The 108,221-nt window shown below is 38.3% G+C and overlaps 1 protein-coding gene across 1 annotated transcript; it reads right to left on the minus strand.

The window, feature by feature from the left end:
• Positions 1 to 24,434: 24,434 nt before the first annotated feature.
• Tm9sf2 (transmembrane 9 superfamily member 2) lies at positions 24,435 to 83,734 on the minus strand. The gene is made up of 17 exons (XM_026399670.2): positions 83,378 to 83,734; positions 69,799 to 69,866; positions 67,760 to 67,853; positions 59,960 to 60,087; positions 54,797 to 54,926; positions 53,192 to 53,316; positions 51,870 to 51,981; positions 50,695 to 50,774; positions 49,556 to 49,664; positions 43,132 to 43,264; positions 40,385 to 40,504; positions 37,972 to 38,029; positions 36,543 to 36,702; positions 34,089 to 34,240; positions 32,549 to 32,660; positions 28,941 to 29,112; positions 24,435 to 25,122 (listed from the first exon to the last, which is right to left on the minus strand). Exons 1-17 carry the CDS (start codon positions 83,546 to 83,548, stop codon positions 25,055 to 25,057), a joined length of 1,992 nt encoding a protein of 663 aa, XP_026255455.1. The 5' UTR covers positions 83,549 to 83,734; the 3' UTR covers positions 24,435 to 25,054.
• Positions 83,735 to 108,221: the final 24,487 nt, after the last annotated feature.

A 108,221-nucleotide genomic window follows, 5' to 3' on the forward strand; every position in this document is an offset into this window, starting at 1 on the left:
TCCAGGTTGGTCAGCCTGTATACTACCCACTCACAGGCGGTGGGCTAACAATCTCTCCCCTATCTAGTTCATGGTCACAGCAACTAAATCATAGGTCTCACAATGTCTGTTTGTGTGTTTGTGAATTTACCTTCCCTAGTGGTTCTCAGAGAGTGGGGTGGGGGTGTGGGATTGCTCCCCTCCTATGAGGTGGGTTTTGGGGGTGCAGTATTGTTCTCTTATGAGCAGGACTAGAAATGTGCTAGGCAGTCACGCATGGAAAAATAAGTGCTAGTTGCTGGTCTAGAGCATAAGCTCTTTGAAAGCAGGCACCTTATATGTCTTGTCACTGCTGGGAAGTGACTACCCAGTGAGCAGTTGTCCAAAATATACAAGGTGAAAATGCCCCACCAGCTTCATTATAATTCTGAAAACTGCAAGATGTCCTTATTAAACAATGCCTGGACCAGCGCAGAGGTGCAAGCCTGTAATCCCAGCAGGAGGAGCTCAAGTTCAAAGCCAGCCTCAGCAAAAGGCAAGGCGCTAAGCAACTCAGTGAGACCCTGTCTCTAAGTAAAATACAAAATAAGGTTGGGGATATGGCTCAGTGGTTGAGTGCCCATGAGTTCAATCCCCAGTACCCAAAAAGAAAAAAAAAAAAAATGCCTGGAACCTAAAGTAGATCCTACAGTGACTTTTTTGCTAACTATTCAATCTCTCAGATATTGTTGGAAGCAGTTGCAGGTGATTGTGGTTTTGTTGAGCTTCTCCACAAAATTACTAATGTGTGGGTTTTAAGAACTATTTTCTAATGCTAGTGTACGTTAAAATAAAGCGTTAGTCACTTTCTCTTTGCAGTGTGTGGATTTCTGGAGGCTCTATTTCCAGAAAGAATAAATAAAGGGATCCAGAGCTCCTCATTTGAGGCTAGTCAAATCTGTTCTTACAGTCTCCAAAACCAAAAAGAAAATCGAAGCACCTATTTTTCCAAGGGCATGTGAAACTGAGCAAGGTGAATGCTTCCATGAGAGGCGTTATTCTGTTGAGTCTCAACAGACTGCGGTAGGAGCCTGGCAGAAATTGGGGAAATAAGGGGTTGGGGAGGCTAGACACATCATACCTCTAGAGCATAATGGGTTTGGGTGGCAACAGTGGGGACCAGAATAATCAACCAACTCTGATCATTATTGAAGCTGGGTGGTGGTTATGTCAGGGCCCAGGACACAGTATTCCAACATACAGTGCCTTGGCATATTGAGTACTCTGAATTGAGGGAGAATGGTAGGGCCCCAGAGCAATGGCTCTCTGATATTCTCCTGTCCTATCTTCTGCCCCTGCCAGCCCCACAAAGTGATTTACAAAATCCAGAATTCCTCTTCTCCAAGGGAAGAAGAAGCTTTTGAAAAATAAAACCCCTCTCCCCATAAAACTTGTGAGGATGGCCTTAGGCCTGAGCCTAAGCAACTCATTTTAAAAACTCCAGCTTGAAACCCGCAGTCTCCCCAGGCACATCCAACAGATCCCTCCTGTATAGCCACAGACAAGTTACTTCCCCTCACCCTGATAACAGAGTGAAGCCTCTGGCAGGCTGTCCTAGCCTGAGGAGAAGATCAGGGTAGAGACCACCAGACCAGATGTTTCTGACCCCAGGGTAAATGATGTCATGGAGAAATCTGGTGGTAGCTGATAAGGATTGAAAAGGGGGGTCAAAAGCCCCCAAATTTAGTATAAATAATAGAGCTAATGAACAGGGATTCAGCCAGCCGAAACAAGGATGCACTCGAGCTGGAGAGCCTGATAAGGACCTGACATCCCATTACTTGTCATGGTTTCCTGATCCTCTGCGTGATCCTCACGGCTTTCAAACTCTACCGTCTTGTCTGGACCTTAGTGAGAGCCTCACCTTCTCCCTTGGACCCTCTCCTTGACCAGTTGTCCACTTCATGACAGGAAAAGCCTGCTTTGGTTCCTGACTTGATCACAGCGGTCTGAGAGTGCATCTACTGGACATAAAGCCTAAGGCTTGAGACTTTTGAACTTAGCACACAGAAGGAATGTCTGTCATTAGCCTGTCGTGATTAAGTGTGTTTTCAGTGCTTAGAATTAATCTAGAATTGTTTGCTGTGAATTAATTAACCTAGAATTGTTTACTGTGAATTGATTATGTCTATTGCAGTGCCCAGCATTAAGGATTGTCATTTTCTTGATTAAGAACCTATAAGTGACATTGTATTGAGTAACTGAGTGAATAAAGCATTGAAAGGGGCAGAAGCTCGTGGACATTCTTTATTTCTCCCCTCAACTGCATATGTCGCAATTTTGCCCCCTCACAACAAACCTACACTCTCTCTCTTCTCCTTTGAAGACCCTCATTCCAGAGGGGTCCTGCCCTACACCCACAAGGAGAGACTGCCACACAGAAAGGTCAAGAAGAATCTGGACAGATAGGTTTGCTGGGTTCCCCCATCTATTGCCTTTAGATCATATCCTCTGTCCAATCACATCCCTCCATGGCTGTCCAATCCTCTTGGAACCTAAGCATAAAAACAAAGTTTTGGGGTCTTTGGGTCTTCACATCTGAAGTCTCCTACCTCATGTGAAACTTTGATTAAATGTTTTGGCAGTGTTGCAGAAAGAACATTGCAACACCTGTGTCCGAGGATGAAGATGAAGACTGGCAGGTGAAAAGTCTTTAGGAGAAAGTGGAGCCCACAGAGAGAACACAGTTGGCTTCAGACCGTAAATGACCTGAATGTTCAGTTGATTTTCAATTTTAATTTTTATTTATTTGCTTGATGCTGGGGATGGAACCTAGGACCTCATGCATGCCAAGCAAACGCTCTAGCACTGAGCTACATCCCCAGCCCCAGAATGCTGGAATCTTACTTAGCCAATGTTGCTTTGAACAAACGCAGGTGTCCTGAGTGGAAATGAGCACATGCGGTCTTGTAACTGTAATGAAAGTCAAATAATTTTCACCCTTACTCTTGGAATATTTGACATCATACAAAGTGGAAATACAAATTGGCTCCATTTTTGGCAAATAGGCACACCCAAGGAGATAATCGGATAAAAAATATCTAATTAGCCCATGGTGTAAGTAACGTTTAAATAACTTTCCGATCGTAAAGAGCAGGGATGATTAGGAAAATAAAGCTGCTTTACTCTTTCTGTGCCTCTTTATGAGAACCCATTTTCCCCGTCCTTTTGGTGTCTGGCGATGTAGGTTATTTTCACCAAAGTTGAGTCTCAAAGGATGAGTTGGCCGGTGTCACTGATTTAAGACTTCAGAATCCCACACTTAGAAAGAGACCTATTAGAAGTTCTGTGGGCGGTTTTTAAACCGTGGCACAGAGAGAACCACGCTCTGAGATCATCCCTCCCTCCCGCGGCTCTGACACCAACCCTCGAGCTGCCCTCCCGGGCCCCGGGGCGATTGATGAGGGTGACGCTGCGTCTGGCTCCTCGGGGAGAGAGGAAGAGCCGGGTGCTCAGATTCAGGCCAAATGCAGAATAACTAGCGACCCCATTGTGGGCCTTCCGGGCCTTGGCTTCCTCTCGGTAGGCTGAGGAAGTTAGATGACCTCTAAAATTCCTTCTGGCTCCCAAAGGCCGGGGTCTGATTTTATGACATCATCGTTTTTCCTAATCTCAGCCGCCAAAACTGCGCTGCAGCTCCCCCTAGTGTCGGCAGGCAGGTGGCGCCCAGCCCTCCCGATGGCCGCTTGCTGTATTCACCGTTGACATCTGAGAGGATGTGAGTGGAATGGACTCCCCAGGAGGCGAGGGGTTTGAGCCTGTTTAGTTCACGGACGTGTCCCAAGCGCCTGGAACAGTGCCTGGCCCATGGAGGATGCTCAAAATGTGTTTGTTGAAATCAGTGTTCAATCTGGAGGCATCTTCTGCTAAATGTAGTCTTTCCATATTTCCCCTGTTATTTTTGCTTATGTGATCATTGTGCTGTTCCACAGTTGCTGTTTCTTAATTTCCTGGGATGGTCAGGATACTGAATACTGGTCCCTACAGGTGCCAGAAGGCGAACCCCCAGAACCTGTGAGATTGTGACTTAGCAGATGTAATGAAGTTAAGAATCTTAGGATGCCGAGATGACCTGGGATCATCTGGGTGGACCCAATGTTATCACAAAGATCTTATAAGAGTCAAGTCAGGGTGACAGAGATGAGACATGTAAGAACACATGATTAAGGTGACATAATGCTGGCCACAGGCCAAGGCATAAGGGCAGAACATGGATGCTGGAAATGGTGAGGAAATTTCTTCTCCCCTTGAGCTTCAGAAGGAATGCCTTTTTGCTCACACCTTGACTTTAGCCCCATGAAAGCTATTTTGAACTTCTGGCCTCAGAAACTGTAAGACAATAGTTAGGTTGTTTTAAGCCACTGGGTTTGGGGTAATATATTAGAGTGGCCATAGAAGCCTGATACATCTAGCAAAAGAAAACCTTCCCAAAAGTTCCTCTACTAGGAAACAGTTCTTAAAGACTGCTCTAAAAACCAACCATGGGGGTGCATACCTGTAATCTCAGCAACTTGGGGGGCTGTTGATGCCACCCTCAGCAATTTACTGAGTCCTTATCTCATAAAAAACTTAAAATGGGCTGGAAGTAAAATGCCCCTAACTAAATCCCTTGTACAAAAAAAAAAAAAAAAAAAAAAAGCAAGGAGAAGAAGAGGAAGAAGACTGCTCCAAGACATCTGAAAGTCCAAAATGACTAAAGTGAGTCTATATGATTAAAATGACTGTAAACACCTCTCTCAGTACCAGGTAGAATCAACAAGATTTTGCTCTGGCCAGAGCTTCCTTGAGCAGGAAAGATTCTAAAAAGAGCAACTTCAGTAATCTTGCAAGATGAAATTGGAACCCTTTATCTGTGATCGGTTTTAAAAGGGCTCTCATCCTAGACAGAGACCTGGAGCTTGGATCACACCTGAAATTATAGTATGCATCTCTCTGTTCATTACCTGCCACTGCTGTCCTTTAATCTGTTTGTGATCTGCTACTTTCCATTAGAGCCCAGTGAGGTGGACACCGAGTTGACTGTTTGCTACCATATTTTCCATGCCTAAAAGGAGGCCCGGAACACGGTAGGAGTTAAATCAACACTGGAGTGAAGACTGAGAAGCAGCTGCCAGCAATTGTTCAGCAACGCTCTGGCCTCCCTACCTGTCAGAAGAAATAAATGATAGCCACCCAAAGGCAATTAAAAGTGATGAGATTAAAAAAAAGAAAGAAAAAAAGCAGGCAGTCCCAGGTTGTAACTTGTGAGGCAATTAAAAGGGAACCCAGCTTCAGAAATGGTCCCTTGCTATCCCTTCATACTTAGTTTGGGGAAAATTAAATACAAGAACTCATTAAGATTTTGGTTTTTAAAAAATACAGAGAGAGAAGGCCCCGTCTTGGCCATTACCAGTCAGCACTTTGAGAAAAAAGGAAAAAAAATAAATAATTAAAACAAGCCAGGCATGGTGGCGCATGCCTGTAATCCCAGGTACTTGTGGGGCTGGGGAAGGAGGATTGCAAGTTTGAGGCCAGCCTGGGAGATTTGGTGAGGCCCTGTCTCAACTTTAAAAAGGGCTGGGGATGTAGCTCAGTGTTACAGCACTTACCTAGCTGCAGGAGACCCTGTATTTGAAACCCAGTTCGGGTAAAAAAAAAAAAAAATCAAAACATGTGAAAGAACTTATGTGCAATTGCATCATAGATTTTTATAGCAAAATACTAAAAAAGAAAAATATAAATGCCATCAACGGAAATCAGTCCTTAAAAGTATGCTAGATGGAATAACAGAAAAGCATTCCACTGTAAAAAGAATAAGGACTATTTCCATGTACTAATAGAGCTATATTTTATATATAATATAGCATAAGAAAACAATAGTGTCAAGTAAAAAAGACAAAGTGCAGAACAATTGTATTCCATCTTCTGTGTAACAAAAAAGAGTAAAAATGAGTTTCTTTTTTTTTTGTTTTTGTGTGTGTGTGTGTGTGTGTGGTGTTGGGGATTGAACCCAGGGCCTCGCACATGCTATAGGTAAGCACTCTACATGCTAGCCACAACTCCAGCCCCCTATATTTTCTTTTTTATTGTGGCAAATCCATGTAGCAAAATTTACTATTTTAACCATTTTTAAGTGCATGGATCTGCACCATCCCACCACTCATCTCCAGAACTTTTCCATCTTTGGAAACAGAGGCTGTCCGGTGAAGCACTCCCTCTCCGCTCCCTCTCCCCAGCCCCTGACAACCACCACTCTACTTCTGTCTCTGTACATTTTACTATTGCAAAGACCTCCCATGAAGGGAATCTATTTGTCCTTTTGTGACTGGCTTATTTTGCTTAGTGGGATGTCTTCAGGACTCACATTCTTTTTCTTTTTTTAACTGAAAGGATAAAATAATACTAATGAAAGTTACCTGTCAGGGAAGGTAGGAACAAAGCCAGTGGAGATCAGGGATAGGAAGGTTTTCAACTATGTCCCTTTTTGCAATTTTTAAATTTGTGAGTCATGTATATGTATTACTTGTTCAAAACAGTACATTTAACTAAGGTGAACAATAAGCTGAAATGAAGAATAGAGAAACTGCAATGTCCCCTTCATAAAGCTGCAGTCACTAAATGGCCCTGGCCCAGGGCCCCAGGCATGTCTTTGCATGCAGGCAGTGTGATGCCCTGTGAATCTTTGCATGGTGTGGCCACTGGGTTTTGTGTTGGCTCCATGTCCCATAGTGGATCCCAAACTGCAGAAGTCTGGCAGCCTTGGTGGAGGTGACGCCTGGTAAGATGTGTACTGCTGAACCATATCATAAAGGCTGTTTGGTTAAGACCCTCTGGATTGTGTGGAATTATCTTTAATGCACCAGACAAGGAGATTGTTAACCAGTCTTATTACCTACAGTTTTCTATTACCATGGTAGGGCAGGCCAATGATGGGAGGATTATCCAGATGCTGACAAATTCCCTGGGACCTGCCAATCTCATTTAGAAAAGAATCAAATCTGTTTATTGCTGATAATAGACATCATGCCCTCAGGTTTGCTCAGAAGTAATATGTGCATTGCTTTTTATTTTTTTCTTTTAGCAACAGGAGCCAAACTTGGATTCATCCTGATAAACTAAACATTTGGGACTCTATGTGATCTAATTGCTCGGAGCTGTTCCTTAATCCCCATTTTCTAACTCTGTGAAACCCTGTACACAACAGCATAAACAACCTTGATCCAGGATTGAAAATAGTCCATCCAACAAAGAAGCCTCCTGATTGTTCATGTGGCTGAGATTCTCCAGTGCACTCGCCCTTGATTTTGTTTGTTGTCCTAAAAATTATATGAGTAAAAGAACAAGCAAATTTCAAACCTGTTTCTGGGACAAGGTGAAGGCAAAAGTCATTTATTCATTTATTTCTGTATTCCTACCAACAGGTACTATGGATGATAGATGAAGGGCTCTCCAAAATGCTTGAGGGGTTGCCTTGCTCGTAAACTGTCATAAATGCTCCAATGAAATGTTCTCAGAAATCTGAATTTTAGTAGAAGACACCTGGAACAGTGCTAAATTTAAATTAGATTTATAGAGACTGGGAGTATTGCTCAATGGTAGAGCGTTTGCTAAGCATGCACAGGCCCTGGGTTCTATCCATAGCAACACCACACACACACACACACACACAGACCACAGGGAGAGGGAGGGAGGGAGGGGGGGGGAGAGAGAGAGAGAGAGAGAGAGAGAGCGCGCACAAGCGCTGGGATCTATAATTCCTTCTGATTTGTAAGAAATAAAATACCATTTGCACCAGGTATGATGGCACACACCTATAATCTCAATGATTCAGGAGGCTGAGGCAGGAGGATAACAAGTTCAAGTTCAAGGCCTCAGCAACTTAGCAAGGCCCTAAGCAACTTAGTGAGACCCTGTCTCAAAAAAATTTTTTTTGCAAAATTCTAAACCTTAATGTATCGCTAAGTTTGGCCATAATTTTGTAATGAGTGTCATTATTCATTAAAATAGCTATGCAAGAAAAGATTTCTAAGCATAAATTAATATCTCACTTAGCAGAATTTGCCTAATCCTTACATCAGTATGTAAATTACAGATGAATTTCAATAAACTTTGCGCATTTGGACCACTCCTGCTGCTCTGGGGCCCATGAGCACCTGCCAGAGGAGGAAGGCAGGAGTAGAATCCAAACTCATTCTTCCCCAGCTTTTCCTTCTTCCTTCTGATTTTCTGATTAATGACAGAACCACTAGCCAGATGATTTCCAGCATTCATACAAGGCTCTGACTGGAGGGCGTGTTATTAGTTTCCTTAGAATTAAAAGAGTTTTAGCCTTCCTATTTTTAGAATGCTGGTATGCAACACAGTTAAACAGCTCTCTCCTGTTTATATGGGTAATAACGTTTATTATAGACAATTTGAACCAAAGATAAAAAGTGGGGGTGTGGGGAGAAAGCAAAAACCTCAGGTCAGGTAACTGTTCATATTCTAATGTCTTCCTTACAGATGGGCCTTAAGCATTTTTCTCTCTGCATGTACATCTGTGAGACAGTGACAGATGATCTGTCCATCCATTGATGAATAGATAGAAGCAAACACATATTCATAGTTCTTACAAATTACCAATTACGTCACATATTGGGGATTTTGTCTTGGGTACTGGGGATTAAACCTTGGGGTGCTTAACCACTGAGTCACATCCCCCATCCCTTTTTATGTATTTATTTTATTTTGAGATAGGGTCTTGCTAAGTTGCCTTGCTAAGTTCTGAGGCTGGCTTTGAAGTTGTAATCCTCCTGCCTCAGCCTCCTGTGCCACTTCACACATACTGGTTTTTTTTTTTTTTTTTTTTCAGTTGTAGGTGGACACAACTTTATTTTATTTATATGGTGCTGGGGATAGAACCCAGGGCCTCACACATGGGAGATGAGTGCTCTACCGCTGAGCCCCAGCCCCAGCCCTCACACACACTGTTTTGAAACTTGTTTTTTTCCCCTTCAATAAATCACTGAAACACACATCTTAGGTAATATTTGTAAAATCCCAAAACACATGGGGATATTCAGATTTTTGTGCAAAATAGAAGAAATTAAATACATATGTAAAAGTACTAAAGACAAATCCAGAGAAAGTGTCTGTGGAGCAGACCTCAGAGAAGTTAGCTTACCCTAATTCAAACTTTTTATTCTGATAAACTTCAAAAAATATTTTCACACCATACATTTTTTTATAACCATACAGCTGGGAAATTCTGTTTCATGCAGCTCTAAGCTTAAAGTTTGCAAAATCTAGTTTTTGCTTCTTCTTTTTCTTCTTCTCCGTCTTCTTTTTTAAAAAAGCTTTTAACTTATTGACCCCAGTATTTTTGCTACATCCATTGCTAGGATCAAATCATTATTCTTTTCAAAAGCATTCCTCTAACCTGAGGTCAAACAAATGTGAAATATGAGGGAGTTATAAAAAGACCAAAATCTAGAACACCCATAACCCTCATGTACTTTATCCAAATTTTTACAACTTTGAAGTGCACAGAATACAGAAAGAATGCAGAGCTTCTATTTTCCAGCTAGAGAAACCACTCACACAAAAAGAATAAAACTGTATCTCTTTCTCAATTCTGCAGTCAACCTCTCAATCCAAAAAGGGGAAGTGGGGGAGGATCCAGTCCAGCCAACAAAAATAAACTGTTGCTGTTGTTTATTGAGAAAATAATTCCTTGAGATATTTTTTCCCAAGAGGAAAAAAAAAAAAGAAAGAAAAGAAAGAAAAATCACAAAGATTCCTAGTTCAGTTTATTTCCTAGAGGAGAAAGTATTTAATGTTTGTTTATTTTGTACAAGCTATCAATTGCAAATGGACCCAAACAGTTCTCCTTCTGGGCAGTGGGAAAGCCAGGCAGGCTAAATTTGCCTGCAGTTGGAGTAGACTCTACTGTCTGTTTGCCTGATCTTGTGTGACTTCTGTCAGATTCCCAAGGTCCACCTGAGCAGTCTGAAGTGAAGGGTTAGGAGTAGCATTGATGGGGTGAGACCAGCCCACCGAAGACTGAAATCCAGGCAGCGGAGATTAGACTTGACTCTCGGCGACTTGCTGACTGTGACTCTTCCTCCTCCTCTGCGTCTGTGCCCTTGTCATAGACTCACTGTGGGTAGTTGACCTCTTTATCTCCTGACTTTGAACTTGGCCAGTGACCATGCATCAGTGCAAACTGTGGACCTGTTGAGGGGCCTTCACATGCTTCTGTTTGCCCTCTTATCCAGCTGCCACATCATAGCCAAGTCCACTCCAATGAGGAGGGTGAGAGATGGCAGGGCAGGACTCCTCAGAGGAACAAAACTGCCCCAGCTCCACCACCCCAAGGGATATGGACCTATGAAAACTAAATTGCTCTGGTCTCCAAGGACACTGTACACAAAGTAGGAGAAGATAACTATAATGTCAAAATTCAACAAGGAGTTACATCTAGAACAGAGATCAGCAAATATGTCCACAGGAACATCAGCTCTGCCATCTTTATTTTTACAAATAAAGTTTTATTGGAGCCCCATCCAATCATTACATATTGTCCTTGGCAAAGCTGAGTTGATATGGCAAAGAATATCTGGCCTGTTATCTGTGTGTGTTTTTTTTTTTTTTTGCGGGGGGGGGAGGTGGAGATTCAGGGATTGAACTCAGGGGACACTCAACCACTGAGCCACATCCCCAGCCCTATTTTGTATTTTATTTAGAGACAGGGTCTCAATGAATTGCTTAGTGCCTCACCATTGCTGAGGCTGGCTTTGAACTCATGATCTTCCTGTCTCAACCTCTCAGCTGCTGGGATTATAGGCATGTGCCACTACGCCTGGCTGCTATCTAGGTTCTTTAGAAAAAAAAAAGTTGCTAAACACCTTATATAGAATATGCAAGTAAATAATCTAGCAAGGAAAATGTCTGCACCCAGTAGAAAAAAATGAACCAAGGATATAAGACAGAAAATGTGAAGAAATGCTCACACTCAATCTCACTATTCATCAGAGAAATGGAAATTATACAAAACAATAAGATAACTCTTCACACCCGTGACTTAGGAAAAAAATCAGAAGGATGATGGTAATCATTGACAGGATGTGGGGAAATGGAAAAGACTATACACACAGATGACTGCACACACACTTCTTCCATAAGTGACTGTGACCAGGGGGAAAGGGAGGGGAACCAGCCAGCTGGAGAGGGTCCTCTCCACAGCATTCCTACTTACACATGGAAAACTAAGCAGAGAAGCAGAGCTATGACCACAGTAAAAAGTTGTGAAGCAGCACAGCCCAGAGCTCGGCAAATACTAGGTCCTTGGGCTGGGGATGTGGCTCAAGCGGTAGCGCGCTCGCCTGGCATGCGTGCGGCCCGGGTTCGATCCTCAGCACCACATACCAACAAAGATGTTGTGTCCGCCGAGAACTAAAAAATAAATATTAAAAAAAAATTCTCTCTCTCTCTCCTCTCTCACTCTCTCTTAAAAAAAAAAAAAATACTAGGTCCTCCATAAAGGGACCTTCTGACCTTCATCTATCCCTTGGTAGATTGGAGATGTGAGGCTCCTTGGCTCTTTCTCTCTACTCACTTTCCCTGGGTAATGCCACCACACTTGAGACTTTACCACCAACTCAAAATGTCATCACTTTCGAATGGACATCTCCCTCCTAGACTTCTCTCCTAATCCAGACTGGGGTCCAATGTTGCCCAAGCACCAGTTGTACCCAGAGCCCTCTGGTGAGCCACATGATCTTCAGCAAGTACCTTGCTTGTATCTCCATGTGTCCTGGCCAACACTGATTGGACAGTGACTGGTTCTGAGTCAAGAGCTGCCACTGGGAGACTGGCCATGGTGCAAATAGGGGAGTTCTATGCTGACACAGGACACTGGAAGACCCAACGAGACATTTCCTATGAGTTCTGTGCCCATGAGATGGAGAAGAACTTGGCATGGCAACCATAATTGAAAGAAGATAAGAAAATTTAGCCCACAGATTCCCTGGGCAACCAAACTTATGGTTAAGCAGCAGCACTTTGACTAGAAATAGTCACAGTAGAAGTAGACACATCAAAGGGCTGTCACACTTGTGTTGGAGTTCCTAGAACCAGCAGCAAAGGACACTGGGGCTGGACTATGGGCATTGCTGGCGGTTACTACCGCTCACAAAGAACATTCTAGCCTGGCGCAATGCTGTACACTTGTAATCCCAGCAACTTGGGAAGCTGAGACAGGAGGATCAAAAGTTCAAGGCCAGCCACAGCAACTCAGTGAGGCCCTGGGCAACTCAGTAAGACCCTGTCTCAAAATAAAAAATAAAAAGGGCTGGAAAGAATGCAACTTAGTGGTAAAGTGCCCTGGGTTCAATCCCTAGCACCAAAAAAAAAAAAAAAAAAAAAAATTCCAAAGACCACATGAAACTTAGATGTTGGGCTGCTTTTCTTATTCCCCCTTGCCTCTCTTCTCTTCCGCAGAAAGATATTGCTTTTAAATATATTTTTCCTGGTTGGAGTGAGAGATGCTCATACCCATCATTTCCTATAATAAATGTCATCTGAAAAAGCAGAGTCCTTGCCTCTTACAACTTGAAGAGGCTTAACCAACAGAGCTTCTGAGCCACCTAGATCTAGCCACCAAACTAAGTACAAGATAAGCTTTTCCAGACATTTTCTAAAAGAATGAATGAGGGCTGGGGATGTGGTTTAAGTGGTAGCGCGCTCGCCTGGCATGCATGGGGCTCTGGGTTTGATCCTCAACACCACATAAAAATAAAATAAAGATATTGTGTCCACCTCAAACTAAAAAATAAATATTTTTAAAAAGAATGAATGAATGAATGAATGAATGCATGTGCACACACACACACAAACAGGGATATAGGACGAAGGAGCCAGGAAGGGAGTGGTGAAGCAGCAGTTGGGTGGACAGGAGAAGAATTAAGACAGTGCATTGTCACAATGGCAACAGAGTCAGATTTGGTGCTCACACACTAGTAGGCATCAGAGTCACCTTGATGGCTTCTCAGAACCCAGAGTGCTGGCCCCACCTGCACAGCTGGTCTGAGGCAGGCCTGAGAATCTGCAGCTCCAAGAGTTCTCAGGTAACACTGACACTTGGGGTCTGGGAACCCCATTGAGAGTCACTGGAAGCAGCAAGTGTCTAAGGAGATCGAGTCCCTCAGAGGCAGCTGACAGAATGGGCAGGTTGAAACATTTCTATGTTGTCAGTCTGGATAACAATTTCGGGAGGATAGCGGAATTTGCTGCTTCCTGCTCCCTGGGGAAGAAAAAAAGAAAAAAAAGGAAAAGAAAGTATTCCTGTCCCACTGTCAAACTGCAGGCAGGAAAGGTGAGTCCTCTCCATTCAAGCTGTTGTCACACTGTCCCTGACTAGGAGAGCGGTCGGAGCTGGTCAGTGGGTCATTCAGCGTCTGTGTCCCTCAGAATCCCGCACTTTCACTAAGACCCATGTAGGTCAGAGGTTTTCTGTGCAATAAAGGCATTTGTGGTTGGAATCCAAATTTCAATAGAACAGAGACTAAAAATAAGACCATCACTTTGAAAGGAGGTTAAGAGAAGGAAATCCTGGAAACAGCTATTGTCTGCCGGTCATCTAGGTTAGAGTCAAAGCAGGACTGAGGAGCGAAGGCTCTAGAGCTCCCTCAGATGGGTACTTTTATTTCACATCAGTCTCTGCTTGAGAGCATATTTCTTTTCTTACCAGCTATGGGACATTACTGGTCACTCACGACATGCATTTCCCAGGACTGCTGTAATAAAGTACCATCAACGACAGACATTCATTCTCTCACCATTCTGGGGGCCAGAAGCCTGAAACCAGGGTATCAGCACAACCATGCTCCCTCTGGAATCCATAGGGAGGATCCTTCCTTGCCTTTTCCCAGCTCCTCATGGTTGGCTGGCAATCCTTGGGCTTCCTGGACTTGCAGCTGTATGACCCCAACCTCCCTGCTAGGAGTCACCACCCATGCCCTGCCCTGTATCTGTGTCTTCCCACGTTCATGTGTGTGTGTGTGTGTGTGTGTGTGTGTGTGTGTGTGTTGCTGGGGATTGAACCCAGGGCCTTGTGCATGTGCGGCAAGCACTGCACCAACTGAACTACATCCCCAGCCCCACCTGTTCTATTCTTATAGGGACACCAATGGTATTGGGTCAGGGGCCTACCCCACTCCAGTATGACCTCACTGTAACTAGTTACATCTGAGTGACCCTACTTCCAAACAAAGGCACATTCTGAAGCATTACAAGGGTTAGAACTTCAAGGCCCCTTTGGAAAAGGGACTCAATCCTGTAATTAACACCTACTGCAGGCCCTTTACTATTTTCTCTTTCCTAATCAAATCTAGATTTTCTCAAAAGTATATTAAGTGATATACCTATGAATAAAAATAGCCAAGTAGAGACAAGGAAGCCTCTTGACAATGGTTTGTCCTCACATTATTCCTCATGCTGATTAGCAGGTAGGTGATCAGGTGACTCACATATGCTCCCTAAGAGTAACAGTGGGGAGTCCAGACAAAGCCACACACCTTTATAGGATGGGAACATCAGAAGGCCATGCACAGTCAGGGCACTTTCTGGATCATTACTTCAATAATAATCTAGTCTCCTTGCTGTTCTCACCATTAGACTGTGAAAGTTGACCTTTTTTTTTTTTTTTGGCACTGGGGTAGAGCCCAGAGCTTCATGCATGCCAGACAAGTGCTCCACCACTGAGCTACATCCCCAGCTAAAGGCTGGCTTTATCTCCCTTAGTTCTTACCATAAAACCTAACACAAAATAGGCACTTGAATCAATATATTTCAGAAACATTTAAAAGATATTTTGCTGAATCCTTTTTTTGTAGCATGGTGAGCTGCTATCTGCCTCTGCAATAGAATGAGCACTAAAACAATGAGAGATGATCTAAAGCAGCAGACACCGGTTTCCTCAACTGGGAACTTGGAGAAGTGGACAAATAGTTAAGGGATGGCTGGGACCATGTTTGGCAGATTAAATAAGACAAATTACTAAATTCTGAGGCAGAATTCCTGGATTTTGGGCAGAAAGTCCCAGTGGGTCCCTGGGCATGCACTTGTGGCTCAATGGGGCTCTAGTGGCCTTCGAAAGGGGTCAGCTAATGGCTGACTCAGCGGAACCCAGGAAAGATAGGTTGAATCAGACCTACCTGGATTTGAGTTCAAAGATTGTTGGAGACTCAATATGCTGGCCTGGGGGACACAGCTCAGTGGCAGAGCAGTTGCCTAGCATGCACAGGATCCTGGATTCAACCCTCAGCACCACCAAGAGAAAACAAAATCATTGTGTTCTCCCAGTAGGCTGGGCATTCCATTCAAAGCAACCCAGGGAGGATTGCTCCAAAGCCATCAAATCAGCCACAGCCAAGCTACTGGGAGAGTGGCCGAGGCAGCCTCACTGGAGCAGTCAAGGGTGCTGAGAGGGAGCTGTACTCCCCACCTGTCCACACTGATCCGTGGGCTGTTTGGGGTTTTTATAGGAAACAAAGCTTCTCATTCCACTGTTAAACAGTTTTTAAAAATGCAACCACTCTGACAGATAAAACAAAACAAAACAAAAAACCAGTAGGCTGGGTAGGGTGGCACATGCCTATAATCCTAGCAACTAACTTAGTGAGATCCTGCCTTAAAATAAAAAGGGCTGGGGATGTAGTTCAAAAGGTAGGTTTCACACCTGATGTTTCTCCTGGAATGAAGCTTTGATGAGGTTGTGGGCCAGAGGAAGCCCAGGCAAGGCTCCCCAGCCATACCTGGACACGCAGCACCAAGGCAAACTGTTAACTGCAGATCACAGCCAGACAGCAGGTTGCTTTCACACCGTTTTTCAGAGGTTGCTAGTCATGGGCCTCACTCCTGGGTAGCAACGGGTGGTGAGGGTGATGCCTGAGTTAGTTCTTTGTCAGTGCTCTCGTTGTGAGCTAACTGGGTATTTAGGATACAGAGCAAGAGTTCCATCCTCCAATTTCTGAATTTCCCCTAACAGGTCCCAAGAGGTGGCCTATGCTGCTTTACATATTTACTAAATATCAGAGGTGTCATTTAATAACACTGTCAGCCATGCTTTGCCTAATGTACTCTGTACAATAAAAACACCATCTCCTCAGTTGCTTTTAAAAAACCTGCACATCAATTTGAAAACCAACCATATTATTAATATGGTCAGTTACATAGTTATCCAAGTAAGAGGTTTTAAGGACCTAATTTAAAAAAGAAGGTTTGATTTCTGAAAAGATACCTAGGAGACTGCCTACAGTGGCAGTCTCCAGGGCAAGACCTTGGGTGTTGGGGGCATGACAGGAGTCTTACCTTTCTCTATATTCCTTTTGTTTTATTTATTTATTTTTAGTTATTGACAGATACAATATCTTATTTATTTATATTTTTGTGTGGTGCTGAGGATTGAACCCAGGGCCTCACATGTGTGAGGCAACTGCTCTGCCACTGAGCCACAACCCCAGCCCACCTTTTTCTATATTCTATTGTACATTTTGAATTGTGTGCCGTGTTCATGGATTACCTATTCCAAAAGGGGGAAAAAAACTGAACTAGAACAAATGAAAACCAAATATTCAGAATCTAAGTTGAAGCTTCAATCCTGAATATCCTTGTCAAAATGCTTTTTCATGAAACTTTGAAATAAAGGGAAAGAAGCTCTGCTATTTAAGAGCCCTCCCTCCCCCACCCCAGCATTTCAGCAGCTATGCATAATTCTTTTAAGGAGCAAGTCAGCATGTGTGGGAGTTACAAATGCTTTTAATTCCCCCCCCCCAAGTTTGACAGAAGTGTGGCAAGAAGGGCCATCTGTTTTGTTTGAATGAGAAGTGACCCAGCATTCTGATTTCAATTAGCCTCTTTGTAGCTTTCTATTTGGGCTGGTTCCATGGGTAACAGTTCAAACTCAGTGTGGAGAGGAGCTGGCCAAGTCCTGCCAGTGCTGATTTGTTTTAACAACTGTCAATGAACATAGAACAAGTGTGCAAGATAATGCTGCTGGATGCACATTAAAATGCATAATTTTACAGAATCAGAACAGCACATTCTGGAATCCAAGAGCTAAACAAAATATTGAAATAGTATCTTTTAACCATTATTATTAAATAATAATTTAAATATTTAAAAATCAGTGTCACTTGTCATTTAAATTCCTAATTTCAATCAACAAATATAAGCCTATTAGATGCAAAGTATTGTTGTAGGGATCCCACTCCAACTGTGTGTAGTCATCTTGAGCCACAACCACCATGACTGCCCCTGAGGAACCCTGTTCTGTCCCCAAACCCTATAGCTTCCTGGCATACTACAGATAAGCAAAGCCATTAGAGTGTGTGTGAGCTTTATAACCAAGCCCTGGTGCCAGAAGCACCAGAAAGTGCTTGACAGTGCACCTGCAGTCTCTGGTGTTAGCTCCATACCAACCAGGCACTCTCACTGACCATTACAAAAGCCCCCTCCCTCTGACCCAAGTTGCAGGGAACCACACGGTCTTGCTGTCACCCTTGACCATGTTTCTGTCTGTGCCAAATAACTGCACTTTGTACAACTATCTATGACCTCTTATAGGGCTATTTATCATGATCAATACCATCCATGTGGTGTTGATCAACACCATTTTTAGTTTTTGCTAAAAATACTCATAAGACTTTTAAAAGCCATATTTTCTTCTTCTCAAAACAAAATAGATCATTAATTAGAATGCAAAATAATCATTGGATCCAAGAACAAAAGGGAAAAAAGATAATCAAATGTGAATGCAGAAATGAAATTCAAATAAGCAGGTTGAAGAAATTCAGAATTCCAGAAAGAGAGGAATATACAGAAACAATTTTTTTACTACTTAGACTTTTTTTTTAATATTTATTTTTTAGTTTTCAGCGGACACACATCTTTGTTTTTTGTATGTGGTGCTGAGGATCGAACCCGGGCCGCACGTATGCCAGGTGAGCGCACTACCACTTGAGCCACAACCCCAGCCCTACTTAGACTTTTACTTACATAATTAAGGAAACAAATCAGTAGAAGAAAAATTTTGATTCTATCAAAATAAAAATATTTAAGAGAAAAAATAATTATTTTCTACATATCAATCTTATTGTAGGCAGAGAAATTATGGTCACTACCTATTTGGGTTTTAGGAGAAAATGTTTACATTTAGAAAACATTTTTTTTTAAGTTGTTGATAGACCTTTATTTTATTTATTTGTATGTGTGCTGAGAATCAAACCCAGTGCCTCAAGCATACTAGGCAAGCGCTCTACCCCTGAACCACAACCCCAGCCCAGAAAACATTTTCTTAATGACATATATTTACATATTGATGTAGTTCAGAAATGTCCTGCTATCCACAGGTAGAATGTGAGAAATTCATCCTGTTAACTGAGGTTATTTATTTTATTCATTAAAAACTGAAAGCATGGGCTGGGGCGGGTGGAGCTCAGTGATTGATGGAGCACTTACCTTACATGTGTAAGGCTCTGGGTTCCACTCCCAGCACCTCAAAAAGCAAAAGCAATAACAACCCCAAGCCATGTTATGATTTGAATCTGGACTGTCCCCCAAAGTTTCATGTGCTGAAGGTTTGCTTGGCCCCCAATGCAGCAAAATTCAAAGGTGGGGCTTTGGGGTTGTGATTGAATGAGGAGGGCTCTGATCTCATCAGTGGATTAATCCATTGATAGCTGAATGCACTACTGGGTGGGGCATTGGTAGAGGTAGTAGGTCACACGGGGGGATCCCCTGGGGGTTTTGTCCTTCGCTGCTCCCCTTATTTCTCTGCTTTCCAACTCCCATGAGCTGGGCAGCTTTCCTCTGCCACCATGTTTCTGCCTTGGAGTCAGCAGACTATGAACTGAAACCTCTGAAACTGTGAACCAAAATAAATCTCTTTATGCTGTTTGTGCCAGGTATTTTGGTCACAGCAAAGAAAAGCTAACTAAAAAAAGACCTTTTTAAAGCCTTCCAAAGTTGGTCATTCAAAAAAATCTGTTAAGCGGACTGGGGATATAGCTCAGTTGGTGGGGTGCTTGCCTTGCATGCACAGGCCCTGGGTTTGATCCCCAGAACCACAACCCTCCCAAAAAAATCTGTAATGCTTTATGGTTTTTAAATTTTCTTGTGTGATTCATATCATTACTTTTTTTGTTTCCCCTTTTTTTCAGCCTTGGGATTGAATTCAGGGATGCCCTACCACTGAACTATACTCCCACCCCTTTTTATCTTTTATATTGATAAGTTCAAGGCTGGTCTTAAACTTGTGATCCTCCTGTCTTAGCCTCCCAAGTAGCTGGGATTACAGGCATGTGACATTGGTCCCGCAAAGTCATTATGCAATTTTAGACAGTATTTGTAAAAGTATCTGAAAAGTATAAGATATTGAATGTACAGATTTAAGGTACTGGTAATTTTTAAGTAAAATGGCTGAAAAGTCACCAGGTAACCAGTTATGACCCCACAACAATCCCTGAAGCTGTACTTAGGCTCAAACTGTGTGTGATCGGCAAAGAAAGGTCTTTGTACACCTACTTCCTCCAAATTGACCCATTACTTTAGAGTCTCTCCTTTCAATTAAAGCACTGATTCTATACCAGAAACTTAAAATGCAAATTAAGACCACTCTATTTATTGGCATTGTCTAGATGATCAAATTAGCCAAAAGGTAGGACTGAGAAAATAACATTAGGCAAATTGTGAAGCAACAAAAAGGACGATTTGGAAGCATTCATTTCTTAGTTCAGAGAACATGTGGCTGCCTCCCACGTGCCTGGCACCATGGCAACTGAGTAGAACAGGGCCCAGTCCCCAAAGAACTTATAATTTCACCAGAGGAGACACACCTAATTCATTAACTGCATTGTAAAGTATGAAGGAAGAGATCTCTTATAATGAGGGTTTATTAAAAAAACCTATTGCCAAGGTTCATTTTTCCTTTTTTCCTGAACAATTCTGATTATATCAGAAGTAGAACATCTCCAACAAAACAATTATCTAGCTGTGGAATACAAATCCAGCCCAGAAGCCTGTTATTCCCTGTGGGGTCTAATTTTTTTCACAGAGAAGCCCAGCATGGTACAGAAACCCAGGCTCCTTGTTAACCACCAGGCTGTTTGTCAGGCTGGGCGCCCTGGACAGAGGAGGGGGCTCCAGACACCCAACACTCAGTTTCTTCTGGCAGGGGTCATTGACTTTAACTGTGACTCAAGAATGAATACCCTGTGACATTTGGTTCAATAGATGGTTTTGACTTAGGTGCTGAAACAATTCTGGTAAAAGAAGAAAAAAAGAGAACTTACCATTTTTGTGATTTAGTAGATAGAGCATTATTATTATTTTTGAGATGGAGTCTTGCTTTGTTGCCCAGGCTGGCCTTAAATTCTGGGGCTCAAGTGGTCCTCCACTTTAGCCTCCCCGTAGCTGGGACTACAGGTTCACACTACCATACCCCGCAGACACAGCATCATTAGAAGAAAGTATATTCATATGTTGGAGCCCTAACTCCGAGTACTTCTGAAGGTGACTATATTTGAAGACAGAGCTTTTTAAAAAAGGATAATAAAGGCCAAATTTGGTCATTTGGGAAGGCCCTAATCCAACTGGCATTCTTATAAGAGATTTGGACACATAGACATCAGGGATGTATGTGCACAGAGGAAAGGTTATGTGAGGAAACAGAGAATGTGACCACCAAACAGCAAAAGAGGCCACCAGAGGAACCAAACGTAGCAACACCTTGATCTTGAACTTCCAGCTTCCAGCACTGTGAGAATATAAATTTCTATTGCTTAAGACACAGATAGTATATTACCATGGCAGCCTGAGCCAACTTTGTTTTTACTTGTGTTAAAACAAAAGAGGCCTATATTAAAGCAAAATATGACTTTTTAATAGTTTTTAAATCTAAAACAAAGCTTCTGGCAATCTTAGGTTCCTATGTCACATAGAACTTTGAAGCAATTGTATTTGAAATGCTTTCAGGTTTTGTCACTAAAATATGTTACAAATTGTTATGTACTATGGGTTTTGTGTAGTAAAATTTACATGACCAATACCAGAAGAATTGATTAAACCCTTGAAGATATGTAGGTTTTAAGATGATTTAACATTAAAATTTTTGTGCTGTTTTATTACACCTTTAGGAAAGCTTTTTCCAGTTTCCTACATCAGAAAGCACAAAAGCACAGTTTGGTGTAGATGGGAAGTGTTAAGGAGATGGATGGTGGGTGGTGTGGGTGTTGAGGATCATCCTGTTGAGCAGCTATGGCAGGTGTCACTGTGGAGGGGTATGTGGGGAACAGGGGACTAGCTAGTATGGGCTGCAGTGGTCTCAGAGAGATAGTGCCACAGGCCCTAGTGATGGAGGTGGTGGGCAGGAAGCAATGGATCTGGAGTTGAATGCATAAAACTTGGTGACTAACTGAAGAGAGGTGCCAGGTGACCTGATTATCCAGCTACCACGATGAAGTAGCTGACAGGAGATGGAGAATCAGGATGAGGCACAGTTCTGGGGGACAGGGTTCGCCTCTGTACACGATAAGTTTGGGATTCCCAAGGCCCACTCAGGTTGTCCAGCAAGCAGGTGGCTATCACTGGAGCTGAAGGCAATCGTTATAAAATGAGAGTGAAACCGAATAGAGAATACCAAGTGAGAAGAAGTCAAAGATGGAAAGGATGGAATATCAACTCTTACTGGGTGGCAGAAGAGAGCACTCCCAGAGGACGCAGACTGATGGTAAATTCGGACAAAAGGGTGTCTCCTATTTTAATGTACTTCAGAACACATGCAGGGCCAGATGTCTGTAACAATGTCTTTGTGATTCTATGCAGAAGACTCAAGTCTAGACTTTTGGGAAATACTGCTTTTAGGACAGGGTTTTCAGGAGAGACTGGGTATCATGTCAACAAAGACCTAATAAAATTCAAGCTGAAAAGTACTCACTGGCTGGGGGATTTGGTGGACCCTGGAGACCTCAGGAACAGAACTTCCAACAGAATCCTGGGGACATGAGAAGACAGGATGGCAAAGACAGATGGGCAGAGGGAAGGGGAAAAGGGAGAAATGGACCACAGGGGTTTTGTGTTTTCTTAAGTCTAGCTGAAAGTTGGGCATATTTAAAAATAAAGGGCATGGAGAGAAAGGATTTGAACACATAAAAGGGAAAACTGAAGGAGAAAGAGAAGCCACTCTAGAACAGACAGGAAGGAGGCCAAGTGAGGCTGGAAACAAGCACGGGGTGAACAGAGGTGGACCAAGAAACTAGAAGATGCTAAACAGCCCTGGTGCTGCCTGAAAGCTTGGGAGACCTTGATGTGCTGAGTAAGGAGACAGGCTGCAGACAAGTGGTGTGGTTCAAACAGTGCTCAGGACAGTCCTACAAAATAAAGAGCTCTACAAATGACCCAAGGTGATAAAAGGAACAAAACCAACATATCCCCAGCAAGAAAACACTGGTACCTGGTTTCCAGGTCTTTGCTGCATGCCTCTTTACTTCATAACTTTTAAAACTCCTCCTTGGGCTTCTTGAGGCTCACGTCTCATATCACGATCAGGTTTGTCCTGGGATACGCACAAAGCAAGAAGGGTCTATGGGTCCTAAGGGTCCACCTGCACAAGCTGAGGCAGGATGCACTTTCCTGGAGAACTTTCTAAACAAATCATGGCAGCGAACCCTCAAGACAAAGCTGACCAAAGTGTGCAGAGGAGGCTGTCTGCTCCACTGCCCCTCATCACTTGCCTCATGCTTTCCTTCTGACTTTTCCTTTAATACTTTTCCCCACTGGCATTCCTAATCTGAAAAGCTCTGAAATTCAAAACTTTTTTTGTATGTGTGTGGTGCTGGCAATTGAACCCAGGGCCTCAGTACACGGCAGCCACAAGCTCTACCCCTGGGCTACATATACCTGCAGCCCAGAAATCCAAAAAAAATTTTTTTTTTTTTTTTTTTGAGACAGGGTCACACTGAGTTTCTTATGGCCTCACTAAATTGATGAGGCTGGCTTTGAATTTGTGATCCTCCTACCGCAAACTCCAGAGTGGCCAGGATTATAGGCATATGCCACCATGTCCAGCCCAAACCTTTTGAATACATCATATAATCATCAAATACTTCAGATTTTGGGGCTGAGGATATAGCCCAGTTGGTAGAGTGCTTGCCTCACATGCACAAGGCCCTGGGTTCAATCCCCAGCACCATACACACACAAAAAAATTTCAGATTCTGGATTTTCAGATTAAGGATGCTCAACTGGTAAGGCCTATGCAAATCTCTCTGACTCTGAAAAACTTTGAAATAAGAAACATTCCTATCCCAAGCATTTCAGATAAGGGATACTAAACCCATACTTCACTTTCCCAGTTGCCTCTCCATTGTCAACGTGTGAAATATGGTTACTTTAGAAGCAAAATAAAAGTTAGAACAAAATAGTAAAGTTAATTGTTTTTAATCACTAATTGTACAGAGAGGAAGCTTAACTTTCATCTAATAAAACTAGTGTGGCATCTGAATCAAGGGTCTAAATAAAACTTGCCCTTTGTTTAGTCAAAACCAGACTATCTCATTGGTACCTGTTGCACTGCAAAAGACACACACACACACACACACAAAAAAAAAAAAAAAAAAAAAAAAAAACCAAAAAAAAACTTTTATATCCTACATGTGAGAGAATTTAAAATTAACTAGAGTTCCTTCTCTCTTCAGAATAGGTCAGTTGTTTTCTCTTTAAAAGACAGTAATGTAAAACAATTTAGTAACAACCCAGAAACATCATATAAACAACAGCTAATAATTGTAGTTATAAGTTTAATGATAATGTCTGATTTGTTCTCATAGCAGCAAGCAGTGAGCCCCTTAATACAAATGAATATTCTCATAGATAGAAGCAGACTAATATCTCTGAAATCATCTCAAATTTCTATGTTCCACATAAATAGACCTTGATTAGTCAGATGAATGTGAAAAAGAGATTTTTAACTCTAAAGAAAACATTATTTGTGAAATACAAAACAAAACAATGTAATCATAATGATGAAGATTTTCTAGTCTGCTAGTGAACAGATCCTAAAACCTGACTTTAGAAAAATCAAAAATACTGTATTTTAAAAAACAAGAATATAAAATCCTTAATGACAACAAAGTAAGATCCACATAAGTTCTAGACTTATATAATTGATCTAACTAGATATGGGCGACTGAAATTTGTTATTGCCTCACAGTGAAATATTTTAGACTTGACACAAAGCCCAAAAGACTGAACTTTCACTTAGCTCAAAACTCAGAAAGTGTTACATTAACAAAATTCAATAAATTCTGCTAAAATAGTATAAATCATTTAAAACACCCTTGGTCAATACATTTGTATTTACAGAATCTCCTTGAATATACAATAGGTAATGATGCAATGAAGACGTTTTTACAATATTTATTAAAGTAACAAATTTATAAATTGAAAGACTCAGAGGCACATAGTTTGAAAGGCCAACACCATGGGAATAATGAAGTCAACACAGAAAAGTAAGAAGATATGAACAGTTACAACTGATACAAGATTCTTAAAAGCCACATTCCCCCCAATGAACACATCATAGGAATCATCCTTCAAAATTACCATGATAAAAAGTTATTTCCTTCAAAGAAAAATAATTCTTTCCACCTACCGAGCCTAGAAAATCCTATTTACAATTAACCGTCCTGCATTTCATCAGTATTATGGCCTCCTCTATTCTGCCGTTAGAAGTACTGAAAACTTTATAGCTATTGTATTTACAAATGCACATTATATTTAAACTTGCTCTTCATGGAGAACAACTGATATATACTTAATCAAATCACGATACAAATGCTTTAGTGTTGAAAACACATTTTGTGGGGACAGGTGTATGGGAAGAGGTGTACTTAGAAGTATGTTGTTTCTGAAGGATTACTAGGCCAATAAGTCTGATAAAACTCAAGGTAGTCACAAAAACAGGTCTTTGTTGATGAAGAATTTAATTTATTTCTGTTTTAACTGGACACACTGGGCTTCTTCAATCAACCTTCACCACACTGTATATTTTGGTAACAAACCAAAAGCATGCAAAGAAGCCGATTGTTCCTAGAAAAGAAAAAAACAATAACAAAATAAACCTATTTCAAAGGAGGTTCATAATTTACACCAAAATGCAGACTTACAATGACTAGTTCTCTTAAAAAGTCACAAAACTATAAACTATTACTGGCTGCGAATATACCAGAAATCCAGGAGTTTTCTTGAAAAACATAAAACCACTTCAAATAAAAATTTCTTATAAAAGGTGACAGAATTTTTTACATTTTAAGACTATTAAGCTTTCCATAATACACTCCATTTTCTTTACAAATACAAGACTGTATATAAAAATAAAAAGGATGCCAAATGTCTTCTCCTATTTAAGAATATATTATCACAAAATGGAACCGCTACTAAAAACTTTTTTCAGGTATGATAAGAATACTCTAAATAGAATGTCAGATAAATATTTTCCAAGTACAATTATTAGGAATTATCAGCTTTCAAAGAATTATAGTAAAAGAGAATAACACAAATGCTATTACAAAATGGTAAGAGCGATATAATTGGGATAGTAACAAAGATGATTTTGGCTGAAAGTGAGGTTGGCATAGTATCAGAGAACAGAGCGATTCCATCATAACCACATAGACTATCCTTGGATAAGTTAACTGACATCCTCAAACTTCCCTTCTTTTTTTTCCCCCAGTTCTGGGATCTAACCTAGGGCCTTGTGAACATCAGGCAAATTATCTACAACTGCTCTATAACACCCCACCCCTTTTAAAAATTTTATTTTGAGACAGGCTGGCCTCAACTTTGTGGTTCTCCTGCCTCAGTATCTGGGAGTAGATATATGCCACCACAACTGGCTCCAAGCCTATTTCTTTTTCAATAGAGACAACTGTATCTGTCCTAGCAGCCTCCATTATGCTTTTACACAGAGTAAATGAGATGATTCATAGAAAAAAACATTTTCCTTTATTTTCAGGTATCCTCATTGGTCTAGAACCAAAGAATTTGAATTCTAAATGGGGACAGTCTTTCAATGTGACAAAAATGAGACTCAAAAGGGTTAAGTGACTATCTCATGGCTACGTGGCTGGTAAGTATGGGCAGAATTCAAATTCAGGGTTTTTAAAATTGCAAATGTATTTTTTTAGATTTATAAAACAAATTCAGAGACTCTGTTTTACAAAATAATATACACTAAATTGTCAAACTGACTAATGTATTTTAAAAATAAAACGAGGCACTAGTGCCATGCACAAGGCCTTGGGCTCACTCTCCAGCACTGGGGGAAAAAGAAAATAATAGAGGCCTATCAGTTTTTCCAGTTCTATCTCCTCAGAAATATTCAACAGATATTGACATATTCAACAGGTACAGACATAGCTCACTTTAGGAAAACACAAAGCTTTTGGAGTGCTCCCCACTTCCTCGAACAGAACCCCTTCCACAAAGGGAAGCACATGAAAAGTTACTGGTTTCACTACTTGATTCAAGTTGATGTGGCTCCAGAGTTCAGATTACAAAATTGGGTTAATGAATGAGTGAAGATATGATACTTCAAAAGCCAAGAACAATAAAGTTTAGGTGACTGTTGAGCTACTATTTATATATATGCATTTATGGACACAAAGATAAAGAGCACAAAAGCAGCAATCCCTTGTTTCATTGGCCACTGCTGTTTTACAGACTATTATCATTTACAGCTGTGGACCCAAATCTCTCACATAGCAGCTCCACATTGTGTAGCCCACTCTGTCTGACAGATGCCTTAGAATACAGAATTGACTCAGTGCTTGAAGTCTGATATATACTGAGCAGCAGGCACTTCGACCCACTAAATGTTTTCAATATTATAGAGGATTACCCACTCATAAAGAAGAATGAAATGATGGCAATTGCCAGTGAAGGGATGGAGCTAGAGAATATCATGCTAAATTGAAATAAGCCAGATTCAGAAAATCAAGGTCAAATGTTCTCTCCCATACAGAAGCTAGAGCAACATAAAGGGGAAAAAGGAGGTGGGTATAGGATATCATAAAAACACAGGGAAGATCAGCAGAATAGAGACTGAGGACAAAGGAGGAGGGATGAGAATGGGGAGAAAATACAGAACGAATCTGACAAAATTGGGCTATGTGCATGTGTATATATATATATATATATATATATATTTCCATTTTATGTATACACAAAAATATACCATAGGGACTTTCACCTTTATATGCTTCTACAAAAGCACTAATTAAAAATAAATAAGAAAGTGGACAGTAGATTAAAAGAGTAAAAGAAGGAGAATAAGGGGAGGTGCTGAGGACTGAAATGGAGTAAAGTTCCATACATGTATGATTATATCAAAATAACCCCAACCATTATGTATAACTATAATGTACCAATTCAAAAAAAGCTGAGAAAACACCGATTTTCTTTAATTATGCTCTGTAACATTTGAACTTTTTTCAAATTTTAACTTTTATAATAAATCTCTAATCCAGTAAGCTATATTTCCCTGTGTGTGTGTGTGTGTGTGTGTGTGCGAGCGTGCTCGTGCTCAGATTTCCAAAAGAATTGAGGTGTTTTTGTTTTGTTTTGTTTTTCTTTGGTACAGGGGATTAAACTCAATGGCACTTATTCATTGAGCCATGTCCCCAGCTATTTTTGTTTTATTTTGAGACAGTGTCTTGCTGAGTTGCTTAGGGCCTCGCGATAAGTTGCTGAGGTTGGCTTTGAACTAGCAATCCTCCTGCCTCTTGAGCTGCTGGGATTATAGGTGTGAGCCACTACACCTTGTGAGAATTATTTACCATTTAGAAGCATCATGACCTCTTTTTTTTTTTTTTTAAGTTTTCTTTCTTTCTCTTCCTTAGTTGTGGATGGACCTTTATTTTATTTATATGTGGTCCTGAGAATTGAACACAGTGCCTCACACATGCTAGGAAAGTGCTTTTATCACCGAGTGATAGCTCAGCCCAGCCCAGCATCATGCCCTCTTAAAGGTAATTTCTGTGCTTAAAGAAATAAAATATTTAACTATGAAAAAAGAAATTACAGGAGTAAAAAGTTTTACTTTAGTTCTAATTAAAAAAAGAAGAAGAATTATTTTCTTCTTCCTGGCTCCTACATTTCTTTAGATAAAACATGCAAGACAAATTTAAAGTTTGAGATGTAAATTGTGTACAATATTGTTTTTTTGTGACAAAGAAAGGTCTCACAATTTTCTTTCTTTAGTTCAGTCACTCACTCCCCAACTGTTTACCAACCATATATGTGGCTATGAGATGCAGAAAACTTTTTATCAATTCAACTTGACATTGCTCCAAAACTCAGATTTCAAAATTTGAATAAGCATATATGAAATAAATGCCAATATAATACACATTATGTCCCATCAGGTACTTGAATTTTAAAGTGAATTAAAAACTTCTAGTTTAAAACTTCCAGAATCAGGAATGTCCTATTACTATCTTTTCTTAGTATCACCTATTGTCAGCTCACCTGACATCATCTCCCCAACGTTTTACTCACTCATAAACAGGTAGTGATAGCTTTTTGCCTATTTCTGAAGAGGGCAAATGATAGGCTGTGCACCATCAAAGTTAACAGGAGAGTCTGTTAACCTAGTCCAGGTGCCCTGCACTGCCTGCACAGTGAACCCTGCTTTGCCTTCCTCCCTTGGCTTCTGGTTTGTCACCTTCAGTTTGTTGTGCTGCCACTCACAGGTGAGCACATCAAATGATGCTCTATCATACTGAGGGCTAAAAACAGGAATGCTGAATAGCAGAAACCTTCATTGGCTTTGTAGTAAAGGGGAAATATTTACAAATCTACAAATTATCACTCTAAAAATTTACTAAAATATTCATTTTTCATCTTACCTGTAAAAAGAAAGAAGATCAAAACCATTATCATGGTATAACCGAAGTACAGAATTGTACTTGCTGTTCCTGTGATTTGCAGTTTTGAAAAGAAATAGTGAATTGCATATATTAAGAAATAAACTGCAGTAAAGCCGCTGGTAAGGAATGAGCGCCATTGCCAATGATAATCCTGGGTAGAGAAGAAAAAAAAGATGAAGAGAAAGAACTGCTTTTCAACTATTAGATAACATACAGCTAAATAAATTACAAAGTGAATAGTACAGTGAAATCCCCCAAAATCATAACTTTTGCCCTCAGTTTCAGTCTGGCTCCTGCTGAACTTAGCTCACACTTTCCAGATCACTAACAGTGTTCAGAAGCACTCCGTATTTGTCTTGGAGCAACCTAAAAATTGCTAAAAATGAGTGGAAAAATATTACACAGTTTATGGATAATAAAGCATTAGGCTATATTTAAAAATTTGTGACACCCAAGGAAGAGCAATCTATAAATCTTATTCACTTAAATGGTTCAAAATTAACAGTAATTATATTAAAGTCCACATCAACTTTATATCAACTCCACATCAGGAAGATTAATCTATTAGGGCTTGGTTTAAATTCATGTCCACTTATCACTAACAATCTAAAACACGTAAGGGATTAAAACAGTTCTTTTTAGTTTTACAAAAAGTAGCTTATAGCTTAGCAGATCTTTAAAAGATCTGGAAAATACTTCAAGATCTCTCTTACCATTTGGAACATATGAATAATAATTCTATCTATTCATCCATGTATTTTACACTACTGGAGTGTCTCTCTAAGTTGCTGAGACTGGCTTTGAACTTGTGATTTTTCTGCCTCACTCTTCCAAATTGTTGGGATTATAGGTGTGCACCACCATGCCCAGGGAAATAATGTATTATAAATAGCAATACATTATTAATATACTAAAATTATAAAGATATTAAGAATATATTTTAAAAAGCAAATCACGATTAGAAAAATCCCAAAGAAGCTATACACACAAAAACACACACACACACAAACACACACACACACACACAATTACCAAAGCTAATGAATGAATTTAGCAAAGTTTTAGCCTACAAGAGCTACACACCCAACTCAGCAGTGTGTGTATGTGTGCGTGCAGGTGCATTTGTATGTGATGCTGGGTATTGAACTGAGGGCCTTGCACATGCTATGCAAGCACTCTACTACTGAGCCACACCTTATCCCAGTTGTTTTTTTATTTTAAATTTTTTTTTAATATTTATTTTTTAGTTATAGGTGGGCACAATATCTTTATTTTTTTAATTTTTATGTGGTACTGAGGATCGAACCCAGTGCCTCACGCATGCTAGGCGAGTGCTCTACCACTGAGCCAAAGCCCTTACGCCCCCAGTTGTTTGAACAATCCAAAGAGGACTTAAAAATACCTAGGAATAAATTTAACCAAGGAGATGAAAGATGTACATGCTGAAAATTATAATATTACTAGAAGAAATTACAAAAGACCTAAGTAAATGGAAAGATATCCCATGTTCATGAACTGGAAGACTCAATATTGTTAAATGGCAATATTCTTCAAAGTGATCTAGAGAGTCAATATAATCCTTCTCAACATCCAAAAATCTTTTTTGCAGAAATGGAAAAGCTGATTCTCAAATTTCATATGCAATTGCAAGAGGCCCTGAACAGCCAATAATATATCTCTATTTCAAAGCTTACTAAAAAAAGCTGTGGCAATCAAAATAGGGTGGGAGTGCTGGAGCTGTGGTTCAGGGGTAGAGCACTTGCTTGGCATGTGTGAGGCCCTGGGTTTGATCCTCAGCACCGCATACAAATAAATAAAAGATCCACTGACAACTAAAAAATATCTTTAAAAAAATTAGTGTGGAACTAGTATAAGGACAGCATACGGATGAATGGAATAGAATTAAGAATGCAGAAATAAACCCATACATCTATGGCCAATTGATTTTCAACAAGGTAGCTAAGACCATTCAATGAGGAAAGAATAGTTTATTCAACAAATAGTGTTGGAGAATTGGACATCCACATGCAAAAGAATGAAGTTGTACTCTGACTCCAGGCTATATATATCAACTCAAAAAGAATCACTGACGTGAGTATATTAACTAATATTATAAAACTTAGAAGAAAATATAGGAGTAAATTTTACCATGAATTCTTAGATATTTATGACACCAAAAACATGAGCAACAAGAAAAAATTAGATAAATTATATATCAACAAAATTTAATCTTGAAAGTAAAAAATATAACCTACAGAATTAAAGGGAATATCTGCAAATCATATATCTGACAAAGATCTAGCATACAGAGTACCAACATGAAAACTGACCTAATTTAAAAATGGGCAAAGGACTTGAAAAGGAATTTCTCCAAAGAAGATATACAGATGGCTAACTTAAGCAAGAAAAGATGCTTAACATCATTAGTCACTGAGAAATGCATATCAAAATGAGATATCATTTCAAACCCATTAGGACAGCTATAATACAAAAAAAGTTTGAATGTCCATCAATGGATGAGTATCTATATGGATGTTATACTCATATAATAGAATATTATTCAATTATAAAAAGAAATGAAATACTAAAATATGTTATAATATGGATGAACCATGAAAACATTCTAAGTGAGAGAAACCAGGCATAAAAGGCTGCAATATTGAATAATACCTTTTGTCTCTAAAGACAGAAAGCAATGCCGTTGCCAGGGTCTGGGGGAAGAGGAAAATGGTAACAGCTTGATAAATTTTTTTTTTTTTCCTGTGTTTGGGGAGGGAATGAAAATATTTTGGAACCAGACAAAGGTGGTGGTTGCACAACATTATAAATGTACTTATGTGTCAGTGAATCATTCATTTTAAAATGGCTCATTTTATGTTATGTGAATTGAACCTCAATTTAAAAAACAAAATTCAGTTTAACAGATTTTATCTCTTGTATAGAAAACAATCATAAAAGAATAGATCTAACAATTTGAATCTTTAAAAAACAATGCTACACCCCACTACTCAAGAGGCTGAGGTAGGAGGATCACAAGTTTAAGGCCAGCCTTCGAAACTTGGTGAAATCCTTTCTCAAATAATAAAGGGCTGAGGATGCAGTTCAGTAGTAGTATATCCCCTGGGCTCAATCCTCAGCATTAATGGGGAAAAAAACCCCACCTATTAAAATAATGCCATCATTTTGGTGTTGCCATGAATATAACTCATTAACATGCAATCACTGAAACTTTGTAATGAATTTTCCCACCTAAAAATTTTTACTCAATTTTCAGAATTTAGAAACATCTATATTAAAAGAATATTTTTAAGACAGATAGCTACAAAACTCAACAGTGAAAATTTAGTATGTCACACTATTCTCAGCAAATTAGCATTCTAAAATATCTAACAATAAGCTTTAAATAAAGTACTAAACTGTGATATAATCTTAACTCAGTCATAAAGAGGGTTACACTTTATTTAGGAAACTAGGTCTATCATAATAAACACATATCTACAAAAATTATATCAATTAACCTCATTCACACTGCAACAGGCCAGGTTACAAATTCTATGAATTAATAGGTGAATGTCTGTAATACATACCTCAGCACATAGGTGGAAATAGCAAAGTAGTATAGTTGCTTCAGAACATGTAATAACCAAAATGATAAACACCAGAAACAGGAAGCCAAACATGTAATACATCTGGTGTGACCTACAATCAAACAAGATTTGATGAATTACAAATATGTTCTCTTTGACACAATAAATTACAAAATCTTTTTTTTTTTTAACTGAAGGTTTGCTTTTTGTCCCAATTAACCCAACAAGACAAATTTTCATCAGTTTAGATGGTGAAGGGTTGGAATGGGGTAGGGGGAAGAAGGATATAGCAATGTCCTTGGACATTACCCTCTTATTCAGACAGAAACTAAAACTTCTTTGCATTTAAGTATGGTTAGTCTACTGGCTTTCAGAGGAGTCAAGACATATTTAATGGAAAATTAATGGAAAGGCAGAGTCAAACTGGGAAAACCTTATATGATAAAAATGTGGTTTGGACATGAGGTGTCCCCCCAAAAGCTCCTGTGTTAATGCTGGAATGTTTGGAGGTGAAATGATTAGACTGTGAGAGCTGTAACCTGATCAGTCCATCCTAGTTTGAATGTACTGACTGGGTGGTAACTGTAGGAGGTGGGTCACTGAGGGCATTCCCTGGAAGGTGCGCCTCTTCCCTATGGTCCCTTCCCCTTCTCTTTCTCTACTTCTGAGCCTGGGCAGCTTTCCTCCATTGGGCCCTTCTCCGTGATATGCTGCCTGACCCTGGGCCCAGAGTGATGGAGTCAGCCATCTATGAACCTCTGAAACCATGAACCTCAAATAAACTTTTCCTCTTTTAAGCTGTTCTTGTCAGGTATTTTGGTCACAGCAATGACAAACTAATTAAAACAGCTTCTAATCATATGATAAAATCTATTGAATTAGGAAAATTACTATAATAATCAGGAAAGAAAGATGTTCTAATCACCGAAAAGCTCAAATTTAGCTTTATTTTATGGTATCTCAAATCTTGGTACTTTCTGCAACATGTTGATGTGATAAAATAATGGTCATAATATACACTATATCAGAGTGGCTCAAAATCACAACAACAAGTTTCCTACGGGAATAACAGATCAGAGAATGAAGGCATCTGAGGAATGGAAAGGATCTGGAGGTCATGTAGGTTAACCCCTGTTTCTATCCCTTCCAATTAGCACTCAAAGAATTCTCTTTTGGAGTAGTACAGATTAGTCTGGAGATTAGTAATAAGTACATGGGTTTGGAGAGACTTAGGTCAATTTCTGTCACATGGCAATTGTGTGGTATAATCGCTCAACCTGCAAACTCTCTGTAAAATGGAGATATCTACCTCATACAATTCTGAAAATTAAGTCATAAGAATTAAATATTAAGCATTAACAACCCTTCAATTAATATTAGCTATTATCATTATTCTTTTTCTACAGTAAAGAAAATAATCTTTGGCTCTTAAGATGTTTGCTTATTTGAGAACTTCTTACATTTAGAAGATACAAACAGTAATCCATTTAAACAAACACATAATGGTAATGAAAACAGTAAGACTTTGTCCTTGGCTTACCAAATACTATTCAGAATGAAGAAGAGCTGTATAAAGATACAGCCAAAGGGCAAAATTCCTCCCATGATAATACCGGGTAAGGGCTTTGTGTAGAAGGACTGTTCAGGAATCTGACGTGGAATCTGATTGGTTCGAACTGGGTGTTCAATGGCCTTCAGTAAAAGAAGATAGAAAAGATTTGTAATTGCATATCTATTTTTAAAATTCTTCTCCATATATAATGATCTGCCTTTTTTTCAGGTTCCATGCTGACACTAATGGCAGTATTATGAAAGTCTACTGAAGCCATCAAACTGAAATTTGTATTTAAAAGCAATGAACCATACACTAACAGATACAATGCTCAATCGTGCACTAGAACAGGTCAACACTGTTTCCAGAAGTTATCTACAGTGATGGCTTTAGAAAAAGTTAAGAAATACACAGGAGAGAACATAATACTTAGAAAATGATAGTCAATGAAAAGGTAGAATTAGGTTTTACATTTTAATTATAAACTTACTGTAAAAAAAATCAGCAGGTTCTGAAATTTTTATCAATTTTTAAAAAATTTAGGTGGGCAATGACATTTTTATTAAAATTATTAAATTCTACTAAGCATTAAGAACATGAGGAAGACAATAAAAGGCCATATGAAACTTTATGACCATAAGGTGTTAATAATGTTCTCAACTGTGCCCTCCCCCAATCATTTTTTATTTACTTTTTTCTTTTTTTGGTACTGGAGATTGAACTCAGGGGGACTTTATTATGGAGCTACATTCCTAATTTTTTAAAAATTTTGTTTTGAGGCAGAGTCTCAATTAGTTGTTCAGTCTAGCCTCTAACCTGTGATCTATCTATCTCAGCCTCCCAAGTAGTTGGGATTATAGGCATGCATGACCCTGCCTAGCAAAACTTGATATTTTCATTGAAATATTATTCTACATGTAGTCACACCTGTAGATGGGCAGATACTCATATCATTCTTCAATATGTATGATTTTAAACTTTTAACCAGCATAATTTTAGAATTTTAAGTATTTATTTAATCTACATAATTAAATTCAAATTGTCAGTTTACTATTTATGATATATAGATTTAAAATCACAAAGAATTGAAAAATCTATTAAAACCTGTATGATAAGTGCAGTAGAGACTATGAAGCCATGATGGTCTTGGCTATACCCCCTCATAAAGGGTACTATCATATGTTCTTTATTTCTTTGCAGTGCTGGGGATTGAACCCAAGGCCTCATGTGTGCTAGGCAAATGCTCTACCACTGACCTATATCCTCATTCCCTATCATATGTTATTTCTTTTAATCTTATAGGTTTGATATTTTTGGGGAACAACAGGGATAGTGAAGCAGGAAGTAGAAGAAAGATAATGATGGGACAGAATAAAATCTTATTTTTTTCTAGCCTGGATGGGGGAGGAGGCAGCAGGAGTAAGACAGACAAATGGAAGGAAGGGAAAGAGGAAAAAGAAGAAAAGATCAAGCCTTGACTATAATATTGCTTAAAGTCAAATATTTGCAAGTAAGCATATAAAATTTATGTAAAATTTCAAAGCCATATATCAAAATAAAGTTCTAATCTTGATTTGTAGTCACTTTTCTTTTTTTAATTGATTTTTTAAAAAAATAAATGACAGCGGAATGCATTACAATTCTTATTACACATATACAGCACAATTTTTCACATATCTGGTTGTATATAAAGTTTGTTGACACTAATTTGTGTCTTCATACATGTACTTTGGATAATGATGTTTATCATATTCCACCATCCTTGCTAACCCCCTGCCTCCTCCCTTTCCCTCCCACTCCTCTGCCCTATCTAGAGTTTGTCTATTCCTCCATAGAATCACTTTTCTTATAGCTTCACTTCCTAACCCATACTCTTTGCTTACTTAGTTAAATACTGTGCACTAGCAACACTTACTGCTTAGGAAAAAGTGCACACACCTTTAGGTTAAAAAAAAAAAAAAAGGTAAAAAGTATATTTAACAAAAATTCAATGTTTTCATTAGTTTATATCAGCATCTTTTCCAATTAGTCTATAGTAGTTTCCATTTACTCAAACAAACAAACAAAAACTTTGAAATACCATAAAACCTCCCTAGCCCATTCTTTTCTTTTTTGGTACTGGGGATTAAACCCAGGGGTGCTTAACTAATAAGCCACATCCCCAGCCCCTTTTTTACATTTTATTTAGAGACAGGGTTTCAATGAGTTGCTTAGTGCCTCACTTTTGCTGAGGCTGGCTTTGAACTCGTGATCCTCCTGCCTCAGCCTCCTAGCTGCTGGCCCATTCTTAATATTAGTATTTTAAGAATTTTCTATGAAATCCAGATACCACAGAACAAATGCATATATCTTTTAGACATTTTTATGATCTCTTTAAAGGTGGCATATGGTAATTCCCACAGCTGAAAATCACTTGAGTAAATCAGCAACTATAAAACTTACATTCTTTTTAAAACCAAAGTATGCACCAATAAATGTCAGAGGTACAGATATGCAGAACCAAAGGGCCAATATCGCAACAAGTGTGCCAAAAGGAATGGCTGCTGAAGATCCTTCTCCCCAGAGGATTAGATTCATTATAAAGAAGTCAGCAAACACAATCCTGAAAGACACAACAGGCTTCTGGGTAGAACCTGAGTTAGAAGCAAAATGAAGTAGTAACAATAATATATAATTAATATTGCAACTTCTGTGTTTCTAGGATGTATACAAAGAAGACAGAATTGTTGATTCATAGGATATGTGAATTAAAAGTTTTATTAGAAACTGCAAAATTGTTCTTCTCCTTGGTTTTGCCTAATTTAGACCCTTATTAGCAGCTTACAAAAGTTACCTATTTACATGTTTTCATCACACTTTGAAATGCTGTTAACTTGTATTTCCTATAGACAACTATCTGGGTTTGTTGGCCTTTTAGGTTTTACCTTCTGTGATCTGCTAGTTACATTTACTGCTCATTTTTCACTTGGGTTGCCTGTAGTTTACAAAGTTATATACTCCACTTACTAATCCCTCATTAAACACCCCTCTCTCAGTCTGCAGCTTTTTCTGAATCTAAACATCTGAGTGTATAAATCAGTTCTATTTACACTACTCAGTGTTGTTTATTTTGTTTTGTTTCAGTGCTGAGGGCTTCACTTATGCTAATAAGCATGTGCACAATCACTGCACTATCCCCAGCACTACATAATTTTTAAACACTTTTTCCTTTATCCTTTATATTCCTTATTTAAGAGAACAGTCTTTCCTAATTGGAGATGATGAAGATATTCTTTTTTTTTTTTTTTTGTACTGGGGATTGAATTCAGGGGCATTCAACCACTGAGCCACATCCCCAGCCCTATTTTGTATTTTATTTCGAGACAGGGTCTCACTGAGTTGCTCAGCGCCTCACCGTTGCTGAGGTTCGCTCTGAACTCTTGATCCTCCTGTCTCAGTCTCCGGAGCTGCTGGGATTACAAGTGTGCACCACCACGCCCGGCATGAAGATACTCTAGTATATTTTTGTTCAATAGTTCTGCCTGTAAGGTTTAGATTTTAACTTATCAAAACTTTATTCTGTGTGTGCAATATAAAAACAGGCATTTGGGGGCTGGGGATGTGGCTCAAGCAGTATCACACTCGCCTGGCATGTGTGGGGCGCTGGGTTTGATCCTCGGCACCATATAAAAATAAAAAATAAAGATGTTGTGCCCACCGAAAACTAAAAAATAAATATTAAAAAAATTCTCTTAAAAAAAACAAAAAACCAGGCATTTCCTCCCTTCAGATGAGTTGTCCAGCATTATTTAAGTTCTTCTAGTTTGTGATGCCATGTCTAGCATGCTTCCATGTGGATATGTTAAAAGTAATTATTGTAAAACTCACTTACCCAGGACAAAGAAATGATGTCAATAAAACATTTGTTTTCCACTTCTCGCCTCCAAAGGCTATAGAAAAAAACAAAAGAGGTATATAGACTTTTCTTTAAAAGAAGCCAAATACCCATACTCCCAAGTCTGACAATTGCCAAACTGTCAGGCAGCACTGGCTGCTCATGCTTAGAAAATGATCCCAGCCAAAATGCCATGATGGCCCTTAACAAATGATCCAGATCCCAGAGGCATGGCACAGGACATCCTGCTCTAGAGACTATTGCTGCAGCATCAAATAAATCTGGTATGAAAGGAAAGTCATCCAGATCAGTTCTTCTTTAAATTTTTATTAACCTCAAAACAAAACAACCCCCTTAAATCCTAAGTCAGTATTAATTAATGGGGATGGGGACAGAAAGGAAACACTGGAGAAATCCTTGTTTTCAGAAACCAAGAACCTTCCAGTATGACATGTAACTCTCCACAGCAGGTCTGACTCTTCAGAGTTCCTCTAGCACTGTGATTTCTAATAGGGGTTGGGGAGGTGAGAGTGTCAGATCAGGTGATTGAGAAGAGAAAAAGGGTCTTCTGACAGATTGTTTATAAACCTTCTTTGTTCCCTTCTTCAATATTTTTCCTCTTAAAAAAAAAAATCAAACACTGAAATGTGTAGAGGGAAAAAAGAAAGTACTCCTCTGCTCCCAGTTTAAAAGTCAGAGATAAAATTGATTCAAATTAGAATAGATTTTTTAAAAAAAATTTTAGCATTGTTTATAAGGAAGTTTAAATACCACCTATCCTAAAATGATAAAATTATTTACCTTCAAATACATTCATATATAATAAATCATCTATATATGATATGAATTCACAGTGTTACTGACAAATTTGTGAAATTATTATTTCTGGGCTTACAACAACTCTGACATTCAAGTAGTATGTTTTAAACATTAGAAATAATTCTATAAAATGAAGTATTTCTTCTGATGAGGCCACAAGACAGCATCTTCCAGTAATATTCTGCCTGATTAACATGCTACTCCATTTGAGTAGGGAGAGCTGAAGGATGGAGTAGCATCAGCAGGAGGGCACCTGGGGAGCAGAGAGGTGTGGATGGGAAGGCAGGCGTGAAGGTGTACAGCATGCTGAGAAACTGGCAGAAAGTTAGTGCAGCTGAAATTGTGAGAAAGGGAGTTATGGCAAAAAATAAGGCAGTAGGGGTCTTATCATATCTCATATGTGTTCAGATTTATATGACCACCCTAATCCTATGTTCTTTGCTAAAGGGCGAAAGAAAAAAAAAAACTTGATAAAATCTGCAGAAATTAAAACACACATATAAACAGAACTTTACCTACTCAGAGAGAACTGTTTCTGGCAGTCAGGTTTATATTTCTACTTGAGGCTGTAATTCGCCAACTTTACCTTAAGGTCACCTATGTAATCCTACTATATTTTACCTTGAATCTTTTTCCTATCAAAGATCCTATCAAAGAACCTATTTCCTATCAAAGATCCAGTAAATACTAGACTACTGATAAGGGCTTCAGCATTCCTATGTAGTGCCAACTCATACTCTGATCCTGCCAAGCTGCTTTCTAGGCCACCCAATCCTATCTCAGTATTGCTCTGTAGCCTTGACCTTTTTTTTTGTGTGTGTGTGGTGCTGGGGACTGAACCCAGGGCCCTGTGCATAAAAGGCAAGCACTCAACCAACTGAGCTGTATCCCCAGCCCCTACCTTGACCTTTTTTTATGCTGGCCTTTGCTTTACTTCTGAAAGCAAGAATACAGGAGACCACAACTAATGATATTATAAAAAGAACCTACTTCTGGGATATCTAAAATAGATCTTTGTCTACTTTAAATATAATATAATGAATATAAATAAACTTATTTAAGCATTAAGTCGATAAGACTTCTTATATTTATGAAAAAGTATATCTAGATACATTATTTTAGTTAAGAAATCCATGACACTCAGGGCTGGGAATACAGCTCTTTGACACAGTGCTTACCTAGCATGCTCAAGGCTCTCAGTTCAATCCCCAGCCTCACACAGAAATACAAAATAAGATAAAGAAATCAGTGATATTCATTTGTATACTTTCTTCCTGTGTTAGTTTCCAAATCTAAGTTGTATATGAGCTCAATCTGCTAAACCAAAGTTTAAGAGAAAAAAGGAGGGGGATGATGGATAAGCAGCATCCAAACTTGCATATTTCACCATCTAAGCATTCTTAGATAAATCTAGGCAAAGTCATTCACATAACAAAAGAAATCACCGACCCACGCTTCTTTCACCTAAGGAGGGACACCAGTAATACCTACTGTTTACAGAGCACCGCCTATCTGAAGGTCAGGCTCAGACCCCTTGCTGTGGCAGATTAGATTCCTGATCTGAAAACCAGACACAATGGCTTTTACTTACACTTATAGAATCTGGCAGCAACATAGCCTGCAGGAGTGCCCAGCAACACCCACAAGACCACAGCACATGTCATCAGTGCTCCTCGGTTGGCAGGGGACAAAAATCCCAGGCAAGCAAAAACTAAAAAATAAATCATAAAAGTTATGTTATTCCTTTGTTTCCTTTGCTGTGAAATGACAGAAGAACCCTCTCACATTTTAAACAATAAAACAAATACAATTTTAGGAAAAACATATACTAGCTTACTATGCAGCTTTACTAAACCCTAGTAATATTTAAAGTACTCTATTAATATGGTCAGACAGAAGTCAAATTCCACTTCAGAAGTTCCTTAAGATCCTATCTTTCCCATGGTTAAGGGAGGCTACCAGAAGCTCCAGAGTATTTTCGCCTCTTCTCAGATTCAAATATGGTCTTTAAAATTAATATGAATAAAAATATTTCCACTTTTGTTTCACTTAAAAATACTAGGTTGGGCTGGGGATGTGGCTCAAGTGGTAGCGAGCTCGCCTGGCATGCGTGCGGCCCGGGTTTGATCCTCAGCATCACATACAAAGATGTTGTGTCCGCCGAAAACTAAAAAAATAAATAAATATTACAATTCTCTCTCTCTCTAAAAAAAAATACTAGGTCCTCGGGGATAAAAAATATTTAAAGAATGTGTATAACACTGAAACATAAGAGATAGTGGAATATAATCAGAGCGAAATAAAGAGGAAAAGATTTCATAGTACCATTAACTTCTTGAAAACAAATTACTGAAGGAAAACAAATTACTCAGGAAAACTGTGGCCCCTACCCTTACTGGTTGTTAGCTTTGCTTCCTCTTCCCTATATAACCCTTCCTACTAATTAAAATAAAAATCTTATATTCATAGATTCCCAGCTTTAAATATGCAAGTTTGGATGCTGCTTATCCATCATCCCCTCCTTCTTTTTTCCCTTAAACTTTGGTTTAGCAGATTGAGCTCATATACAACTTAGATTTGGAAACTAAACTTGGAAGTCATGATGTACTCATAATTTCAAGGCCAATAAAATAATGTCAAGAAGTTTTAAATGGCTTTCTAATCCCAGCAGCAAGAAAATCCTGCTTCCCCAAAATGTGTATGCCCAAGCACATATGTGACAGAGTACACATACCTTCTGATTGGTACCCAGAGGAAGCAGAGCAGGGCAGCTTTAAAGACCTGCCAGGATTTCAAATAAATCCTGGCACTCCAGGTCTGAAGAATGGACTGTCCTTGAGCAAAGTTGGTGTTAAAGGACTTAAGAAAAATGATTCCTGTTACTTCTTGTTCTGGGCTCTTTGAAACTTCCCTTCTTCATACTTCCTAGCTGCCTCAGCAAGGACCAGAAGGTATGGTGGTAGAAGGCAGCTTCTGATAAAATTTTAAAGCAAAATCTTACCTCCAAGAGTCAGTTCTGGCTGTCTATCTTGGCTCTCTGGCATCTGGTGCCTTTTTTTTTTTTTTAATATTTATTTTTAAGTTTTTGGTGGACACAACATCTTTATTTTTTATTTTTATGTGGTGCTGAGGATTGAATCCAATGCCTCGCGTATGCCAGGCAAGCGCGTTACCGCTTGAGCCACATTCCCAGCCCATCTGGTACCTTCTTGCTATCCTCTGGCCACCCACACCTACCCTCCTCACTCTTTTGCTTTCTACAAATTTTAGCCCTATCTAAACTGCATCTCCTTAAATTGTGAGTAGATTTTTAAAATATGTTCTATTTTTTAAATTGAACAAGAAGGTCTGAATCTGTGGCTCCCAAACTTGCTCAAGTGCCATTTGGAAGTGACAATCCTTTCTATTAATTCCATTATAAAAAACTAGAAGAATTTTACTAACAGAAAATGACTATAGTAATCCATACTTAATATGCTATCAAACATAAGAACAAATGTCACTAAAAAGAAAAGGTCAGCTGTTTGAATTCTTAGAGCAATAATTCCTCATCAATAGCAAGTATCAATAAAGGAAAATATGGAGAAACACAGAAAATTCAAAACTTCAATTCATTAGGTAAACTGGAAGAACTTGGAATTATTTTACTTATTTTTTTGCTTGAACCCAAGGGCACTTTGCCACTGAGCTACATCCTCAGCTCTTTTTATTTTTTGAGACAGGGTCTCACTAAGTTGTTAAGAATCTGGCTAAATTATAATCCTCTTGCTAGAATTTTTGAGATTATAGGCATGTGTCACCAGACCTAGCTAAGAACCTGGAATTAATGTATCCCCAGAATCCCTTTTGTGGTTGATTAATACCTCTAAAGGAAGTCTAGTTAAAAAAAAGAAAAAAGAAAAAGACCGTTCTAATCGACAAAAATTTAACAATTTCTTCAGATGTTCAGTGGTACACAGAGGAGATGCATTTCATAAGACTTTTCCTGAACACTACTAGGAAAAAAAGTCTTCTCTCGCTAAGAGTTAGCCTTTGAACACAGGTAACCTGTCCCTAAGGCACTCAGAGCCAAAGCACTTAAGATTTTTATAAAAATATATTATTTTAGTTATAAATGGACAGAATACCTTTAGTTTATTTACTTTTATGTGGTGCTGAGGATGGTACCCAGTGCCTCACACATACTAGGCAAGCTCTCTACCACTGAGCTACAACCCCAGCATCAAGCACATAGATTTTGAGAGTCAAAAGAACTAGAACAATCTAGCCTAGTAACTTTACTTAAATAACTATTTAGAAAAGATATTTTCTACTTTTTAATTTTCACTTAACACTTACACAAAGTCACAAAAGTCATAATTAAAATCTGTGTCCCAGATCCTAGAAAGACTGACAGAAGCATTCCTTTTCTTGGAGGACGAAATATATCACCATGAACCAGTTTCCAGCCAAATTCTTCCTGGGCATCCTCCTATAAAGGGAATAAAATCAGTTCAGTATGTCATATGGAATCACCTGGACTACATAGTTTATTCACTATTAAATATGCCCTAATAAAAAATTTTTTTAAATTTATAAATGTTAACATTTCATTTCAGTTTTGAAGATTAGAGCTTGACTCGTGGAATTTTATATGGTTTCTTGTTTCTAAAAGGAACACTGTATATTAAAGTCTATAAATAGTTATTGAGAAACTTTATAAAGAATATGTGATTCCTACCTAACTACCCTAAATCAAGCTTTGTGATTCAACTTCACTTAATTTTTGATTACGTTCTATCCTTTTCAACCCATATTTATCTCCAAAATAAGCAAATGGCATTAGTCCCCTTGTACTACAGTTGTTTTACTAACTAGTACTGTAAGGTTGTAAACATTCCAATAAGCCTGTGCTGCCAGCCCCAACTGCATGCTGACCTCCAGACACACACGCACACAATCCTAGCAACAGCTCTACCTGGTGTCTTAATAGAAATCTTAAAACAGAATTATCCACACCTGAAATGATTCTCCCTCCATAAGTTTCTCTTCCTGTAGTCTCTCTTTCAGGAGATTAAAACTATCCTTCCAGCTGCTCAAATTCCAAAATCTGGAGTGACTCGAGTGTCTCCTTTTATCATACTTCCCATACAACTCTTAACAAATCCTAAAGTTCTACCACCAAAATATATCCACATGGCCCCCACTTTTCTCTCTTGTGGCTTAAGTTATCAAATCTTACCGGTATATGGCCTGGCTATACGAAATTGTTTTGTTTCTGCCCTTGTCTCCATTCAGTTAATTCTCAATACAGGAGCCAGAGGGATCCTTATAGCCAACCAGAAAACTGGGGTCATTCACTGACCTATCTCTGACTTCTATACTCTCCACTTCAATATTCAGCCAGTTAATCAGCTCCAACTACTTCCTAAACACTCTGTCTACTTCCCTGACCTCTTGGATTCTGTAATGGCCTCCTGTCTGTCCTGTCTAATCTCTGCCCTGCTCCAAACCATTCTCCACATAACATTCAAATTTTCCCAAAACAAATTTGTCCATGTCACTTCTGTTTCAAATTCAACGGCTTCTTTTTTTAATTTATTTTTTATTTTTTAGTTGTAGTTGGACACAATACCTTTATTTTATTTATTTATTTTTATGTGGTGCTGAGGATCGAACCCAGGGTCTTGCACATGCTAGACAAGTGCTCTACCACTGAGCCACAACCCCAGTCCTCAACAGCTTCTTAATGACCTTCAGACTATACAACTTACAAATCCTTCAAAATCTGGCCCCTGCTCAATTCTTCATCTTTTTCTCCAACATTCTCTCTAGGGTATCTGTGTCCCTCTCACGAATTCCCATTTGAACTTCTATCTTATGCTGAATTCAGTAATGGATGCCTGAAATCCTAGCTACTAGGGAGGCTAAGGCAGGAACATCACAAATTTGAGGGATTTTAAAAAACTGGGGGAGGGCTGGGGTTGTGGCTCACTGATAGAGCGCTTGCCTGGCATGTGTGAGGCACTGGGTTCGATCCTCAGCACCACATAAAAAGTAAATAAATTAATAAAGGTATCGTGCCCATCTACAACTAAAAAAATACTTTTAAAAAATTGGGGGCAGGGGGAATAAATTTAAAAAAGAAAAAAAATTGGGGGAGGGTATTCGTAGGATTCTACAAATGAAACAAGACTGAACATGAGTTGATAATTATTGGATGATGGGAATACTGATCTCTTTGCTTTTGTGAATGTTTAAAAAGTAGGAGAAAAGTATATGTAACTCTTCTTTTAGATGGGGTAATGTTAGACAAGGGTCCATTTCTTTTTTTGTGTAGGGGGTGCCGGGGCACTCAACCAGTGAGCCACATCCCCAGTCCTATTTTTTATTTTTTTTTTAGAAACAGGGTCTCACCAAGTTGCTTAGTGCCTCACTATTGCTGAGGCTGGCTTTGAACTCATGATCCCCTTGCTTCAGCTTCCTGAGCCACAGGATTACAGGTGTGCGCCACCACTCCCAGCCTTAAGAGATCATTTCTGATTACCTTCAATGGAACAGACACTGAAAAAACCTAGGGCTTTGCCAGAAAGTTAAAGCCTTTTCTGGGCCAATTCTACGTGACTGGCTTCTTGTTATATCCTTGCAGAGACAGTCTACATTAATGCATGTAAGCAAATGCATGAATACATTTTCTCACTGTTAACCCAAAAGATAGCACATCACATGCATATTTCATACTAAGCTTTTCTGGTCTAATAACATCTTAAAGATTCCTTCTATTATTTGTTTATACAGCTATTCCTCCCCACAGACACTTTCTTTTTTTATGTACTGGGAATTGAATCTGAGACTTCATACAAGCTTGGCAATATCCACCGATCTTCATCCCCAGTCCTAACCCATTCTTTTTTTTTTTTTTTTTAAGGAATTTTTAAAAATACCTTTATTCTATTTATTCATTTGTATGTGGTACTGAGGATCGAACCCAGGGCCTCACATGTGCTAGGCAAGCACTCAAATGCTGAGCTATCACCCCAGCCCCCTATCCCATTCTTTTTAATGCTTATACAGTATTCTCTTATATAGATCGTTCATAATTCACACAACCATTCCCCTGTTGATGGTACTTGGGTTGTTTATAACCTTCTGCTATTTATAAATAATAACGTTATTATTTTAAAATAAAAATACAAAATCCTATGCATCCAGATTAATTTGAAAAAGTAAAATCGTTGGGTCAAACCAAATCATTAAGTAGGACTGGTTATCTCCAAAAAGCCTTCCTAGATTATACCACTTTACATTCTCACACACTATATACCAAAGTGCTCCTTCCCTCAATCATTCAACACAGGATCATAATAAACATTTTAATTTCTACCAATGTACTAAGTGAGGTGAACAAATAATATTGTGTTGCACTTTTAATTGACTTAAGAATCACTTATTATTATTTTTTTTTAAAGAGAGAATTTTTAATATTTATTTTAGTTTTCGGCAGACACAACATCTTTGTTTGTATGTGGTGCTGAGGATCGAACCTGGGTCGCACGCATGCCAGGCGAGCGTGCTACCGCTTGAGCCACATCCCCAGCCCTATTATTATTTTTTTTATGGACTCTTTTCATACACCTTGCCCAGGTTTTTTATTGTGGTGTTGATTGTTTTCTCAATGATTTTTAGGGTTTCTTTACTTATTGAGGACTTAACTGCGTTAGGTATTTAAAATATTTTCCCCTACTTGACATTTGTGTTTTTTATTTTATGGCATTTTTTTTTTGGCTATTTGTGTTTTTTTTTTTAAAATTAAGTAATCACAGAGGAATCATTTCTTTTATAGGCTTTTGGCTCTGTGTCATGTTTTATAAAATTCTACCCATCTCCGAGACTTAAACATACCTTTCCATGTGTTCTTCTAATGTTATAAATTCATTTTTATTTAAAGCATTAGTTATTTTAACCTAATGAATAAAGTTGTTATTTTTAATTTTTTTACTTTATTCCAATACCACTTGCCAAAAATCTGTTTTGGCCCTGTTTATACACCTTGCTTAAATCTGAATTTAGACATTATTATTATTATATACAGAAAAGTGTTTACTTGGAATTTCTTTGTTTGCCAATCCTTCTCTTTTTGTATTGGTTTCATTTATTTACTTATTTTCTGCTAGAGTATTTGTACAAATCCCTTTTGTGTAGGTCTGTCTGTAGTTAACTGCTTTTGTTCATCTGGGAAAGGTATTTCAGCCTCATTCCTCAACAAGCTGCTCTGGTGCATGACTCTGTGAACAGTTCATTTCCCCATGCTCACACATCTGTTCTTGAGTCTCCACTGTGAGTCTCCCTGTCTTCACTGCAGATGTTATCTTTTTCCTTCTGGCTGATTCAAAGATCTTCTCCCTTGTGTAGTACCCTATGCTTTTGCCACAACTAAGAACAAATTTCTTTTCATTTTTTCTACCCTCTATACCCTGTATTTCTTCTATTTATGGATTTTTGTCTTATCTGTTCTGGAAAATTCTTAGCTATTACTTTTTTTGTATATTTTAACTCTGTAACTAACAGTTCCAGTATCCGAAATCTTACGGAATCTAGCTCTACTGTTTATTATAAATTTTTGTGAATTTCTCAATAAGATCTCATATTTTACTGATGTTAAATGAGAAATTCTACAAACCTAACTTGGAGAGTCTTTCTTTCAGAGGATTTCTACTTGATTCTGCCAACAATCAGAGGCACTCACAAACACAGAACCATTTTAATTCTGATGCCCCTTGAGAATCCAGATTTACTCCAGAAGACTCAGCTCCTCACTACACACTCATGAGTTAAGACTTCCAACTAGCTGAGGGGGGAGGCAAGCATCATCCAAGGAACCTTGCCCCCACATACTTGCATTCTATATCCTGCTCTGGTTCGGGTCCACTCTTTTGGGACATTAGGGGAGAATAAGGGAAGTCTTTTGGTTGCTACTCATCATAACCTGAGCAATGCAGCAATAAGTCTGATATGTCAAGGCCTAACTTACTCATTAAGCAAATTTTTATTGCATAACAATGTTCTGTTCAGCACTGTTTAAACACCAGAGTGTAAGTAATAGAAAAATCCCTATTCTCATGAGTATGTATTCTCACTGGGAATAAGAATAAGCACAGTAATAGTACTTCAGAGGATAATAAGCACTACAGAGGAAAATCAGGGAATATGGCTGTGTGTGGGAGATGAGGCTGTCTCAAATGGGATGGTCAGAAAGGTCTCACTGGGGAGACCACTTTTCTGCAGACAGCTGAAGAAGGCAAGAGGATACACAAAACAGAGACTGCAGCAAGTGAAGGTCCTGATGTGGGCATATGCCTATGCTGCTGATGATGCAAGGTGGCCAGCATGGCTGATGGCAGCACTGAAAGGAAACACAGAGCCTGACAGGTGGAAAGTTCCTGGAAGGCCAAGCTTGGGAGTAAAACAAACTGACTTGTGTTTGAGGGCACCTGCTCTCAGGTGCAGTTAAGAGACTGGAGGTACAACAAGAATGAAAGCAGGAGGGAAAAGAAGCAAACTGTCACGGGCCTGTACTCCACACAGCAACTCTACAAGTAAAGATGACTTGGAATAGCTGATTATGAATATTTTGAAATTATTTTTAAAAAGTCTACTAAGACTTATAATCAATAAAAGTCATAAAAAAGAAACAAAGAGTAGAAATGCTAAAATATTAATGCTCTTTTCCCAATCATAAAAGGATAGAAAAGTTTGGGGGCTAAGGATAGGGAAACTGGGGAATAGAAAACAATGAAAACTTGGAATATTTCTGCATTCATTACAAATTACTGTGATTCTTACAAAAAAAAATTGTTACTATATTGCCACGAAATAAAAAAAAATTACAAAATGTATAACATTATGCAACTTAAAGTGTTTGAGAATACATAAGCCTGGGACATTGAAATTAAGTTGAATATACCAAAAGACTGAAAGGACAAAAATTCAATTAAAAATTTAAGTAAAATAGTCTGGGAATTATATCATTCAATAGTGTGTAGTAGGGACGGTGAAGCTGATAGAGCTGATGGCACATGGTAAGAGAAGGTGACCTACTGAAACAGGTGAGGCTATGAATAGTTAGCTCTGAATGCTATGATTACTAAACTTCTAGAGGATATCTTTTTCCTTTTTTTTTTTTGGTACTGGGGATTTGACCACTAAGCTACATCTCCAGCCTTTTAATTTTTTTTTTTATATTTTATTTTTAGCCTTAACAAAGTCTTGCTAAGTTGCTAAGACCAGTCTCAAACTTGCAATCTTCCTGCCGCAGCCTCCCCAGTCACTGGGATTATTCTCAAGTATCACTTTCCTATTTAAAAATATGAATTCAAGATAATTGTTGGGAAGAAAGTTTTGAACAGTTTTTAAAGCTATTCTTTCAACTTTTTCTTTTTTTTTTTTTTTAATATTTATTTCTTAGTTCTCGGCAGACACAACATCTTTGTTGGTATGTGGTGCTGAGGATCGAACCCGGGCCGCACGCATGCCAGGCGAGCGCGCTACCGCTGAGCCACATCCCCAGCCCTCAACTTTTTCTAAAGGAATAATAAAGATTTTTTTTTTAATATTTATTTTTTTAGTTGGACACAATACCTTTATTTATTTATTTTTATATAGTGCTGAGAATTGAACCCAGGGCCTTGAATGTGCTAGGCGAGTGCTCTACCGCTGAGCCACAACCCCAGCCCTAAAGATTGTTTTTGACAGACCAAAGACTAGATAAAATATTCCCACTCACCGTAGAATCCATCTGATTATATCTGGCAATATCTTTATGCAGTGTCCGTAACATAATCATAGCTACCATTCCAGATAAGAAAAGAACAATGACCAGGGAATTCATTATGCTGTAAAAATAAGAACATCACAATTAATCTGTAGCTTTGTCTACAGAAGAATTTAAACAGTTTTTAACTGTTTATTGAGTAACATTAAAACAGAATGAATCAAAATCAAAGTTAAGACCTGTGGTTGTGGCTCAGTGGTAGAGCGCTTGCCTAGCACATGTGAGGCTCTGGGTTTGATCCATAGCACCACATAAAAATAAATAAATAAAATAAAGGTATTGTGTTCATCTATAACTAAAATAAAATCTTTTAAAATCAAAGTTAAAATACCTAAAATTTAACAAATCCAATGAAATGTGTTCTTCTATGTTTCCTTCTAATGGACATATAGCTTTATATATTTATCCTAATAGAGTTTCTGGTTTTGTTTTTGCAGTACTGTGGATGGAACCCACAGACTTGTACATACTAGGCAAGAGCTCTACTACAGAGGGATATTCCTGGTCCCTATAGTTTTAGAGTCTGTTTAGAATTAGACCTTTTTTTTTGTTGTTGTTAAATCCATGATCAACATTATTAAATAACTATTATGCCTAAATCTTTGCATCATATACAAGGAAACAACAAAGGACTGGCCTGGATCCTCAATAAATTTAATGAAGAACAAATTTACTCAATAGATTAGTGAGCATCAAAAAGATTAACCAGCAAATCAGGAAATGGAGAGTGATGGCACCTATGAACAGGCTTGTAGGTAAGATCTGAGTCATGTTCTGGAAAGAATAATAATAGCTGCAACAATAGCAGCAACTTCTATTTACTGCACACTTTTGGGTCCCAATAATGTTCTCAGATGCTCTGTGCCATTACCTCCTTTAGTCATCAAATGATCCCAGGAGCTTGGTATTTCTAGACAAAGAGGTGAACTCTTGAGAAACAGACTGCCCTGACAAACAACTCATTACTTGAAGCCAGAATCTGAACCCGAGTCCAAACTTCTGAACGCATTAGAGGATGAGAGAGTACGTGAGATGTTCAAAGGGAAAGAGGGCAGAATAAGTAGACAGCCAAAAGCTGACTGTACTCTTACCTAAACCACTGTATATGGGTATGAGGCATAGACTCCAGAATGTAGTCCCATCTAGATGCCCATCTGATGTTTTTATCTTCCTGGAGGTGGAAGGAAAAAACTGCTGACAAAGCACATCAATAATCCCATAACTCCCTTCCAGAGCCTGCCCTTCCTTCCATTCAGTCAACATCTGCAATTTCTAATGATCATAACTAGGATTAGTTGTGGATTCAGGGAGTTATAGAGTGGGAATCTGGATAAGATTAAGCAGTAAATGAAAAAACAAAGACAAAATAAAACAAAACAAAAAAACTTATGAATTTCTAGCAATACCTACAAACTTGTGTTCTTAAAAGTCTTGTTTTAAAATACAGCTGGTAAAGGTTTATTTTCTATGTCAAATTTAGAGCTATGTTTAATTTCTTCAGAAATAATTGAATGGAATAACTTATTCTTTACTCTGGCCCTATGGGACAGCTAACCAGACCATAAAATCATAACCTAGGTACACTGAGCATCTGGCACTGAGCTCCTAATATCTAGAAAAATATACAGTTTACTGTGCTGGATTTGCAAAATTAAACACTACATGGGGACATTAAATGTCACAACTACATTAGACTGCCAAAATCATTTTTTTTTAATACAGAGGGGAATACTGTCTAAATTTTTCACAGTAAACTGTTACACTCTTTAGAACCATATTCACTGATAAAAATACTTCCTTCAATTTCCTAAGAAAATCTAGCAACAGGAAACTCTTAAGTCCATACTCAAGTCCTGATTTTGAAAATGGTATTGTTTCCCCAAATGTTTCTGGCATATGTCTTTGACATTTTCACTATATTTTCTATGCCTATTTTGTATCCTTTTTTTGGTACTAGGGATTGAACTCAGGGGCACTTAACCATTGAGCCACATCCCCAGCCAATTTTTTGTCTTGTATGCATCTCTTTGGCATAATACAAGTCAGACTCAATTCTTCAATTTCTTATTCCCTTCCATTTAAACTGAAACTTAGTTTCAAGAGTGATTATGTTGGCTGGTACAGGTGTACTGAAAAACTATTCTAAAAACCAGCTCATTAATAGTTTAACTATTTGGCAAGCTTAATCATTAGTATTTTTAATTAGTTTAAGTAGTACAAATTTAAAATCAATTTCTCAGTTATACCAAAGATAAAACAAACTCACCTGGAAACTAACAGAGTAAGTATAGGCAATTTTGATCTCCCCAGAGGCCTTGTTACTTATATCCATGGGGGGTCCAGAGCAGTCTGGTTTATCTATATGGGTATGTTTGAAGCTGTGGGAAGAAACATTTTGGTGAGATGCTGATAAAGTACAGTTTAAAAAATGGGATAAAATAAAGGTTAGAAATTCTGTACCATATTTTGCAACACTGCTAATACTCCAAGATGAAATTATTCATGTCATATTTAATAGTGTTTACTTCATGTAGATAATGGGCTAAATTGCGTGTACAAAATCATTACTCCAGTTACAAAAAAACTTCTAAAAACACTACACTTTAAGAGCGTTAAGTAATCTTTTTTTCCCCCAGGCAGGATTTCTCTTTATTGTTTGCTCAAAATGGTCAAAAAACTCCTGGACTCTTATGATCCTTCTTGACTTCCAAGTGCTGGGACTGCAGATGTGTGCCACTGTACCCAGCTAAATAAACTTGAAAAATAAAACAAACAACCCACCCATGGGGTTTAAATGCACAGCTACCTTATTATGGTTTGCATTTCTTTACCACTAGTGATGAGAGAAGATGGCTAATTCACTTGCTAAAAAAAAAAAAAAAAAATCATGAAAAAAAAATCAAAATACATATTTTCATGCTAACACCTCAGAAATTTGAAGAGGTGCTCTTTCCATAGCTCTTCCCATGCTGGTATCTTAACACTGCATGAAAACTTTGGAAACAGCAGCACGACTCAGCTCCCAAGGGTCTCTGACCCAAGGAAAGTCACATGATGTGGAGGCAGTTCTCCGTCCACTCAAAATGGAGCACTGTGCCAACCACTCATGTTCTCCACTACACACTGGCAAACCAACTGCGTCAAAACTCCCAGGCTGGTCTGGGGCTGCAGCTCAGTGGCAGGGCGCTTGCCTAGAATGCGTGAGGCACTGGGTTTGATCCTCAGCACCACAGAAAAATAAGTAAATAAAATAAAGTCATTCTATCTATCTACAACTACAAATAATAATAATAATAATAATAATAATAATAATAATAAATAAATAAATAAAACAAACAACAACAAAAAACTTCCCAAGCTGCAAAACAAAACAGAAAGGCACCTTGGCCTGACCACTTACTATAAAGGAAAAATGAGAACTAGAGTTTCTCTGAAGAACTTAGTAACAAACTATGCTAAAGGGAGTTTTAGTCACAATCCTGGAATGCCAGAATAATGATTATGGAATAAGTTAATTGGGTCTCAAATACTTGTTCTGGACCTGAATTTCACTTGTGTTTTTTACTCTTTGTCTATTTGTATAGTTACCTTTTTGGTTCAAGTTTAGCAGCTACTAATCTTGCTCCCATGGAACCAGTTTCAACAACATGATAGTATATTTTGATGTCAACATGGTTGAAAATGTAAAATGTATCTCTTTCATGGAATTCTGACTATAAAACAGAACATAAAGTTAAAGGCAGAAAATTGGCTACAGGAAGAATCAAAACATAAATCTTTAAAATGGACGACAAGAAGGAAATTTTAAATTTAGAATTTTAAATCTTCCCCTTTAAAAATGTTTACATTTTAAGTTTAAAATCTTTATAGGCCAAAAATTAACTAGAAGAAGTACAAATTATGCTTTCTAAAGTTTTACTATTTGCATAAAATTTAATAAATACCTGGTTCAAAAGAACACAAATCTAATATTTTCCAACTTTTCACTTATAATAACAAAATAAATTTTAAAATATTACAGCCATGCTAAATCTTTCATATTTAAACACTTTTCTTCCCTAAAAGTCTGTAACTTTGGATTAAACAATAATTTACCTTATTCAAGTATTTCTGATTAATTCTCACAAAAGCATTAACATAACCAGTTTTATGACCAAGTTAGCTCACACTAACTTTTATCAGATTATAATAAAACAGTAAATTAGTTTGTCGTGATTACACAAAATTCTAATATATATTCCCAATAATTTTAATTACCTTCTAAATTAATGTCTCCAATCTATTAATCCATTTTATTTTTCTGTTTTGTTTTTACTGTATTGGGGATCAAACTCAGGGGCTCACACATGCTAGGTAAGTACTCCATCACTAAGCTATCCTATCAGCTCCTATTAATCCATTTTTAATTATAAAAGAATGGCCTCACAGACAGGTCAAGACTTTAAAACAAGTGTACTATCAACTTGCAATATAAAGCCTATAAACATATAATGGAGCCTTTTTAGCACTCTATTTTCTTTGTTTTTTTTTTTTTATAAATTTTTTTTAGCTATAGATAGACACAATATTTTTATTTTATTTATATTTATATGGTGCTGAGGATCGAACCCAGCACCTCACATGTGCGAGGCACGCGCTCTGCCACTGAGCCACAACCCCCGACCTAGCACTGTTTTCTTATGTATAAATTTATGAATCTAAATATTAAGAGAACAAAAGTTTAGCATAGCCTTTAGTACACAAAACACGCATTCAGTAATTGTTAAAGTGAGTCTAAATTATTATTTCTTCTTATTATTTTTTTAGTTGTAGATGGACACAATATATTTATTATTTACTTTTATGTGATGCTGAGGATCGAACCCAGGGCCTCACGCGTGCGAGGCAAGTACAACCCCAGCCCAAATCTAAATTATTTTAATTTTGGAGTTAAATTTACATGTTTTAATCTGGCTCAGTTTAAAATCTAAGTAGTAATACTTTAGAACACCTGAACTGTATTTGTTTAATGAATATTGGTAAGTTTTGTCAAAGACCAAATTCTCTTAAGACCCATTTTTTAAAATTATTTATATGACAGCGGAATGCATTACAATTCTTATTACACATATAGAGCTCAATTTTTCATATCTCTGATGGTATACAAAGTAAAACCCATGTTTTTAAAAGCAGTATAGTTTATCACAAACTTACATTAATAACACAGGCATCTTTTGCATGGCCTTTATCTGTTATGTAACAGCCAATAGGAAATCCAGGATTACAAAACCTCTGACCATCTTCAACATCATAACACCATGTTACAGGCATATTATCCACAATCCTATGTACAGAAATGAATGAAGTTAGAGGAGAACCCAGCAAACATGACTAAGAATGCCTAAATCAGTGTCATTGCTTTGTAAAATATAAATGCCCTAAGATTCAAAAAACCTTAAAGAACTTTGATGGAACATAATATTTTATAAGTAATGACATTATATGCCAATATATTAAAAAATATATATGTATGAAAACATTTTATAGCTTCTTTGAAACTATAATATATATAGGAGTCAAGAATTTTGTAAAATAACTTGTAGCAATTGCTAATTAAATCATATTATCTGATAACTAAATATAATTTACCCTTAGCAGAACACTCATAGCTCTAAACAGGTATAAAGCTATACATCTACTTTCCTGGGAACATTTTATTGAATAATTAGAAGTAAATGTATTTATTACTCAAGTAAGTCAATTAAAGGAGAATATAATTATAAGATATGAAAAAATATTAACCAAAAGGCCAGGTTAAAAAAGAAAAAATTAAAATTAGGGACTGAGGGGATAGCTCAGTGGTAGAGTGCTTGTTTAGCATGTGCAAGGCTGTGGGTTCAAGGGTAATGGGAAAAAAACATGAAAATTACAGAATTAACTGTTGAAATTGTAAATCCAAATAATTTCTTTAAAAAAAAAAAAAAAACTGCTATAAAGCTAGAGAACCAAATCTTTCAAGTTCTACAACCAAACAATGACAATAACAAGCCCAAATAAAGTTTTGTAGCACATACAGCAGCTATAAAAGTCTGCATCCCCTATGCCCAGTGCACACTGCAGGACACACATTTTGAAAAATGAACAAAAAATATACTAGCTATATTATAGTCATACGATGACATTCCAGGGTTTGTTTTATTTGTTAATTAATGTGTGCCCTAGGAAGTAGAATTATGATTCTATATTCACCCAAGGTGTACATTAATGACCTAATACAACATGCCTTGTCGCATTTAAATGCTATTTAATAGTACGCAATGTTCCAAATTTTGGAATCACCTATATTATTGAGTTGCTTATTATTATAACCAGCAGGCTACTAGTTCCATGAAAAGACGGAACATAAAACAATGCTACATAAACAATTCAGGTTTTCCTTCCTTCCTTCCTCCCTCTCTCAATGCCCCTTTTCTCTCTCTCTCTCTCTCTTTCTTGGTGCTGAGGGTAGCTCAGTGGTAGAGTGCTTGTCTAGCATTCAGTTGCTCAGCACCTCGCTTTGGCTGAGGCTGGCTTTGAACTGGTAATCCTTCTGCCTCAGCCTCCTGAGCTGCTAGGATTACAGGTATGCGCCACTGGGCCTGACTAAATAATTCAGATTTTCTGGAGGCCTAAAGAAATTGGTGATTTGCTTTAATTTTTTTAGATAGAAAATGAAGTTCAATCAATGAGTCAATAGATTTAAAGCACTACATAAAAATTAAAGTGCTAGTCACAAAATGAAGAATTCACTGGGTGTGGTGGTTCATGCCTATAATCCCAGCTATTTGGGAGGTTAAGGCAGAAGGATCAAAAGTTTGAGACTAGCCTCAGCAACTTAGTGAGACCCTGTCTAAAAACAAAATTTTATAAAAGGTCTGAGGATATGGCTCAGTGGTAGAGAATTTCCCTAGCATATGCAAGGCTCTGGAGCCATTCCCCATACTGGGGTGAGGGAGGATAAAAAGAGGACTTTAAGGACAATTTGGGTTTTTTAAAAGCAAATACCTCACATTTACTTATTTATCATCTATATAATGCCTTAATATAACAGCCTGTTTCTGGTAGTAAGATGTATTTTTTAAAAAAACCTTTAAATTACATGTAAAAAAGTTTAAAAGAATATTGTTTTAAATTACCACCTTCCTAAGTCAGGAGTAGTATTTATTTCAATTTCTAACATCAAAAACATTAAAAACCCTATTTCTGACCCAACAGAGTGAAAAAGGGTATGAGAAAAGGGCTTGAAAGGACAAAGGTGAATAATTGGTCTCAATTTTTTTTTTTTTTTTTAATCATGAAGGACTCCTTCCCATTTTCCCTCTATCTTCCAGGGATTCCATATGAAACACTGGTAGATAAATTAGCTACAAAAGTTTCTAATCATAATGGAATAATCAAAATTGTAGCCAAAAAGCAAAGAAACTGAGTATTTAAGTCATCCTGTGAAGTTTTTTTAAAAAAATATTTTTTAGTTGAAATTGGACACAATACCTTTACTTATTTTTATGCGGTGCCGAGGATCGAACCCAGGGCTTCACACATGCTAGGTGAGTGCTCTACCGCTGAGCCACAACCCAGCCCATTCTGTGTAGTTCTAATATGAGTAAATTTATCTAATCCATTATGATTTTGAATTTCTGAAAACAGAGCAACATTCCCTGTTCCTGACTTGGGGTCTTGACTAAATGCACTGAAATATCTTCAAGATCCCTTCGTGTGTAGGAATCTATAACTTAAAAAAAAAAAATTATAAGTACTCTGGTAACTAGTTGAGCAGTTATGCTTTTATTTTTAAAAAAACATCATAAGGGGCCAGGGGATGTAGCTTTTGCCTAGTATGTGCATATACACAGAAAGTCATAGATTTCAAAATGTAGGCAAGGAGCGGGATCACGAACCACACACAGAGAGCACAGTCCAAGGAAATTCAGGTGTCCGGGGCTAGTGCCAAAATACTAGTCAGTTTCAAGAATGACAACACAGCTTAGGCCACTGATAGAATAAGCCTCAATGATCCTCAAATCATGTTTTGTTTTTGTGGTTCTAGGGATTGAACGAAAGGGTCTCCACCACTGAGCTGCACTCTTAGACCTTTGAATTTCTTATTTTGAGAGAGGGTTTTACTAAGTTGCTCAGGTGGGCCTCAAGCCTGCTATCCTGCCTCAGCCTCTGAAGTTGCAGTCTGTTGCTCAGACTGCTCCTGGGCTCAAGCAATCCTGCCACCTTTGCTCTTAAATCATGTTTTAATGTCCCAAACAAGAAAGAAAAATATTCACTGTTAAGTAATAAAATTAACTATTATTAACTATAATGAGAACAATGAATTCATGCATGGTTAGAATGTTATGGAGGTAAAATTATAGTTCATTCATGTAATGGAATGTCCTACAACTATGAAAAAGAATGCAGTGAATATAAATTTATAGAGGTACCTGACTGGAAAAATGCCTGTAATATTTTTAAAAAATGAAACAAGCAAGGTGCAGAATAATGTGTACAATATTTCAGCTGTGCTACTTAAAAAAGGCACACCACTTTTACATACCTGCATATGTACCGAAAAATTCAGAAACACACATGAAAAGTATAGCGCCTAGGTTAATTGCATCATAAAATTAGTTAAAAATATTTCCAAATATTTTCCTGCATGGAGGCTACTAAAGAAGAGCTGCTTCTATTATCAACAGGAGCAAGACTGTACATGGCACCAGAAAGGTAGAAATGAGACTAAAAATCACCCGCAGGCCCAAAGAGCCTTCAGTCAATAAATCAGCTGGTGTTTAAGTAAATAAACATGGAGGGAGCCTAAGTGAGAAGCGGATACAAGAACTGAGCCTTAAATGTTATTTTGAAAGTTATAAAGAACAATTTGAAGGAAAAGAAAAAGACCAGGGGAAATTTCAGTTACTTATGAATAAGTAAATGTATGCCAAGTTATACCATTCCAGCAACTAAGTGTGTCTGACAGTAACTTTCGGGGGCGGAGAGAAACTCTTGGTTTATGAGAAACAAGACAGGAGGAGACAGAGGAGCCCTTCAAGTTCCCTGTCTGCACTGAGAGTTGGATGGAAAGCAGCAGACAAGCTTCTGAAGAACCTTTTCCTTCCCACCACTAGAGCCCTGCTTGCCTAGGGAAGCTCATTTCTATGGGGCTCAAGTTCCTACTGCCCAGGTCTGCTGATCAGAATGAACTACCTCATGGAAGACTACTTCAGGGAAGGGCACATGCCCCAAGGTGCCTTCTCCAGGACTTCTTTACATGTGTATGGCAGGAGAATGGTGGGGAAGAACGGAGCAGGAAAAAAGGAACAAGAGGCTTCAACCACAGTACCTGTCCTGGGATTCATCAGCTCTAAACTGAGGTCTAGGGTTCCCACCCTCCCTGGGGGTGGACAAACATTCAACCTGAGACATAGACAACAAAAGATATTTCTCCTGGTCACCATCTCCAGCACCTTACACTTTCTGAAGAGGCAAAACACATGTAAACGAATTCATAGAGAATACAGGCATTTGCAAGCAAAATTATTTGCAAGATTAACAATGGTCAAGCTTGATGGCTTTTGAGAGCCTTTTATAACATTCTATGTTTGAGCCTGAATAATAAATTCATATAATTTTGGAATCAAAATTAGAATAGTTTTAGATGCTTTTTGATTTTGACACAAACTGATAAGGAAATTATTTTAATTAGTACTGGGGATGAACCCGGGGTGCTCTATCACTGAGCCACATTCCTAGCCCTTTTTTATAAATTTGAGACAAGGTCTCCCTAAATTGCAGAGACTGGCTTTGAACTTGGAATCCTCCTGTATTATTCTCCTGAGTTGCTGGGATTACAGGCATGCGCATCCATGCTCAGGAACTTGTTAATGTTGCATTATGGTTACAAAAAGACAAGACATGTTAAACAAAATCTAAGTGTTTGACTTGAAGTAGGTGCTAATCATATAACATCAAATAAAAGTTAAATTTTGTTTTGCTGTGATTTTTTTTATGACTCATAATATAAAAGAACATTTCTCTAGAATACTGATCCAGGCCCTTTCCCTAACACATAACTATGCTCCTGTTTCTACATATGAAAGATTCTATGTACCAGGTCAAGAAGGATCAGGTATGACAGTAATCTAAGCATGGTTAAAAGATGATACTTTAAATTTCACTGTCAAATTTAATAATGCTCTGGCAAGTAAAAGTTAACTACTTCATGCTGCTACTACTACTAAAAAAAGGACTAATTTGCTATATTTACAGTCTACAAATAATTTAGTCATTGAAATAGATATTTCATCTTGAAAAGGAAAAAGCTCAAAACCCAAAATCTCCACATCTTACCAGTGATGTTGATAATTCAGTAACATGCTTTTTTTCAAGAAATCTAACTTTTGTTTGTCTTCGGCTTTCTCTGTATGGTATGTTTTCGTACAAACAAGCTTACAGGTTTCCTCCTTATTAAATGTAAACTGTATGAAAAGAAAGTGGAAGGTCTTTTAAGAAAAAATATTCAGGTTCCTCATAAAGATTTACCATAGACAATAGTATTATGCAATAAACACTGTAAAATTCTTTATAGCTCAGATTTAAATTTTAATCATACTGTTTCTCTAAAAACTCAAGTCATCATTTTTTCTTCTAAGTTTTTTTCTTTTTGATGATTTTAATCTATCTACCTCTTAAATGTAAATGATTCCAGAAGAAAAGAAACCCACATATAGAACAAAAATGAAACATTATTCTCTCAATAGTAAAAACTCATGCTCATGTTTTAGAATTCTGGGGTTGATAGCTTTCCAGTAACAAATAGACAAATCTTCATGTTCAAATATTCAATAGATATTAAGTGATCCACCGAGTGTCAGCTGAAAGAGAGTCAGCAGTGAACATGACACAATGTGATAAGAAAAAGAATCAGTTGGATATCTAAAATCAAAGTAAACACAACCCTTCACTCAAGCTTAAAGGCTACCAATTTTCAGGACCTCATTAAATAATAAAGGTGAAATCAAACTTGATAACTTTAAAAAAAAAAAAAAAACTAAGGATTCCTCCACTTTTGGAGTCTAGAACTTATTCATCAGGAGCTATTTATGTCTTAATTTAAAAATTATACTTCCTATTTTTCAGGAGGCTGTAATTTACCAACTATACACCTAGTCCATAATTGTAAACTTTTTAATAAATTCAAACCTTATTACAGGTGGTAAAAAAAAAAATCGCATGCTTTACTTCTAAAGGAGTCCACTTTTTAAAAAAAAATATTCATTTTTTAGTTAGAGGTGGATACAACATCTTTATCTTATTTTCATGTGATGCTGAGGATCAAATCTAGTGCCTCACACATGCTAGGCAAGCGCTTTACCTCTGAGTCACAATCCAGCCTGGGGTCCACCTTTTTATGCATTATTTATTAATATCCCTAGCGCTTTCCAGTTCTCGACAAGCCCATGTTTAAGTGCAGCTCACTGCTGCCCCCTGCCAGCCAAGAGTTTAATTTCACTGCATTGCTACCTCTCAATATAGCAATATTTGTACCATTATTTGATATTTTGAACCTTATGTAAAACTTACAAGCTTAAATTTTTTAAATGGAAAATGAAAAAACAAAAGTATACACACTACAGAATCAGAGGTGTAGGCACCAAACTTAAAATAAATTAAGCAGAGAGAGACATTATTAGTTACAAGAAAATGGCAAACCTTAATAAACATCTTGATCCAATACTCACTGGGTTTAGATGAGTCAATTTGTGTGTGCAATCGGGAAGGAAAATAGCAACACCAAAGGTGATATTTAATAATAACAGTTAACATTTACTTAGTGCTACTTATGTTTTATGCACTTAGCTTCATGTAATTCTCCCAACAACCCTACATGGTAGGTATTTATCTGTAACTTGCAGATTAGAAAATCAAAGCACAAAAAGCCACACAATCAAGAAATGGCAGAGACAGGATTTAACCCAAGAAAGTTGACCTCTAGAGAAAAATGCTCTTATTATGACACCTTAGTACTGCTCCCTATCATGTTTAGTTGGGAGTTTTACAATATTTTAAATCATCTTCGGTTAATAGTACTTATTAGTAGTATTTGTTTTATTAAAGATTTTAAAATATTATTGGCTTTCAAGGGAACCAAATCCTCCTCATATCAATCAATTCCATCATTGTTCCACTTTTATATATTCACTTAAAGTATACAAATATAAGATGCGATTTATTCAGGAAAATGTTTTATTTTTTTTTATTGAATTATTCAATGTTGGTTTAAAATTTTCTGGGGAATAATTTTAAGGAAATCATTAAAGCAAATACTTGACCAATCTAGAGACCTAGAGTTAGTCCTGGGTACAAATCTAGCTACATCTTTTTTTTTTTTTTTTAAATATTTTTTAGTTGTAAATGGATCTTTTTAAATTTTATTTATTTATACGGGGTCCTGAGGATTGAACCCAGGGCCTTACACATACCAGGCAAGTGCTCTACCACTGAGCGACAACTCTAGCCTCTCTAGCTGTATCTTATCATAAGACCTTGGCTGGCTTTTTTTTTTTTTTTTTTGTAATCCTGGGGATTGAATCCAGGACCTTGTGCATGCCAGGCAGGTGATCTGCTAGTGAGCTACATCCCAGCCCTGACAAGCTGCTTAATTTTAACCTTAGCTTCAATGAACTAGTTGTAAAATGGGTTTAGTAATGCCTTGTAGGGTTTTTTAATTAAACAGAATAATGTGCAAAACACTACATGACAGTTATTTCACATCCTACCATCAGCTTTTAGCAAATGGTAGAAAAATTATGACGAAATCCTTTACATTCTAAAAGACCCATAAGACTATGGGCTCCTACTATTCCTCTTACTTGTGCTTTGCGGCCTTGAGTCCATCAAGACTAATCCCTTTATGCCCCATCCCTTCTAAGGACAGTCATCCTAGAAGTCCAGGATTCCCATGCCATCCTTCCTTTCCCACATTCAAATTCCAAGAGAGATACTACCCCTCTTTCTGATGCCATCTTTTACTTCACCCCCAATTCCTTGCACACTTCCACAATGCCCCTTGGAACTCAGAGGTCATCAGCAGAAACCCTCTTCATCCTCAAAACTCTTTTCAGGAAGGTCTCTGAAATCTGTCCTCAGGCAAACCTGGCTCTTCTGAGGGACACTGCCTCACCACAATTTTCACCTCTGGTGGCTGTTTTCTCTTACAAGTCACAGCATGAGGCAAAACCATTCTCTTCCTTCTGCTAAAAACCCTCAACTTTGACTCTCATGTCACCAGATTACATGGCCTCCTACTCCTCAATGTGTCATCTACCACCCTGAGATGACTGGCCCTTTAAGATTTGAGCTTCTGGCTCTTGATTCTTGGTGACTGTAACATTTCATAGATGATCTGTCTGCTAGCCACCATCATAATTCAAAGCATTCCTTTCCCTGCCCATATTACTGACAGCAGACCTTACATTATCTCAATGTCAAGTTTTCCAATGTCAAAGCATCATCCTTACTGTTTTTCCAGCTCACTGGCTCAAGTACTCCTCAACTCCAGTATTTCAATGGATCCTATGGTCCTTTTCATCTGTAACTTGCAGATTAGAAAATCAAAGCACAAAAAACCACACAATCAAGAAATGGCAGAGACAGGATTTAACCCAAGAAAGTTGACCTCTAGAGAAAAATGCTCTTATTATGACACCTTAGTACTGCTCCCTATCATGTTTAGTTGGGAGTTTTACAATATTTTAAATCCCTTTCCTTCTTACAAATTCAAATTCAAGGTCAATGCATCACCACCTTTTGTCGGTCCCTCAGGTCCTTTGCTCTTCTCTTATTTTGTTGTACCCATTTGTCACAACCATAAATCTGGTGAAATTCAACTTTATAGCAGCACAGCTGCAAAGCCCATGAGAAGTGCACATCAGCACACTGGCTGCTTCTACTCCAAATTACCCTCTAGCCACAGAGGGTGGATACTGCTGCATGGCAGTCACTCCAGATTCCTGTGATCCACTCACTCTCCCGCTCTCCTACTGACATCCTCCTTTCTCAAACCTTCAGCATCTCCGATTCCTCCTCACTCATAGGCAGTGACCATGATTCCTACTTCACTGAAAACTGAAAGCAGGTGCCACACTCACCTTCCCACATCACGTCCTTCCCTTGAGTTACCTTGGATGAACTAGGTCACTGAGCCTGTCTCTCCACAGGTACACCAGGTCCTGTCCCTTCTTTCCTGTACAAGGACATACTCGACAATCCCTCTCTTTCAAACTACCACATTTCCCATCTGGACTGGATGATCCTCATCCATACATACACCTTTTTAAAAGCTATATAACAAGTCCTCTTTTGACACCATGCCATCCCCCAGTTACCACTTTTTCTCTCTGCCTCTAAATACAGGTCCTCAAGAGAACTGTATATATGTCCAAATGCCACTGGTCCTTCCGTTCTTTCTGCACTTGGCTACTCCTCCACAGTGCTTTCTCATTAATACCTTCCACACTGAACGCTAAACTCAAGGTCAAGTTTCTGACTCCTTTAGCTGATCTGTCAGTGATCAGCCAATTCCTCCTCCCAAAAATAGCTTCTTAGCTTCTAGGAATCATACCCTCCACTATTTCCTCCTTTCTCACTAGTGGCTCCTTTTTAGTCTCCTTCACTAGGTCCTCTCCATCCTCGTGACTTGTAAAGCCAACTGCCCCAAGGCTCAGACCTTGGAACACTGTCTTCTTTATCCCAATTCCTTGGGGAATCTCATCAATTCCATGGCCTTAAAATACCATCTACACACTGAGGATACACACACCTACCCAGGCTGAGGCCCTCCTCCAAACTCTGGTCACAAATATTTGTTTTCTTTTTTTTTTTTTTTAATTTTAATGTTTATTTTTTAGTTTTCAGCAGACACAACATCTTTGTTTGTACATGGTGCTGAGGATTGAACCCTGGCTGCACACATGCCAGGCGAGCACGCTACCGCTTGAGCCACATCCCCAGCCCTCAACATTTCTACTTGGATGCCTAATACCTCACACTTAGAATGCAAAACTAACTCTTCTTCATGCCCCCCCACCCCCACCGGCAAAACCTGTTCTTCCTACACATCACAATCTCATTTTAGAAAACAGAAACTCCAGTCTACACCTCAGACTTCAGCAAATACTTTTGGCTCCACCTTCAAAATATAGCCAGATTCTAAGATTCTGACTATTTCATAGTCCCTTCTTCTCTATTCCCAGGATCTAAGCACCATCAGATCCCATTTGGGCAGTTAACTGGCCTCTGGATGCTCTCCTTGCACACCATGGTCCATGGAAAATCCTCCAATGCTATCATCTTGCTCAGATCTAAAGGCCAAGGTCTCCACAGTGCTATGAATCACTCTATTATAGGGTCCCCTTACCATTCTCTGCCCACATCATCAACCAAGCTCTATGTTGCTCACCTGCTCAAGTTGCATTGACGTCTTTCTGTACCGTGAACACACCAGGCGAGTTCATACCTTGGGACCTTGGCATTTGCTGCTCTCTTCACCTAGAATACCTTCCCCCAGGTATTTACATGGTTTACTTCCTTACTTGCTTCAGGTCTTTTATTCAAATGTCACCTTCTCAGTGAGACTTCTTAAATTTACATTTTTTAAATGTCACCTTCTCAGTAAGGCTATTTAAAATTGCAAATTCTTTGTCCACTTTCCCTGATTTAGTTTCAGTAGTATTTTCATAAAATACTATGTACTTTAGGAATTTATATTATTTCCTTTCCTCCATTAGAACAGAGTAGAGATTTTTATCTTGCTTGCTCTTACATCCCACCTCTATAATGATACATGGCACAAGAACAGTATCCAATAATGTGTTAATTGAGTAAATGAGTGAATATGAGTGGTTATACTTGAGATAAGGCCTTATGGTCCTAAAAACTATAGCTCCTGTTTGACAGAACATACACAAAGTCTTACATTGCCGTTTTCCTAACCCAAATAGAAGTCACAGACACAAGAAGGCAAGGTAGGGGGTTTTACTTTATTGCTGGTTGTTAAAACTGTTTTTACTGCAGAGCTAAATAAAATAAGGAAAATATTCTGTGAAAATAAAGGGCAGAAGAATCTAAAGTGAAATGAAATAAAAAATATTGCTCAATACTTTTATGGCTAGTTTGGAAAGAAAAATCTGATCTCTTAGCTCCATGTTTTTATTTTCCTGTGTCTTGGCCTTAAAAAGTATCCCTTTAGCTTGGGAATTAAAAAGAGTTTGTTTTAACACAAATTCTAACATTTCTGTGGTGCTAAGGGGAAATGTGAGGTGAACATCTTCCTCCATTTTAAAGCATTCCTTCTGTTCTACCTAAACTCCTAGGACAGGGAATCAAGTCTGAAAAGCACCAGGCCCCAAAAAGGGGTCATCTGCATACACACAGTCTTTACACATAAACAGAAATGTACCTGAACAAGCTTCTACTAAGGGCAGTAATCTGCCTTTAATGCCTGTCCCAAAGGAACAGAACCTCCATGGGTTTGAATATTTTGCTGGTTTTCCCTCTGTTCACTGCTATCTGTTATGGGCAGCCTGTATGCTGCTAGAGACTCCTGTTGCCCTTCACTGATGTCCTGATGTTCTTCTCTCCCATCAATTCTGAGGGCCAACACAGAAGTAAACAGAAAAGGCTGAGAGACCACTGGAGTATGTAAGTTGATTGCATTATTTAATAAATATGCCTGAAAATCACCCTCTGCTATAAAAAGAATACAATAACTTTCAAAGTAACCTTTAAAAATATCACAACAGGGAGTAGTTCCACAGTTGTCACGCCTGCCCTACTAATGCTACTCATGTCCAGGCATGCTGAGTTCCTATTCCCTAATGACATCACCGCATTAGGCCTTCAGATAACATTGTCTTTTTAAAATGCTTATAATTACTACATTTTTATTGTAGAAATTTTCAAATTAGAATATCTGAAGAGGATATATTAATGGTTGAAAACTATATAGTGGATTAGTCTTGAACAATCATATGCAAAATTCCCCAGGGTTTCACAGTGTAGTCCAGGTGCTGGAGGGAATGAGACAGCTAGTGGGAGCAATCCAGGCCCAGGGGTTTGCTGCACAGATGCTCCATGTAATAAAGTGCGAAGGGAATCAAGGTGCTTAGTGAGAAAGTAGGCAAGGTGGCTAAGTGTGGGGTCCACGCCACAGAAAGGAAGAAGAGGAAGCTAGGAAATGTAGCTCTCAGGTTGTGGGATGAGACTTGGGTCAAATTACACCTATTAAAGTGAACTTCTCATGTGGGCAGATGCCCAAGGTAGAAAGTTAAAGGAAAAAGGCAAAGTTCAGAGCAATACATTAAAACACAAACTAATAAATCTAATTTCATTTATATAAGCTTAAAAATATATGGATATTGCCAGGAAAAATTAACAAGAAACTGTGAAGTAGAATTGAGGGGAAGAGAGACTTTTCATTTTGTTTCTTTCTGTACCACTTAATTTTTTATGTGGTAAAATGTCATCATAAACTACTGTAATTTTTCTAAAGGAGAAAGACCATTGTTTGTGATCCAATAGGAGAGCAGTTATAAAGTGAAAAGGAGACTGTGAAATGTGGAAGGAGGGGCTGGGGTTGTGGCTCAGTGGTAGCGCACTTGCCTAGCACGTGTGAGGCTCTCGGTTCGATTCTCAGCACCACATATAAATACATAAAATAAAGGTCCATCAACAACTAAAAAAATATATATTAAAAAAAAAACAACAAAAAAACGCACTTCTCTTAAAAAAAAAAAAGAAATGTGGAAGGAAAACTGGCATAAGAGATAATCTACAACACTAGTTGTATGAATGTTCTCTCTCTCTCTTTTTTTTTTGTGGTGCTGGGGATTGAACCCACGGCCTTGTGCATGCAAGGCAAGCATGTTACCTATAGAGCTATAGCCCCATTCCTGTATAAATGTTCTTTAAGACAGATTTATCAATGATATAATGTAGGAAGGAAGAGGATCCCTTTGAACTGAGGTTCTAAGAAATTATTCCTGTATGCAAAAGAAATGAACCGCTCCTTAGCTACAGAAGTTATCACAGGCATTTCTGAAGGGGAAAAACAACTGACTAAATAATATTTATATAACACTAAATACAAACCTTATATGGTGAAGGTTCAATTCTTTCCCCGAATAATACCTGACCAAGATTTTCAGATGGTCGTTTTCCTTCAGATGCTTGGCAGAAATCAAACCTGAGGAAAGAATATTTAAGTTTTTAAACATAAAAAGAGATTTGGAAATTTATAAAATGTGGGCAATACTGAGAGATCTATTACTGATATTCTAACAGCTTTTGTAGGTAAATAACATTTAAACTTAAGTCCATCTATTGCAACTCCCCAAAACAGAAATTCTCCAAATCATGGCTTAGAATACTATTGATTTCTAACCAATACTTTTATTAAAATGTAAAGAGAGGCCAAGTGTGGTGGTGCACACCTGTAATCCCAGCAACTCAGGAGGATAAGACAGGAGTTCACAAATTCCAGGCTAGCCTCAGCAACTTAGGGAGACCCTGTCTTAAAATAGAAAGTAAAAAGAACTAAGGATGTAGCTCAGTGGTAAATCACGTCTGGGTTCAATTTCCAGTGCTTGGGGGTGGGGAGGTGGGGGATAGGATTTTCACCCCAATACACTGTCTACCATGTCCCTTGGGAGAAAGATGGCTAAATAGGCCCTCAGAACAGAAAGCTATGGAGAAGCATATTTGGTCACCTGTGAGATTTTCTGCTGTAATCCCCTATATTACCAATTGATTTTTTAAATGTTTTATTGAAATGTTCAGCCTAGTTTCAAATTTACATAGAAAATTAAAGAGCAATTTGTATTCATCCCAGATAAGGGAAGTAGGTGAGACAGTACAGTGACGTCAATCATTAGTGAGATTCCCAAGGCCAAAGTGAATCTCAAAAGTCATCAAATTGATAAAAACTGTGAGGCCCCCAATGAAGACCTTCCACCTCCTGGATGCAACAGATTCACTGAGTTCTGAGAAAATCCACAAAGATTCAAGTAAGGATGGTGTTTGGCAAAATTACAAAAGTATTTAAGCCTCCAACATTTATGTAAATTACAATCCATCCAAACAGGATTTTGTACTTTCTTCTTTTTAATTTTTTTTAAGTTGTAGATGAACACAATTCTTTCATTTTATTCATTTATTTTTACGTGGTGCTGAGGAATGAACTCAGTGCCTCACACATACTAGGCAAGTGCTCTACCAGTGGGCTACAACTGCAGCTCCATATTCTCTTCTAATACATATTCAGGCATATAGATTCTTACAGAAATCTTCATTTTTGTGTATGCTTTTCTTTATAGCATATACATATTCTCTCATAAAACCCTTAAACAGGAGAGAAATTCAGGAACTGTTTTACAACCAATATGCAATACAGCTGTTAAATGAATATTATAGGATTTTCATGCAGCATTTTTCACAGTATCAAAAATCAAATATTGATAAATAGGGAATTAGTGAAACAAATCATGTATGAAATGTACACAACCTCTACAATGGAGTTACTAAAAAGACTGAAGTAGCTACATATTGTCATGGAAAAAGATGTGCAACATATTCAGGGCGAAAGACAACATCTGAATCAAATATAATAGTACGAGCCTACTTTTGTTTAAAGCAAAAAGTATAAATATGGTTATTTACATTAGAAATTCAGAGATAAAAATTCAGAGACCACAGATATTAAAGTATAAGTTCTGAGGACTGATTATGAGAAAGAAGAATTCTGTTTAAAAATGTATGGGTGGGGGCGGGGGACAAATTCAGTTGGTAGAGTGCCTGCCCTGGGTTCAATCCTCAGCACCACCACCAAAAAAAAAAAAAGGGGGAGGGGGGTAATAATTAAAGAAATTTTAAGAAAATAAAATGACTTTTGGTACAGTAAACTAAAGGGAATCCATTGTTTTGACTGGCATGTCTGTGGTATCACAAAACAACATGGAAAGATCACATTTTAGTTCTACCTGGAAGAACATATCTTAAAAATGTTTTCAGGCCCCATATATTATTTAAATGCATATAAATTTATCCTTAACTGTGGAGAAAATAATTTTAGGTGCACAAAATTCTGATGAATCACATAAATTTGTATATAAAAATCAAGCTGAAAAACTCACGCTGTATATTCATAAGGAAGAACAGATTCCACTGAGTCAAGCCTGTTCACAAATAGTTCTATTTCAGCCTGAAAATGAGGAAACACAGGTTAAAGATTTAAGTCATGCTTACAACTGAAAAAATATGACATGCTTAAAATGTGAGACTTTACAATATTCACCCTACTTTAGACTATTATAAAATCCATTCAATGAGTGGATTTGTATTCATTTAAAATATACCAAAATAACTTTCAGAGTTGCAGATGTCTCCAATATTTTTAAAATGCTGAAGTAGTAAATTTTCTAAAATATTAAATAAGACATTTTAACTAAAGATATTCATCACACTAATATAAATGCTGTTTTTTAAAAAAATCTGTTTTCCAAATTCAATGTTTCATAATGGAGCACAAATATGATTATTATTTTTAACCTTTTTTATTTCTTAACATTCTGACTGTAACCAAAAAATATTGTCAAGTTAGAAATTTCTACATCAACTATATTAGAAATACAATCCCATACACATGTGCACTCTTAAGCATTGACAGGAGATAGACAATGATCACATGATCTAACTTTGGAGGACAGCTTTGATCAATTTGAGAAAGCTGAAAAACAAGGCAGTGACATTGAAGAAGTTCAAGTTCACAATGACCAGATCAAATGCAGGGGGGGGGGGCTGGGCTGGGGTGTGAAGCCGGGGTATTTGTATCAACTTCCTAGGAAATATGGACAAGTTAACTACACCTACCTAATGAAGCTTTCAAAATTTCTCCCAGGTGTAGATAAAGTGATAAAGTTCCACAGGATCCATATTATCCACCCTCTCAAATAGAGCTCACTGACACTCAAGGCAGAATTCACTAGTGGAAAAAGCCAGAAAGTCATGTGTGCCCTGAAATAACTTTTGATACTAACCAAAAAATCCATTAAGTAGGAGCTACTTTGTTGGGATAAGTATTTTTATGGAGTTAGACCACTGTGGCTGCCTCTGGACTTGATCAGAAGGCTCCCTGGAATGACAAGTCTCACTTGTCATTTTGATTTGACTAAGGCAACACCACTCCTACACTTGCTAACATCCCAAAAGCAAGATGCGATATCTGACATACAACTGAAACAAACGAAGAGTTAAGTGCACTGCCACTGGAAAAGCAGCACAGCAGCAGTAGAGTTCATGTCAGCTTCCTCATGGGTGCTTCAGTTTCCTAATCTGCAAAATGAGGATAACGGTGTTTATCTCCTAGGGATATGTGGATTAATATAAATGATATATTAACATTTATAAAGTATTTTAAATAGTGCCTAACACTATTTAAAGAATATAATATGAAGCCCTATGAAGTGCTATATGTTTGTTAAAAAAGATGCTCAGAACAGAAAAGGCCTAAACTATAGTGTCTACCCATTAAAATGATCATCCAATATTCATGATATATGATGAAAGACTTTCAAATTCAACCCCTACAATTCTATTCAAATGAAACAGCAACTCAATGACAACACAGCCTCTAACACAGTAATTTAATTGTACCTCCTGTATCACTGGTCATTTTAGCTAAAAAAGATGATGGGACATGACATTACAGCATTACAGCATGCTTGAATAATTAGCACAAATATATGTAACTGTTGTGAAGGCAAAATTCCCAGTTGATAGTTTACTCTGCCAAAATAATTTTCACTAATTAGAAGGGGTCAACACTGCTATGAAGATATATCAGAATTCAAATGATCTAGTTAACACATCTTAATGAAGACAAAGAGGTCCCTAAAAAGCTAATCCAATTCACATTTTAAGATTTCTTCCAAAATGAAAAAATGGAGCTATTATATTCTTTACAACTTTCTATGTTTTTCAAAATGTATAGACTCACATTGCTGTCACACAAACTAAGTCCATTTTCCTACGATTAGGCACAATTCTCTCAATCTTGTTCTCAGAAGCAAATTCTCTCAATCTTGTTCTCAGAAGCAGGACTGCCTGGGCTTAAATAACTCTGACACTTCCTAGCTGGGTAACTGTGGCAAGTTCCTCCACTTCCCATGACTCAAATTTTTCATTTGTAGAAGGGTGGTAGTAATTTATGCTTCAAGCAGTTTCTGAGAAGCTTCAAGAGTAGTACCTGGCAAAAAGTGCTATGTACATTTTTAGTAATATGCAGCAATGAGTCCAAAGGAATTTAAAGTAAAGGTAGAACAGTTCTTTCTGGCCACCAGTAGCTACTGAGCACTTTAGGATTTATTAGGCACTTGGAATGTGGTTAATGTGGCTAAAAAAACTAAATTTGAATTTTTTTTTTTTTATACCAGGGATTGAACCCAGGGGCGCTTAACCACTGAGTCACATCCCCAGCCCTCTTTATATTTTATTTTGAGACAGGGTCTCTCTAAGTTACTTAGAGCTTCACTAAATTGCTGAGGCTGGCTTTCAACTTGCAATCCTCCTGCCTCAGCTTCCTGAGCTGCTGGAATTACAGGCATGTATCACTGAGTCCACCTGAATTTTAAATTTTATTTTAGGTAAATTTTAAATAGTCATAAGAACTTAGTGGCTTCTGAACTGGAGAGTACAGTAAGAAAAAGAGCACATGCTGCTATGTACGTTACCTCTTTATAAACATTTTACTTGTCAATAATCTTGCTGCTTCTGGAAAAAAAACTCTTTATTAGTCTATCTCGGGGGTTGGCAAACCTTTTCTGCAAAGGGCCACAGAGTAAACACTTAAAACTTTGCAGGACATGCTGTCTCTGCTTCCTTAGGGTGAAACAAATGACTGTGGCTGTAACCCAATAAAAATTTATTTACAGGCTCTGAAATTTGATTTTCATCAATAAATAACATTCTTTTTTCTAATTACTTAAAAACAATTATTTGCTTCAGAGCCCTATAAAACCAGGAGCTGGATTGAAGTCCCGGCCCTTCCTTGAGTCTTGCTTTCCAAGTATTTTATACTGTTCTTTAAATTCACATCTCAGAAGCCCCAAAACAAGGTATAAGATTTAAAGATAGAAGACCACATGGAAAATTTTAGGACACTGCTCAAGTGCATATGAGTTTAGGATACAAGTGTCCATCAAATGAATGACTAAAAAACTTTTGCTTAGCTTATGAGGCCTTCCCTGAGGTTTTATGGACCATCTTCTGGCCCTAGGATAATAAGATGAAGGAAACTCTCATTTTCAGATTTCTTTTTTTAAAATATTTTTCTTTAGTTGTAGATGGACACGATGACTTTATTTTATTTATTTATTTTTATGTGGTGCCGAGGATCGAACCCAGTGCCTCTAGGAGAGCACTCTATCACTGAGCCACAAACCCAACCCATCTCATTTTCAGATTTCTCTCATATCTCCTGTAAGTCTCTCTTTTTTTTTTATGTGCAGTTGATTTTTATTTTTGCTCCTTTCTTTTAATCAGTGCAATACCTGAAACTGGTGGTGCTAATTACCATTAATACCTGTTGAGCATATAATTTTTAAACTGTAACTTCTTCCAAAGTTTCTCATTAGAACTTCTAGACATCTTTGATGAGGTTAGACCTATCTCTCTTTTTTTTTTTTTAAATTTATATGATCATTATTATCCAAAGTACAGGCATAAAGACGTGAATTGGTATGAATATACCATTTATACAACCAGAGATATGAAAAATTGTGCTCTATATATGTAATAAGAATTGTAATGCATTCTCCTGTAAGTCTTAATCCCTCACCACTGAAAATTCCTCTAGTCTCTGATCTTCTTGATCATGCCAGTTGCTTTTCTTGGGATCTTGCCCTATTCTCATATCTTTCTTAGGAGGTATATCATCCAAAATTACAGCAAAATTCAAGGTTTAGACACCAAAAGTTTCATACAAGTACAGAATGATGGTGTTACTTTTCATTAGCCTTTCTGTCCATAAGTGTAAATTCTTCAATGACATTCTTCATCTTTTTTTAATGTGCTTTAACTGATAATAAAGAGCTTAGATCTCAATATAGATTTCTTTTAAAATAATCTTTCTGAATTTCTCCATGACCAAATTAACTTACCACTTTTTGCTCTCTCATAACTTTAAAAGATATTCTGAAAGAATATTCCCATTAGTTTTACATTAGGTTACATATGGAGCTTAACACTAATGGAACTTAAAACACTTCATGTGCATTCTCTTTGCTAAAATTAAAATCCAAATTAGCTTCAAGCACCAATCCTGGAAGACTACACAGGTACCCCATAGATTTACTCCCCATCCCAGTCCCTTACACTAACCCACAATTTCCTTTAAATTCCTATTCAATCTTATTAACAACCTAGAAATCAAATTTACTGGAATCAGGTGCTATGGCACACTCCTATAATCCCAGAAACTTGGGAGCTAAGGCAGGAGCATCACAAATTTGAGTCCAATCTCAGCAAATTAGTGAGGCCCTAAGTAACTTAATGAGACCCTGTCTCAAAATAAAAAGGGCTGGGAAAGTGATTCAGGGGTAAAGCATCCCTGGGTTAAATCCCCAGTACCAAAAATAATTTACCGGTTCCCCCTTATGTCTATGGTAAATCTGAATAATTCTAGAAGCAAGGAAAATTTCTCTTCCTCAAACCATGTTAGTCTTTTGTTTATATTACTTAGTATTATTTAAATCAATTCTTACCAAATTTATTCCATTTTTGTCTAATGCCCAAAAGGAGTTTCACAACCCTCTTCTTCCCCATTTTCTTATGTGTACCTCATTAGTTTTCAGTACTTCATTAGTCTTTCTTGGTATTTTATCCAACATCAAATTCCTAATAAATTGACCTCATATGAACTTTTCCCAATCTGGCAAAACTGAACAAATTCTACTACTAATAAAGGTGTTAACAGTGCCACTTTCCAGGCATAAATTTTAGCTTTGTTTTGTGATTTATAAAGATATCTGTAATTATCAGGGGCTGTCCAAAAAATTTCTAGAGTAGAACCTCCCAAAGACAATACTTCCCATAAATCTCTGGCCTTAAAACAAAGCTAATTTTAACAAACATAAATAGGGAACATGACTTAACTTTGGAGGCAGCATAGCATTAGACTACTGGGTTCACCTCAAATCCTAGGTCTACTCTCAATAAATAGGTGCTCTTGGTCAAATAATAACTTTGAATAGGACTGAATGAGGAAATAATAAAAATAGTAGGTGCAGAAGCTGGTCCATAGTTGGCACACAATAACTATATTTTAAGTGAATAAGCATAGATGTTATTATCTTAAAGAAACTGGATGCTCCTGACTCTGAGTAAAGGTGACTAGTATATGGAAAACCCCAGGGTTTCTGGGGAGGACCTTCTCCCCTCCATCAAGGCAGTGGGAGGGGTTTACTGCCATTTCTGGGCCACTACTTATGTCTATCTCATCTTGGTTATTGATCTAGGGAAACAGAACATACTCAGCAAGCACAATTATAATAACCTCATAAGTCAGAGATTGTTTTACTTGAAAATGAGGAAACAAGTTGAAAAACTGAACTGTAGAAACAAAAATAGTGAGTAAATTCAACCATGGATACCATCACTTTTCACTTCCACTGCATTCATTCCTCCACTCTCCTTCTTCTCTGCTCTTGACATTTTCCATGCTTACTTTTAAGGGAAAGTTAGTCTATTATAGACAGCTCCACTAAATTACAGCAGTGAAGCAATCAAATACACCATGACCATAACTTATCTTGGCTACTTTTGTAGCATTTGCTTCATTCTTTCTTTTTAAAACTGTCAGAATCTGAAATTTTAATAATCATCATCTCATAATATGCTAAAGAAAGTGAAATAAATATACCTTTAACAGGGAATACAGCCATTTACAATACACTTGTAAATATGCCATACTTGTAAATTACTCTACACACTGACCTTAGCAAAAAAGGAAAATTTCAAAAGCATTATAAGAATGAGATCCTCCTAATTTGGCATAAAGCAAATGTTATTGGTAGAAAGGAAATGAGACTACGAGAAAGTTTATGGGCTTTAATAAAAGGCTATAAGCTAAACTGTGTGAAAGTATGCCACAGACAACATGTCATTCATCCCCAAACACAGAAATATATGCAGATAAATATGGAAAAATGTAAACAATAGTTAATTCTAGGCAGTCCAAATAAGTAAAAAGTGATCATTATATCATTCTTTCAACTTTTTTGAATTTTTAAAAATTGTCACAATTAAAGTTGGAAAAAGAAAGGGCTTTAAAATTGAATGTGGATCTTAGTCTTATTATGAAACATCAAATGAAAACAATGAGAAATAAAGACAGGAAAATTTCAGGTTGAAAGATGTTCTAGAGCAAGAACAATGTTCTCAAAAGAAGTCCATTTATTAAATAAGGGAAAACATTAGAATTTGCAATAGATGTAAGAATCAGAGAAAACTTATAACAAATCCTGAAGACCATGAAAAATTCATTCAGCCATGAATGCTCACAATGTCCACACCTGACACAAAAATAATGAGCATTTGCTTTCAGAGAATTTATAATCCAAAGGAAGTGACAAGGCATACCTTCAAGGAAGCAAAAGAAAAAAGTGACAGGACTATTTATATGTTCTTGATGTAGCTACCGAACCTCTGTGGGATTTAGTTTTCTTATGAAAATAACAACTGCTATAACAGAATTGTATTTAATTTCTCTCAAAATTATCTTTCACTCTAAACATCTTTATTCCTCATTGAAGAATTAATCAAGTCAACCTCCTTACAGAAATTTGCCTTAAACTGAAGACAGCCAACTCTAAGATATCACATACCTAACCAGACAAGATTCTTAAAAGGTTATTTCCCTCACATTCCAACTTTCAAACTATCTCCACCTAGGTTATTACAAGTATGTAAAGTTTAAATATTAAACATTTTAAGGAAGTAACCAAATCCTAAATCATTTAGATAAAGCAAGACTGATCACAATTTTGCACTAAAATATTTTTTATGGGCCTGGTGCAGAGGTGCAGACCTGTAATTTCAGCTACTTCAAGAAGCTAAAGCAGAAGAATCAAGACCAGCCTGAGCAACTTAATGAGACCCTGTTTCAAAAAAAAAAAAAAAAAAAAAAAAAAAAAAATTTAAAGGCTGGGAATTTAGCTCAGTGGTGAAGAATTCAATCCCTAGTAAAGGGCAGGGGAAGGGAGGGAGAGAAAATAAAGAAAATTTTATGAAAATGTTTTTATTTAGTTTATAAAGTTCTATGGTCTCCCTTGTAAATCCTTTTCCCAAATGTACATTTTAATTTCTAGTTTGAATCAGCCCATTCTGCATCTGATCCCAACTGTGGTGGCAACTACTATCTACTCTATTGCCTTAAGGAACACAGGCCACGCAGTAGGACTGAGGGTTTTCCCCATTTCCTCATCTGTTGGTTTCTGCTTTCATTCTGCCTTTTTCCACTGCCATCACATCTGTCTCACCCCACACCTACACCTGGATTTTCAAGAGAATGGAATCTCAGGGAAGAAATCTGACTTTGTAACAAGGATCAAAGAAAATAACTAGTCAGTCACAAAAAGGTATGAAATACAAAGGTATAACCATTAAAAAAAAAAAAAAAAAAACGAAAGCTATGGAAGCTTCACCTGCTTAACCTTAGAAAAATCTACAGCAGAAAATTCTAAAGAAGGGAAGTCTTAACTCAGACATGATAAAAAAAATCCCAAGAGGAATCTTTTACTGGAACTCACAAAGGGATGTTCATGAGCTCTGAGCTATATGACTAGCAATGCCAAGAGGTTGATCTATATGACCAGGGCTTTTTCCCTCACACCCAAGAAAAATGAAATTTCAATTTTAGACTGTATCAAAGAACAGAATATAAAACCTGACTCCTTAAAAAATAATTACATATACATACAGCATTCTGTTGATTTCCACCACATTGATTCTGGAAGTTCAGAATTTTAAGAAGTCATGGTTCTCCAGAGAGGAAGCAGAGAAGCAGCTGCAGCATGCACAACGGAGACCACACAGCAGACCCCAAGTGGTAAGGAGCCAGACTTTAGAGTAAGCCAGTCCTAAGCTTGTCTGCATGCCAGCCTTCCTCTTACTAGCTATGTATACTTGAGACTGCTATTTAATCTTACTGAGCTTCCTTTTCCACACTAAAAAAAATCACTGAGTGTTATAATGTGCTAGGTATCTGAAACACAAAAATTATAGTCTTTATCATTAACAAAGGCAATAGTTTTGAAAGAGGAGGAACAAAGGAGAAAATATTTCACCAATTTCCTCCAAATCCTTTCACTCGGCTGGGCACAGTGACACATGCCAGTGATTCCAGTTATTCAGAAGGCTGAGGCAGAAGGATCATAAGATAACTTCAATAATTTAAATGGCAACAGAGAAGGAGCTCACTGAGCACATGTAAAATAGCTACAAGTAACTACAAAGCTTATTGAGAGAACACCATGACAGAAAACTGCAAGGAAGAATAGGGAAACAGAAATTGGGCGCTATGGCTGAGAGCATACAGACCAGTCCCTGCAGAATTTAGGTGTGCTGTGTTTGTCTCAGGCATGTAATAAGTGGAGCACCTGTCTGTGACTTTGTTTTGGCAGTTCCATTATACACCTCTGGAAGGAAGAACAATTGTTAGATCATGTACTCAGTACTTCTTCCTAATGCCAGATATGAAACAGTATAACCAACAACCACACACCTGTAAGTTTCTAGAAGTTAAGAATCAATGTTTTTATTCCAGACAAAAATGTGAGATCATGAAACTAAATATCAATAAATATTTATTATCTATATCAATAAGTACACATATAAATTATGTATTTTTTCTTTAAATACTTCAAAATCTTCAATCTTTTTCCATAATCATATTAAAATAAGTATAGTTATTTTGGTTTTATATCTGTTCAGAGCAACATTCAGGATTGTTTTCTTAAATTTGACACATTCCATATTTAAAGGTAACTGTTCCTAAAATAGGACACAATTTTTAAAAAGCTTATAAAAATACCAAGAAGGCAGAGTTAGAAGTGTGATTCTAAGTTTCCTTTTTATCAAAGTTGTTAAACTCAGCTGGGCACAGTGACACATGCCAGTGATTTCAGTTATTCAGGAGGCTGAGGCAGAAGGATCATAAGTTTGAGGCTAACCTCTGTAACTGAGAGACCCTGTCTCGAAATTAAATAAATAAATAAACAAGCAAACAAACAGGGCTGGGGATGTGGCTTAGTGGTAAAGCATCCCTGGGTTCCATCCTTAGTACTGCACACACACAAAAGTTGTTAAACCAATTCACTTAAGACTTTTTAAAAATTTTTTTCTTTTATTGTGGTTAACCACTAGGGGGTTTATTTGGTCAATTTTCCTTACAGCACAGGAAAGAAAAATCTTGACATCTTTCATCTAAGAACAAGATCTATATATGAAACAGTAAAAAAGTAGCAGATGTTTTTGAGAGATAATGCTCTTTTTAGTTCTCAGGCCTGAATTCATGTTGATGAGCCAATATTACTTAAAAGCAACAAAAATGAACTGTTCACCCATCTTCAATTATCAGCCATCAAAACCCCATTCTTCACGCCTGACAGCTGATCTAAAGCTGAATGGCATGCAGCAACTAACTGAAATAGTAACTTTTACAGATTAAACAAGAAGTACCCTATGAAACATATTCACTTCTGACTTTTATTCTACTTATTGCTGTCACATATGATATTGGAAAGAAATCCTATAGCTCAATTCTTACTATAGTTTCAAAAACTAATAAAATAAGGCAAATAAGAGAAAAAAGATTCAGAAACCTCAGTAACAGTGAAAGTAATACATTAAAAATGTGATGCAGCATCACACAGCTATTAAATTTATAAACAAAAATGAAATATCATAAAGAAACAAGGCATCATTTAGCTTGGGACACTATAAATTAAACCTATTTTTCTTGAAAAAAATCTGGCAATATTGAATAGAACTGTAAAATGGCTTATTGCCTTTGAGCTAGTTATTTTATATTTGGGAATATGCAAATAATTTCTAATACTTTCTAGCAAAGTTGTTTATAATAGATAAAAACTGGGACCGATCTAAATGCACTACATGCAAGAAACAGTTAAGCAAACCAGAGTATAATAATAAGAATGAAATACTACTTAGTTTATAAAAAGTAATAAGAATGCACATTGTCAATATTAGAATGTATGCACATGTAATGACAGTAAGTGAAAGAAAACAAAAAAGCTACAAAAACACAGCTGCAGTATTTATGAATGTTAAGAACATAAATCATTTAAGAGAACTTGCCCACCATTTGACCCAGCTATTCCTCTTCTTGGACTCTACCCAAAAGACCTAAAAAGAGCATACTACAGGGACACAGCCACATCAATGTTTATAGCAGCACAATTCACAATAGCTAGAATGTGGAACCAACCTAGATGCCCTTCAATAGATGAATGGATTTAAAAATGTGGCATTTATACACAATGGAATATTACTCAGCACTAAAAAATAACAAGATCATGGCATTTGCAGGCAAATGGATGGCATTAGAGCAGATTATGCTAAGTGAAGTTAGCCAATCCCTAAAAAACAAATGCCGAATGTCTTCTCTGATTTAAGGGGGGTGACTCAAAATGGGATAGGGAAGAAGAGCATGAGAAGAAGACTACCACTAAATAGAGAAGAGAGGTGGGAGGGAAAAAGAGGGAGAAGGGGAGTTGCACGGAAGATGGAAGGAGAACCTCATTATTATACAGAATACATATATGATGTTGTAATAAGAAAAAAAAAGTGTGTCACATTAGATTGGATAGAGAGAAAGGATGGAGAGGAGGGGAGGAGTAAGGAGGATAGGAAGGGCAGCAGAATAGAATTGACAATATGATTGATGTATGTACATTCCATGTATGTATTATATGTCAAAATTCATTCTGCTGTCATGTATGACTAAAAATAAATAAATAATTTTTAAAAAAGACCATAAATCAGACGTGAGAGCAACATAAATAGAATTTTATGTTAATTGGATTCCTGTTTCTCTGCTGGAAAATAAAACATAATTCTAAGGTGACAAAATGACCCAATTCTCAGTGTTCTTCTGTCTTTCAAAATACATACTGAGTTAAATGCAGGACATGGACTTCACAGTAAATGCAAAAACTATACTTATGCTGAAGATACACTTGTTTATATTTTAAACTATTTTATAATACCAAATAAAAATAATAGACTGTACTTTTCCTCTTAGGAAATACAAAATATCTTTCAAGGGGAATACATAATAAGCAAATATGATCATCCTTCTCTTACAGATTGAAAAACCAACAAAAACAGTATTAACAACTTGCCTAATTCCTGACTCCCTACCCTAAAAGCATTTTTGGAAATAATTATTACTACTTACAACTCCTGCTTCTAATTTAAGTTGCTCCTTCTGTTCTGAATAATGTGTACGGGACTGACCTTCTCCAGAAACATGGAATGGATAAGAATAAACCATTCACCCTGATTGAAGTAGTACATATTTAAACTGTTTACTGTTACTGATATTTCATATCAGCAGAATTATGAAAGTTTACTTTAAACTCTCTACACAAGTTAGTGAATTGTAGAGAAAAGATGCTGGAAGCACATCTTCTTCTTCTAAGAGTTGCTTCCATTGGCCAAGATGTGAAAGTGGCTGGCAACAAAAGATGAAAACCCAAACATTTCAGAAAAGTGATCTGCCTTCCAAAAGGATCCTCCAAATAAACCAAAAGAAGCCACTTTAAATAAATAAAGACCTTTTGAGAAAACAAAAATCTAATTGGCAGACTATAAATTTCACTCTTCATTTTCTAAAATCCACCTCAAATGTTACTTCCACTCTACAGATTTCCCTGAAGACCTCAATCCACAGATGTTTCATGATTTGTGCTTTAGAGCACTTTTGGGCCTACATCTTTTATAACGTATAGGATTTCATTATCTGTTCATGAGCTTATGTAACTTACTTTCAGGTTCCCAGAGGGCAGCAATATATTCTTCATCGTTGAGGAATTAGGAATATAATGTGTAATAGTTGTTAAAATTAAATTTAAAGACCAAATATTAGGTAAAAGATGGCGATTACAACATTTAAAAGAAAAAAAAAAGTGTGCTTGCTGGATGTGGTGGCACACACCTATAATCCTAAGTACTAAGGGGGCTGAGGCAGGAGAATCAAAAATTGGAGGCCTGCCTGGACAATTTGGTGAGAGCTTGTCTCAAAATAAAAATTTTAAAAAAGAATTAGGGATGTAGCTCAAAGTGCTCTTGGGTTCAATCCTCAGTAACACACACACAAACACACACACACTGTGCTTGCAAGACTAGCTCACTCTTCTACTTAGAAGCACAATATTCTTTTCAGTCAGAATCCTCCTCAAAAAGGAGCCATAGCTCCTTGGAAAGGAGGGGTAGGAGAGTTAATTACTGAAGTGCTAATTGTTGCTTAGAATAAACCTTATAGATCCTAGGCATCTCTACAGATGCAAGTCTTTTTTTTTTTTTTAAACAGATGTATCAACACATCATTCAAGACAGATGACAGATTTAGTTTTCTAAATCTAAAGTGCAAAATGCAATGAAAAGTTTAATAGCTTCTCTAACGCCCTAAAATAACATCAAAATTCACAACTACAGTAAAGCTTGCAGTAGTAAAATAAACACCAGCTTTAAAAAATATCAAACTTAGTAAATAAGCCTATTTATAGATTGTAAAAGTTTGCGGAAAGATTACTTGAATTGTTAAAATTATTAATGGTTTCAAAGAGATCCTCATCCCCCAAGTGGTAAGTTTTAACAACTTAATGAAACAATTGTGTGTGCTGTTATGTCCTACACTGACCTAAAAGCAAGTTACTTATATCCCTGTGACGAACAGTGAAGCAAAAAACTTAATGAATGTCCTAAGAGGTCAACGTTTTCAAGGAGTCCCTAGAAAAAAACATCAGTTTCTCTCATCTACTTTTAAATAGTTTTGTGCATTAAAAAGTTTGGTTTTTTTTTTTTTTACCATTGAAAGGGCAGTGTCTCCACCATTACAACAACTTTTTATCAATGCAGTTCATGCGGTTCTGAGTGTTATACGGAACAGATGAGTAATCAACTGCTAATTTTGAAGTTAGATATCAAAGTCCTAGAAAGAACAAGCTCTTCGAAGCAACCAGGAGATCCAGAAAAGTACAAAGAATCAAGAAGCAATGAAGCTAACAGTGACTGCACGTCGTAACTGAGCTGGGGGCTGCCCCGGGCAGGTCGCCCACTCCCTTGGCGTGCGCGACACGGGGCTGAGAGCGACCGGGGCTCGCGGAACGCTCGCGGACCTGCAGGCATCCAACTCCAGGGCGCCCCACACGGTCCCTGTTCCGGGAACTGAAGACAGCTGTTCGCGCTACCAGGCACGCCGCACGCCGGGCGAGCCCCAGACTGCAGGCTGGTCTTCCTCCACCGACCCCCGCGGGGGTCGAGCCTGAGCTGCCGACCCCGGGAGCTGCGGGCCAAACTCGACCCCACCCACTGCTCCACCCCCTCCCTGACTCCCACCCGGGACCCCGGCGCCGCGGGACCGGGGCGACTTCCCTTCCGACAGCACGGCGCGGACCGCCAGGCCTCACCCACCTTGCACTCGTCGCTCTTCTTTTCCTCTTCGCAGAAGTTGACCGGCGCCAGGCCGGGCAGGTAGAAAGCGCTGCCCCGGCGCGGGCCTGGGCCCGCCCCTAGCAGGAGCAGCGACAGCAGCAACAGCCGTGGCCACCGCGGTGGAGACGACGCCGGCAGGCTCGCTCTCATGACGGCTGCTTCGGGGCAAGGGCAACCGAGCCTAGGGGCAGAGCCGGGAGGAGGGGCGGGGAGGCGCGGAGACCACCACCAGGCCGCCGAAGACCAAGGAGGCCAGCCCCGCGACGGCTAGTTCCGGCTGCGCTGGGAGACACCGCGGGCCCCGCAACAGAAACCGAACCGGACCGCGACGGAGCATGCGCGACGGCGTTTGCACATGCTCAGTGAGAGCGCCGCAAGCGCAGCGAGGAGTTTCCGGGAGGCCGCGCGGAAGAGATCCACTTTCCGGGTTTTCGGCGTGCCGGCTGGGCGGCCGCGGGACCGCGGTTCCCGCACCTCTTTCTGATTCCGAATTCCGGTCTAGAACTCCCGTGGGGCGCCGTGGAGCGCGGAGCTTGCTGCTCTGTCTTAATTTCCCATAAACATCGTACGGTTCTCCGGCCACACTGCCTGCGCACGGTGCGCCAATCCCTACTATGGAGCTGGTGCTCCAAATAGTCTGGGAGGGAAAGTTCGGGGGACGTTTCGTTGGATGCAGGATAAGGAAGCAATTAGCGGAGAACTAGCCGTAAATCCTTAATAGCCACCCAGAAGGATATGCATGGACAGTCTCCCAGCATCGGATACGGCGATGCCTTCTTGTGTAGGACACTGATTGTCTGCACATAATTGACCTTTTTGAGGAAGACTGGGGAATGGGGTGGGGAGGAAAATAGGAGTAGGTGAATAAAACGTGGTGTTGACATTTCTTTGCAAAGGACGAAACGAATACACCTGAGAGTTCAGTGAGGAAAGTCGTTCTGGAGAAATAGATTAATGTTATAACTACCCTTGAGCAAGCTCCTTTTCTGATGTTATATGAAGTCCAACTGTGCAAGTGCATGTACATATTTGTGCGCATTTTCTGAGTATTTTTCAAGAAGGAGTTTATTTGGGGGGAACAAAAAAGTCAATCCAATGGAGTTCAGCAGAATACTTAGGAAAAGTGTGTCGTATTAGAGTACAAAACAAGGATTCATAAGCAGGGGAAGGACAGATACCTTCAGCTCAGAATATAAGAATTAGCGAGTTCACAAAATACACAAATTCAAAAAAGTTTGAAACCCCACGAACTCCTATCTAAATTATTGTGGCTGTTTGCACGTTTTCCCCAGGAAAAAATTATAACTTTCACCAAATTTTCAAAAGTATCTAGCACTCTGCAAACAACAACAACAACAACAACAACAAAAAAAAACGTTAAGAACCACTGACATATACTGTGGGATAGCCAGAACAATGAAAAATAAAATTCTTGTTTACAAGCGTAGTTAGCACTGACCTAGAACTCCTGCTTTGGAGTGCCACAGGTTATGTGATCTTGATCACATTAATTAATCAAGGGAGAACTGGGCAGTAGAGGGAAAACAGAAGAAAACAAAAGAACATCAATCTTTCTACCATTATTATGAAGATTAAGTGAAAAATGTATGAGACTCATTGGTTGGCACAGAAGATTGGTGGGCATTTTTACAACAAAAGCCAATGTAATAGGGACCTGAGCAGAGAAGCTTTCCCTCCATTTACCTGCTCCTCAAATCAATCAACATATTGAACTTTGGAATACAGAAAAGAATTTTTAATACTACATGCTTAAAGTCATGGATACTTCCAATGTAATAAGAGTAAGTTGCTGTTCTCCCCAAATAGGAAAAAATTTAAAAAGATGGGAGAGGAAATTTTACATTTTTATTCTCTGTTTTGCCCCCTCAGCTATAAGGATTGAACCCCCATCCCTGCGTGCCAGGCAAGTGCTCTACCACAGCCCTTTTTATTTTTTTTGAGACAGGGTCTCAAAATTATCCAGGCCGTCCTTGAAGTTATGAGCCTCTTGCCTCAGTCTTCTGAGTAACCACCAAACCCAGCTTACCATTTATTTTTCTGGTGTCAGTGAAACCTGACCTTCACTATTTCACAGCCTCCACTCCAACATTTTCCTCCCTGTTTTCTCCACCTCAAAATTTGGAACTGCTGCCCACCTGCTTCACAGGCTCAAACCTGTTGAGATATCCTAAAATTCTCATTCACTTATTCCCCATATCCAGTCCTTCAGCGAGTACTGCTGGGCCAATGAACTACAGACCAGTAGTTTCCTTGTCCAAAGCTATTACCCTAGTCCACGCCAAAAATCTTGGTTCCCTGGACTCCTCACTGCAGTAGTCTCAGCTTCCTCTCCTGCCAAGAGTAATCTTACACAAAGTTGACATCCCGCAATTCTGCTCTACTACTTAAACCCAGGCACTCCATGGTACTTAACACTATCTTGAATTATGTTTATTTGTTCACTGTCATATCCCCATTGATAAGTAAACTCCAAGAACATGAGCCTGGTCTCTGCATCCTACACCTCTACATCCCTGCAGCCTATAGAAACAAGGAGAAAGGAACTGAGAAGCGCTACAGACCAGCGTCGCCTACCCACACAGGTTCTAAATCTGAATTTAGAATCGCAGACTTTCAGCCTGAAATAAACCTGAGGCTTTCCAGACGCATGTTAAACGCCTTTTAAAAATTATTTATTTATTCTAATTTTTTATACATGATGGCAGAATGCATTTCATATTACGCACAACTTTCCAAGTCACTGATTGTGCACAAAGTATTTTCACACCATTCATGTCTTCCTACATGTACTTAGGGTAATGATGTCTAACTCTTTCCATCAACATTCCCCCTCCTTCCCCCTCCCTCCCCTTTGCCCTATCTAAAGTTGGGTGGCTTCCCGCAAGGACTAGGACACCACTAGAGGCTGAGTCCACAGCGCCCTGGAAATCCCTAACCTTCCTTTCAAACCCCGAGGCTTCCCCATACTCCAGGTCCAGCAGCAGAAAAAACCTGGACAAATGGAGTATTTTTTTAATGAAAATGACCTCCGGATTCCACACACAGAACGGGCTCAACCAGTGAGCGGAATGCACATGCGCACGTCAGGCCGGTCGCACCCTGCCAACTCCTACTCCGACACGTCATCCGCCTGGCCTGCGCCCGGTGGGCGGGGATCCGGCTGGGCTGGGCCGCGGGGCGGAGCGACCCCTTACTTCCGGATCCGGCCTCTCCCTGGGCCACGCCTCCCGCGGGGTTCCCTTGGTTACCTGGTGCAGGGCGGGGCGGAGAGACGTAGCTCCGCCCTTCACTCTGGCAGCCAGGTGAAGTTCCTGCTTTGCGGTTCAGGTACCCCGGGCGCTGTGGAGCGGGAAGGCGCGAGGCGTGTCGGGATTCCAGTTGAAATCAGCGAGAAAAGAAGTTTTCCTTGCGTCCTCCGAGTACTGATACTTCGGGCTGGACTGCAAAACTTGCTTTGCTACAGATTGCAACAGGCTGGGGGTGTGGCTCAGTGTGGACCTAGCATGCGTGAGGTTCTGGGTTCGATCCCAAGCACCATAAAATAAATTAATTAAACTATTAATGGGGCATTATCACTTTAGGGAGGCCGGAAGTGGAACAGTGGTTGCAGACAAAGGCAGGGGAGCGGAGAGGGGTGTTACTGTTTAATGAATGGGTACGCAGTATCAACACAGGATGGTGAAAATTTTTAGAGACGAATAGCGGTGGTGGTTTTGCAGTGTGAATTTACTAATCCTACTAATTAAGCTTCGTAAGCTTAAAAATGGTTAAAATGGTAAGTTTTGAGTACATTTTATGATAATTAAATATTTTTTAATGATAATTTATTCACTTCTCTCTGCTGACAAGATAATTTGGACATCCTATTTTTCCTAGTTTCCCACAACTTCTCTATAGGATTGTCAAATTTAGAAAATAAAAATACAAGATACCCAGTTAAACTTTAATTTCAGATGACCAGTGAATAACCCTTAGTATAAGTATGTCCCAAATATTCCATGGAATATACAAGTATATTATCTGGTCACCCTGCTTTTGTGTCAAGTTGAAATTATTAGGAAAGCTGCTTCTATTTGTAGGAAGTGTACCTTATACTCTACTAATTGTATGCCTGAAAGAGAGCCTTCAAGATATTCTAGAAGGAAAAATATCACCTCATTGTTTTTCATATTCTGATACAAATGTCACCCCAAGGGAAATAAGCCCTGAGGGGGATCAGAATATGACAACCTAAAATAAGCTACTTTAACATAAAGAATATTTTGAACTGAAAGCTATTAAGAAATAGCAAATACAGAAAGAGCTCTCTGCCTTTTTTCTGACTAAAGCAGAGAATGAATTTCTCTTTATACAAGAGAAGCAACCAGATGAAGGATTGTCTGGTCAACAGAACCAGAACCTCAACCCGAGATAGGACCAAGATGACTCTGCATAATGAATTTTGCTAAACAACTCTCATCTACCATACATTTTCTAGTTAACCTTCCCACAATTTACTGTCCCTCCAAGTTCAAATTGCTTTTCATTAGTCTACTCAACTGTTCCCCAACCTATTGCCTTTTGTTAAAATGGTATGTAAGCTCCCAAGTACACTGCTTTTTGGGGTTTTCATTTCTTGTCTGTGAAGTTCCTATATACATAAAATATAATAAAATGTGTATGACTTCTGTTGTCTTTTGCCAGTTTGATTCACAGGCTTCCGGTAAAGAGCATAAAAAACCCGAGACAGAGTGTAAAAGTTTGTTCTTTCTGTATATTACAAACTGACCCTGAACAATAAGCTATAAATGCAACTCAGAAGTAGGAGCCAATGTGTAAGAGAACTTCTTAAGTTTTAAAGAATGTCCCCAGATAAGACTTGATGTGTAAGCTATTAAAGGAGTTGCAACCAGAAGAGGATTATTTGGCCAGCTGAACTTGGAAAACCGAAAGCCAAGAAGCAAACCCAAAGGATCACCCGAGGAAGACGTTGGTGGAGCTCTATGAGGGAGATGGGTATATTCTAATCATAAAACTCATTCTATTTGTTCTGAATTTATGTCCACTGACCAACTTTGTTTAAAATTTAGTTTGCCATGTAGTTTACTGCTAGATTCAGGTAGGTCTCCTTTGAGATCATTGTTTTGTTTGTTCCTGGGGCTGAACCCAGGATGCTTTACCACGAAGCCATGTCCGGTCTTTTTTTATTTTTTATTTTGAGACAGGATTTCACTAAATTGCCAAGGGTTTCCTAAATTGCTGAAGCTGGCCTCAAATATGTGATCCTCCCACTTCAGCCTCCAGAGTCGCTAGGATTGCATCAGTATGCCCTGTTGGGATTATTGTCATTTAAACAACTTTATTGAGGTATAATTTTCATACATAGAGTTAATTCATTTGAATTATTTAGTTCAATGATTTTTAAAGCAAATTTACAGAGGTGTAAAGTAATCACCCTAATCCAGTTTTAGAATATTTTCATCACTCCAATTAGATCCCACCTGCCTTTGACAACTAGTCCCCTTTTCATACTTGGCTCGAGGAAAACACTAGTCTACTCTCTATCTCTATACATTGAAGACAAATAAATGTATATAGAACTCTCCAAGAGTTCTATGATTTTAATTAATTAGTAGTTTTATTTACCCATCAGTTTCTATATTTGTGGCTAAAATAAACTCACTCCAAAGAGATAGGTCTATTTTTAGTGTTCCAACAGGTGGGGTGCCTCTGATTGTTGAATTGTTCTGAACTCAATGTCAATGCCCTTCAGCCAGATCTTCAGGAACACACTTATGGCTAAACTTACTACTCCCTATAGCAAGGGAGAATGCTCACCAAGAAGCATTTCAGTAAGTGTATTAATGATAAACTTGCAGGATTTGGTGGTTTGGTGGATCTTGTTCTGGATTGGATGCTGTCAGGAAGCAGGAATCTTAAAGAGTACTGATGATGTTGCTCTGTGTCTCATATATAAGAAGAAGCACATACTATAAAAAGTTGTTCAGAAATGAGTGTTGGGATTTGCCAAATAATAAGTTTGATCTAGAAGGCAGGCAGACTATCCTAAAGATGGAGCTATGATTGGAAAGGAAGTGGCAGCTACTGAAAGAAATATTTGGTCATTGTGTTCTGGACAGTGTTCAAGTTTTTGTGTATTGTTCGGACATGATTACAGAGCGTTGTATTTTTGTCTAGGTCTATCAAGGTCACTGTGACCTTGTCTGATGTCCACTGCTTGTCTTCAAAGAGAATACCAAGGCCTACGAGTAAGGACCAGGCAGGCTTCTCATGTCAGGACCTGCTTTTCTTTCTCTCCAAGATAATGTCATCCAGTAGGAACCTTGGCAGGGTAACCAACTGGCCATTTCCTCCTCTGTGTCATTATGTAATTTTGCCTTTTTCTTGATGCTTCTATAGAAATATTAGACCACTGAGGAATCTTAGATTGGGATAGTTTTTATAGATTTTCAAAGGGGCTCAAGCTTAATTTAGAAGTTAGGCAGGGAACAACAGTACTTGTATTCTATTTGTTTTTCTTCTTCTGTGTTTCTAGGAATCTCTTAAGTATAATTTGGTGATATTTACAGTTCATGTAGCTAACATACAGTTCCCATGCATGATATAAGAATCCTTACAGGGCTGGGGCTATAGCTCAGTGGTAGAACGCTTGCCTACCACGTGTGAGACCCTGGGTTCAATCCGAAGCACCAAATAAAAATAAATAAATAGAATAAAGGTATTGTGGGGGGAAAAAGAATCCTTACAAATCAAAACATTTTTTTTAAAATAACTAACTAGAAAAATAAGCAGGAGACCTGAACAGTCATATCACAAGAGTAGATCACCAATGGTCAACAAAAGGAAATATATGTTCAATCTCATCCATCAAGGGATTACAAATTAAAACTTCAATGAGATAGTGCTGCGCAAGTAGCAAAACAGCTAAAATGAGAAAGACTGACAGTACCAAATATTGACAAGGACAATAGAAAGGTATACATATGCTGCCAGTGAGAGTGTGAATCTGTGGGAAATTGCTTGGCACACACATTCATAACTCAGAAATTCCTCTCCTACCTGAAGGATAGGAAAATAACATTCACCAAGACAGCCCCTAGGGAGAAAGGAGGACAGTGTGGCCTGGGAGGAAGGAGGAAGAGGCAAACATTCAGCCCTCCCAGTTACCACGGGTCCTGAAGGGAAGGGAGAATACTGAGTGTGCAGTGCCCTGAGCCTTCACCCTCTACCATTGCTGTTGAGTCCTGGAAGGAGAAAAGCAATAGTGAAGCTCTGGGTAACGGGATCCAGGAGGAAGAAGATAAGCAATGTGTGCTGGGCTCTGAGCTTTCGCCCTTTCCCAGTTAACACTGAGGGAAGAGGAAGGCAAACAAATGGGCTCTGGGCTCTAAATTTTTATCCCGGTAACAATGAGTTTCAAGTTTTTACAACTATTTCTCTGAGTTAGAATGAGTTTTGAGCTTTTACAGCTATTTTACTGAATTAGATTTTTAACGTGCACAACTAGTTTCCTGACTGCCCAAGTCTCTAATGATTAAGTCACACTAAACATTCTGCTATGATTAACTCTCATTAAAACCTATAAAAAGCAGATCCCTCTTGTAACCAGTGCCCATTTTCTCCCCCCAAAAATGTGCCATGTGCCACGCCCCTGCTTAATATACACAGCTTGCTGATCTGTTTGAGGTCTGCTCCTGTCTCAGTTATTTGTGCTTACACTACCTCCAAAAACCTACTGATATTCACCATTTTACCAAAACAAAGATGGATATCCGTCTACAGTAGAACAAAGAAATTATAACATAGCTCCATAATAGAACACTACATAGTGATGTGGTGAACATACCTGTGATCCCACCTACTTGGGAGGCTAAGGCAGGAGAATGGCAAGATCTAGGCCACCTGGGCAACTTAGGGAGACCCTGTCTTAAAATGAAAAATATAAAAAGGGCTGAGGATGTGGTTCAGGGTACTGAACTTGTCTAGCATGCAGGAGGCCCTGAATTCAATCCCCAGCACAATAAAACAAAAGAACAGTATAGCAAAGGAATAAATTACTATTAAATACAGCACGACATAATCTCACAACAATGATACTAAGTAAAAGAAGTCAGACAACCAGAACACTTGTATGAGTCCATGTATATAAAGTTCAAACACAGGCAAAGCTGGGGCTGGGGATGTGATTTAGTGGTAGAGCTGTTGCCTAGCATGTGTGAGGTACTTGGTTCAATTCTCAGTACCGCATATAAATAAATGAATAAAATAAAGGTTCACCAACATCTAAATAATAATAATAATAATAAAAACAGGCTTCTGTGATGTTAGAAGTCAAGGTAGCAGTTAGCTTTTGGGAGAAAGCGGTGGCAAGTGGAAAGGCATGGTCAAGATCAAGGTTTCTGCAGTACTGGAAACAGTTGTATCCTTTTAAAATTTGTATTTATTTTTGTAACAAAAACACATATAATTTTATGGGCAATAGAAACAAGGATCATGACGTCTTTAATTTTAACTCACATCATCCTAATTTGTGAAGTAATGGAACTTGTCACCTAATCATAAAATAACATATCTTGGCATGGGAGGTGGTTACATGGCTACAATGACTTTGTAGCAACTCATAGATCTATACACTTATAATCTGTGCACTTTTGATATGTATGTAACACTTCAGAAAATTTTATTGAAATATATATCATTCTTGTGAAAAAGTAGATACTTATTGAAGTTGATTATTGGATACCTGAAGGTACCTGAATAATCATATCATTCTCTCTACTTTTTTGCATTTGAAAATTTCCATGAGAAATAAAAATTTAAAAGATATATGTATTCATATGGTAGTATGTATATGTGTGCAAATATGAGTACATATATAGGTATGTGTATACATATATAAATATTTATATGTAAATGTTTGAGTTGCTCCTTGTCTTATCAATCTGGTCAAAGTGAACAAGATTTCCTAAAGACTAGAGCAATGTGAATAAAGCCATGTGATTCTTTTATATGATGAATTTGGAAATTAACATATCAGATCAGTGTGCTTAGATGGTATTAACCAACAAAAGCAATATATCTGATATGCAAATTGACCACTGAGTGAACATTTCCATGCATGTATTAATGTAAGTATTTTGAACACATCGTATTTGTATTATAGATATAAATATATTGAAGAAAATGCAAACAATATGACAAAGTCTCAACAATATTCCAAAACCAATTAAAATGAACTGCAGCTAAGATTATAGTTTCTTAATTTCATGGAGATATGGAATAATGGAATTTGAATATCATTCACATACTGTATTTGAGAGAAACGAATATATCATTCTGTACCTTTTGCTTTGGACTCCTGACTGATTATGCTTTGAAAACTTCTGAGTATTGCTTAGTATGTTTCACTGAAATAAAATGTTGGGCAAAATTTTCAGAAGCGCATCCATAAAAAGAACAAAGGGCGCCTGAGCCAAGACACTATTGCACCATGATTGCTCTCAAGGAGCTGCTGAATGATCCAAAATACACAAGTTCCCCCAGAAGAAAAATGTTTAAGAGTAGTTGGGGGTAGGATGTTTATTGACAATAGAATCTAAAAGGAGGGATTTGAGGACCATGAATTGAAGGGTAACAGTATAAAAATAATTCTGTGGAGTCACACAGTGGTATATTTTTCTTGAGAGCTGACTTTAAAACATAATACCAATGTGGGATCAATGTCACTGTGTCTTTTTAACCACCATAGCTACCAATAAATACTTGTTTAACCTTTTTTATGGGTGCTGGGGCTTGAATGCAGAGCCTTGTGCCTGCTCAGCACATATTTACCACAGAGCTCTATCGCCTGTTGGACATTTTAGGGCACCTGATATAAAATGGAATAAAGCCTACAGACAAGCAGGCACTTGGACATCCCCTTTTCCCCTTCCTCCTGCCTATTGACATAAGAATGAGCTGGTTTGAATGACGTTTAATTCCTTAAGAGGTTCTTAACTTCATTGTGCCTAAGAATTACCATCTAGGGACAGTGGCAAAAGGCCAGGCACACTGAATGTTAAAGCTATTTAAAAGACTTTAAAGGGCCCTTTCAGCCTTATACAAATTTGCCTAGTTCAGCCACACTGCCCTGGAGTTGAAGGCCACTGCTGGGGACCGTGATAGAACCCAGCATTCTGTTACACTCAGGTAAAAGGGACTGGGTTTGGTTTCCAACACCACAAAGGGAAAAAAACAAAAACACACAGGGAAATAAAGAGACAATTCACAGATACTCAAAAGATATATAAATGATAAAAAGCATTTAAATAAATATTCAGTCTTATTTTAATAAAAATAATGTATTTTTAAAATATGGTACTCTTTAGAGCTACCAAGAAAGGCACTGGGTTCGATTCTCAGTACCGCATATAACTAAATGAGTAAAATAAAGGTCCATAAACAACTAAATTTTTTTGAAAAAATTTTTAAAAGGCTATGACAGTACTTCATCCCTGGGGATGAGTGCTAAACAGCCTTCTGGAGGATAATTTAGCATTGGGTATTTTTTTAAAGCCTTAAAAATATGTATAGTCTGAAAGGAAATTCTACTTCTCAAGACCTGTCCTAAGGAAACACTTAGAATGTATAAAAAGATTTAGCCCTAAGTATGTTCACCAATGTAATGTTTTTAACAGTAAAAACAGAAAGCAATCTAAATGTCCAACAGAGGATTTTTTTGTTTTTGTTTTTAATAATTATGGTACTACAAGCAATAGAAACTCTGTAGGCATTAAAAGTATGTTGAGAGATGTTTATGATAACATTGCTAAATGAAAAAGACAAAATAGCTTGCATATTCTGACTTGATTTCAGTATACAAAGAACTCTAAAAACTAAATAGTAAGAAAACAAATAAGCCCATTCATTATAATGGTGAAAATATGAAACAGATACTTTACCAAAGAGGTTATATGGATGGCAAATACATATGAGAGAAGACAGTCAACATCTCTAGTCATTAGGGAAACACAGAGTCAAATCTTAATGAGATACCACTACACACCTATTAGAATAGCTGAATTAAAAGTACTGACAATATCAAGTGCTGATAAGGATGTGGGGCGCCTGCAACTCTCATATATAAATTTTGGGAATGTAAAATGGTACAATATAGTTTCTTGCAAAGTTAAGCATACACTTACCATATGACCCAGTAAACCCATTCCTTGGTATTTACACCCTAGAGAAATGAAAACTTAGGTTCACACAAAAATTGGTACACAATTTGTGGTAGCTCTATTTATAATCACCAAAATTGGAAACAACCCAAATGCCTTTTAGCCAATAAATGGATAAGCAAACTGCAGTTTTTGTATATTTATTTTATGTATATTCATCAAAGATATATTACTCAGCAATAAAAAGGAATGAACCAGTGATACATATAACATCTTGGATGAATCTCATACATGCTGTGTGAAAGAAAGCTGTGTTAGGAGGTTGATTCTATTTAAGTGACATTTGATTACCCAAAATTGTAGTGACCAGAGAAAATATTAGTGGGTGCCAAGGATTAGATGTGACTATAGAAAGATATAAGAGGGAATTTCTTCTTTTTTTTAAAAAAGAGAGTGAGAGAGAGAGAGAGAGAGAGAGAGAATTTTAATATTTATTTTTCAGTTTTTGGCGGACACAACATCTTTGTTTGTATGTGGTGCTGAGGATCGAACCCGGGCCGCACACATGCCAGGAGAGCGCGCTACCGCTTGAGCCACATCCCCAGCCCGGGAATTTCTTCTTTTTGGTGGAGGTGGAATAATAGAACTCGGTATTTATCCAAATTTTGGCAGGCAAAATGCCAATCTGTATATGCGTTAAAACTCATATAAAGACATTTTGAAAAGTGAAACAAAATATAAAAACAGAAAAAAAAAGGAAGGTCACACATGAAATACTAGCAGTGGTTTACTTATATATAGCCAGATAAAGGTGATTTTCTTCCCTCTTGATTATAAAATAGTTTCATATTTTAAAATAATGAACATATGCTTCATTTATAAAGAGATTTTTATATAGATAGGTAATAAACATATCTAGTTGGATGTATAACTATATCTTGCTATCAGGAAACTTGAATGATGCCTGGCATTATTTCGTACTGGCTCAGCCTCTTGCAGGGAAAGGGGCTTAACCATATCATTGGAAAAGTGTCTTCCAGATAAGCTGTTTCTTCTACAGTTTGTAAGAACTGCAGGGCTATCATCTCTCTGTAAATGTGATGCTTTGTCATTGGCCATCACACAGTGTCCTGGCTTCTGCTGGGCCATGAGCCTTCCCATTAGCCTCCATTAACCAACAACTTTCACTTGGTTTGCAGCCAGAATTCCTTATGAAATGAAAGAATGTAAAAAAGCAGGCCCAATGATGCAATCATAGCCAAAGCATCTGCTTCCCTTCCCCAGCAATCCCTGCTTGCCCTACTACTCTCATCAAGTATTATGTGTTAGGAAGCTACCAGGAGTTCTATCTGATTTTGCTTTATGAAAGTAACTGAAGTTATGCTAGGCAAAAATTTTAAATTGTCATATTCAAAGATCTAGAAAGAAGAACTTAAATGCAGTCGGCCTGCCTCGTCATTATGTGCAGTATTCATTACAGAAGTCTGAGATTCTGATCCGAACTCCTCCTGCAGCATGGTAACCATGCTTCTACCTTCTCTTCAGGGGAATCCCAGCCTCCTGTATCTAGTCTCATCAGAACTACCAGTAGAGGTGAGCAATGATCAGATATCATGCTTCAGTTTGGGAGTTTGGTAGTGAGCAACTGTCTTCTGCTGTTGAGAACTATATCCCACCGGACAGGATATTAGAAAAGGCTATGGCGGGCGTTCATAACTTCTCAGGGGGTTGGCCTTGCTTCCCATTAATAGTTATGGAATTCAAAACGAAATCAAACCATTCTATATGCTGTAGTTCAACAGCAACACAAACATATGCAAATGCTTATAAAATAATCTGGAAGCACATATACTTGATGAAAATAGTTAAAATTGGAAGTGGGAGGGCTTTAAATTTGTCTATAATTTATGGTTTTTGAGCTTATGTTATCTGTGTCTATCATTTAATTTAAAATAATCTGGCAACTTAGAAACGCTCCCCTGGATTAAATCCCCAGCACCAAAAAACAAACAAACAAACAAAAGAACCAACTAAGTCTTAGGAAGTACTGGGGATTAAACCCAGGGAGACTCTACCACTGAGCTACAAGTCCACCCCTTTTTATTTTTTTATTCTGAGAGATGGTCTCCCCAAGTTGCCTAGGCTGGCCTTGAACTTCCTGCCTCAGCCTCCCAAGTAGCTGGGATTGCAGGTGTCTGCTGCCATGCCCAGCACTTATGGAAGCCTTGAGAGGTACATAGCCCCTCAAGTAGGAGTTGGGGTGTCAGTCCATTTTCTGCTGTATTACACCACAGATTGAAGAACTTGTAAACAATGGAAGTTGATTTGGCTCATGGTTCTGGAGGCTGAGAAGTCCAAGAAGGTGCCAGTATCTGGCAAAGGCCTTCATGCTATGGCAGAACGGCAAGAAAGCACAGGGGAGACCTGAGAAAGGAAGGGTGGGGCTGAACTCCTATAATTTCCAGGAGTCCATTCCTGTGATGCCTAACCCAGACCAGCCCTGACAGCATTCATCCTGCAGAGGCAGGCCCTCATGACCTGATCACCTCTTCCAGGCCCAGCCTCTCTCTCCTATTCCAAAGGCATCACATTTCACATGAGTTTTGAGGGGACAGTCAAACGGCAGCCTCGGTAGGGACAGTAGCCGGAGAGTTGAGGGAGGAACCATGCAGAAATGGCTCAACAGGATTTGACAGTCTAGTTATACCCCCGAAGTTCTTGGGTGGAACTGTTTTTATCCTTTGTTCTGAGTGAATGTGGAGGAGAAGAGCATGCAGAGATAAAGGGGCACCACGCAAGAAAAGAAAAGAGACTCAAAAGGGGCCTTGGAGAACACTGTGGAGCTGGGGACTACCGGGGGACCAGGTTCAGAATAATCCCCAGCCAGATGATGTCCAGATGTCAGGAGAGAGGCCGATGGCAGCACTTCCTGGGTAGAAAGTGAGATGAAAGGACGTGATCAATCCCCACAGAGGAGGGGACTACCCAGGTGGAGGTGTGGTCCTGTCCTCAAGGAGCCATCGATTGAGTGAGGAGGGCACAAAGAAGTGACAAGTGAAAAGGGAACAGGGAGGAGTTTGTGGGCATGGGGGGGGGGGCGGGAGGGAGTACAGCTTGAGTACCAGGACCAGGGACCAGGACCCCTGGGGCCAGAAACAGTTCTGGGAGTAGAGAAGGTTTTAATATTTCAGAAAACAAAAGCCATCAGAATCGGCAAGAACTTTAAGGGAAAGAGCGGCTTGTAGTATGCCAAGAGGAACATTGAAGAAATGCGATGCATCATGAATGTGATTTTATGAGCCCCATAGAAAGGGGAGAATGCATTCAAGAGTCAACCTCCACAGAAACTGAAGGGTTGAGCTGGATGTGGTGGGGCAGGCCTGTAATCCCTGTGACTTGGGAGGTTGAAGCAGGGGGACTACAAGTTCAAAGCCAACCTCAGCAGCATACCGAGGCCCTAAGCAACTTAGGGAGACCCTAATAAAAATAAAAAGGGCTGAGGATGTGGCTCAGGGATGAAGCACCCCTGGGGTCCATCCCCAGTATATACACACACACACACACACACACACACACACACACACACACACACACAAGTTGAAGGGTTGAGCCAGTATTTAGATCTTCTGAGAACCTGGCATCTGACCCTGGTTCAGTGATGGGTAACAGTACAGAGCCAACACAGGCTTATTCCTCGCTCCCTGCCATTTCTTCCAACCTTCCTTCCTTTCTTCCTTCCTTCTTTCCTTCCTTCCTTTCATCCATCCTTCATCCCTTCCTTCCTTTTTTCATTAAGGAATTATTTTTCTGGAGAGTTTAGAATGTGAACATTTTGAAGGGGATATAACAGAGAGTGTAATGACCTCTTAGTAGGAAATGACAATCAGTGATTCATTGCTAGAAAATGAGTCACCATGTTAGGCTAAAAGCAATATAAGTTCATGGAAGTAACAGGGATGAATGTTCTCCCAAGGGAGGGAACAAGTCACTAAAATAAAATCCACTATTCTTAAATATAGCCCACTTTTCAATGTGCAGAATGCCCAAGTAGGAAATTTAGACTCCTTGATGATGCCCTTAAGTTCTATTCTTAGTTTTCTTCTGAGTACAATCTGACATGTTTTAAGAAAAAATAGAGCAACACAATAATGCACGGGGCTCTATTCCTATATCCAAGAATTTTACTTTCCCTTTATTAAAATTAAGATATTATTGTCAAAGACATTACTAAAATTGCATATGTGCCCATTGTGTCTCAGAAAATGAGCTTCCGAGAATGGTGATGGGTCATTCTCTATTTGAAGAAAAACATTTATTTTTAGAGAAAAACTTCTTCTCTTAATGCATCTATGGACTTAATCTATTCCTTTCTTTTAATTGAAAAAGGAAAAACAAATGAATTCCAAGGATGGAGGTCACCCAAAGAATTTTAAAAAATGCAGGAATCAGACAACTTTGTAGATGGACAGAGAACCTCCATTCATCACCCCCATGGCACTTCCAGGGGGGACTCTCACTATCCATCATTTCCAGTCTCTTTGACACTATTCCAGATTCCAATTCCACAGAGAGAGGGTGTGATTGGACTTGCTATGTTTGTGTGCTTATTCTTTGGCCAAGAGAATATGAGGACATCCTGAGCCAGAGTTCCACCAAGACTTCAGGCAATGGGAGAAGGGGAGACTTGGGTGCTATTGTTAGAAGAAACATGGGTGCTAGACAGACAGCAAAAGCCAAGTACATGAGCTACAATATTCATGGCAGAGACGGCTGCTCACCCAGCACATAGTCAACCTACTTCCCTTCCTTAGTAAAAGACACTAATTATATTCAGGTGACACTATGCCTAGTTAAGAAAGTGCATTTTAATACTCCTTAGTAATCTTAGTGAGCTCCTTCACAGCTAGGTGTGGCCATGTGATTAAATCTGATCTCAGTTCAAAAGTTGGGTGGGACTTTATCATGAGATCCTTAAGGTAGGCAGACAATTTTTTAAATTTATTTTTTTTAATTCTAATTTGTTATACATGACAACAAAATGCATTTCAATTCATAATACATATATGGAGCACAATTTTTCATTTCTCTGGTTGTACACAAAGTAGAGTCACACCACATGTGCGGTCATACATGTACCTAGGGTAATGATGTCCATCTCATTCCACCATTTTTCCTGCCCCCATGCCCTCTCCCTTCATTTACCTCCCCTTTGCCCTATCCAAAGTTGTTCCATTCCTTCCATGTTCCTCCTCCACCACCATTATGGATCAGTATCCACTTATCAGAGAATCGGTCTTTGGTTTTCTGGGATTGGCTTACTTTACTTAGCATGATATTCTCCAACTCTATCCATTTACCTGCAAATGCCATGCATTTATTCTCTTTTAATGTTGAGTAATATTCCATTGTGTACATATACCACAGTTTCTTTATCCATTCATCTTTTGAGGGGCATCTAGGTTGGTTCCACAGTTTAGCTGCTATAAACATTGATGTGGCTGTGTCACTGTAGTTTGCTGTTTTTAAGTCCTTTGGGTATAAACTGAGGACTGGGATAGATGGGTCAAATGGTGGTTCCATTCTAAGTTTTCCAAGGAATCTCCATACTGCTTTCCAGATTGGTTGCACCAATTTGTAATCCCACCATCAATGTATTAGTGTGTCTTCCCCCCACATCCTTGCCAATACTTATTGTTGTTTGTATTCTTAATAACTGATTTTCTGATAGAAATGAGATGAAATCTTAGAGTAGTTTTGATATGTTTCTCTAATTGGTACGTGTTGAACATTTTTTCATGTATTTGTTGATCGATTGTATATCATCTTCTGAGAAGTGTCTGTTCAGTTCCTTAGCCCATTTATTGATTGGGTTATTTGATTTTTTTGGTGTTAAGTTTTTTGAGTTCTTTATACATCCTGGAGATTAGTACTCTATCTGATGAGTGTGTGGTAAAAATTTGCTCCCAAAATGTAGACTCTCTGTTCAACTCACCAATTATTTCTTTTGGTGAGAAGAAGCTTTTTAGTTTGAGTCCATCCCATTTATTGATTCTTGATTTTAATTCTCATGCTATCAGAGTCTTATTAAGGAATAGGGGCTTAATCTCACATGATAGAAATTTGGGCCTACTTTTTCTTCTAATTGGCACAGTGTCTCTGATTTAATTCCTAGGTCCTTGATCCACTTTGAGTTAAGTTTTGTGCATGGTGAAAGATTGAGGATTAATTTCATTTTGCTGCATATGGATTTCCAGATTTCCCAACACCATTTGTTGAAGAGGCTATCTTTTCTCCAATGTATGTTTTTGGCACTTTTGTCTAGAGAGAGAACTGTATTTATGTGGATTTGTCTCTGTGTCCGCTATTCTGTACCATTGGTCTACAAGTCTGTTTTGGTGGTAAGCAGACAATTGGTAGGCACAAACCCTCCCATTCACTCTTTCCTTTTATCTTTTTTCTGAAAAATAGATGTGATAACTGGCACTGTAGTAGTCATTCTGTCTCACGTGGAGCCAAACGGAAAAATCTTGGGTCCACACTGTAAAGCTGCCATATTCAGAAGGATTTCATATATAAAAGAGAGAAAAAAACCTTTCTTATTTTTAAGTCTCTTTCATTTCCAAACTTTGTTTCTTAGTTTTTTTTTCTAGAAGGAAATTTAGTATAATGATAAGAAATCCATGACTTCAAGGAAAGCTGCAATTGAAGTGGTGCTTGGATAGAAGTTGAAGGAGAAGGAACAGGAGTAGCTTAAGCAATAGCAAACCAGGAAATGGCAGCCTTATGGAATCAGTGAAAGGAGTGTTTGAGAGCAATGGGAATCAAGAAGAGCTCATTGGCTTGGATTATTCATACCCTTTGAAAGAGTAAATTTGATGTTTTAAGGATCACTGTCAGTTGGGAAATAAATGGAAGATGGGAGGCAGAAATGTTATGTATCTCTTCAGAATTCTATTTCCAGCTAAATTATCAATAAGCCTGAAAATAAAATGCAGATGTAGAAGGACTAACATTTTTACCTCCTGGGTATCTTTTCTTAGGAAGATACAGGAACATTGTTATGTTTTAGATAAAACACGTCCCCCCAAAGCTCATGTGTGAGACAATGCCAGAAAGTTTAGAAGTGAAGTGATTGAGCTAAGAGAACCTTAACTAATCAGTGCATTAATTCACTTGAATGAATTAACTGGGTGGTAAGTGTAGGCAAGTAGTACATGGCTGGAGGAGGAGGGTCACGGGGGCATATGTTTGGGGTTTATATTTTGTCCATGGTGAGCAGAGCTCTCTCCGCTTCCTGGAGCCATGTCCTCAGCTGTCTTCCTCAGCCACACCTTTCCACTCCCAAGCTCTGCCTCACCCCAGACCAGAGCAATGGAGTCACGGTCTATGGACTGAGACCTCTGAAATCATGAGCCCTCCCCAAATCTTTTCCTTCTCTAAGATTGTTCTTGAGAGGTCTTTTGGTCACAGTGGCAAAAAAGCTGCTTAAAACAAGCATGTTCTTTACTAAAATGAGAGAGGAAGCCAAGGAGGAGAACGCGATGGAGAGAGGACTCGTGTACAGAAGAGAAGGGAGAGGAATGCTCAGAACAGAGCCCACCCCGAGCTCAGTGCAGGAAGCATAGAGAGCTCTCGGAAGTCCAAGCAGGAGCAAGAAGACAGAGGGATCTTAAAGAAGAAAAGAATGTGATTCAATGTGTATGATCATTGGAAAAAACTAGGAACATAAAAACTAGGCAAATGAACAAATAGTGTGTTTGTTAACTCTAGGCAATCCACAGTTCTACAAGAAAGTAATGAATGTTAGTAAACCATCTGACTCAACGGAAAGACACTTAGCCATAATGAAAGTCCATTTATTAACTTAAGCCATGTAAACTATTCAGAGGATTACAAAGTGCACGTACTTGTAGTGATGTGAGAAAGACAAATACTCATTGACTTTAATAGGAGTCAATTGATATCATCTCAGGAGGAAAAAATTAATTTGTTATAGGGATATTATTTATAAATAAGGCCATAAATACCAAATAAAATAATCAGAAGAGCTGAAAGTTGCTTTTAGGAATTTGAAATATAATAAACACCAAGTAGGACAGAATTTTTACAGAGAATATAATTTTGTGAGGAATATTAACAATTTAATGAGCAACTATAACATATTGTGAAAGTATTATGAGAAGTATAGGAAGGGAAATAGACCACTGAGAAATAGCTGCTCTGTTTTGTTGAGTTCTATGTTAAATGAGGCTGTGCCAGGAAACTCTTTATTTGTTTATATCCTTATTGCTGAAAAACTTTATTCAAAATATCCATTCTAGCTGTGGTTGTGGCTCAATGGTAGAGAGTCTGCCTCACATGTGTGGGGCACTGGGTTAAATTCTCAGCATTGCATGTAATTATGTGAATAAAATAAAGGTCCATTAACATGTTAAAAAAACCCCAGATTTAAAAACTATCCATTCCAGGGCTGGGGTTGTGGCTCAGCGGTAGAGTGCTCGCCTGGCACGTGCAAAGCCCTGGGTTCGATCCTCAGTACCACATAAAAATAAATAGATAAAATAAAGGTATTGTGCCAGCTACAACTAAAAAATAAATTAAAAAAACATCCATTCCTGTTGAGTACCTTGATTGTGGTAATACATTCATGAACCCACATAAGTGATAAAGTTGTATGCAATTGAATTCTAACACACAAATGAATACAAGTTAAACTGAGGAAATCTGAATAAATGGATTGAACCAATGTCAACAACCTGGTTGTGGCATTATACTATAATTTTGCAAAATATTACCATTGGGGAAAACTAAACGTTCACTAGATCTCATTGTATTATTTCTTATAACTGCATGTAAATTTACTATTATCTTTGCAAAAATTTTAGTTAAAAAAGTATCTTTCATTTTCCTGGATCCAGATCTTCCAGGTTGCAAGAAACAGGGGTATATTCAAAGCAGTCCAGGTAATAAGAAAAACAACCAGGCAGGGGAGAAAGATGGTCTCAATTTCAGACTGTCCCGTTTCCAACATCACAATACTCAATAATCTGCTAGAAGTTCAGAAGACCCAAAAGTTGAAAGTATATTGTCCCCTAGGATAGCACCCTGTCTTTGTGGATACTCACTCATCGGTGTCTCCGGGTCCAGATCTTCCTACACTGTTGATCAACCAGCTGACTCAATGCACCTCCTTTAAACTTGAGACTGAGTTGATTTGGCCATTACTTGCCAGAAGAGGGCGCTGTGGTAGGCAGAATTCTTGGTCACATGTATGGACGATTTGTTTCCTAGGGTTGCCATAACAAAGTACCAGAAACTAGGTGGTTCAAACAACAGAAATTTCTTTTCTCATGGTTCAGGAGCCAGGAAGTTCAAGATCAAGGTGATAGCAAGGTTGGTTTCTTCTGAGGTCTACCAGGGAAGGAACTGTTCCAGTCTCTGTCTCTGGCTTATAGGTGGTGATTTGCATGCTTTCTCTCTCTCTCTCTCTCTCTCTCTCTCTCTCTCTCTCTCTCTCTCTCTGTGTGTGTGTGTGTGTGTGTTTGTGCTGTAAGTTAAAAGGGGGGCATTTCTACACATCTGCAGGAAGATGTAGGGATAATGGGTACTGGGCCTATAGATCCTTTGATTCTCGTTTCTACTTCTGTGGAATGGTTACATTTACGTTCTTTCCTCAAAATTTTCTTCCACAGAGCAAGGGCCCTATGACGGATAGCTCCAGAATGTCCTGTTTCCAACATCAGGAAGTAAATTGTAGGCCTCATGTTAAAACCCTCAGGATGAGGGCTAGGGTTGCTCTGGTGTGGTCTCGGAGCCCAACCCCTAGAGTGTGATCATGATTCTTTCCAAACACAAAGGAACGTCTCAGGAGAAAGGAACCCTTTTCCTGGTAGACAAATGGGTAGAGTTCTCTTACAAGGCCACTTCAAAGCTGCTTCTTGCTATGAGATGGGGCTCTGATAATGGTCAGATCAAGTGATCGTGGTCACAGTGTGCTCATAAATGAAATGGTACCGGGCATGACATCCTCTGTATGAGGGGGCTCCCTAGTCAGGAGCCAGGGACAAGGCAATCTGAAGTTTCTCGAAATTGGACAATGTAGCCACAAGGCCCATCAAATGAATGGAGACACAGATGTGGATATACCCACAATACAAACTATAAATATCCCAGGACTCAACCCCTAGGTTATGGAGTTTTATAAAATAAGTTTCTCATAGCTTGTTTCTTTACATGATTATTCTGTCTACTTAAAGTCAGAAGCAGAGGGAAATATTCTGGTTAACTGAGCATTGTGCATGTTAAATTTTTTTCATCAAGGTTACAATTTTTTCTTATTTATTTATTTATTGGTGGTATTCAGGTCAATTTTTCAGAACTTAAGATAATGTATCAGATAGAAAAGCAAATAGCACACTATATTTCTAAAAAACTTATTTTCACACAAAGTCCTGCCTCAAAATATGTATAGCCGAGTTATTCATAGTTGCCAAAAACTTGGAAGCAGCTAAAATGTCCTATAACAGGTGAATGGATAAATAGGCTGTAATCCCATACAATGGAATATTATTTAGCAATAAAAAGAAATGATCCTGAAGCCATGAAATATGGAGGAAACATATATGCATATTACTAACTGAAAGAAGCAAAACTGAAAGGGCTACATCTTGTATGAGCCCAACTGTATGATGTTCTGGAAAAGGCAAAATTATGGAGACAGTAAAGAGATCAGTGGTTTCTGGGGGAGTGGGTCATTCAATGGGAAGAGAGCAATGAATACGCAGAACACAGAGGACTTCCAGGCTGTGAAACCATTCTGTCAGGTTCTATGATGAGGGATACATGTCATTACACACTTGTCCAAACCCATTGTAAAAAGTAGCTAATGTGTACTCCGTGGACTTTAGCCAGTGATAATGCACCGACCTTGTCTTATCAGTTGTAACATTTGTATCTCACTAATGCAAGATGTTAATAAGCAGGAAAGTATGGTGGGAAGAGAGGGGTGCCTGGGAACTCTACTTTCTACTGTTTTTTTTTTTTTTTCCTGTATGCCTAAAACCACTCCAAAAATAAAGACTATTTTAAAATGAAATTTCGGATGATGCTTCTCCATTTTTTATAAGTTTTGAGTAGAATCATTCAATGTGAAGTAATAATTGTTGTGATATTTAATAGTATATGAATAGCCTCCAAGACACCTTCAGTATACTATGTTTAAAGGACACTTTTATTGAAAGTGAATTGCTCCAGACATGATGCTACTGTTAAAAGTGTCTCTGGTGCCCAGCATGGTGGCGCAGGCCTGTAATCCCAGTGGTGTTTTCAGTGGGAGGCTGAGGCAGGACGATCGCAAGTTCAAAGACAGCTCAGCAAAAGTGAGGCACTAAGCAACCCAGTGAGACCTGGTCTCTAAATAAGATACAAAATAGGGCTGAGGACATGGCTCAGTGGTTAGTGCTCCTGAGTTCAATCATGGTACAAAAAAAAAAAAAAAAGAGTGCCTTGGGTTACAGGGTTACAGGTAGCCACCAACCTCACACGGTCACCACTCTTAGGAGTTTGAAGTTCCCCCATTTTCCCTGGACAATGTGGCCCTCACAAAACTGTGATAAAGCAGAAAAACGCATTTATGGTACCTGCTAAGACAGCCAGAGTGCTGTGGAGCCCTGGAAACAGTCCTCAGGTGTGCTTTAGGTTAGGTTCCATGAGACAGTACCCCAAAGCTCCCATCTACAACCTGGCGTAAAGGAAGTCCTGAAAAGGAAAAGAAAAAAGAAAGATATTGTCCTTTTCTTCCTTGTATTGTATGTTTGACCATGAACTCCTATATTTGAGGTGAAGCATTTTAAAATGTGTGCAAACAAAAAGCTAGAAGGCTCTGAAAGAAAAAGTGTTTATCCAAGAGGTGAGCGACTGCTGAGCGGCTTGGCCAACTTCCTTCCTTATTTCCGGGGACTCACTTTATGAAGGTGTTAGCAAACCCAGTTCCAGGAAGGTTGGCCTGTGGAAGGCCAACACCCAGGCTGGGTGAGCAGAGAGCAGGTCGCCCTAATTGGGTAATGACACAGATTAGATTCCCAGCTGTCAGAAAGTTAATGTTTGCTTGATCTGGTGAAATCTTTTATTGATTCAGGTCCTCAGTTTGAGATTTCCCCTCATTCTCCATCTGCTTCTGGGTGGCTTTTATGGCTGGCCTCAGATTCCTTATTTGACTTGTTGACTTATATTTCACGTTTGTAATTTGATGAAGGAAACTGAGCTGTTCTTTCAAATTTTGCCTTAAGAGCAGCAGATCCTGCTAGGGGTCGATGTTGCTGCGTGACAAACCAGAGCCAGAAGCCCAAGAGAAACAAGCTTTGGGAAGAGAGGTAATTACCTCAAATTAGATCAAGTCCAAAGTGCTCTGTTAGGTAAATCCCATTGCTAAATTGCCCCTAGCAAGCTAAGCACAGGATGATACTATGTTCTATGAAAAAAAAAAAATTTATATATATATATTTAAAACCTAAGCAACAGGAAAGTATAATGAATACCTAATGTTTTCAAGCCCCCCCCCCTTTTAATTTTTCCTGATTACTTTTCCAACATGAAAAGAGACGTGGCAAAGTACAAGGACAATTAACTTAAGGCACAGAAAAGGATGGCCTGATTTTAAGAACTGTTCTCATAAATAAATACATTTGTCATCTTCAGATCATCAAGTGCTGTTTCTGAGAAGTTAGTGATCTTACTCCAGTGCTTAATGGACAGGCTGTGTTTTCAAAAGTAACAATTTGTTCTTGCCGCCCTACTTCTTTATTGCAGTTTAAATACCTCTACAAAAAAAGCTGCCAAGTGTCCTGGGGATTGGGCTTCCCCAAGCAGAGGGCAGTGAAACAAGTAATGCAGAACCAAGCCTCCTGGAGATGTTATCAGGACCATTGTCTCTGAAGACCTCTGGGAAGGCCTGCTCCGTGCCTGACACCTGCTGGGGAGTGTGGGATCCGATCCGAGTTCCTGTATCCCACCAAAGTGGAATCTGATAAGTCATGAGCAATAATTTTGATGACAACCTCATAATTTGAGAAAACGTTTGTGATGCAATACTATACAAAAGAAGCAAGATAAACAATGGCCTTTGCTGTGATTACTACTGAGTAATAATTATGGATGTCTACAAACAAGGTCCGAAAGGCCATCACTAACAATGATAACCTACGATTTCTGGTGAGACTGGTTAAAAGGTCCCTTAATAGATTTTGCTTTAATCTTGTAGTTGGGCACAAAATTTTTTTTTGAAAGGAAAAGAAAAAGGCAGGGGATATTCGAAATATTAAAAATTCTATATTTTCCACTGTGGTTGCTCCAACAAGCAGCTGTAATGATCACAGAATGTAAATAACACCTTAGAAGTCAGGTGGGCACTGGACATTTCCCCCTGGGGAATTCAGAGTGACATCTCTCTTTTCAGGGTCTGGTCCTGATCTGTTTGGGAGGTTAAAAATAGTCTGGGAGCTATTAGAGCCCCAGCAGATTTCAGGGGTGGACTCCCTGCCTGGGGCCAGAGCATCTGTGGGTGGGGGCACGGGTGGGCTCAGACATCACCTAGTTACCAGCTAGGACTGTAGCAATTCTGTGTCTTACCAACTGGTTCAACTATA

Source organism: Urocitellus parryii, chromosome 2 (assembly GCF_045843805.1).
Source record: "Urocitellus parryii isolate mUroPar1 chromosome 2, mUroPar1.hap1, whole genome shotgun sequence".
Classification (NCBI taxonomy): Eukaryota; Metazoa; Chordata; class Mammalia; order Rodentia; family Sciuridae; genus Urocitellus; species Urocitellus parryii.

What these genes read in the sequence shown, in the direction of transcription:
- Tm9sf2 (XM_026399670.2), bottom strand. Translation starts at nt 83,548, where the DNA reads ATGAGAGCGAGCCTGCCGGCGTCGTCTCCACCGCGGTGGCCACGGCTG. An exon ending in AAGATGCCTGTGTTATTAAT is followed by an intron (nt 53,317 to 54,796) that starts GTAAGTTTGTGA and finishes TCTGTTTTATAG; the next exon opens with TCAGAATTCCATGAAAGAGA. An exon ending in TTCATTCTGAATAGTATTTG is followed by an intron (nt 32,661 to 34,088) that starts GTAAGCCAAGGA and finishes GTTTGATTGTAG; the next exon opens with GTCACACCAGATGTATTACA.